Genomic DNA, 137,880 nt, shown 5'->3' with positions numbered 1-137,880 from the left:
TGAGGCAGGGCCTGGTGCAGAGGGGGGCTGTCCCAGACCTTCCCTGAGCTGGGTGGAGGAGCAGTCACATGGCCTGTGGCCTCCTGAGTTCCTCCTCACCAGTCGCCCCTGTATCACCCAAGCCCCTCCCCCCAATTCCCCTCCGCTGCCAGCAGGCGTTCACGTGTCTGAGTTGTCCTCCAAAGCTTTGACGAGAGACGAGGACTGGGGCCTGGCAGGAGGCAGGGGCCGCTGACGGAAGGTGGAAGAACAGGGCAATACGCATCCCTAAGGCGCACTAGTCGCATGCAAACACACCCGGGTACAGAGGGAGACCAGGACACCCTGGCTCCGGGGACGGTACGAAGCCATCCCCACGGGTCACAGGGACACGCTGACCTCCTCCGCACTAGGCCAGAGTAGCTGGAGGGAATCGCGACGGTTTGATCGAACCGACCTGTCCGAGCTGATGGGAAGCTCACGGGCCACGTGAGGGGCCACGCGGCGTGTTTGTAGTAGGGAAGAAAGTTCTGTTTTAGGAGGGGTCTTGTTCAGCTGAAGAGGGAATGGAAAGTCCTGTCAGTTACCGAGCTGCACCCATTGTCGGGGCACACCCCTGTAGTGTCCTTGCGCAGACTGCCAGGAGTTATCGCCACGCTTTGTCAACAGTACGCCCGGCCGGTGCCTCTGCCCCGGAGCGACGCTACTGGCGATTCTCTCGAGGTCTGTGGGGCGGACGGCCTGCAGAGAGCTGGGGCAGCACACAGGGAGAGCCATCACACAAAGCTAACGACAATTACATCCTCCCTACACTTGCTTCCACAACTCACAAATTGTAGCCACCCCAGCCACTCCGGCCTAAACTTCTCATGTCTTCTATGGGGGGCTATGGCTATTTATTGCGAGTCATTGAAGGGGACTTTATGACCACCAATCTCAATGAGGTCTTTGATGCAGTCAGACATTTATACCTGAAAACGTAATAAGAAAGAAAGAAAGAAAGAAAGAAAGAAAGAAAGAAAGAAAGAAAGAAAGAAAGAAAGAAAGAAAGAAAGAAAGAAAGAAAGAAAGAAAGAAAGAAAGAAAGAAAGAAAGAAAGAAAGAAAGGAGGGTAGGGGGGAAGAAGGGCAGGGGAAATGGGGGGAAGGAGAGAAGGGGGAAGGAAGGGGGGGAAGGGCTGGTTAACTCATCCCAATAAAAGTTGAAGCTGAGGTACAGGCATTTTCCACAACACAAACCCCCGGCCTGAAGGCATCACTCCATCACCAGCCCCCTGCCCAAAGCAGGACCAACCCCAACTAAACCACCAGGTGTCCAAGCTCCCAACCCTGAAATCGGGAGCCTTTAGTTCCTGGAATGGGCTCCCAGGTCTGTGGCTCTTGCAGGCCATAATTCGGGTTCGGGGGGGGGGGAGTGATGACAGTTGTGTTAGACACAACTCTGCTGCATGGAGCAGAGAGCAACCAACACGGAGAAGGGCTGGCACTGAGAAAGGATGCAGGACCATGGTACCTTCTATCAGCGCTATGAGGCATGAGCCAGTGGGGCTCCCTGTCAATAAATAACTAAAAAGACAGTGGAACAGGACCCCAGTCTGCCACCTCCCAGGGGCATGCTCTAACCACTAGGCAAGAGAGTCATTCTCTTGCTTGCTCTCTTTCCGGGACAAAGACTCTTCAACTCTTTACCCAAAGCGGAAAGGCTTCCGCGGGACAGAGGGAGGGAGCCCCATCAATAAAGACAATGGATTTCCGGAGGGCAGACTTTAGCAAACTCAAAGAGCTGGTAGGTAAGGGGAAAAACAAGTGAAGAGAGTTGGTAGGTTTTCAGAGGGACATTATTCAGGTTACAAGAGACCACCCTGGCTTACGCAGGAGATCTTGAATGATCTAAAAGTAAAAAAGAGTCCTACAAAAAGCAGAAACTAGGTCAAGTTGCGAAGGATGAACAGAAATAAATAACACAAATCTGCAGGGGCAAAATTAGAAAGGCCAAAACAAAAAAAGATCTCAAACTAGCTAGAGACATAAAGGGTAACAAGAAAATATTCTACAAATACATCAGAAGCAAGAAGATGACCAAGGACAGGGTGAGCCTGTTACTTAATGAAGAGGGAAAAATAATAACAGAAAATAAGGAAACGGCAGAGGTTCTTAATGAACTCTTTGGTTCGGTTTTCACAAGAAGGCATGTAGTGCTAGGATGCCTACAATAATGAATGCTGGTGAAAACAAGGTAGGTTTAGAAATTAAAATAGGAAAAGAACAAGTTAATCGTTCTTGTTGCTCTTCTCTTGCTCCTGTCCAATTTCTCCACATCTTTCTTGAAATGTGGTGCCCAGAACTGGACACAATACTCCAACTGAGGCTTAATCAGTGCCGAGTAGAGCGGAAGAATGACTTCTCACGTCTTGCTCACAACACTCCTGTTAATGCCGCCCAGAATCATGGTTGCTTTTTTTGCAACAGCGTCACACAGTTGATTCATATTTAGCTTGTGGTCCACTATGACCCCTAGATCCCTTTCTGCAGGACTCCTTCCCAAACAGTCTCTTACCCTTCCGCATGTGTGAAACAGATTGTTCCTCCCTGAGGGCATGTCCACACTAGGAAATTATTTCAAAATAACTAGATTCAAAATAATAACTCCCGAAATAACAAAATTAAAATAGCGTGGCTCCAATATCAGGAAGCCTTGAAATTAGTCTGAGGCAGGCTCTGATATTGTGGATGCACTAACTCGAATTAGCACCCCGGGGCGGAGTAATTACTTTGAATGACTCTGGGGAGTGGTTATTCCGAAATAGCGGCACTGGAGCATCCACACTCCTGCTATTTCCAAAATTAGTGTTATTCCCCAAGGAAAGCAAGAGGACAGAATTTGAAATAACCAGCCCATTATTTTGAAATAAGGAGCTTTGCTAGTGTGGACGCTCTGTTTATTATTTTGAAATAGCCATGGTCTTCACTAGGGAGTTAAGTGGAGCACTTTGCATTTGTCATTTTGAACTTCATCCTGTTTGCCTCAGACTATTTCTCTAGTTTGTCCAGATCAGTTTGAACAATGACCCCGTCCTCCAAAGCACTCGCAGCCCCTCCCAGCTTGGGATCATCTGCAAACGCTGTAAGGACGAGTAATGATCAGCTAGTTGATGAAAGACAGGACAAGTTCTCAACTTGCAACCTGCAGCCTATGGCCATACAAGGCCCACGAGAGCATTTCCTAAGGCCCATGGCCTGCGTCAATGCAATATACAAAAAGCCAAGACATTAGCATGTTGGCGCCGTGTTTACATGATTTCAGAGCACCCAGGGGTGTAAACAGACAATACCGCATGTACCAAGAACTGACATAAATACCCAGGAAACAAGCTGAACTTGAAATATGGGTCAGTCCAAGTGACTCTAAATCTGATGACAATAAGTAGAATCTGTATGGCCCACACAAGGCTGTGGTGGGGGTTACGTGGCCCCCCGTGTCAGAAGGGGGGACCACAGAATCAAAGGACAACTACTGGAAAAGGGCTGGAAGTGAATCCTTCCCGCTCCCCAGAGACTCATTAGCCCGTTACACAAAACTCAGTGTCATTTGGGAAAAAACAACTCAAATCGCATCGGGCCCTGGTCAGAACAGACCTTTGGAGACACAAAATTGCCCGTAAAGGTGATGGGCTGAGTTGAACTGCACCGAGACTTGATTGCACTCATCAAACGCTCTGAATCGGGCAAGGAATAACAATCCCCAACAGCGTTTTGCCTTGAGAAGGGAATAAACTAATCCCTCCCCCCCAGCTTTCTTCAGAAAACTTACTGATGGGCACGCTCATTTCTGGGAGCCAGACGTGAGCAAGACACCGGAGACGTAAACCCATGCCGGGATGGATGCATCCGTCCATCTGCACGCCTCAGATGCTCTGAATTTGGCTCTTTTTTACACGTTGTAGAACAGAATTTCTCGAGCTAGCCGGTACTTCCAAAGCACCGACAGCCTCAGCATCTGAAAACCACCAAGGTTTTAGCTGGGATTTCCAAAGAATGCAAAGGGAAGCAAGCACCAGAACTGAAGCTGGATTGTGCGTCTAACTCCCAGGGGCACTGAAAAACTGAGGAGGAAGAAGAAGACACCTCTCTGCTGCTGTCAGGCTCTTCTCCCTCGCCCCGGTTCCCTTGCAGTGCATCTCTGCTGACTTCAGCGCCGTTATTTCTGATGCCTGCTGGGGTAAGTGAGAAGGGGCAGGTGTCCTAGTTCCTTCTCAGAAAGGGTTAAATCTTTGCTCAGTTGCTGTAATGCCCCCTGGAGTGTGTACCTCTTTCTTGCTTTCTTTCTTGCTTTCTTGCTTTCTTTCACAGCTTAAAAAGCAGAAGAACAGAATAGTAAAGGCATAGGGTGGGGAAGGATGAGAAAAATAGGATGCGGCAGGAAGAGGAAAGGAGAGTAATATCTGATCTTCCATCTACTATGAATTAATTAAAAGCAATTAATTATTTAGAACTGACTTTTTTTCAAATGTGTCCCTATTTTTTGACACGTTACCTGCCCGTTAGCTGACAGGTGCTGCTCTGCTTATCTTTTCACTACTAGTTCACCGCCCATGCAACGAATAGGTGTAGTTTGTAGACTCATGTGTTTATAGACAACCTCCCAAATGACTGAGAGATGAACAGTGCATGGTGGGAGACCATGAACCCCAGCAATAATTAAACCGAGTGATCTCTAAACAGAAAGAGCCCTGGAATTTCTGGTAGTTTTTTCCATGACTTTCCAAACTGAGCAGACAAGAGAGGCGTCCGAGTGATGTGGGGGGTTCTTTGTGTGTGCTGGTGGTTGTGTTGCTTTGTGCGGGTAGGGTTGGGCTGGGAGATTTGTGCTGAGTTCTGTGAGCATGTGCAGTGATGAGGGGCTGTGTGCGTGTGTTGTGCCTGAGTATGCTGGTCATGTTGTGTGTGTGGTTGTGTTGATTTGTCAACCGTTGTTGGTTCTTATTTCCTGCCAACTGGGCAACCTTCCCTTTCCTGTGTAGATGCTCACATTGTTATTTACAAATAACTGTGCAGTGTAGTCGCACCCTATGTGAGTCATGCCCTTGCAATGAAAATGCCAGTGTTTCCTGATTACAGCATACAAACTGGAATAAGTGTGCATCTGTGTGTGCATGTGTGTATGTAAAGAATGCCATATTCTCCATGTGCATGATGAAATGTTGGGTTCTTCTTGCGTGGCTACATGTGTAGGCTGGGGCATGCAGGGAACTGGGCCATCAATTATGTGCCAGATCACCTCTGCAGCTGTGTGAATAAATCAACCTCTTTCCATGTTTCCATGCACATAAGGGTGCTGTCTCCAATTAGCGAATTGCAACTCCATCTGACCTTTTTTGGCAGCAATAACAGGATGGGAAAAAACCTTCAGGCTCACCCGATCAAGTTCCCCTCTCTGAACAAAACCAGTCTGTGTGGATTGGTTCCTACCACAGAGCCCCTATGTCTTGGAACTGGGTAATGGCCAGTCAGGGTCCCTAGATTTGCATGTCTGACACTCCTGTTTCACCAGGGATGGGCCATGGAGTGGCTGGTGGCTCCGGGTGGCTTTGCCACGGATTCCCAGACATTCCTTGGTGCTCTGTGTTGCCTGCTCTGGAAGAGGTGCCCTCACCTAGAATGATGTTTGTAACGTGCAATAGCATTCATGAAACCAACCAGAAATAACAACTGGACAGTGATGTATGGGCCAAACCATCATGGCCCCCGTAGCCAAGAAGGCATCTGCAGTCCTTCTTAATCCGTCTCCCCGGGCATCCTCTGTACTGTGTGCCAGATATTCAAAGGGGCCTCTGCAAATCCTGTCACACGAATGCTTTTCAAAATCTGGTCTGTAGGCACGTTTGCAAATGTGGCTGTTCCCCATCAATTTTAGGCACTGTACAGAAGTTAAAAGGAGATGTGTATTCTTGCAAAAATGTACATTGCTTGGGGACAGACTTAAGAGAGTGCTCCCCACAGTGTGGTGGGAAAACGAGTCGCTCAGGTTGAGGTGTGATGTTAAATACATGATTGAGGGCACTTCTGTGAGAAGGAGGCAGAAATAGAAAGGGCTGATGAATGGGAGGCACACCAAGTTTCTTTTCCTAGATCATATTGAAGTATGATAATGGTGAAGAATGACACTCGCCAGCACAGGTGTTAACGAACTTTGGAAAGTGCCCGCGTAGCTTTGCGTGCATTTTACAGAAGGGACAATGAGCATGAGGAGAAAGCTTTTGCTTCGTGCACCCCAAAGTGCATTAAGAAAGGTAAATACCCTACAGTTTCACAGACAAGGATACCGGGGGGCATGACGTGAAGCAGTGATAAACCCAACGTCAGGGAGTGGACGAGGTAGCATTAGAACCCAAGTTTCTGGCATCAAATTGTACTGCAGCCAGCTGGACTCTGAGTGAAATGTGGGTGAATGTCATCTGAGCCCAGCAGTGGGTTGGCATTTATGAACGACCACAAGAGAGTGGAATCCAGGCCCTTTCAGTGTGCGCTGATTATCCCAGACCGTGTGGCCAAGAAATCCATGAGGATTTAAAGGAGGCTGAAAGCGACATGCTTAGTGACACTGGACAACGGGAAGGGTTCCCATGTGATTTAGCTTAGGCACCTTTGAAAACTTTTCCCAGAATACTTTGGTCATCTAGAGTCTTGACCGATCTCTTGGGATGGGACCACCGGGGGAAGCTGGATTTCAAATGTTGACTATTTTGAAAAGTTAGACTACAAATTGCACAATTTGTTTTCTTTCCCCTAGATGAAACCCCCAGCACACCAACACCAGGGAAACCAGACGACCATCACCGAATTCATCCTCCTGGGATTCGGGGATCTCCTTCAACTGCAGACGCTTCTCTTTCTAATGTTCCTAGGCATCTACATTGTAACTGTGGTTGGGAACATCCTCATCGTGGTGCTAGTGGTGACCGATCGGCACCTCCACACCCCCATGTACTTCTTCCTGGGGAACCTGTCCTGCGTGGAGACCTGCTACACCTCTACTCTCCTGCCGCGCATGCTGGCCAGTCTCCTGACAGGGGACCGGACCATCTCATTTAGCGGTTGCCTCACTCAGTTCTATATCTTTGGTTCCCTGGCGGCGACAGAATGCCTCCTCCTGTCAGTGATGTCCTACGACCGGTATTTAGCCATCTGCCAGCCGCTGCACTACGCAACCCGCATGAACAGCAGGTTCTGCCTCCAGATGACCACAGGCTCTTGGGCAAGTGGCTTTCTGGCTTCGCTGCCAACCATATTCTTCATCTCGCAGTTCACGTTCTGCGGCCCCAACGAACTGGACCATTTCTTCTGCGATCTGAGCCCAATAATAAAACTGGCCTGCAGTGACACCCGCCAGCTGGAAGTTTCTACCTTCATACTCTGCTTTATCCTCACCCTGCCTCCATTTCTATTGACCGTGGCCTCCTATGTGTCCATCATCTCCACCATCCTGAAAATCCCTTCCTCTACTGGAAGGCAGAAAGCATTTTCCACCTGCTCCTCACACCTCATTGTGGTGACCATTTTCTATGGGACTCTAGTCACTGTCTACCTGTTACCTGACACTGAGTCACTGCGGGACCTGAACAAAATGTTCTCCATCTTCTACGGCGTCCTGACCCCTTTAATCAACCCACTCATCTACAGCCTGAGAAACCAGGAGGTAAAGCGAGCCTTGAGAACAGCTCTCCTTCCGTGTTTGACTTTTACTAGACTACAAAGGTGCCAAGCCCATAGACCCGTGCGCAAGGGGCCAAGCATAGGGATGTGACTGAGGTGAGAACGCCCATCTCATTGCTGTGTGTCACCTGAACCCATAAATAACAGGATCGGGACTTCCCTAATCCACGGGGAGGCTCTGGGTGTTGCCTACCCCTGACCGTGTGAGAGCACACGGGGGAAGAAATAGACTACCACCGGCCATTGAAATGTCTGAAGAATTCTGAGTCCCCTCCGTGAGCGTTTCACACTTATTCTTTGAGTGTGGATGGCTGTGCAAGTCGTCTGAGTTCATCAGAATAAACCAATTCAGCTTGTTAGAAAGGCGTCCTTTCATGCACTGAGATTTGTCAGCTCTCCTTGCTTTGACCCTAACAGTCTCCAGACTGGAATCAGCTCCCTCCCCTTACGCGTTCCACACTGTTCGAACACACCTGGCGCAGGTTGCCATCGCTAGGTTTGAGTGCTGCCAAAAGGGGAATTAAAGTCGTGTGCCACGATTCGATTAGCAATGAACAATGGCCGGGGCCAGGTCAGTGGCTCAGGCCAGTCCTCAGGGAGGTCATGGCAATGGGAGAAATAATTCACCTGCTCCTTGCTCTTCTTCTCCTGCTAATGCACCCGCTGCAATTCTTTGATCGGGAGGGCTCTACAAGGGGAGGCAAATGTTCATTGGGGCCAGGGTTTCTCATGGACGACTTGGTCCCCATTGGTGCTCTTGACATTTCCATGCCTACAGGTGACTTGGTCCAGCCCATCATCAGGGTAGTGGGAGAGCCACTCTAGTCCGTGGATCTTCCTTAGCAGCTCTGCTGCCTAGCCTACCTGTAACCCATCTGACACTTTCCTCCCCACGTGCAGTACTTCACACTTGGTTCTACTGACTTCTCCAGTTCTCTAACTTGTCCGGTCTCCCTGGCATTCTTATCTTGGCCTCCAAAGCGCTTGTCACTGCTTACTGCTTGGAGTTTGTTTGTTTGCTTGCTTGCTTGCTTGCTTCCTTCGCTCTAGTTTCTGGGTCAAGACACTAAACAGAGACAAGATCCTGAGTACACCAAACTTCTTGAGCTCTTGCTGATCCACCAAGGTGGAGCGAAAGGAGCCAGCATGTTTGTAGAAGGAGAGACATTTCCAGTTGAACTCCTCCATAGGACAAGCTGTGTGCATCAAACTTGTGACAATTGCACACTCCAGTTAGGTTGGAGGAACAATGGGTTAGAACATTGGACCAAAATTCAATTGAGTATGAATCTTTGGACCTGATTCTGACTAATACAAGTAGCCCCCTTCCCTGTAGTGGAAGTTTCCCTAGGTAATAATTCAGTTAGACTCTGAGTGCTTGGCATTGACTGTTATGAGGATTTGGGGTGCTTCTATTGTGGGGAATGTTCCTGGTTGCTATATGAACCTGGTAGAATCAGATGGTAAAAGTCTCTGGCTACGTCTACACTAGTGTGATCTTGCGCAAAAACTCTTTAGTGCAAGAGTTCTTGCGTTAAAGTAGTTGCACAAGAGAGCATCTACACTGGAATGTGCTTTTGTGCAAGATCATCTTTGCCAGTGTAGACGCTCTCTTGGGCAAGAAAGCTCTGATGGCCATTTTAACCATAGGGCTTTCTTGCGCAAGAAATTCATGTTGCCTGTCTACACTGGCCTCTTGTGCAAGAACAGTTGTGCAAAAGGGCTTATTCCTGAGCGGGAGAGTCAGAGTTCTGGCGCAAGAAGCCCTGATTTCATACATTAGAACATCAGTTTACTTGTGCAAGAACACGTGGCCAGTGTAGACAGGCAGCAAGTTTTTGCACAAGAGCTGCCGCTTTTGCGCAAGATCGCACCAGTGTAGACACAGCCTCTGAGTCTCTGCCCCAACTCCCTTTTCTGCCTAGCACTGAGAACGCTCCTTCTTTTCATAGAATGGACCCTTGGGACCTAGGACAGATAAGGGGGGCCCAGGATCACTCCTAAGTGGTAAGAGCTAGGTCCACCAGATTTGGGAAGCAGCTTCCTCTTAGCCTACCCCCGACCTAGCTTTTAGTTAGGATGTGTCGGGACACGGGGATGTGCCTGGAATCCAATTCTTTTCCCATAACTTGGAAAGGGAGGGTCTGATAGGAAGGAGTTATGCTCCTCAGTGACCACTAGAGGCAACGAGCATGCGGGACAGGTATACTTAACCACTGCTCTCATTGAGGGATTCTCAGGAGGCAAGTTAATGTGTTGCCACACTGGGACACCCTCTTCTTACTGGCCACTTCCCTGACATGGTGATCACCGACTTGAGTTTAAACCGCATACAATTCATTAAACAGCAATTGTTAAAAAATAAGGGGAAAACTGAGGGCATTAAAGGACTGAGGAACCTCGCCTGGGGCACGTGGATCATGCCATAAACTATAGGCTCTGGGGAATTACAGTCTAATCCTTACACATCCCCGTCTTCCAGCCCAGGCTCTAAAGGTGCGACGGTGATACTACGGGTAACCCACAGCCACTTTTACTGGTGCAATCAGTGAAGACAAGAAAGCTCCAGAAAGATAGCATTCGGCATTCCTGGCATATGCTCATAAGCTCCCATCCTTCCTCGGGTTGCTGCTGGTAGGACACAAAGGCCTGGCCCTGTGTCCATCATGCCAAACAAGTCCAATAGTCCAGACCCCAACCTGAAAGTCAGTGGCAGGTGATGACAATGATGGGTCTAATGACGAGCGTTTGCTCACTGCCGCATGGTGGCCTAGCTAAGTATGGGATTTAGTGGAGCCATGAATATTCATGCTAACACCCAGCCTCCCAAGTCCCTCTTTAACTCGCCCATGCTCACAATGTTGGGCTGCCTTTGTCCTATAGGCTAACACACCCAGGCCTTTTAGCTCCTTCCCAAGTTTGTCAGCTATTGATCAAGCAGGTTTATGGCCAATGATTGCATCCTTCAACACCCAAGCCTATGGCCAGTCCCGTATTGCTGTGGTGGCCAAGCATCGTAATGTACCAGCCCCCATCTACTGTCAGGGATTCCCTGCTCCCAAAAATCGAGAGTAACCTTAGAGCCCTTTTCTCTCTGCTGAGGTCACAGGCCCATCTCTCATGCTAATCTGCGCAAACCAGAATATAGGCCTGCGAATCCCAGAAACCTGGCTCTTCTCTGACCATGTCCCCTTCTGCTGCTCATGGGAAAGACCCAAGTGATAAAACCACGGTGTTTCCTGAAGTGGCCAATGGTCCCCTTGCACATACATGGTGTCACGGAGAGCACAGGTCGGAGCAGTTTCTTCCAGGCTGTTGCAGAATTGAGGCCAGGCAATGGCTGGTTAATAAGCAGTGCAACTCCTGTGGTTGAGTGTGACACATGGGAAAGGATAGCCAGGTGCGGAGGAATGAGAACTGCACCTACGGGCCCCATTCTTTTCTCCTGCCGTAGTGAACAGCACGGTTTCCGTGCAGGGTGGCGGGAGGCTCGCACGCCGAGAAAGGAAAGACGATACTCAGCATTCTGGGGGAGTAAGAGGGAAAGGAAACACCTCCCGTCTCTCTGCCTCTGGGAAGACTGCGGGGGGAGGGCGGGAGTTCAAGAAAAGAAGAAATACGTGAGGCATAATGACGGTCTCACTCCATCCAAGATATTGGAGACAGAGCAGGAAAGTATCTGCCCCCAGCCCTGGTCTACACTAGGGCTTCATTTTGAAATCCCCCCCCTTAGGTTTAATTAATCCACACGACTGTCTGGCTATTTTGAAACCTGTACTCCTGCTTTCCCTGGGGAATAACACTTATTTCAAAACAGTTATTTTCAAATAGCAACAGTGTGGATGCTCCGGTGCTGCTATTTTGAAATAACAACTCTCTAGTGTAATTCGAACGAACTGCTCCCCTTGTTCCCTGGGGCTCTAAGTCGAGGTAGCCCATCCACATGAATGGAGCCTGCCTCGGACTGATTTCGAGGCTCCCCTGTAGTGGGGACACGCTATTTCAAGTTTGCTATTTCAGGAGTTATTTGGTTATTTCAAAATCGTTTCCTAGTGTAGACATGCCACTAGTGTGAAAAGTGGGTGGTGGCGGATCACCTAGAATCACAGTTCATCCGTCGGCACGTCAACATCACATGACAGCGGCCTAGCCCCGTTCTACAACACAATGCAATGGCTCAGGATCCCCGACCACGCTGTGCTTACATCCATGCAACCGACCCTCTGCGATCCCAAGAACCGCTGACTGAAATCCTGCTGCCCTACTCCCGGCCCGGTGGCAGAGGCAGCCACAAATTTTGCATCACTCTGGAGGGCCTGACCTCATCTCCAGTTGTTACTAGGGGTGGATCTGGCTGCCTGGCAACATGACAGCGGAGTCTCCTTGGGAGAATTCCCATGTGGTCACCAATACATATAGAGGTGACTGCACGGGGAATCCTGCTGCACAAGTGACCCTTTATGTTGTGTGTGTGGGGGGGTGGTATTAGGTGGAAGTCTGGGCAAGGGCATTGAAAACCGAAGAGGAAGAAGACGACACCTCTCTTGTGCTGTCTGGCTCTTCTCCCTTACGCCAGTATCTCCACTGACTTCAGTGCCGTTATTTCCAATAAACTCTGGGGTAAGTGAGAAGGGACGCGTCTCCTCGTTCCCTCTTTGAAAGGGTTAAATCTTGATTTCCTATTAACTCACCTGCTGAGTGCACTCTGGAGAGTTCCCATGGCTTTCCATTTCATCGATGGTTCGCTGGAGAATGGCTAAGAAATGAGAAGCAGAGAAAAGTAAAATAATGGGAGGGAGAGATGGACGGGATATGGCCGGAAGGGAAAGGTGAAAGCCGTCTGGGTTTCCATTCAATATGGGTTAATCCAAGGTTGTTAAACACTTGGAATGAATCTCAAATTTATATGAGATCTCTCCTCTTCTAAGTATTGCCTGTTCTCTAGCTACCAGGCCAGCCAAATTGTTGGTGCAATCTTCTATCCTGGAGGCCACCTGCTTGCCTCTTCATTAGTAGCTGCTCAGGTGCAATTGGTGACATTATGGGTGGCAAAACCCCCAAATTGGCTAAGAACTTAAAACCAGAATGACAGACAAAGAATCCCAAGAAAACCTGAGCCCGCTCATAGTCTAATTAGAAAGAGCTCCTGGCCATTGTTGTTTCCATCACTTCACACAAACACAAGAAAAAATAGTGGTGTGTGTGTGTGTGTGTGTGTGTGTGTGTGTGTGTGTGTGTGCGCGTGTGTGTGTGTGCGCGCTGGTGGTTGTGCAGATTTAAAAGCTGACACTTACTGCACATGGATGTTTTTCTCGGAGTACAACTTAACTTCCAACCTAACTGCAATGTTTTGCCACTGAATGTTTCCCTCTATGGGGAGCTATTAGCTGAATAATCCCCATTAAAACAGTTTCAACCTTTTCTTAAAATCAAAACTCAACCCCTTCATTCCGGTATAAGTCAAAATTCCACACTGGGTTAATTTCCTTCTGGGTGGCACCTCTTACTTTGAAAGCGTGAAAACAGTGAATTTTATCAGCAAAAATGTAATGGGCATTACAACCAGTTTTGTTCTTAATTAGTGAATATACCTATGGGTTTCTGGGGCTGTTTCAAGTTTGAGTCAATTGGAGAACCCAAGTGCAATTCTAACAAAAGTGCCAAATTCCCATCCCTTCTTTTCTAAATGTTTTAGAAAGGTGTGACTGCCTGTCTATCCATTCATCAGTGAGACTGTCTGCTCAAGAACGCCTTCTAAACGGTAAGAGCTGGGACCACCACACTTGGCAGGCAGCTTCTCATATCTTAACTTAGAGCCAGGGCAGAGCTGAGCTGTGCCCGGACAATGGGGTGCCTGGAGTGGAACTGGTATCCATAACTCGGAAAGGGAGGGTCTGAGAGCTGGACAGTTTTGCTCTACAATGACCACAGAGGGGCAACGAGCGCAGGAACAGCTGTATTGCAGAGTGACCACTGGGGGGTGGCTACCCCCGTAACAGAGAGGCCAAGGCTGTCCATGTTGCAGGCCACCAGCCTGGGTAAGTGCCGCACCCCACAAAGCCTCAGCCCAACTCCTCCCACTGGCCGTCGACTCCAGTGCTGGCCCCCACTCCCGGGAAGCAGGAGTCAGGGCAGGGGGCTGGGAGTTGCGGGGGGGGGGGGGCTGTGGCAGTGAGGGTGGCGTTGCTCCAGTGGCAACTCCTCCCAGGGGCCAGGGCTGTCGTGTCCTCCCAGAAGGAGTCGTTGGCCGAGACTGGGCAGTGTACGACAGACCCCCCAGGAGGAGTCATCCTCTTTGCCACCAGAGGCAGCCCTGGTAAGCCCCCAACCTCCCAACCCTCTGCCCTAAGACTCCCCCTTCTGCATCCCCCCAAAAGAGTTAAGGACCCAAGCAATGCCAAGTACATCGGCTAGCACTGAATAGTGACCTCGGGTGATTGGATCCAGCCACTGAATACCTGGCACTAAGTCCCATACAGCTGAGATGTGACTGGTCACTGCTCCGAGATGTGGGTCTCTCAACATGCCCCCAGTTTCCCAAGCTGTGAGACACAAGTATGGATGGACCGTGATGGGGTTCTCAGAGGGGGAGTCGTGTTAGTCTGTAACTAAAAAACAGCAATGGTCCTATAGCACCCCTGGCTATGTCTACACTAGCTCATTAATTCGAGCTAGGTAGGCAAATGAGGCGACCGGAGTTGCAAATGAAGCCCGGGACTTAAATATCCCAGGCTTTACTTGCATGTTCCCGTCCGGTCACCATTTTGAAATGTCAGTAACTCACTGACGGGTGTAGCCGTGCGGCAGTGAAACGTTAATTCGAACTAAGTCCTTAGTTTGAATTAACTGTTACTCCTCATTCCACGAGTTCGGGCTAGTGACACATTTCAGAGTTTGTTTTATTTCCCTAGATGAAATCCCTGGCAAACAAACGCCAAGGAAACCAGACGACCATCACTGAATTCATCCTCCTGGGATTCGGGGACTTCCCTGAACTACAGACCTTTCTCTTCCTGATGTTTCTAGTCATCTATGTGACAACCGTGGCTGGGAACCTCCTCATCATAACGCTCGTGGTGATTAATAAGAACCTTTCCAGCCCTATGTACTTCTTTCTGGGGAACATGTCCTGCTTGGAGACCTGCTACACCTCCACGCTCCTGCCCCGGCTTCTGGCTGGGCTCCTGACGAGGGACAGATCCATTTCCGTCAGTGGCTGCATCACTCAGTTCTACATCTTTGGCTCTCTGCTAGCGACGGAATGCCTTCTCCTGTCCGTCATGTCCTACGACCGCTATCTAGCCATTTGCAAGCCGCTGCACTACGCCTCCCGCATGAACGGCAGGTCCTGCCTCCAGCTGGCTGCCTGCTCTTGGGTGAGTGGCTTTCTGGCTCCTTTGCCCTCCATGCTACTGATGTCGCAGTTCACTTTCTGTGGCCCCAACGAACTGGACCATTTCTTTTGTGATTTGAACCCAATAATAAAACTGTCCTGCAGCGACACCCGCCAGCTAGAGGTAACCGCATTTGTGCTTTGCTCCATCTTCACCCTGCCCCCGTTTCTCCTGACCCTGGCATCCTACGCCTGCATCATCGCCACCATCCTGCGCATCCCGTCCACCACCGGGTGGCAAAAGGCCTTTTCCACCTGCTCCTCCCACCTCATTGTGGTGAGTGTTTTCTACGGGACCCTGGTCCTTGTGTATCTCCTCTCGGACTCTGATGCCCTGAGAGACCTGAACAAAATATTCTCCGTTTTCTATGGAGTCCTCACCCCATTGATCAACCCTCTCATCTACAGCCTGAGGAACAAGGAGGTGAAGGAAGCCCTGTGGAAAACCCTCCTTCAATTTTTTTATCTTTTACAGATCAGATATTTCTAGCTCATACGGAGAAGATGGGCCAAGCACAACAATATGAACCTGAGAACTCAAATACTATGAGTAGACAAGACTTTTCTGTATGGGTATGTCTACACTACAAAGTTAATTCGAACTAACAGACATTAGTTCGAATTAACTTCAATAGGCACTACACATTCAAACTGCTAGTTCGAACTTAATTCAAACTAGTGAAGTGCTTAATTCGAACTAGGTAAACCTCATTCCACAAGGACTAATGCCTAGTTCAAATTAAGTAGTTCGAATTAAGGGCTGTGTAGCCACTTAATTCCAACTAGTGGGAGGCTAGCCCTCCCCAGCTTGCCCTGGTGGCCACTCTGAGCACCACCAGGGAAACTTGTCTGCCCCCCTCCCGGCCCTGGAGGCCTTAAAGGGGCACGGTCTGGCTACGGTGCCCGTGCCAGGTGCAAGCCTGCCAGCACCCAGCCAGCAGACCCTGCACCTAGCACGGCACGAGCCAGCCACCCGCTGCCACCCAGCCCTCCTCCTCTTCCTGGGACCAGGCTGGTGGCTCCCAGAAGCCTGCCCGGGGCTGCAAGAGGTGGGCACCCACCTGGTCTAGTGCAGAGATCCTGGACCTCATCCAGGTTTGGGGGGAGGCCTCCAATGTCCACGACCTCCGCACTAGGCACAGGAAAGTGGCCGTCTAGGGCAGGAGAGCTGCCAGCCTGGCCACCCAGGAGCAGGTTTGCATGAAAATCAAGGTGGTCCACTGAGACCCCCGACCCTGAGCCCTGAGCTTAGAACATAAAAACATAACAACGGCCGTACTGGGTCAGACGAAAGGTCCATCTAGCCCAGTAGCCTGTCTGCTGACAGTGGCCAGCACTAGGTACCCTGGAGGGGATGGACCAAAGACAATGACCAAGCCATTTGTCTCGTGCCATCCATCTCCAGCCTTCCACACAGGCCAGGGACACCATTTCTACCCCCTGGCTAATACCACTCCATGGACCCAACCTCCATGAATTTATCTAACTTCTCTTTAAACTCTGTTCTAGTTCTAGCCTTCACAGCCTCCTGCAGCAAGGAGTTCCACAGGTTGGCTATTTGCTTTGGGAAGAAGAACTTTCTGTTATTAGTTTGAAGCCTGCTACCCATTCATTTAATTTGGTGTCCTCTAGTCCTTCTATTATGGGAACTAATGAAGAACTTTTCTTTATGCACCCTCTCGACACCACTCATGCTTTTATAGATCTCTATCGTATCCCCCCTCAGTCTCCTCTTTTCCGAGCTGAAAAGTCCCAGTCTCTTTAGCCTCTCTTCATATGGGACCTGTTCCAAACCCCTGATCATTTTAGTTGCCCTCCCCTCTCCCACCCTCTCTCTTCCCCTCTCCCAGCTCCTTTTCCCAGTCTCCCCCAGTTTTGTTCAATAAAGAGAGTTGCTATTTTTGAACACACGTGTTCTTTATTTTGTACATCAGGAAGGGGGGCTAGGGCGGGGTAAATGGAAGGAGGTGAGGGAGGAATGGGGTACGAGCCCCCGATGGGGAGGACTGGGGTGGCTCTGTGGGCTCCTTGGGGTGGAAGCTCTCCTGAAGCCCCTTGATTGGCCCCCCCTCCGGATGGCAGCCTGCGGCAAGTGCAGCCGGTCTGATGACCGAGTGCTGTGATGTGCCCAGTGTGGGCACTCCGGGCACTCCAAGCCAGGACTGCTTTGCAAGTGGGGCACCCCTGAGAACTGTCTGTCTGGGGTGGGAGTGGGGTCCCTTTAAGCGGAGCCCTCGGCTAGCCTGAGACAGCAGCTCCACGCTCTAAGTCCTAATCTGATGCCCTGATGGCACTGCTTCCGGCCAGCCTTAACCTCGGTTCAGGGTCCACTCAGTGTGGACATGCTAGTTCGAACAAGCAAAATGCTAATTTGAATTAGTTTTTAGGTCTAGATGCACTAGCTCGAATTAGTGCTGTAGTGTAGACATACCCTTAGCTCCTCACGACACTCATCGCCTTGATCCCAGGGTGGAATCCGAGAGTGTCCAGCTACTGGCCATGCAACAGCAGATGGAGAAAAGTTAGTTCAGGAAGCCAAAGCCTGAGACGGGCACTTCACCCCCACTGCCGCTCCGTGGTCTGAATAACGGCACGTGGCCTTCCTGAGCACTGGCCACTTATTCCCTGGGTGTGGGCAACTTTTCAGTTAAGTGTCGTACTTAGCTCCTGTGAATAAAGCAACGAAGAACGTGCCCTTTAATGACTTGAGCCTAGGTCACCTCTCCTTGGGTCCCCCCCAAGCATTTCTGACTCAGGAACACACAGAGCCCTCTGGCTGGTTTCCCCAGCCCTTGCTCCCTGGCCTTTGTTATTTGCTGCTGTCCATGGTGCTGGAGCTGGAATTAAACATTCTGCCACTCCCTGAATCTTCCTGCCATAGCCTGCCCATCTTGGTCCCATCCAGGGCTGAAAGTAACTTGAATTTCTTACAGGTACTGGGGTATTGCAACCCCCCCACCCCACCCCAGGGTCCCCAGGGCAGGATACTGGGGGGTTGTGATACAACAGTACCCGTAAGAAATGTAAGTGTGGGGTGGTGTGGGGGGCCAAAGGCAGGGAGATGGGGAAAGTCAAGGTGTGGGGGGCTCAGGGCATGGGGTGTGTGGGCGCAGGAGTGAGTATTAGGGGTGTGAGGAGAGGCTCAGGGCCAGGAGTGTGTGTGGGGGGGGTGAAGGAGACTGAATTGGGGTGTGTGAGGAGGTGCTCATGGTGCGGGTGCCGGGGGGCACAGGAGTCAGGGATGAGGCAGAGGGGGGCTCAGACTTGGGGGATGTGGAAGGGTGTAGGAGTCAGGGCAGGAGATGTGGGGGTCTCAGGGCAGGAGATGGGGCTGTTGGGGTGCAGGAGTCAGGGCAGGGTTGAGGCTGGAGGGAGGGGGGAGAACAGGCAGGATAACCCCCCCCCAAGGTTTGTGCCAGGATGTTGCTTCCTCTTCCCCTTCCCATCAGCAGCCTGCAGGAAGCCCCGGGAGCCCGGCTGGCAGCACCCTGCTTCCTCCTGCAGCCAAGAGCCCAGCAGCGGCCGGGTCCTTCTTACCGGAGCAGCCCATTGGGGGGCTCCACCTTACGCCCACGTCTTCCCTGAAGTGTGGTCCTGAGACTGGACACAACACAGCAGCTGAGCCCTCCCTGGGGCTGGGAACAGGAGAGCAACCACCTCCCCTGTCCTCCATGCACCGTGCCCGTGAATTCCCCCGGAACGGCCCCAGCATTTTCAGCACCAGCTTCCCGCTTGGGGCTCATGGGAATTGTGCTGCATTTGGGCAGGGCTGGGCCTGCCCAGTGAGTCCCGTTTCCTGCTGGGGGGGGGGGCATTTGCTTTCTTTCCTTTCCCAGCAAAGGGCCTTGCACAAATCAAAGCAGAATTTCCTCCCCTGGGGAGAACGCCAGAGCGTCTCTTTGGTCCAGCATGTGTCAGTCCAGTTCTGCATGGCCCCTCCCAAGGCCTCGCCGGTCCCCTCCGCTTGGGGTCCTTTGCCAATCCACAACCACAGCCTCGTCAGACAGAGCTGGGGACGGGCATGGGAGGGACTGACAGGCTGCCGTAGTGACTGGTGCCCTTTACATTAAGGCTGTCTAGACTACACTGCTCTTTCAAAAGAGGAATGTAGTCTAGACGTAACCTTAGTTTCCACATTCACCACGCGACTGGGGTCCTATTGATCCGTCGAAGAGGAGAGATGGGTTAGGGCATTTCCTCTTGTGTCCAGCCGTGGGACACATCTGGAGTACTGAATCCAATTCTGCCCCCCCCCCCAACAGAAAGGATGTGAACACAGTGGAGTGGGCCCAGAGGAGGGCAACCAAAATGATGAGGGGGATGGAGCACTTGACCTATGAGGAAGGGCTGAAGGATTTGAGCTTCTTCAGTCTGCAGAGAAGAGTGAGGGGGGATCTGAGAGCAGCCTTCAACTCCCTGCAGGGGGTTCCAGAGAGGCTGTTCTCAGGGGTGCAGGGGGCAGAACAAGGAGCAATGGGCTCAAGTTGCAGTGGGGCAGGTCTAGGTTGGAGATTAGGAAAAACTATTTCCCTAGGAGGGTGGGGACGCCCTGGGCTGGGTTCCCTGGGAGAGGGTGGAATCTCCATCCCTAGAGGTGTTTAAGTCCCAGTTTGACAAAGCCCTGGCTGGGATGATTGAGTTGGGTTGGTCCTGCTTTGGGCAGGGGGCTGGACTCGATGCCTCCTGAGGTCTCTTCCAGCTCTGGGGTTCTATGGTTCTCTGCAAACATCTTGGTGATAATGAGGTGACAGGTAACAACCAGCAATACTCCAGAAGTGGCCTCACCAGAGCCGCATAAAGGGGAATAATCACTTCTCTGGATCTGCTGGCAACGCTCCTCCTAATGCACCCCAATGTGCCATTGGCCTGCTTGGCTCCAAGGGCGACCTGTTGACTCACGTCCAGCTTCTCATCCACTGGAACCCCCAGGTCCTTTTCTACAGAACTGCTACTTAGCCAGTCGGTCCCCAGCCTGTACCAATGTTTGGGATTCTTCCATCCCAAGTGCAGGACTCTGCACTTGTCTTTGTTGAACCTCATCAGATTTCTTTTGGCCCAATCCTATAATCTGTCCAGGTCACTCTGGACCCTTCCCTGCCCCCCAGCGTATCTACCTCTCCCCCTAGCTTAGTGTTATCTGCAAACTTGCTGAGGGTGCAATCCATCCCCTCTTCCTAGAACTGACCCCTGGGGCACTCTACTAGAAACCGACCACCAACCTGACATCGAGCCGTTGCTCACTACCCATTGGGCCCGACAGTCTAGCCAGATTTCTATCCATCTCACAGTCCATTTACCCAATCCATACTTTCTTAACTTGCTGGCAAGAATATTGTAGGAGACCGTATCAAAAGCCTTGCTGAAGTCAAGGTCTATCACATCCACTGACTTTCCCACGTCCACAGAGCCAGTTACCTCATCATAGAAGCTAATCAGATGGGTCAGGCACGACTTGCCCTTCGTGAATCCATGTTGACTATTCCTGATCACTTTCCTCTCTTCCAAGTGCCTCAGAATGGATTCCTTGAGGATCCCCTCTACGATTTTTCCAGGGACTGAGGTAAGACTGACTGGCCTACAGTTCCCTGGATTGTCCTTCTTGCCTTTTTTAAAGATGGGCCCTGCATTTGCCTTTTTCCAATCATCCGGGATTTCTCCCGATCTCCACGACTTTTCAAAGATAATGACCAAAGGTTCTGCAATGATGTTTGCGAACTCCCTCAGCACCTTCGGCTGCATTAAATCTGGACCCATGGATTTGTGTCTGTTTAGCTTTTCTAAATAGTTCTGGACATGTTCTCTCTCCACCGAGCATGAACTACAGAACGTGAACTGGACATGACCAATTGGAAGGAGAACGTGTACTGGAAATTGTGGTTTCACGGTTGCAAAGGGCCAGGCATCTTTCTGGATAATCCTCGCCAAGAAGCTGCACCAAGGACTTATTTACTCCCCGTTTCTAGCAGGGCAGCCAAAGAGAATGTAGAACTTGGCAGTTAAGGCCCGAGTCTCACAACTCTTGGAAGTAAAGGGGAGCATGGTACTCATGCTTAGGGTATTGCCCGTGCATGTTCGCAGAACTGAGAGAACGAACAGGCATCAGTTCCTGCCCTGTTTTTAGAATGACAGGGGAGATCCAGGGAACATGAGGGATATGGAGCCAAGTCTCTTGGGTTTTATCCTGGGCTCTTGGAGGGGACGAGGGTCTGGTGGGTTACAACACGGGCTACATTTCAGGACTCCTGGGTCCTTTTCTTTAATCACCCATTGCATGGACTTCTCCTGGGCATGACACCTTTCTGGGGCTTCCACTGTTTCTCCGTTGTAAAGTGCTGGGAGAGCTCAGATACCGTGGTGTTGGGGAGTGTGTGTGTGTGTGTGTGTGTGTGTGAGATAGACAGACAGACAGACAGACAGACAGACAGACTAGATAGATAGATAGATAGATAGATAGATAGATAGATAGATAGATAGATAGATAGAGGGGGTGGGTGGGGATAGATAGATAGATAGATAGATAGATAGATAGATAGATAGATAGATAGATAGATAGATGGGGTGGGTGGGGATAGATAGATAGATAGATAGATAGATAGATAGATAGATAGATAGATAGATAGAGGGGGTGGGTGGGGATAGATAGATAGATAGATAGATAGATAGATAGATAGATAGATAGATAGATAGATAGAGGGGGTGGGTGGGGATAGATAGATAGATAGATAGATAGATAGATAGATAGAGGGGGTGTATGGGGGTAGATAGATAGATAGATAGATAGATAGATAGATAGAGGGGGTGTATGGGGATAGATAGATAGATAGATAGATAGATAGATAGATAGATAGATAGATAGATAGATAGATAGATAGATAGATAGATAGAAAACAAAGGAGTAATTCTTAATGTTTTTGTCCTTTTCCCCTGAATTCTAAGTTACTCCAAGTTGCAACATTTCTTCAGCTGTATTTTCTCCTTGTGTGATCCTTGCTTGGCTGTATCTTTCCTGAATTTCTTTGTGAACATGAGTGTCCCAACTGGGAAATGCACCCTCCCTTTTGAGGTGTAGCGAGAAGAGTGACCTGCCTAGCAGTTTCATTTCTATGTCTAATGTTGCTGGGCGAGACAAACATTTCCTCTCTGCTAAGTCGCTCTCCTTTCTCCATCCATTTCCCACTCAGGTTCGAAGCTTGACTCTCGGTAGCACCATTGTCCGTACGGGCCTAAAACAAAGGTGCCGTTAACTTTCCCTTCTTGTTAATTTGCCGAGCCAATCAGCAGAGGGGCCCGGGGGACTCGTGTTTTCCCCTCAGTGGTGAGGAGCGGCACAGGGCAGATGCTGACTTTCTGGGAACAGGTAGAAGACAAAAAGCCCCCGGCATGGGGGTGAAGCCAGCGCTCTGTGTGGAAACGGCCAGTCCTTGTCCAGGCAGGCTGGGCACACATGGAGAAACAGAGAGAAGGACCCATCTCCGGTGCCTGAACTCCCCGTGAAGAGAGCACAGCTGAGACCCAGACGCGCCATGTCCTCGCCTGAGAGGTACCCTCGCATTCTGCATCCGGTTTACAGACTCCAGCTGCCTCGTGTCCCGGCCCCCTTGGCCACGGCAGGGCATTTCGCCCTCGGGTGGGCACCTAGGCATGACGTGCTGGCTACCTCCATTGATTCTGTGCGGCCGTTCCCAGGACATTCTGGGTTCCCTGGAGTCAGTACCGGCCACGTTGGAGGTGGCGGGAGTTCTTGCGGGGGCAGAGGATGCTCCAGCCCTTCCTATGGCTGGGCTGGAATTTGGGATAGCGCTACGCCTTCAGGAAATGCTCATGCTCCTGGGTTTCCTTAGCCAGCGTCAGGGGCCAGGAAGGGGTTTCCCATCTCCTTTGAAGCGCCAGGACAGCTGTGGCTGGAGATGGGAAAGCGGCTATGGTGGGGAGGTGCCTGGCTGCGTCTTGCTCACATGCGCCTGGTCTCACTGGTCACCAGATGCGGGGTCAGGAAGGAATTTTGCCTCTAAGGAGCTCGCCTTCCACTGCAGTGTCGGGATGCAAGTCCCGTTCCAGGGTCCGATAGGTGCCTCTCACCACATCACTTCCCTGCCATGGGGGGTCTCGGGTCCAGACTCCTGTGGGCCGCCTTAGTTTGGCCCCGTGTCCATCCTTGGGTTTAGGGGTGGGCCCTAGGCCTTGTGGCTGGCCTGTCCCACATGGGAGGTGAGACCAGGGGATCTGGTGACCCCCGCTGGCCTTACACACTGTGGCTCTCTGTGGTGTTAAGGGCCCAACGTTTCCTAGAGCGTTTCAGAGGCGGGTCAGGGCCATTGCACCCATTTCACACAGGGGAAACTGAGGCCAGGAGCGACTGGCTCATCACACAGCATCACCAATTCCCTTCAACTCTCCTGCCCCCACAGCGGGGCTCTGTCATCAGGAGGGAACACAGCTCTGCAGGCAGACAAGATCTGTACCGAGCTGTGTGAACATCCGGTTTTCCGCCGGCCGGCCAACCAGGAACAGGAATCCCAGCAAACGTTTTGTGGCACGCAAAATGTTTCTCTTGACCTGACATGATCCCTTGTGTGCTAGTGTCAAGGTTGTATTTTGGGGGGGAGGGGTCACCTTTTAACAATTGAATTGAAAACCAACCATCATTTGGACTCAAAAAATCTGAAACGTTTTCTCTCCAGAATGTCAGCCCAAAACATGCCCGTATGTGGGGGAGTTTCTGGGCTTTGCATGACACAACGTGGCGAATTGGCTCCGACTTTACAAAACACTGCAGTCGACCCTGATCCGCGTTAGCGATGGGGAGCTCCTGTGGGGCAGTTTGTGAGTGCAGTGATCGACGGACTCCTTCTAGGCCCTGCGAGGGAGAGGGTGGACGACCCCGGGCACCTCCCTGGGTTGTCCTGGAAAGTGTCTTGACTCCACATGGGCTGGCGGGTGTGCAGATCCGAATGGAATTTAAGCGCCGTTGCAGAAGGCAAGTGTATGGCTCTGATTTCGAATTTGTTCAGTTCCCTCTAGTTAAACCCATGGCGAACCCGGAGCCAGGAAACCAAACGTCCATCACGGAATTCACCCTCCTGGCATTCGGGAATCTCCCCGAACTGCAAACCCATCTCTTCCTGCTGTTCCTAGTGATCTACCTGGCGACCATGGCTGGGAACATCCTCATCGCTGTGTTAGTGGTGGCAGATCGGCACCTGCACACCCCCATGTACTTCTTCCTGGGGAACCTGTCCTGCCTGGAGACCTGCTACAGCTCCGCCATCTTGCCCCGGCTGCTGGCCGGGCTACTGACAGGGGACAGGACCATCTCTGTCCGGGGCTGTATTGCGCAGTTTTACTTCTTTGCTTCCCTGCTGGGCTCAGAGTGTTGCCTCTTAGCCGTGATGTCCTACGACCGGTACTTAGCCATCTGCAAACCGCTGCACTACGCCGCCCGCATGAGCGGCCGCGTCTGCCTCTGCCTCGTGGCAGGGTCTTGGCTCAACGGCTTCGCCGCCATCGTGCTCATCGTCTCCTTAATGTCGCACTTCGCATTCTGCAGCCCCGGCGAAATCGACCATTTCTTCTGCGACTTCAGCTCCGTGATGGAACGCTCCTGCGGGGACAGCCGCGCGGTGGAACTTGTGACCTTCACCCTGCTGTCCTTGTTCACCCTGCCCCCCTTTGCGTTAACCCTGGGGTCCTACGCGTGTATCATCGCCGCCGTCCTGAGGATCCCATCCGTCAGTGGGCGGCAGAAGGCCTTTTCCACCTGCTCCTCCCACCTGGCCGTGGCGACCCTGTTCTACGGGACCCTCGTCGCTGTGATCCTGCTCCCAAGGACCGGCACCCTGCGCACCCTGCGCAAAGTGTTCTCCGTCTCCTACACCGTCCTCACCCCCCTGGCCAACCCGCTCATCTACAGCCTGCGCAACAGGGAGGTGAAGAGGGCGCTGAGAAGAGCCGTCCGGAGACTGCTGGTTTGACACAGGGCAAAACGCTGCAGTCTCCTGGAGGAACGTCATGCAATTCAGCCTCCTTCCATTGTTTTCAAGTGCAGCAGCTTCCGGCGGGGTTGCATGTGGCTTCGCCAGGGGCTCTGGCTGACACGAAGCCTGGGAATGGTTCGGTGCGTCAGGCAATGTGCATTTCACAAAGCCACACTGGGTCAGACCCAAAGTCCTCCCAGCCCAGCATCCTGTCAGCCCACAGTGACCAGTGTCAGGTGCCCCAGAGGGAGGGAACAGAGCAGGGAATCATCCAGTGAGCCCTCACCTGTCATCCATTCCCAGGCCCTGTCAAACAGAGGCTAGGGACACCATTCCTATCCTTCATGGCTAACAGCCATTGATGGACCCAACCTCCACGGATTTATCTGGCTCTTTTTGAACCCTGTTAAAGTCCTGGTCTTCACACTATCCTCTGGCGAGGAGTTCCACAGGCTGACTGTGAACTGTGTGAAGAAAAACTTCCTTCTGTTTGTTTTAAACCTGCTGCCTATTAATTTCATTTGGTGACCCCCAGTTCTTATGTTATGAGAAAGAATAAATGATTCTTAGATTCCCCACCCTAGTCGTGATTTTATAGCCCTCTATTGTCTTCCCTATAGTTGTCTCTTTTCCAAGCTGAAAAAGTCCCAGTCTTTTCTCATAATGAAGCTGTCCCGTGACCAGTCTTTTTGCTGCACTGTTCTGAGCCGTTTGCCACTCTGAGGGTATGGCTAGACTGCAAGGGGGTTTGGGGATAACTCCACCGTATCCAGGGAACGTTTGCTCTCCCACTTCTCTTTCTGAAGCCCCTGTATTCCTTGTTCCACGAGGAAGAAGGGGGCTTTCAAAAGAGGGGCATTTTCTGAAATTTGGCTCAGTATAGAAAGGCCAAATTTCAGAAAAGCTTCTTCTGACAAAAGTATTGGGAGAAGATAAGCAAAATGAGCTCTGCATTGTGGGTATCTTTTTCCGATAGATCCTCTCAGTCTAGACGTGCCCTCAGATACCTTTTTCAAGAAGAGGCGACCACATGTGCATTCCGTATTCAAGGGGGTTAGGACGTGGGGTCACTCTTGCTGTGAGTGTTGATTGGGCATATGAACCCCACGTCCTCCTTTGTGCAGATCCGCTGCTGGATAACGAGGCTGCATGATACTGAGAACTAATTTTCTACATTTCTTTGTCTTGAACAGTTGTGTGCAGTGTGCAGAACACAACTTCCTTCTGTGTGGGCAGCTGTGACCAAAGTGTCTCCCGACTACAATTTCTCCCTCCTCACATTGCCCACAGCCACCGTTGGGTGGATTTTTTCAAATGAACCTTTTTGAGTTTTGCCCTGAAACTGGCGTGTTTGGGTTGACCCAAACCTTCAAGAATGCCTGTGGAAATCCGCAAATTGTTGTGGTGGGGAAAAAAATCCAAAAAAATGAAAAATGTTTGTTTTGACGTTTCCGAAATGGAACATTTGGATTTTTCAATGCATGGGCCTTTAATTAGGCCTTAGGTTTCGGATGAGACTGCAGAGACCCCCAGACTCAGTTCATTTTCATTAGCCAAAGACTAAACAAGGACAGACCAAGGTCAATACATTACCAGTCCCGAAGGAAGCTCCGTTTCCTTCCAGAAAATCATCCCCTCATACAGCACGTGTTTACGAAATAGAAATAAAATAAATTCCATTCCCATTATCTCCCCGAGACATTCATTTCAGGGCAGAGTCGCTACAGAGAACCCTCTGCTCTGCACAGGCAAGCCATGTCACAACGAGCATTCCTAGCTGGGGGTTCCATGCACCTGGACGCACCTTCCAAGGTTCAGCAGACCAAAGAACGACTCATGGAAAATCCCTCATTCAACAAGAACCCACCTGCCTACCAAGGGTTCTGGACACGGCGCATGACATGCACTTTGGTGTCTCCATGACGGGTCATGGGCGCGTGGTTCATTTCCCAGCAGATACCAAGACCTTTGCTCGAACTGTTACCAGGGCTACAGACCTCAGGGTAAGGCTAGCTCTAGCCTTCTCCAATTTTTTTTTCAGAAGAGGCTTTTCCGAAATTTGGCCCATCTACACTGGGCCAAATTTTGGAAACTCCCTGGCTACGTCTAGACTGGCATGATTTTCTGCAAATGCTTTTAACAGAAAAGTTTTCCGTTAAAAGCATTTGCGGAAAAGAGCGTCTAGATTGGCACGGACGCTTTTCCGCAAAAGCACTTTTCCAAAATGGAACATTTGGATTTTCCGCAAAAGCACTTTTTGCGGAAAAGCGTCCGTGCCAATCTAGACGCGCTTTTCTGCAAAAAAAGCACCAGTGGTCATTTTCGTGATCAGGGCTTTTTTGCGCAAAACAAATCGGAGCTGTCTACACTGGCCCCTTTGCGCAAAAGGGACTTTTGCCTGAACGGGAGCAGCATAGTATTTCTGCAAGAAGCACTGATTTCGGACAGTAGGAAGTCAGTGCTTTTGTGGAAATTCAAGTGGCCAGTGTAGACAGTTGGCAAGTTTTTCCGCAAAAGCAGCTGAAAAAACTTGCCAGTCTAGACGCAGCCCCCGTCTTTCAGAAGCTCCCGTCTTCCTCATGGAACGAGGAGGTCAGGGCTGCTGACAGAGCAGCTACATCTACACTGGCATGATTTTGTGCAAGAACGCTTCCAGAAGAGCGCGTCTACATTGGCATGTGCTTTTGCACAAGAGCACCCGTGCCAGTGTAGACGCTCTCTTGCGCAAGAAAGCTCCGATGGCCATTTTAACCATCGGGCTTTCTTGCGCAAGAAATTCATGTTGCCTGTCTACACTGGCCTCTTGTGCAAGAACAGTTGTGCAAAAGGGCTTATTCCTGAGCAGGAGCATCATAGCTCTTGTGCAAGAAGCCCTGATTTCACACATTAGAACGTCAGTGTTCTCGCACAAGAACTCCCCGCCAGTGTAGCCGGGCAGCAAGTTTTGGTGCAAAAGCAGCTGCTTTTGCACAAGATCGCACCAATGTAGACACAGCCAGCGTGTTTGCTCTTCCGCGAAAAAAGCGGGATATCCCGAAACCCCCCCCCCCAGCGCAGGCCTACCCTGATGTGTGGGCTAGGTACACAGGTGTTTGGGCACTAAAGGATTCAGGCTGGCATCGAGCGTCGTGTTACAGAAGTTCAGCCGGCTGGGCAGTGGGGAGAATGACTCTTCCTTTCTCCCACGCTCTCGCCTGTCCGGCCTGGGTGGTCCCTGGGGGAGGCACTGCCCGTTAGTATGGTCGACCTGAGCTCCGTGGGGACTCGGTGTCATCGGGCACCACTGATTGGCAGCATGGCACCAAAAGTGTGTTTGTGCGTGCACGTTTTGCCCCCTGCTGGGGGGGAAAGGACTGCGCTGAATGTGTGTGTGTGTGTGAGTCCGTCCCTGCTGTGCCCTGCTATAGTTGTGGGTGTTGCCCCCTGCTGGAGGGTACAAGGATAGCTCTGTGTGTGTGTGTGTGTCCCTGTTGTGCTGTAAGAGATTGCCTATCTCCTAGAACTGGAAGGGACCTTGAAAGATCATCGAGTCCAGATGTTTGTGTGTTTTTCTCCCCGTCTGACTGCTGACTGTGTGTGTGCTTGTGTGCGTGTATGATTGTATTGCTCCTTGCTGGAAAGAATGAGCATTGCTCAGTGTGTGTACTTGGTGCGTGTGTGTTGCCCTGCTAGAGGGAAAGAGGACTGTTCAATTGGTGTGTGTGTGCACACATGCGTGCATGTATGTGTGGCTCTGTGGGAGGAAAAGGTGAATGCTCACATTTGTAGGTGTCTGATTGCTCTGCATGTGTGTGTTGTGTTACCCCTTGCTGGAGGGAATGAGGCCTGCTCAGTGTGCGTGTGCGTGTGCGTGTGCGTGTGCGTGTGTGTGTGTGTGACAGTGAGAAGCAGATCCTGGGGGCAAGCAGCGAGATGCCGATAAGCACACACCCAGAGGCGACCCAGAGGGACTGGCACATGGGCCATCTCAGCAGGGATGAGGGGGATAGACACCAGACTTTGCCTAGTGGTCTCTGGGATAGGGCTAGTGGCCACACATACCTGGGGAGGCTCATGGGAGATGCGACCCCTTCCTCGGCTGCCCCCGGGTAGGGTGGGGCAGCTGAGGGGGGCAGTGTGAGAACCAGGACACAGACTAGAATTTACCTTCACTGGCTCCCTAATGAAGCCCAGGAGGCCTGAAGGATGCGTCCCACGAGGCTCCGCAGGCCAGTGAAATAGGCCGACTCCCCTGGCCCCGGCACACGCCGGCACCCGGCTGGCTGCCAAGGTGAGTCCGCGGCTGTTCCAGGCTCTGGTCGGTGCCAGGGATCAGCTCTGCTGCAGGTCCCCCTGCTCTGCATGGGCAGCATTTCGCCAGCCCGCTGGAACCGAGCGGAGACCAGCATGCCAGGCCCCGGCTCCGAGTCCAGTCTGAGTCGGGCGAAGGCCATGCCGTGGAAGGAAAATGTTTTACTCCAGGTTCACATGGGCACAGGCAGAGACGCAGTGTTCTGCCTGCATTTTCCTTTCAAAACTGAGAGACAGCTAGCCAGGGAGTGTGTGCACTGTCAGAAGAGAGATAGCAGGGGTGTGGGGATAGATAGATAGATAGATAGATAGATAGATAGATAGATAGATAGATAGATAGATAGATAGAGGGGGTGTATGGGGATAGATAGAGAGATAGATAGATAGATAGATAGATAGATAGATAGATAGATAGATAGATAGAGGGGGTAAGTGGGGATAGATAGATAGATAGATAGATAGATAGATAGATAGATAGATAGATAGATAGATAGGGTGTATGGGGATAGATAGAGAGATAGATAGATAGATAGATAGATAGATAGATAGATAGATAGATAGATAGAGGGGGTGTGTGGGGATAGATAGATAGATAGATAGATAGATAGATAGATAGATAGATAGATAGATAGATAGATAGATAGAGGGGGTGTATGGGGATAGATAGATAGATAGATAGATAGATAGATAGATAGATAGATAGATAGATAGATAGGGTGTATGGGGATAGATAGAGAGATAGATAGATAGATAGATAGATAGATAGATAGATAGATAGATAGATAGATAGAGGGGGTGTATGGGGATAGATAGAGAGATAGATAGAGAGATAGATAGATAGAGAGATAGATAGGGTGTATGGGGATAGATAGAGAGATAGAGAGATAGATAGAGGGGGTGTATGGGGATAGATAGATAGATAGATAGATAGATAGATAGATAGATAGATAGATAGAGGGGGTGTATGGGGATAGATAGATAGATAGATAGATAGATAGATAGATAGATAGATAGATAGATAGATAGATAGATAGAGTGTGTATGCAGATGGATAGATGGATGGATTGGTGGGTAAGTGGACAGATGGAGGGGTGGGTGGGTTGGGGGGATGGATGGATGGATGGGTTGGTGGGTAGATTGGATGGATGGGTTGGTGAGTAAGTGGGCAGATGGATGGATGGGTTGGTAGGTAGGTAGGTAGATAGGTGGATGGATGGATGGGTTGGGGGGGTGGATGGATGGATGGATGGCTAGGGGGATGGATGGATGGATGGATGGATGGATAGATAGATAGGTAGATAGATAGATAGATGGGGTGCATGGGGATGGATGGATGGATGGATGGGTTGGGGGGGTGGATGGATGGATGGATGGGTAGATAGATAGATAGATGGATAGATGGATGGATGGGGTGTGTGGGGATAGAATCATAGAATCATAGAATAATAGGACTGGAAGGGACCTCGGGAGGTCATCGAGTCCAGCCCCCCGCCTTCAAGGCAGGACCAAGCTCCATCTACACCATCCCTGACAGATGTCTATCTAACCTGTTCTTAAATATCTCCAGAGATGGGTTGGGGGGGTGGGTGGATGGATGGATGGATGGATGGGTTGGGGGGGTGGATGGATGGATGGATGGATCATTCTTGTCGCTCTTCTCTGTACCCTTTTTCTCCACATCTTTCTTGAAATGTGGTGCCCAGAACTGGACACAGGACTCCAGCTGAGGCCTAACTAGTGCAGGTGGATGGATGGATGGATGGATGGATGGATCTAGAATCATGATAGATAGATAGATAGATAGATAGATAGATAGATAGATAGATAGATGATAGATAGATAGATAGATGGAGGGATGGATGGATGGTTTGGTTGGTGGGTAGGTGGATGGATGGATGGATGCGTTAGGGGGCTGGGCGGATGGAAGGATGGGTTGGTTGGTGGGTAGGTGGATGGATGGATGGATGCGTTAGGGGGCTGGGCGGATGGAAGGATGGGTTGGTTGGTGGGTAGGTGGATGGATGGATGGATGCGTTAGGGGGCTGGGCGGATGGAAGGATGGGTTGGTTGGTGGGTAGGTGGATGGATGGATGGATGGGTTGGTGGATAAGTGGGCAGATGGATGGATGGGTTGGTTGGTGGGTTGGTGAGTGGGTGGATGGATGGGTTAGGGGGGTGGGTGGATGGATGGATGGATGGGTTGGGGGGGTGGGTGGATGGATGGATGGATGGGTTGGGGGGGTGGGTGGATGGATGGATGGATGGGTTGGGGGGGTGGATGGATGGATGGATGCGTTAGGGGGGTGGGCGGATGGAAGGATGGGTTGGTTGGTGGGTAGGTGGGCGGGTCGGTGGGTGGATGTTGCTGTAAATTGGCCAGCTCACGTAAGGTCACTGTGGCTGCCCCGGTTCATAGCAGCTGATGAATGCGAAAGGACTGACAGCGCTTGTTGCTTTCAGCCTAGCATAACGCAGGTGGAGCAGGGCGCCTTTCCCCTCTATGGCCGCACCCTGGAGGCGAACTCTTGGGACGGAGATGCGCCATTGGAGCTGAAGAACCAACACATTGGCGGGAACAGCCCCCCCTTAGAGGAGGGGGTAACAATTGTATGAACAGCTCCCTTGGGGGGGGGGACACAAAGAACCACACGAGCATGAGGCGGGGAGTCGGTTTCTGGCCTGGGCGATATGACGGGATGCCTGCGGTAGCAGGGATTGTACTGGGCTGAGGAAATGACCCAGCAGTTCCCTTCCCCTGTGGCCTGTGTCCCTGGGAACCGCCCCATCACACCCGCATGCCAGATATTGCTCCTTTTCCTTCCACAGATGCGCATTGCCAACGACACAGCCCTGGGAAATCCCAGCAGGGTGACCCAGTTCATTTTCCTTGGCTTCTCCCAGGATCCCGCCACACGAGTCCTCTTTGGCGTGGGTTTATCCTTCACCTACACCCTCTCGCTGGCAGGGAACAGCGTCCTCCTTTTGCTCACGGCGCTGGACCCGGCCCTCCACACCCCCATGTACTTCTTCCTCTGCAACCTCTCCTTCCTGGAGGCCTGCTATACCACCGTCACCATCCCCAAGATGCTGGCCAGCGTCCTCGCCGAGGGGGGGACCATCTCCTTCCTTGCCTGCGCCGCCCAGATGCAGCTCGTCCTCTCTTTGGGGACGGCGGAGTGCTACCTGCTGGCCGCCATGGCCTACGACCGCTACCGGGCCATCTGCTCCCCGCTGCACTACCCCCTCCTCATGAACCCCAGGGCCTGCGCCACGATGGCCACTGCCTGCTGGCTCTGCGGCATCCTGCTGCCCATGGGCAAAGTCATCTGGATCTTCTCCATGCCCTACTGCGGGCCCAACGAGATCCACCACTTCTTCTGCGACATCCACCCCGTGCTCAGGCTGGCCTGCGCCGACACCTCTCGCAGCGAGGTCTTCATCGTCCTCATCAGCTTCCTCATCACCGTCGTCCCCTTCCTGACGGTGCTGGTCTCCTACGCCTGCATCATCTGCACCGTCCTGAAGAGCGCGACGGCCGAGGGGAGGCACAAAGCCTTCTCCACCTGCTCCTCCCACCTCACCGTGGTCGTCCTGTTCTACGGCTCCGCCTGCGCCATGTACCTGCGGCCCAAGGCCGGCCACGTGGCGGAGGTGGACCGGGTGATGGCCCTGCTCTACACCGTCGTCACCCCCACCTTAAACCCCCTGATCTACAGCCTGAGGAACCAGGAGGTGAAGGCAGCTCTGAGGAGACTCGGGGGGAGGAAAAGGTTTCGAGGAGCCATTTAGAACCTGAGGGCTGCCCAGGTCAAATGAGGACTCATAAAAATAAAGGGAAATTGCCAAAAAATTCCATTTTATTGTGTTTTCCCATCCCAGATTCTCTTCTCTCATGCGCAGCCAAACGCCCGTCCGTCCGTCCGTCTGTCTTTTCTTTCTTTGACTTTCACAATAAACTTTCAGAATAAAGTTTCTGATGCCAAAGTTGACACTCCATGGATTTGTCCACATGGGGATGCTCAAGAAAACTAACTGGATTAGAAGTGGATTCGTTAACCCGCATTCAGCCCTTCAGTGGGCTTTCCCCCAGAATTACAGCGGCTCTCCTCGGGTTCAGTTTCATTCTCTGTGGCAGCGGAGACGCTACCTTGAGCTCAGACCATGTTCATGTTGAAGGCGAGAGCCCGTCCATGGGTTTCATGCATTTTACCTGAGACTCTTTATCCACATTTAGGGTCACTCTGCACTGAGAAGCTACATCACTCGGGGACAGGGGTGAGAAATTCACACCCCTCGGCACCATGGTGAAGCCCCGGTGCAGACACCGTAAGCAGAGGGACGGGATCTTTCCTCCATGAGCTGCCACCTCATGTGTGGGAGAAGCCCTGCTGTTCCCACAGGGAGTGCTTGCCCTGCACATAAGCACAGCCACACTGGGGCTGTACGGGGTCCCTCTGCCCCACTGTGCATTGCTCAGCTAGAGCCATGGCTGGACAGAGCTCAGAGCCTGGCACCTCCAGGCCTGGTGGCTCAGAGCCTGGCACCTCCAGGCCTGGCGGCTCAGAGCCTGGCACCTCCGGGCCTGGCGGCTCAGAGCCTGGCACCTCCGGGCCTGGCGGCTCAGAGCCTGGCACCTCCGGGCCTGGCGGCTCAGAACCTGGCACCTCCGGGCCTGGCGGCTCAGAGCCTGGCACCTCCGGGCCTGGCGGCTCAGAGCCTGGCACCTCCGGGCCTGGCGGCTCAGAGCCTGGCACCTCCGGGCCTGGCGGCTCAGAGCCTGGCACCTCCAGGCCTGGCGGCTCAGAGCCTGGCACCTCCGGGCCTGGCGGCTCAGAGCCTGGCACCTCCGGGCCTGGCGGCTCAGAGCCTGGCACCTCCGGGCCTGGCGGCTCAGAGCCTGGCACCTCCGGGCCTGGCGGCTCAGAGCCTGGCACCTCCGGGCCTGGCGGCTCAGAGCCTGGCACCTCCGGGCCTGGCGGCTCAGAGCCTGGCACCTCCAGGCCTGGCAGCTCAGAGCCTGGCACCTCCAGGCCTGGCGGCTCAGAGCCTGGCACCTCCAGGCCTGGCAGCTCAGAGCCTGGCACCTCCGGGCCTGGCGGCTCAGAGCCTGGCACCTCCAGGCCTGGCGGCTCAGAGCCTGGCACCTCCGGGCCTGGCGGCTCAGAGCCTGGCACCTCCAGGCCTGGCAGCTCAGAGCCTGGCACCTCCGAGCCTGGCGGCTCAGAGCCTGGCACCTCCGGGCCTGGCGGCTCAGAGCCTGGCACCTCCAGGCCTGGCAGCTCAGAGCCTGGCACCTCCGAGCCTGGCGGCTCACAGCCTGGCACTGCTGGACATGCAGTGTGAGTTCTGAAAGTAACTCGTTTCTGGCCGGGTACATAATCCGTGAGCTCCGGCCCCTCTCCCGTTGGTAATTAGCACGGCCGATGCCCTGTCTCCGGCTGTACTTGGGGCCAGGCTGTCCAGGGCAGCGCACCGGAAGGGGACCTGTCGCGTGATCATCCCCTGCGGCCTGTTCCCAGTTTCTACAGCCAGGGAGGGGACGCCCACAGCCTCAGGCTGCATCTCTGACACCCCGTTGATGGGCCCAATTGCCATGACTTGGGCTTGGCCCTGTTCCTCTGAGTGAACCCCGGCTCCTGTGCTCTGAGGGGCCGATAGCATGGCCTTAGTCGCTGCAGGCCTGCACGATAGCCCCCTCCTCTCTCTGCGGCTCTGCTGACAAAGGACACTCTTGTTAATGGGCCCCACTGGGCCTGATTAAAACGTCTTGGCCACGATCTTCACACACAGCGTCCCGCAGGCCTGGAGGGGAGAGTTCAAACTCGGGGCCATTTGGCGCCGCTTCGCCGCAGTCCCCCAGGAACAGTCAGGGCGAATCCGGCCCGTTGCCTGGAGACCGGGGGCTCCTGGACGTCTCGGGAGCGCTGGAGGCCCCGGCGAAACAGACGGTGAATTACGGCAGCGAAATGAGTCTCTGCGGGTTTGGCCCAACGGGAGGAACGAGCCTCGCTGGGCCAGGTTTCCACCGCGCGTAAGCTGGCATCGCGCCCTGCACGTTGGCGGAGCTGCGCCGGTTGGCGCCAGCCGATGCTCCGGTCCGCTTGTGCAGAGCAGAGCGGATGCACGACCCCGTTGTCAGTGCATAACACAACACACCCCACTGGGCAGCCCGGGGCGGAAACAGGCAACCAGGAGACACCAAACAGTCCTTCCCCGGGTTTCCGTCCTTCGCCCAGCGGCGCTGTGTTTACTGCCCGCAGGCCCAGGGGGGAGATTTCCAAGGGACACTGAGCGGCTGAGTCCCGCATCCCGCCGGAGCTAACACCCTGGGATCGGAGTCACGTGACACAGCAGGGAAATATCAAGCCCCTGCCTCCTCCACACGCAGCCGGGCGGCTGTCTGTGCAGAGAGGGGATGTGCCGCAGCTGTAAGGCCCTGCTTGCTTTGCTGGAACTCGGGAGGGGTGGAGGGCTGCCGCAACAGGGAAAGCCCAGCGATTTGAGCACCTCGCTTTCACCTAGGGCCTCACATCTCGCCGGTGACGGGGAAGGACGCCCGGCCAGGATCTGGCGTTGAAGGGCACGAGGGCGATGGAGCTGGGGTGGGGGCGTGACTGGCGTTTGGGTTCACCGGCCTCTCCACATTTCAGCCTGGGTCCAGCTGAATCCACAATTCACAACAACGAAACATCAGAGAATTGGGGGGGGATCCATTGGGGGTTTGAATCAAAGCTGGTTTGCTCAATGCACACAGAACGTTGGGGCGTTTGTCCGGGGCTAAGCGCAGAGATTTGGGGGGGCTGAGATCTCCCCAGAGCTGGTTACATGCTCAGCTGGCGTGAGAGAGGCCAGGGTCTGTTTCCTCCCGTGCCGGAAATGGAATTTGGATTTGATGTCGGGTCTCCCCGGTTGCAGCAGAGCGCCCGTCGCCGCTGAGCCAGGGGACGAGCCGGACACGTCTCTCGCGATCTCGCCCTCTGCAGTTACTCCGGGTGTATCCCGTGGGCTGGATCACGGGTCTGGCTGGGCCATTTTCATGCGTCCCTCTAGCCCAGCGTCTGCTCACTGCCATCGGGAGACTCGCCCGCTGTGCGCCATGGGGCAGGTTCCTGCACTCCCCTTAGGCGAGCGCCCTGTGTCCAGGTCATGCTCCCTGGCATGTCGGGGACTGTCTGTAATTGCAGGCGGGAGGGAAACCGCAGCAGCAAAGAGCGACGGGCGCTGATTAGCCAACGTTTCTCCAGAAAGTGCCCGACAAAGACAAACCGTTGGAGAAGGAATCCCAGAGCAGGGAGCCGTGTCTGTCTGTAACTTTACAGACCACGAGTGGTCCTGGGGCACCTTAGACTCACCCAACTATAGAGACAGGGCCAGGGGCGTCCGTGGGCACAGCCCACTTCTCAGACGTGTTGGAGGGGAACGAACAGAGGCCTGAGTTTAGACTCACCGGGGCCTGCTGAGCCAACAACCAGCACCTCCAGGGGCGGGGGAACCCCGCACCCTCTGGGGCAATGGGGAGGACTCGAGCTGCCCCTAAAACCACAAGCTGTTGGGTGCAGAGAGGGACGTGCATCATTTTCGGTGCATTTCCTCTGCACGAGTGCTGCCTCCAAGAGACAGCAACGCCCAGAGGCTGGCAGGCTGGGGCAGGCTGCGTGGCTGGTGAGATCGCAGCGGAGGCAGGGGAAGAACAGCCCAGCTCCTCAGGAGAGAGAGGTGGGTCTCTGCCCCATTGAAGGGATGGCTCTGGAGCAGGTGCACTCATGGGCCAGCAAACGCAGGTGCCCTGAAGGAGACCTCGACTGGTGCATCCTACAGCTTCAATTCGCCCCCGAGCGCCAGGTTTCAAAGCTCTGCGGCTGCCACGTTTCCAAGAAGCCCCTTTTGTTCCCGGAGGTGCCCGGAGAGAGAGGGCGGGTGGGGGTGTGAGTGACGACAGACAGAGAAACTGGCATTTTCCACACTGGACGGAAGGGCTGATTTTAGCACACACTGTGTGAAACTCCACTCCAGCTAGGACACATTGACTTTCCCATGGGTCACCTGGTTGTGGGGCACTCATGTCAGGTGTGGAGAAAGTGAAGAAGGAAAAGTTATTTACTTGTTCCTATAACATAAGAACTAGGGGTCACCAAAGGGAACGAGTAGGTAGCAGATTTAGAACAAAGAAAAGGAAGTTTTTCTACACACAGCACACAGGCAACCTGTGGAACTCCTTGCCAGAGGAGTTTCTAAAGACCAGGACTTCAAGAGGGTTTCAAAAAGAGCTAGATCGATTCATGGAGGGTAGGTCCATCAATTAGCCAGGGTGAGTAGGGATGGGGTTCCTGGCCTCTGTGTGTCAGGGACTGGGAATGGGCGACAGGGGAGGGGTCACTGGATGGTTCCCTGTTCTCTTCGCTCCCTCTCGGGCACCTGGCACTGGCCTCTGTGAGCAGACAGGACATGGAGCTGGATGGGCCTTTGGTCTGACCCAGCCTGGCCGTCCCTATGAACTCCCGGCTGCACATGAGGCATGTGCATCTGGCCAGAGAAGGTGCGTGAGCTTTTGAATTTGTACGGATGTGACATTAGAAGAGAGAGAGAGGAGGCCTGCGTATGAGAGAAGTCACGTGTGATCTGCAGATGAGATATCGCCTGTTTTCTGGGCAGGAGCCCAGTGTGTAGGGGCCGGGTACTGTCACTTGAAATAGCCATGCGCAATCTAGCAGAGCTCCCGACAGGTCGGTATGGAAAGACCTGGTCCCATCGGTAAATGTCGATTTCTCCAAAAACAAACCAAGATGATATTTCCATCAACTGCAATAAAATCTCACAGCTTGGTCCCCATGACAAACGAGCTGCTTTGAGAACTCAGCAGAGCGGGACTGGAAGCCCTGTGTCTGGGTAACACTTTGACATGATGCTGACACTGTGTGTGTTAATGGGAAGGAAGCTTTGGCCCCTGTTGGTCCATATTTAGTGTCTGACAAGCACCCCCCATGATCTCCCACAATGGCGAACATTTGAAGAGATAAACATGACCAAGGTTGAAAAGCAGCACTGACGTTCTCCATCAAAGTTAGGTATGAAACTCTGGCCAACCCGTCTCTTCCAAAGCAGGGGTTTTCAGCGGGAAGTCAGCAGGCCCCTGTGGGCGTGGGAGGGGGGGGGGAGGAGGATACACAGATTATGTCTAAGGGGTCCGTGAAAGGTTGTTGTTACCACCCAACAGTGGTTTCCATGGGGATCCGCTCCCATCCAATCCACCCCCAGCCTGGACAACCTGGACGGGGAACGGTGCTCTCCAATAGGCAGATTTGCAGTGGACAGGAGACAGGTGCGAGACAAAAGCTGATGGAGATCGATTGCTTTCTGCCTAACGAGGCACTTGGAAGTTGGAGTGAAACAGGCTCAGGCTGGAAATGAGCCACGGATGGGACAGCCCCGGTGGATTTTCCATTGCTGGCCGTCTTTGAAATCAAGAGGAGAGGGTTTTGTAACCGCTCTGCAGCTATTTGAACAGGAATAATTTCTGGTACTTGATTGGTACTCTTTTCTTCTGCCTATATATTTATACCTGCCTCTGGAATTTGTACCACCTGCATCTGATGAAGTGGGTCTTTGCCCACGAAAGCTTATACTCCAATAAATCTGTTAGGCTATAAGGTGCCACAGGACTCCTCAGCACTTTTGCAGGATTAATTTCAGGGCAGGTCTCTGGCCTGTGACAGGCAGGAAGTCAGAACAGGTGAGCAGAACGGACATTTCTCCCCTTAGAAGCTCTGAAGGAGCAAGGCAGGGCTTGGTGGCTCGTACTGAAGGACTGGAGGAATCGGGCTTGTTGAGTTTGGAAAGGAGAAGTCTGAGAGGGGACATGAAGTGGTTTTCAGGTACCTAAAAGGGTGTCACAAGGAGGAGGGAGAAAACTTGTTCTCCTTGGCCTCTGAGGACAGGACAAGAAGCAATGGGCTTAAACTGCAGCAAGGGAGGTTCAGGTTGGACATTAGGAAAAACCTGTCAGGGATGGTCTGGACGGTGCTTGGTTCTGCCGTGAGGGCAGGAGACTGGACCTGACGGCCTCTCGTGGTCCCTGCCAGGTCTACGGCTCTAGGATGCTATACACTGATTGCTCCTTTCTCTTGTCTAGATACCTCCAGCCCATCTGCCAGCGGAGATGCCGGGTGGGAACCGCACCGTGGTGACACACTTCATCCTCCTGGGGTTCTCCAACCTCTCCGAGCTGCAGCTGCTGCTCTTTGTCCTGGTGCTGGTCTCCTACATCATCACGCTGGTGGGGAACACCCTCATCATGGTGCTCACCACACTGGACCGGTCCCTCCACACCCCCATGTACTTCTTCCTCCGGAGCCTGTCCTTCCTGGAGATCTGCTACACCACCGTCACCCTGCCCAAGCTGCTGGCTGGCCTTCTGGACAACAGGAGCATCTCCTTCACCGGCTGTGCCACCCAGCTGTATTTCTACCTGTTCTTCGCCACGGCGGAGTGCTACCTGCTGGCTGCCATGGCCTATGACCGCTACATGGCCATCTCCCACCCGCTGCACTACAGCGCCGTGATGGGCGACAGGGTCTGCCTGCTGCTGGTGGCTGGGTCCTACCTGGCCGGCGTGCCCGTCTCCTTCGGGCAGACCACGCTGATCTTCAGCCTGCCCTTCTGTGGGCCCAACGAGATCCAGCACTTCTTCTGCGACATCCCCCCGCTGCTGACGCTGGCCTGCGCCGACACCTCCCTGACCGAGGCGGAGGTCTTTGTGGTGGCCGTGCTGGTGGTCCTGGCTCCCTTCCTGCTGATCCTCGTGTCTTACGCCCACATCCTGGCCACCATCCTCAAGATGTCGTCCTCCGAGGGCCGGCGCAAGGCCTTCTCCACCTGCTCCTCGCACCTGCTGGTGGTGACACTCTTCTATGGCTCCTGCTGCTTCATCTATTTCCGGCCCAAGTCGAGTTACGGCGGGGACGGCGACAGAGTCTCGGCTCTGCTCTATGTGGTCCTCACGCCCACCCTGAACCCCGTTATCTACAGTCTTCGGAACCAGGAGGTGAAGCGGGCTGCGAGAAGAGCCCTGGGGAGAAGCGTCTCTAACCTCCAGGGCTGCTCGCGGCTCTGATGTTGCCTCGGTATCTTGCGCGGCAAAGAGCCGAGACCTGCTTGTGACTCCCGCAGAGTGAGTAAACGTGGGCCTACAGTAATGAGGCCCCCAAATCCAATTCAAAGGGAATCGGATCCGCCTAAAGCCAGTGGGAACGGAGCACCCAAATCCAGTTCACAAAGATTTGGGCAACTAACTTTCTTAGGCCCCTTGGAAAATGTGTTTGTTCTTTCTTGTGCATCGTGAAACGAACACGGAGGGTTTCCAGGCATGGAAGGGGAAATACAAACTTTTAAAATACTTTGGCAAATAAATTCTAACCCCGTTTAATCTACTTCGTTTGCCCAACTTTTCACAGCGACACAAGCTCAATTATGGGGCCAGTAGAGGGGTGTTCTGCTCTTCTTCATCTCCTTGGAGCACCTAGAACCTCCATTCACGGAGCAGCGCTCACACCGTGCGAGACTGTCATGATCATGAGAAATGGCCAGCAGCCTGGGCACTAAGGGCATGTCTACACTAGCCCCCTAATTCGAACTAGGGAGGCTAATGTAGGCATTCGAAGTTGCAAATGAAGCCTGAGATTTAAATATCCCGGGCTTCATTTGCATCTTCCCGGGCGCCACCATTTTAAAATCCCCTTAGTCCGAACTCCGTGCCCGCGGCTACACACGGCACAGAGCAGGTAGTTCAAATTAGGATCTCTAATTCGAACTACCGTTACTCCTCGTGGAACTGAGGGGGACAGACAGAATGTCTCCCTCCAAGAATAGACTCTTCACTATCTGTAAGTAGGGTATTGTTTGGGTCAATCTCTTTTCTTTTTATTAACCTGGTGTTGGTTAATTTTTGTGTCCTGGTTTGTACTTTAGGGCTGAGATTTCACAAGGGATCTCTCCCCTGATTTTTGTATCAATACTCGGGTGGTGGCAGCAGAGTTTTTAAACCCCAAATCTAGGTTGTTAAGGTTTTGAGGGGACGTTTTTACCAAAGCCTGTAGAGACCAGGTTTTCATAGAATCATAGAATCATAGAGCTGGAAGAGACCTCAAAAGGTCATCAAGTCCAGCCCCCTGCGCTAGGCAGGACCAATCCCAACTAAATCAACCCGGCCAGGGCTGTGTCAAGCCGAGACTTAAACACCTCTAGGGATGGAGACTCCACTACTTCCCTAGGGAACCCAGCCCAGCGCTTCACCACCCTCCTAGTGAAATAGTTTTTCCTAATATCCAACCTGGACCTCTCCCACCACAACTTGAGACCTTTGCTCCTTGTTCTGCATCTGTCACTACTGAGAACAGCCTCTCTCCAGCCTCTTTGGAACCTCCCTTCAGGAAGTTGCAGGCTGCTCTCAAATCCCCCCTCGCTCTTCTCTTCTGCAGACTGAACAGACCCAACTCCCTCAGCCTCTCCTCATACGTCATGTGCTCCAGCCCCCTAATCATTTTGGTTGCCTCTGCTGGATCCTCTCCAATGCATCCACATCCTTTGTGTAGTGGGGGGCCCAGAACTGGACACAATACTCCAATCCTCCAATACTTTTGTGGGCCCCCACTTCTGCATTTATCATGCCAGAGTGGGGAAGGAGCCGTGACACGGTGGCAGAGCAACGGGATCTTTTTGAGACGCTAAGAGTTTTAAAAGGACACAGGTTTTTCTTTGGAGTTGCAAGCTCTGCGGGCGGGGGGGGAGGTTTTCCTCTTTGTTTTTTTCTATCGTTTCCTGTGCTGCCTCTGGGAGGGGCAGACAGATGCTGAAGCTTAAGCCAGACAAAGACCATCCTACCCAAGCAGTTAATTTTGTTCTAGCTTTTGGGGCAACCGGAGGCGAGGCTAGTTAAGGCAGGATGCCCAGCTCTAGGACAGATTCATACCCCAAGGAGAGGAGTCAGAAGCAGGTCCCTGTGAGTCCAGGGGGGAGTAACCTTGAGAGGGCAGAAACAAGGAACAGCAGCCCTCCTCCCCCACCTCTGTCTTCTATGTGGGATTATGCCGTGAAGGCAGGCAGGCCTCTGAGAAAGAGATGGAGTTTCTGCTACACGTGGAGCGTGCACAACCAGAGGCCGAGCGTGCACAACCAGGGGCCGAGCGTGCACAACCAGGGGCCGAGCGTGCACAACCAGGGGCCGAGCGTGCACAACCAGAGGCCGAGCGTGCACAACCAGAGGCCGAGCGTGCACAACCAGGGGCCGAGCGTGCACAACCAGGGGCCGAGCATGCACAACCAGAGGCCGAGCGTGCACAACCAGAGGCCGAGCATGCACAACCAGGGGCCGAGCGTGCACAACCAGGGGCTGAGCGTGCACAACCAGAGGCCGAGGACTAGCTCGCCGAACAAGAACATCTGGCCAAGCTAGCAGCAATAGAAGCAGACACAAGGCGAATGGAAGCAGAAGCACAGGCCAAGGTAGCGGAAATGAAGGCAGAGACCTGGCAAACAGAAGTGGGAACACAGGAGAGGATGCTAAAGCCAAGGCCTCACCAACTGACCATCCTGCTCCCATGAATGTTCCAGTCCCTGTTCAATACCCCAGGAGACTGCAGACCCAGGGTCTGTCTACACTACCCTCCTAGTGCGAACTAGCGGGGTAATGGAGGCATCCGCACTTGCAAATGAAGCCCGGGATTTGAATTTCCCGGGCTTCATTTGCATAAATCGGGCGCCGCCATTTTTAAATCCCGGCTCGTTCGAACCCCGTGCAGCGCGGCTACACGCGGCACGGAGTAGCTAGTTCGGACTCGGCTTCCTACCGAACTAGCTGTACTCCTCGTGGAATGATCCGCTGGTTCTGTGTATCGTACTCTGCTGGACGTACCCTTTGTGTGTGGAGAACTAGACACATGGGCTGCGTCTAGACTGGCACAGATGCTTTTGCGCAAAAGACGTCGTTTGGAGAATTCGCCAAGCGCTTTTGTTTCTTTTGCTTTGTAACCTACTTTGCTCTGCCGACTTTCCCTTCTTACTACCTCAGTGCTACAGCTTCAGCTTCATAAAACCATGTTTATCTTCTATCAAACCCAGAGTACGAGATTGTTACCGGGGGGGGGGGCAACCAGTGTGCACATCCCCCTTTCATTGTTAAAGGGGGCTTCCCGAATTCTTTGGGGGTTGATCCCATCAGGAGGCTGGACCCGAACCAGTGCTCTCCATGGACCTGAGGTGGCTCAGTGTCTGTACTGCTTCTTGGTGGGGGCAGGGACCTCAGCTCGGGGCTGTAGCTGGGGGAGACCAGGGAGCTGGCCCAGCAGGACAGGGCGGTGAGGAGCTTCTCAGGGGTCCTGCTTGCTTGTCCACCTCGATGAGGGACAGCAAAGCAGTCCTGGCTTGGAGTGCCCTGAGTGCCCACACTCGAGACCCCACAGCACTCGGCCACATGGAGCCAGAGCTGCCCCTGGGCACGCCGTGCATCTCGTGGGGTCGTTGCCATCAGCCCGGCTGCACTTGCTGCAGGCTGCCATCTGGCGATCCATCGGGGGGCTGTCAGGATCCAGGAGGCCCTGGGGGAGAGCGTCCACCCCGAGGAGCCTTCAGAGCCTCCCTGGTCCTCTCCACTGGGGTCTCGTGCTCCATTCCTCCCTCACGTCCTCCCACTGACCCCTCCCTAGCCCCCCTTCCTGATGTCAAATAAAAGACACGTGTTCAAAAATAGAAATTGACTTTATTGAACAAAACTGGGGGGGATGGACCTCTGGGGAGACTGGGGAAAGGAGGTGGGACAGGGGAAGAGAGAGGGTTGGAGAGGGGAGGGGGAAACCTGGGAGGAGGGAGCTGGAAGGGGGAAGAAAGGGGAAGAAGGGGGAGGGGAAGCTCAGGGCCCAGGGTTGGGGGGTCTCACTGGACCAACCTGACTTTCATGCAAACCTGCTCCTGGGTTCGCATGTGGCCTTTGGTGGCCAGGCTGGCAGCTATCCTGCCATAGACGGGCGTGTTCCTCCGTCTAGTGTGGAGATCATGGACGTTGGGGGCATCCCCCCCAAACCTGAATAAGGCCCATGATCTCCACCCTGGACCAGAAAGGCGCCCGCCTTCTCCAGCCCCTGTCAGGCTCCTGGGAGCTGGCAGACTGCTCCTGGGGAGAGGTGGAGGGCTGGCTGCCAGTGGCTTGCTGGCTCATGTTTTGGGGTCCCTGGGTCAGGGGCCCTGGTGGCCACTGCTGGCTCTGGGCTGGCAGGCTTGGAGCTGGCACAGGCCCTGTGGCCAGGGTCTACCCCTTGAATGTCTCCGGGGCTGGGGGAGAGGAGAGGAAGTTTTCCTGGCTGTGCCCAGAGTGAGCACCAGGGCTCCCTGAGAAGGGCTGGAGGCCGCCTACACAGCGCTGCATTCCAAATAGCTATTTCCAATTTGGCGTTACCCCTCGTACAATGAGGTTTACCTACTTCGATAAGGGCTCCGCTAGTTTGAATTTATTCCAGAGAGCGGTTTGGCTGTGCAGACGCGATTCCAGTGAATTCGAACTAACGGCTGTTTCAAATTAACTTTGTAGTGTAGACAGACCTAGGGGTGTAAATCTTCTGTGCTGCCTGTAGCTAACAGGGAAAGGGGTGAGTGCACTTCTGGGAACTTGTCTGTGGCTCATCTGTCCTACGGGGAGCAAGGTAAAAGTTTCTCTAAGTTTTGCCGGAGGGAGATAGCTGTGTCTGGGCAGGGAGAGCCCAGCAATCAGGGACAGTCTGGTGTGGCTGGCCAGAGTGAAGGTTTAGCGGAGGGAAAAGATCAAATTCTGGAGGGTGAGGAGTTGGCTGGTGAGGTTTGTAAAACCGAATCTGCACACGCTGAAGGTGCTTTATTGGGGGGAGCTCAGTGTGAGCAGCCTCTGCGTGTGGAGCCCGGGGGTACGTCGAGACTCCACCCCTCTGTCGACAGAGAGATGTAGATTAGGCACGTCGAAATTACTAATGAAGCGGGGATTTAAATATCCCGTGCTTCATTAGCATAAACATGGCCACCGCTTTTTTCAAAACGGAGCTTTTTCGAAAAAACCCAACAGTCTAGACACGGCTCTGACAAAAATAAACCCTTTGTCGACAGATGCCTCAAAAAAGGTTACAGGGTCTGTCCGCCTGGGATGGCCGAGGACAGGGCCGTGGGCCCAGACTTAGTTCTGGAGACAGCTGAAGCCCCAAAAGGGGAGGCCCCTCGGGTTGTGTCTGCTGGGGACAGTGGCGCTGTGACTGGGGTGGTCCTGTCAGGAACTCGGGGATCACACCCGTCTGGTGCTGGGAGGGAGGAGAGTGACTCCGCGTGATCAGGGTACCACCCTGGCCCGGACACCCGGGAGCAGCAGGGAGCGGTCAGCGTGCACCTACAGACAGTATGGACGCGGGTAGCAGGCTAGAGAGCTGCCGGGGAGGGAGATGTCTCTGACCTCCCCCCGGATGAATCTGTTTTCCTGGAGCGGGGTCGTGTGGGGAGACCTGCCTGTTCAGAAGGCTGAGAGGACTCGGGAGGAGTTGGGGGTGGCTCAGAAGGGCGATGCTGCAGTAGGGCCGGGGGAAGGTGAGTTTTGCTCACAGAAGGTCCTAGGGAAGAGGATCCTCATGGGGATGTTGGCCAGCAGGCTGCTGTGCCTGAAGGGGGTGAAGGAGACTTGGGCTGGGAAAGATGCAGTGTGGACAAGGGTGAGGAAGCTGCAGAGGGACTGGAGGTTGTTTCAGGCAGAGTGGAAGCGGCCAGGGAGATGAAACAGCCCGCTGGGGACGAAATGACCAGCTTGCTGGGGAGTGTGGCTGAAACATGGAGGGTACCAGGTTGGTTCTGTGAAAGGACCAGGAATCTGAAAGTCGACCAGGCCAGTTCACCTAGGCCCTGTCTCTGTGAGGCAGTGGCCCACTTGGACAACTAGATTACAAGCAGCAAGGTGCCAGGTTAGTGTCCGAAACAAAAGCCAGGACGATGCAGCACTTGAAAGACTCATAAGATGGTTTATTGGGTGATGAGCTTTCGTGGGCCAGACCCACTTCCTCAGATCAAATAGTGGAAGGAAATTGGCACGGCCATATGTACCAAAGGGATACAATCCATATACACCAAAGTGAACGCATATAAAATAGACAAATCAGATTTTAGAACTGGTTTGCGCCAGCCGATGCTCCGGTCCGGTTGTGCAGAGCAGAGCGGATGCACGACCCCGTTGTCACTGCGTAACACAACACACCCCACTGGGCAGCCCGGAAACGGGCAACCAGGAGACACCAAACAGCCCTTCCCCGGGTTTCCGTCCTTCGCCCAGCGGCGCTGTGTTTACTGCCCGCAGGCCCAGGGGGGAGATTTCCAAGGGACACTGAGCGGCTGAGTCCCGCATCCCGCCGGAGCTAACACCCTGGGGTTGGAGTCACGTGACACAGCAGGGAAATATCAAGTCCCTGCCTCCTCCACACGCAGCCGGGCGGCTGTCTGTGCAGAGAGGGGATGTGCCGCAGCTGTAAGGCCCTGCTTGCTTTGCTGGAACTCGGGAGGGGCGGAGGGCTGCCGCAACAGGGAAAGCCCAGCGATTTGAGCACCTCGCTTTCACCTAGGGCCTCACATCTCGCCGGTGACGGGGAAGGATGCCCGGCCAGGATCTGGCGTTGAAGGGCACGAGGGCGATGGAGCTGGGGTGGGGGCGTGACTGGCGTTTGGGTTCACCGGCCTCTCCACATTTCAGCCTGGGTCCAGCTGAATCCACAATTCACAATAACGAAACATCAGAGAATTGGGGGGGGGATCCATTGGGGGTTTGAATCAAAGCTGGTTTGCTCAATGCACACAGAACGTTGGGGCATTTGTCCGGGGCTAAGCGCAGGGATTTGGGGGGGCTGAGATCTCCCCAGAGCTGGTTACATGCTCAGCTGGCGTGAGAGAGGCCAGGGTCTGTTTCCTCCCGTGCCGGAAATGGAATTTGGATTCGATGTCGGGTCTCCCCGGTTGCAGCAGAGCGCCCGTCGCCGCTGAGCCAGGGGACGAGCCGGACACGTCTCTCGCGATCTCGCCCTCTGCAGTTACTCCGGGTGTATCCCGTGGGCTGGATCACGGGTCTGGCTGGGCCATTTTCATGCGTCCCTCTAGCCCAGCGTCTGCTCGCTGCCATCGGGATACTCGCCCGCTGTGCGCCATGGGGCAGGTTCCTGCACTCCCCTTAGGTGACCGCCCTGTGTCCAGGTCATGCTCCCTGGCATGTCGGGGACTGTCTGTAATTGCAGGCGGGAGGGAAACCGCAGCAGCAAAGAGCGACGGGCGCTGATTAGCCAACGTTTCTCCAGAAAGTGCCCGACAAAGACAAACCGTTGGAGAAGGAATCCCAGAGCGGGGAGCCGTGTTTGTCTGTAACTTTACAGACCACGAGTGGTCCTGGGGCACCTTAGAGACTCACCCAACTATAGAGACAGGGCCAGGGGCGTCCGTGGGCACAGCCCACTTCTCAGACGTGTTGGAGGGGAACGAACAGAGGCCTGAGTTTAGACTCACCGGGGCCTGCTGAGCCAACAACCAGCACCTCCTTGGGCGGGGGAACCCCGCACCCTCTGGGGGAATGGGGAGGACTCGAGCTGCCCCTAAAACCACAAGCTGTTGGGTGCAGAGAGGGACGTGCATCATTTTCGGTGCATTTCCTCTGCACGAGTGCTGCCTCCAAGAGACAGCAACGCCCAGAGCTGGCAGGCTGGGGCAGGCTGCGTGGCTGGTGAGATCGCAGCGGAGGCAGGGGAAGAACAGCCCAGCTCCTCAGGAGAGAGAGGTGGGTCTCTGCCCCATTGAAGGGATGGCTCTGGAGCAGGTGCACTCATGGGCCAGCAAACGCAGGTGCCCTGAAGGAGACCTCGACTGGTGCATCCTACAGCTTCAATTCGGCCCCGAGCGCCAGGTTTCAAAGCTCTGCGGCTGCCACGTTTCCAAGAAGCCCCTTTTGTTCCCGGAGGTGCCCGGAGAGAGAGGGTGGGTGGGGGTGTGAGTGACGACAGACAGAGAAACTGGCATTTTCCACACTGGACGGAAGGGCTGATTTTAGCACACACTGTGTGAAACTCCACTCCAGCTAGGACACATTGACTTTCCCATGGGTCACCTGGTTGTGGGGCACTCATGTCAGGTGTGGAGAAAGTGAAGAAGGAAAAGTTATTTACTTGTTCCTATGACATAAGAACTAGGGGTCACCAAAGGGAACGAATAGGTAGCAGGTTTAGAACAAAGAAAAGGAAGTTTTTCTACACACAGCACACAGGCAACCTGTGGAACTCCTTGCCAGAGGAGTTTGTAAAGACCAGGATTTCAAGAGGGTTCCAAAAAGAGCTAGATCGATTCATGGAGGGTAGGTCCATCAATTAGCCAGGGTGAGTAGGGATGGGGTCCCTGGCCTCTGTGTGTCAGGGACTGGGAATGGGCAACAGGGGAGGGGTCACTGGATGGTTCCCTGTTCCCTTCACTCCCTCTGGGGCACCTGGCACTGGCCGCTGTGAGCAGACAGGACGCTGGGCTACATGGTCCTTTGGTCTGACCCAGCCTGGCCGTCCCTATGAAGTCCCAGCTGCACATGAGGCTTATGCATCTGGCAGGAGAAGGTGCGTGAGCTTTTGAATTTGTACGGATGCGACATTAGAAGGCAGAGAGAGGAGGCCTGCGTATGAGAGAAGTTCCACTCACTCGCCCCAGGAAGGTTTAACCCATCACTGGATACATCCAGGCAGGCAGACGATTGACAGGTATTTACGGGGAACAGTGCTCTCCAACAGGCAGATTTGCAGTGGACAGGAAACAGGTGCAAGACAAAAGCTGATGGAGATCGATTGCTTTCTACCTAGCGAGGCACTTGGAAGTTGGAGCAGGCTGGAAACGAGGCACGAATGGGACAGCCCCGGTGGATTTTCCATTGCTGGCCGTCTTTGAAATCAAGAGGGGAGGGTTTTGTAACCGCTCTGTAGCTATTCGAAGATGAACAGGAAGCATTTCGGGGCAGGTCTCTGGCCTGTGACAGGCAGGGAATCAGAACAGGTGAGCAGAACGGACATTTCTCCCCTTAGAAGCTCTGAAGGAGCAAGGCAGGGCTTGGTGGCTCGTACTGAAGGACTGAAGGAATCGGGCTTCTTTAGTTAGGAAAGGAGAAGTCTGAGGGGGGACAAGAGGTGGCTTTCAGGTATCTAAAAGGGTGTCACAAGGAGGAGGGAGAAATTTGTTCTCCTTGGCCTCTGAGGACAGGACAAGAAGCAATGGGCTTAAACTGCAGCAAGGGGGGTTTAGGTTGGACATTAGGAAAAAGTTCCTACCTGTCAGGGTGGGGAAACACTGGAATAAATTGCCCAGGGAGGTTGTGGAATCTCCATCACCAGAGACACTGAAGAGCAGGTTGGACAGACACTTGTCAGGGATGGTCTGGACGGTGCTTGGTTCTGCCGTGAGGGCAGGAGACTGGACCTGACGGCCTCTCATGGTCCCTGCCAGGTCTACAGGCTCTAGGATGCTATACACTGATGGCTCCTCTCTCTTGTCTAGATACCTCCAGCCCATCTGCCAGCGGAGATGCCGGGCGGGAACCGCACCGTGGTGACACACTTCATCCTCCTGGGGTTCTCCAGCCTCTCCGAGCTGCAGCTGCTGCTCTTTGTCCTGGTGCTGGTCTCCTTCACCATCACGCTGGTGGGGAACACCCTCATCATGGTGCTCACCACACTGGACCGGTCCCTCCACACCCCCATGTACTTCTTCCTCCGGAACCTGTCCTTCCTGGAGGTCTGCTACACCACCGTCACCCTGCCCAAGCTGCTGGCTGGCCTGCTGGACAACAGGAGCATCTCCTTCACCGGCTGTGCCACCCAGCTGTATTTCTACCTGTTCTTCGCCACGGCGGAGTGCTACCTGCTGGCTGCCATGGCCTATGACCGCTACATGGCCATCTCCCACCCGCTGCACTACAGCGCCGTGATGGGCGACAGGGTCTGCCTGCTGCTGGTGGCCGGGTCCTACCTGGCCGGCGTGCCCGTCTCCTTCGGGCAGACCACGCTGATCTTCAGCCTGCCCTTCTGTGGGCCCAACGAGATCCAGCACTTCTTCTGCGACATCCCCCCGCTGCTGACGCTGGCCTGCGCCGACACCTCCCTGACCGAGGCGGAGGTCTTTGTGCTGGCCGTGCTGGTGGTCCTGGCTCCCTTCCTGCTGATCCTCGTGTCTTACGCCCACATCCTGGCCACCATCCTCAAGATGTCGTCCTCCGAGGGCCGGCGCAAGGCCTTCTCCACCTGCTCCTCGCACCTGCTGGTGGTGACAGTCTTCTTCGGCTCCGGCAGCTTCATCTATTTCCGGCCCAAGTCGAGTTACGGCGGGGACGGCGACAGAGTCTCGGCTCTGCTCTATGTGGTCCTCACGCCCACCCTGAACCCCGTTATCTACAGTCTTCGGAACCAGGAGGTGAAGCGGGCTGCGAGAAGAGCCCTGGGGAGAAGCATCTCTAACCTCCAGGGCTGCTCGCGGCTCTGATGTTGCCTCGGTACCTTGCGTGGCAAAGAGCCGAGACCTGCTTGTGACTCCCGCAGAGTGAGTAAATGAGGCCCCCAAATCCAATTCAAAGGGATCAGGGCACCCGAATCCAGTTCCTGTTGCATCGTGAAACAGGCCCCAGGGGTTTCCAGGCATGGAAGGGGAAATCCAAACTTTTAAAATACTTTGGCAAATAAATTCTAACCCCGTTTAATCTACTTCGTTTGCCCAACTTTGCACAGCGACACAAGCTCAATTATGGGGCCAGTAGAGGGGTGTTCTGCTCTTCTTCATCTCCTTGGAGCACCTAGAACAGGGGTTCCCAGCCTTTTTCGGTCCCTGTTCTCCCTTGGCTTTTAGTAAGCCTTCCCGTACCCCCTATTCAATATGAAAGGAACTAGAGTGTAGACTAGAATCCACAGCTTTGACTGACATTACTGCTTTTGGAATATTTCAATGAGGATAATCTAGTTTTTTACCAAATATTCCCCGTGCCCCCTGGGGGTCTGCGTAGCCCAGGTTGGGAACCCCTGGCCTAGAACCTCCATTCACAGGGCAGCGCCCGCACCGTGCGAGACGCGCTCCAAAAAGACTCTCCAAGGAGGTGCTGTTCCGGGCTTTGGTGCTCGTGCTCCCATGTTCCAGCCCTCCCAAGTAACTTTGATTTAGGAGCTGGGTTTTTTAAAGGAGCCTGCTAAGAAAGAACACAAGTCAAGTCTCGAGGAGGCGCTTGTGAGCGGGTTCGCCCAGTAACGCGGTACAGCTCCTGACCCTACAATGGTAGCTTGACTCTACAGCCAAAGAGAGTGAGATTCCCAAATGTATCCGCAGTCAGCAGGGGACAAGTGGCACTGTCTGATGTCGCATGGGTGTCTGGGACTGCAGAGCCTGGGGGTCAAACAGGTCAACTCTCCCAACCTTTGCTTGGCTCTGGAGCCCTCCTGTGTTCCCACTTGGGATGTTTCTTAGTGCCAGGGAGACCGGTCTGTCCTACCCCTCCCCGGTCGTCGCCTCCTTCCCTGTTTGACAACCTGGCCACAAGCCCTCCCCTCCTGGTGTCCATGTCACACACCCGGATTCCAGGTCTGGGTCCCCGTCACTCCACACACGTTCCTCTGGGGCATGTGGGGAGGAGCCAGAGCCCTGCAGCTGGCCAGAACAGCGGGTGGAGAGAAGGAGAAGAGAAACTGGAGCCGGGGGAGAAGGGAGTGGCCTGGCCCACTCAGAAGGGGGGCGCCTCCCCTTGCGATCGGTGCGGGCTCCTAAACTCCTCGAAGTGACACACAACTTCCCGTGAAAGCTGAGCTAGCCAAAGCCCTCTGAGGACAGGCCAAGGAGCAAGGGGCTGAAACTGCAGCCAGGGAGGTTGAGGTGGGACATCAGGAAAAACGTCCTGTCGTCCGGGTGGTGACACACGGGAATAAATTGCCTGGGGGGTTGTGGAATCCCCATCCCTGTAGATATTGAAGAGCAGGTTGGACAGACACCTGGCAGGGACGGGCTAGGCGGTGCCTGGTCCTGCCGGGAGGGCAGGGACTGGACTCAATGACCTCTCAAGGTCCCTGCCAGACTTAGGGTTCTAGGATTTCTATTGTCCGTGCCCCTTCCCACGAACTGGAACTGGGTTTGTAGCCCGGAGACTCTGCCGAAGACGGCCCTTGCCACGTGGGAATACGGCTCGTGCCCGGCCGGGGGGTCTCTGCAGAAGGGAAAGAGACGGACGTGCGCTCCCTGCCGACAGAACTCTCACTGCTTCATCGGGGGCAAACGCAAACAGCTCCGTGGCCAGAGCCCGTTCATCCCTTCCCCAGGCGCTCAGATGCTACCGTAGGAACCGGAGCAGAGATTCCACCATATGATGACACGTTGACGGGTGAGCTCCCTGTGGGCTGAACCCTACAGTCCAGGGGTAGCACCCAATCAGGTAGCCAAGCGAATCTCGTTTGGGAGACCGTGCTGCCTTCATTGTGCAGTACAAGTCGGCAGGGCGCCCGCGTACCCAAGCAGGCTCACGGCGTATTAGGGTGCATTACGAGGAGCATTGCCAGCAGATCCAGAGAAGGGATCATTCCCCTTTATTCGGCTCTGGTGAGGCCACATCTGGAGTATTGTGACCAGTTCTGGGGCCCCCACTACAGAAAGGACGTGAACACATTGGAGAAGGTCCAGCGGAGGCCAACACAAATAATTTGGGGGCTGGAGCACATGATCTATGAGGAGAGGCTGAGGGATTTGGGTTTGTTCAGTCTGCAGAAGAGCAGAGTGAGGGGGGATTTGATAGCAGCCTGCAACTCCCTGCAGGGGGGTCCAGAGAGGCTGGCGAGAGGCTGTTCTCAGTGGGGGCAGGTGGCAGAACAAGGAGCAATGGGCTCAAGTTGCAGTGGGGGAGGTCGAGGTTGGAGATTAGAACAAACTCTTTCCCTAGGCGGGTGGGGAAGCGCTGGGCTGGGTTCCCTAGCGAGGGGTGGAGTCTCCATCCCTGGAGGTGTTTACATCCCAGCTCGACCAAGCCCTGGCTGGGATGGTTGAGTTGGGTTGGTCCTGCTTTAGGCAGGGGCCAGACTCGATGGCTCCTGAGGTCGCTGCCAGCCCTGGGATTCTGGGATTTTTCCGTAGTTCACTCAGTAACAATCGTCACTTTCACGCCTCAAGCCCCAGAGAGGCAAAGGCGTCGCCGTGGAATTCGTGTGCTGCAGAACACACCGGCTGTGTCTACACTGCACCCCTTTTCCAGAAAAGGGATGCAGATTAGACAAGTTGGAATTGCAAATGCAGCGGGGATTTAAATTTTCCCCGCTCCATTTGCATGAACACGGCTGCCGCTTTTTTCCGGCTCGGGGCTTTGCTGGAAAAAAGTGCCAGTCTAGACAGTGATCTTTCGGAAAATAAAGCCTTTTCCGAAAGGTCCCTTATTCCTGATTTTAAGGGGAATAATCACTTCTCAGGATCTGCTGGCAACGCTCCTCCTAATGCACCCTAATACGCCATTAGCCTTCTTGGCTACAAGGGCGCCCTGGTGACTCATCTCCAGCTTCTCATCCACTGGAATCCCCAGGTCCTTTTCTGCAGAACTACTACTTAGCCAGTTGGTCCCCAGCCTGTACCAATGCTTGGGATTCTTCCCTCCCAAGGGCAGGACTCTGCACTTGTCTTTGTTGAACCTCATCCGATTTCTTTTGGCCCAATCCTCTAATCTGTCCTGGTCACTCTGGACCCTTCCCTGCCCTCCAGCCTATCTACCTCTCGCCCCAGCTTAGTGTCATCTGCAAACTTGCTGAGGGTGCAATCCATCCCCTCAACCAGGTCATCAAGAAAGATGTTGAACAAAACCGGCCCTAGAACCGATCCTTGGGGCACTCCGGTAGAAACCGAGCGCCATCCTGACATCGAGCCAATGATCATGATCCGTTGGGTCCTGATAGTCTAGCCAACATTCTCTCCATCTTACCATCCAATTATCCAACCCATACGCCCTTAACTTGCTGGCAAGGATACTGTGGGAGACTGTATTAAAAGTTTTGCTAAAGTCAAGGTCTATCACATCCACTGACTTCCCCATGTCCACAGAGCCAGTTACCTCATCATAGAAGCTAATCAGGATGGTCAGGCAGGACTTGCCCTTGGTGAATTCATGTTGGCTATTCCTGAATGCAGGGGTTCAAGCGGAGCTGCCAGCTGCACGAAGCAGGCCAAAGGCCGGGAGCGATGAGCGTTCCCCAACCAGATGCAAGAGGCCCAAGAGAGCTACGTCTCAGGCTGCAGCATCTGGCCAGCCCCATGGGCCTCCGACAGCTCAGCCCCTCCCAGTGCCCTCTGCTCAGGGTGTGGGGCAGCCGACGGGCAGGGGAGACAGCTGCCACCTCACAACGGGCAGGGCTCCTGGGCCGCCAAACCCGGCAGTGCCGGCTCACAGGGCATAGGGCCCTGAGCCCTGCCCTAGGCCCCATCCTCTGTCCTGAGCCTCTCCTCACCCCCCTGTAATATAGGAAGCCATATGCAGGGCCTGCAGTTCAGCTGCAGGGGTGGGAGTTTCCATCCTTGCTGTACACAGCTTAGTCCAGCCTTGAACCCTGCAAACACAAACACCCGCTGGCCCTTGTCAGCTGTAACCCATGCACTTGAGCTGGGAACTACTAAACGGTAAACAAGTTAGACCTTGGTCTCAGCTCATAAGAGTGTAAGATTGGCGTTGGGCCAGTGCACACACGCCTGGTAAACAACAGGAATATAACTAGTGTAGGGAGTCCCATGCCTGGTGAGTCTCACCAGGGACCAAGACCTCAGAGGGTGCCCTGGATGCCCCCAGCAGGAGCCACATCGGCCGCGGCCCTTGACGCGAGATCAGGGACGGGACTCCCCGCGGCAGAAGGGACGTAAGCATTCCAAGTGTCTTTTACTCCTGTGTGCATGGCTCTGTAGTGCTTGCCACCGTGCCCTCTGTAATCGCTGCATAACAGCCGTTCAGCACCAGTAACTCTGCAGCAGCAGTGACCTCATGAGACTCAAACTGTCCCTCATCGACTCTGGGTTGAGGCCAATCCATGATCCTGTTTGTCCGTGGCCCTGTGAGCTGACACCCCCCGCCCTGACTCCGGCCCCTATCCACACACACGTCAGGGCTTGGCCAGAGGCAGCGGGTGGGACCTGCAGGGCTCCTATGGCAGAAGGGTTGGATTTCCCTCAGGGCCTAGTGGGGTTAGGTGCCCAAATCCTTTGGGAACGGGAGTCAGGTTCTGAAATCCCGTAGGCCCCTCTGAGCATTTCATCCTGGAGAGCCGATGGGTTTCTGGAATGGGAGAGCCCATCTCTGCATTTCCATGGGGAACAGACCCCACAGTGTGAGAAGGGCTCCGATGGCTGCTGTATCTCCAGTGGTAGCCACCAGCGCTTCAGCTGGGCTGCCGGGTGCCTGCCTTTTATAACAGCCCACGACTACTCGAGAGAGACCTTGGAGTCACGGTGAAGAGTTCTCTGAAAACACCCACCCAGTGGGCAGCGGCCATCAGAAAGCAAACAGAATGTTAGGAATCATTAAAAAAAGGATAGAGAATGAGACACAAAATATCTTAGTGCTTCTGTACAAATCCATGGTACACCCACATGTTGGCTACTGCGTACAGATGTGGTCGTCTCATCTCAAAAAAGGTTCAGAAAAGGGCAACAAAAATGATGAGGGGTTTTGAATGGGTCCCATATGAAGATGAAAAAGACTTGAACTTTTCAGCTTAAGAAAGAGGAGACTGAGGGGGGACAGGATAGAGGCTATAAAATCATGAGTGGGGTGGAAAAGGTGAATAAGGAAAAGTTATTGACTTATTCCCACAATATAAGAACTAGGGGTCACCAAATGAAGTTAATAGGCAGCAGGTTTAAAACAAACAAAAGGAAGTTTTTATTCACCCAGCGCACAGTCAACCTGTGGAACTCCCTGCCAGAGGATGTGGTGAAGACCAAGACTTCAACAGGGTTCAAAAAAGAGCTAGATAGAGGTTAGGTCCATCAATGGCTGTTAGCCAGGGTGGGTAGGAATGGTGTCCCTAGCCTCTGCCTCGAAATGGGTGACAGGGGAGGGGTCACTGGATGGTTCCCTGTTCTGTTCCCTCCCTCTGGGGCACCTGGCACTGGCCACTGTGGGCAGCCAGGACCTTTGCTCCGACCCAGCCTGGCGGTTCTGATGCTCTTAGGAAGGGGACAGGAGCGGGTGCCGCTAATGGACAGCTGCTGGCCTGAATGCGGACGGCAGCAGGAATGACGTGGCCAGCGGAGGGCAGCGGACCGGGAGGCGAAGCCGCAGAACTGGGTGTTAGTGCGGGCAGGGCCCTGCCGCGGAAAGGAACTTGCAGTGACCTAGCGGCCTGCGTGTAGCGGCTGCGCTGAGAGCAGGGGCAGAGGAGCAGGAAGAGCTGGGGAGAGGCAGGAGGAGGAAGGAGAAAGAGAAGCAGCAGCAGCAGCAGCGGTCGTTAATTCTGAATAGTGACCAATGGATTTCAGGAGCCAATAAAACACAGACTGGACCTCCCGTGGCCGGCACCTGCAGAGGTCCCGAACAAGCGCGTTTGCTGGACCAGGGATTCTCCTGGGACTCATGGCCAGGGTGGTGCCCACAGCCACCTGGGGGGCTCTGATCTAGGTCCCCAGCCCCGCTCTGGCCAGTGGGGCTCCCTGCCCACCAGCCCTGCAGGCTGCCTGCTGCCAGACTGACTGAGCTCCCAGACACTGGCAGACTCCGTGGCTGGGGCTCTCTGGTCCCGCAACATCCGTGGTCCTGCCGGAGCTGAGGGCCCAGCTGCAGGGGGAGGGGCAGTGACGCTGTCCCAGGTTCGCCAGTGGCAGCACATTGCGCCACTGCCACGTGGGCGGGTCCTCTGTGAAGCATCCGGGACAGGTCTCCTCCCAGAAAGCAGGCTGCTGAGCACTTGGCATGTACAATATCCCCCCTTCCGATCTTAAAGTGCAGCTACGCTAGGAACAGTGTGCGCCCGCCCCGTTACACCTGCCCCCTCGGGCATCGTTAGCTCCCATCTCCAAGGACACAACATGAGTCGGGTGGGAGCACGGCCGAGGTGGAGCCACCATAAAAGGGGCAGACGGCAGGGGTGGCTGCAGGTCTCTGTACAGCTCTTGCAGAAGGATGAAACACCAGACCCTCCCTGGACCCTGCCCCCTGCCCCCTGCCCAGAAATAGGAGCCCACCGAGTCACGCTGGAGCCGGGCCGAGAGAGAGGTGAGCGCGCTCCTGAACGGCGGCTCCTCGGCGTGGACGGATCAAACCGAGGCAGCAAAATGCGCTAGAGCCGGAGTCATAGAGCCCCAGGCTCACGGGGCGAGCAGAGACCTCAGGAATCACCGAGTCCAGCCCCGCCCAAAGCAGAACCCGCCCCGACTCCATCAGCCCAGCCTGGGCTGGTCCCACTTCTCCGCTGCAGCCTAAACAAGCCCCAACCCCTCGGCCTCTCCCCGTGGGGCAGCCCCAACCCCTTGGCCTCTCTCCGTGGGGCAGCCCCAACCCCTCGGCCTCTCCCCGTGGGGCAGCCCCAACCCCTCGGCCTCTCCCCGTGGGGCACCCCCAACCCCTCGGCCTCTCTCCGTGGGGCACCCGCAACCCCCTCAGCATTTTCATTGCCCTCGGCTGGACCCCCTCCAATGCGCCCACGTCGGTTCTGCAGTGGGGGGCCCAGGACTGGACTCAACACTCCAGCGGTGGCCCCCCCAGCGCCGAATAAAGGGGAATAATCCCTTTCCGGGATGTGCTGGCAACGCTCCTCCTAGTGCAGCCCAACGAGCCGTCGGCCTGGTGACTCGGGTGATGTAGGCGAAGCTCTGGCAACTAAAGCAGCATCGTCTGAGATTGCTAGAAGGGGCTCGGTGCAAATCTTCCAGGAGCGCTGCGGCCGCTTGCCAGAGGGACATGCCAGCGCCCCGGGGTCCGGAGCCCGCCGGCCATGCTCGGAGAAACGCCGCAACCCGGGAAGCTCTGGGCAGGAGACAGGCGTGCACGCGATGGGCTTGCGGTGCTTTCTCCACTCTTGCACCGGGGCGCAGGGTTTTCTGAGGGGCGGGCTGTAGCTCACCCCGGAATTCATTCAGGGGCAGCGCCCGGCGTGCGTCACACAGCGGTTCAGCCCGGCCCAGCCTAGGAAACTGGGAGTACAAGGGGGCGATTCCAACAAGGACACCAGGCCGGCCGAGAGCTCCGGGCTGTGGGGAAACCCCGTCTCGCTGCATTGGGGGTGCCTGGGCTAAGTGCAGCCTGAGTGAAGTGGGACTGAAAGTTGCTGGCAAAGACACTTTCCCTCTACTAGCCTGGGACCCACCCGGCTCCAAGCACACCAGGAGACAGGTAAGACCCCCTGCCCACGGGATACCGCGGCTTTAACCCGGCCCTCGGCTGGGCCCGTTCCTGAGCAGGCAACCACGCTTGGGTTTCAAAAGGCTTTGCCAGTGGCTGGGAAATCAAGGGGACTAGCGTGCTATCCGTGTCGGGCGAGAGCCGTAATGGTGCTCGCCACCGGCTCATCAAGAGGGCATGGGCGGCAAACGCTTTATTAGAGCATCAGGCTAGAAAGTCGATTTGGTCTCGTGACTGGCAGTGACTCCCTGGCCCTGCTCAGTAACCTCCCCAGCGCCCAGAGCCCGCCTGGCGGAAGGGCTTCTTAGCACCGGTTTGGGTTTGCTGGCCTCCGGCAACCGGGCAATTGTGCAAAAGACCCGCAGGGGGCCTGCCAGGTCACCGACTGGACGACCACAAAGGACCAGGAGATGCACGTGCGGATGGATTGCTGCGGCCGATACAAAGGGCCAGGCTTTCCTCAGCCCGCGTGGCTCACACTGGGACAACTCGCCCATGAGAAGAGGTGAGATTACCAGACCAGACGTTGGTATTCTGTTCTCTTCTCTGATTGCTCTTCCTAGATGCCCCCATGGCAAAGCCAGAGCGGGGAAACCGAACGTCCACCGCAGAATTCATCCTCCTGGGATTCGGGGATCCCCCTGAGGTGGAAATCCCCCTCTTCCTGCTCTTCCTGGTGATCTACCTGGCCACCATGGCGGGGAACATCCTCATCGTGGTGCTAGTGGTGGCGGATCGGCACCTCCACACCCCCATGTACTTCTTCCTGGGGAACCTGTCCTGCCTGGAGACCTGCTACAGCTCCGCCATCCTGCCCCGGCTGCTGGCCGGGCTCCTGGCGGGGGACAGGACCGTCTCCGCCAGTGGCTGCCTGGCGCAATATTACTTCGTTGGGTTCTTCGCGGGTGTGGAGTGCTACCTGCTGGCGGCGATGTCTTACGATCGGTTTGTGGCCATCTGCAAACCCCTGCATTATGCAGTTCTCATGAACGGCAGGGTCTGCCTGCAGCTGGTGGCCGGGGCGTGGCTCAGTGGGGGTGTGGCCATGACCATCGTAATATTCCTCATGGTGCAATCCGTTTTCTGCGGCCCCCGTGAAATCGACCATTTCTACTGTGAGTCCACAGAACTGCTTCGACTTCACTGCGGTGACACCAGCCGGATAGATCGAGTCATTAACTGCCTGGCTGCTATGTTCACCCTGCCCCCGTTCGCCCTAACGGTGGCGTCCTACGGGCGTATCCTCCACGCCGTCCTGAGAATCCCGTCCCCCACGGGGCGGCAAAAGGCCTTTGCCACCTGCTCCTCCCACCTCACTGTGGTGACTATTTTCTACGGGCCCCTCATGACCCTCTACATGCTGCCGAAAACTGACACCCTGCGTGCCCTGAACAAAGTGCTCTCCGTCCTCTACACCGTGCTCACCCCCCTGGCCAACCCGCTCATCTACAGCCTGCGCAACAGGGAGGTGAAGGGGGCGCTAGGGAACGCGGGCAGGAGGTGCCGAGGCTTTGGAAGAAATCCCAAGGGGTTTTCTTCCTGCTGTATTAAGTAGACAACGGAGCGAGGCCCAGCCAGGACCTCGCTTGCGAGACACAGCGCCGCCCCTGCTGGGGGCCAGGCCGTCCTGCCCTCCCTCGGCCACGCTGGACTAGCAGCTGCGCCCAGCACGTAGCAGAAGCGCCTGGTTTCCCAAAGTGTGAAAATGTGAACCGAAAAAAGAATAAAAATGTTTTTAAAATAGTTGTTGATATTACCAAGGAAAATTATTTAAAAAAAAGAAAACGGAGTTCTGCCAACCCGGGATTTCAGAGAAATAAAAGATATACCACAGGCAGGGCTGGACTAAGGGGTGAGCGAGCTGGGCAGCTGGCCCGGGCGCCAACCGATGGGGGGCGCCTGATTGCAGCTGTAAGGGGCACACGGCATCCCTTATAGCTGCCATCAGGCGCCGCGCGGCCGGCTCCCGCAGCACCGGCCCCCCCCATTCCCGCGGCGCCAGCCAGCAGCCCTTACCCCCATGGCCGCAGGGCCCTGCATGGCCAGGCACTGCACAGCAAAAGGGCTCGGGCCGGCCCTGACCACAGGGGGAGGGGGACAGAGGCTGGGGGAAGGTAGAGAATTGCCTTGCAGATGCTCGGAGGAGGTAGAAGTGCCCACGCCGCACACCTCACGCCCGACGCTGGGATTCACCGCTCAGCAGGCTGCGAATTCAGCCGGGCGCTGCGTGGAGCCAAGCAAGAACAGGAATGAGACGGAGAGAGAGTCACTCAGCAAAGGGTCTCTGCCGGTGATGGTGGCAGCAGTGGGGAAAGGGAGCAGTGTTAACTCAGCCTGACTAGGACTCAGGACGGGGAGGGCGGGGGGACGACGGACGGATTGACGCTGTCGGAAATGAGACGGGATCTCGTTCCCCACACGGCGCCGTGTGTCCGTCTTCCCAGCAGGAAGAAACTATCTCGCGGCAGCCCCGGGGGGCAGCATTTCAAAGGGCGAGCGGACTGTAAAAGGGAGGGTCTACAGCACACCAGGGATTCTCCCCAGAGAAGACAAAGGCAGCTGCATTCGGACTGAGCTGGGAATGTGGCCGGCCCTGCTGTCGGGACCACTGGGTTCGACTGTCACCCTGAGTCAAGTCTAGTTAAGTTACTAGAAAATGGTGCATCTTTGTTTCTCTCTTGCAAACATCCCTGCCTTGCGCCCTCCTCAGACCAACCCTTGGACTGAATTAACCCCCCAGGTTGGGTTTCATCTGAGCCGAAGGGGGCAAATTGCTGTAGCTGGCCCCTCACTGGCCCCTCTGGCCTGGCCTGCACGGCGCAGCACACATGTTCTGGGGCGACGGGTAGCTGGGAGGGTGCTGAGGTCGCCCTGCGAGTGGGGACCCTGGCGGAGGCCAGCAGGCGGCAGAATTTCCAGACACGCTGCTGGACCTGTGCTCTGTCTCACCACAGACCCTCAGGCTGCGACCGGCCGGCTGGGGGGAGCCGCCCATGTGGGGAACCAGGCCCCTCGGCTCTGAGGCACCCGGACGGGAGGGCAGGGGTGGCACCCGCTCTCACAAGCCCGCATTGCATCCCCGAGTGGGACACGTTCCCTCCCACCCACGGGCATCCCAACGGCTGCTGCTGGTGACAAGCCAGAGGTCACTGCGGGGACTGGCTGTGTGTGTCCAGCTGGCGGGAGGGCAGTGGTAGGGGCTGGTTTACAGGGGAACGTGGTGGGGATGGCAGGTTTCCCAGGGTTACATCCCCTGCCTACTGCACCGGCACTTTGTATCGGTTTGATACACACCTGAGCAGTGCGTCTGGACCTGCAAACCAGCCAGTATCTGCTAGCTGCTGGCTTGGGACACAGGGACAGGTCCCTGGGCCACGTCACCTGCTCCAGGGTGGAAGAGACCAGGGAGGGATATAAAATGCCACGAGGCAGACGCCATCTGGCCAGTTCTGCTCCTGATCCCGGATGCAGCCTCGCGAGGGACAGGGAGCCGGGAGGAATCGCTGGCTCATCCTGCCATAGGATGTGACCAGAGACTTCTCAGTTTGTAACATCTCTGCTAAGAGCCTATCGAGCTGCTGCGTCCACGATGGGTCTGGCTCTGGGCCGAACCTAGTGATTCCAACTTTGTCAGTTTCTCGGTGATTTCAGCTCTTGGCCACCACGGACGCTGGCCGACAGATTCCAGCTCCCACTGGAATAAGACTTCAAAATAACAGAGATTCCTTATGGTTTAGGGATGTCTGTTTCCTTACGTCTGTTTTAGATCTATCAGGTCTCCAGCACTGGCTGAACAGGATTGACACGCCCCACCTAGGATCTCTTTCCCATCCCAGCAGGAGCTGCTTTTAATAACAACAGTTGATTATCCTGCGTGCGTCTGTGTGTTCTCTCTGGGAGTGGTCCCAGCTCCACGCAAACCCCCGGCTAACAGGCCTCCAGCAAGACCTTGTTTTTAAGCCAGGTTATTACCTTCCATGCTCCTGGCGTGTGCTTGCAAAAGTGCAGCTCTGTGCCAAGTACTCCTTGGGAAGGAACTTTTCTGCACTATCAGCCTCGCGAGTGCCAACTTCTGCTCCAGCTTAGCTTTGCTTTAAAGCTGCAAAGTGTGGCTATGTCTGGCCCAGTGTCCTACAGGTCTCTGAAGCCTGGGCTTATGCGTCCGGCCCTCTCCTACTGCATTTCCCCACCTTTTGTCTCTTTCCAGGGATGGTGGTTTCCGATTGCCCTAGAAAGCAGAATGCACAGATTGAAGACAGGCCCAGCGGACTAATCCCTGCTATGGGGCCACCTCACTTTACCACCCACACATTCACGCCCCGTCTGTTCCTTGTCTGCACACTCCCTCGCACAGCCAATGGCAGATTTCATTTTTGAATTGCTGTCAGTCCCTTATGGGGACTGTCCAGTCTGGGACCGTCCCTGGGGAATGTCGTTTTCTGACTCGTGGCGCCCCCAGCAATTCCTAAATAAGCAATGTGGCGATGGTGTATAGATTTGTGATGAATATGGGCATTTGTCTAGAGCGCGTTTGTGAACATATCACCAACCAGATCGTCAGGAAAGTTAGGAGTACATCCAGCTGCTGCGTTCCTGAGGGGTTAAAATAGTCACGTCACTGGATTTGTGTCGGGTAACGTTTTCACCTTGGTTTTTTGCAGTTTGTTGTTTAATTGTTTGATCTTTTGGCAATTTCTGTAAAAAAAATGCCATTGAGTTACAGACCCCGACACTGGTTGGGGTGAAACTGGGCCAGTAGTGAGGCAGGTCGGACTCTCTCTGACTGAGAAGAGGCAGACTGATCAGTCCTGCCCCGCCCCAGGGGTGGGGTGGAAGAGTGAAAACTGGGCGTGAGAAGCCAGACGCCTTCCCCGAGCTCCTGAGGGGGAGACTGGGACACGCGGCACAGCCAGGAAGCAGAGGACTGGCCAGGATCAGCAGGACCACTGACAATCCCCGCCGCAGAGCCCCCGCAGGACTCGCTGGAGGCTTCGTTCACTAAAGACCCGGAGGAGCAGCTCCCAGGCCAGGTACGCCCGCGTGGGAAAATGGGAAGTAGCCTGGGGAGGCAGGCTGGCCTTCTCTGACCTTGGACAGCGTTGGAACGCCGACCCGATCCAGTACAGGCCCTTCGACTCACAGTCCAATAGTTGGAAGTTGAATCTAGACAAATTCAGGTGGGACGTAAGGTGCATATTTTGAATGCACTTAACCATCAGGACAACTTCACAAGGGTCGTGCTTAATTCTCCATTTCATGGGCAATTTTTGATTCAAGATTGGATTTTTTTTCTTCCTAAAAGATTTACTGTGGCTCAAATCATATCAGGGATTCTATCAAGTAAGTTCTCTGGCCGATGTTATGCAGGAGATCAGACTAGAAGATCTAATAGTCCCTTTTGACTTTGTTATCTATGACGCTGTAAATTTGCACTTAGTTTGTATACTAACAATAAAAAAGAGCACTAGTCACAGTGTGGACAGAAAACTAGTTTAGGAGTGTAGACACTCATCGTTATTTCTAAGTAGCAGATTTATCTGGTGTTGCTCGAGTCCTTAACTCAATTAAGATTTTTTTTAAATAAGAGGAAAACATACATGCTTTATTTGTATTGTTCAAAAAACACAGAGAGAGCAACAGGAAGTCCTGTGGCACCTCAGAGTCTAACAGATTTATAAGGGCATCAGCGTTTGTGGGTAAAACCCACTTCCTCAGATGAATTGCAGTAAAAGTTACAGCAGCAGGGAAGAAGTTGCTTGCGTGACTGAAGTAATCAAGGTAGGGCAGGAGCGGCTCATTCACAGCCTTTGATGTGGAGATCTCCTCCTCCTTGGTTTTGCAGATACAGACTACCCCCCAGGGAAAAAACCCAGTGTCATTTTTGTGAAGTTCACTTTGATTTCAGGTATCTTTAAAAAAGGGAGTAAGCAAGAATCATCACCAGACTTGGTCCTCTGGGTGGATCCTTTGCTCAGATTGGGGGGCCATGGCATGAATGCCAACCCGACAAGCAGACAGTTTCATACTGACATCCCTCTGTCAGTGTGGTATTGGCCAAAAGTCATTGGCCACATCGAAAACAGAGAGCCGGATTGCATCTGGTTCAGGACGGTCAATTATTTGCAATGAACTCAAATCAAATTAACTTGATTAAAAAATCAATCATGACAACTCACAGTTTTAATCACAATGTTAAACAACAATAGAATACCAACTGAAAATCACTGTACGTGCTTTGGATAATTTGTCTATATTTTGAAATCCATTAAATTCAATTACCCCAGAAGAAAACACAAAGTGCTCAGTGTTCACTCAATATTATTATTTTTATCACAACGATTGGCCCTGTAAAGGAAATGGCCTTTTGCCACCTCTTTCAGTTCACCTCATTCAAATCCTGGAACGTGATCTCTACGTGGTGACGGGGCAACCTACACACGCACACTTAGATTCTTCACGTGACTGCAGTGGGCCCCACGCTCTGACCAGTCTCCCTAGCAGGAGTGCTGGGTGGGCGGGGAGTGTGGGGCAAGCCCCACAACCCCCCATTCCCTAGCAGTGGCCTCAGGCAGGCGGAGCAGGGTTCTCTCTCTCTCTCTCACACACACACACACTCCAGTGTGTGAGACCCTCCTGGAGAGAATGAGTGAGTGTGTGTGTGTGAGTGTGTGTGTGAGAGAGAGAGAGAGAGAGAGACCCCTGCTGGAGGGCCCTACCCCCTGTGCCCTCCACCCCCGCGCCCTCTCCCCTGCAGGAGTGCCTCATGGCGGGGGGGGGGGGCTGCAGGCAGAAGGGCCCCCACTAGCTCTGTCCCACATGTGCCTCTCAGCGCGATGCCCCTTCTGGCCCTAATGTCCATGAAAAAGGCAGGTCCCCCCCCCACCTAAGGGGGGATTCGGAGGCACCGGAGCAGCTGTTGCAGTGACACCCCTAAAATGAAGGGAACCCCCATCCAGCGCTGGCTGGCACCTGTCCGGTCCCGAGACCCACCCGGGAGCAGGGAGCCTGGCCTGGGAGGGCTGCGGCCGACATGATCCGCTACACACTTGGAAGAGTTTGTCTGCTTGTTTGTGGATTTGTTTCTGCTTCCCGGTTCCCTACAGACGCCAAATTTCACATAAACAATCCTGCCACTTAAGTCAGCTGGATGCGCTCTGAGTGTGCGGGGGGACAGGCTCTCTCCACGGGCCACGGCTCCACTTGGAGAAGGCTGCTAGCGGCTGCTCCGGGGTGTTTACTTGCCGACTCTGCAGCCACCGAGCCTCTTGGCCCCCATTGGCTCCGGTTCACCGTTTGCAGCCAATGGGAGCCGGTAAGTAAACACACTGGAGCAGTCTAGTAGCAGCTCTCAGACAGGGGCCATGGACCACTCTCAGAAAGACAGGTTTAGAGCATCCTTTGTGGCTTTCCTCTGACTTTGCGTGGTCAGTGACGGGCCGCACCTGCTAGTTACTCAGGTATCTGTGGGTTTTCCTGTGCTCTCATTCCTGCCCTTCTGGGCTCCCTCTTTCTCGTTACAGAGCCAGCCAGATGGAAATCAGGAAAGTGCACGTTCTGGGAGTGGTACTGGCAGCCGGGCTTATCGGCTTCTTGGGGTAAGTGTTTCAGGAACTACGCAGGCCTGGGCCTCGAGTGGCAGCCATCAGTCAACTTGACGTTCATCTCTCTCGTTGCTGGGCTGGGCGCAGCGTGAGAATCGACTTTCAATTCTTTTTTTCAGCCCACATTTTTTTCCAACTAAACCGTTCATTCGGAATTGGAACACGTCCACAGAAATTGCTGATGACAATCAACACGGGGGAGCTCTTTCAGAGCAGGCATTTCATTATTCTGTCACTTCATCCTTCCTGCCTCACTTGTCCAGACACAAAGGGCACATCTGCACAGCAGCGTTATTCCGGAATAACTGACGTGACTTTGAAATAACAAAGGGTATGTCTACACTACAGAGTTAGTTCAAACTAACGGACGTTAGTTCGAACTAACTTTAATAGGCGCTACACTAGAGCTCCGTTCGAATTTAATTCAAACTAGCGGAGCGCTTAGTTCGAACTAGGTAAACCTCATTTTATGAGAATTAAGCCTAGTTTGAACTAGCTAGTTCGAATTAAGGGCTGTGTAGACCCTTAATTCGAACTAGTGGGAGGCTAAGGCTTCCCAGGTTTCCCTGGTGGCCACTCTGGCCAACACCAGGGAAACTCTATGCCCCCCTCCCGGCCCCGGACCCCTTAAAGGGGCATGGGCTGGCTATGGTGCCCGTGCCAGGTGCAAGCCTGCCAGCACCCAGCCAGCAGACCCTGCACTTGGCACGGCTCGAGCCAGCCACCCGATGCCCCCCAGCCCTCCCCCTCTTCCCAGGACCAGGCTGGCGGCTCCCGGGAGCTTGCCCGGGACCGCAAGAGGCGGGCACCCGCCTGGGCTAGTGTGGACATCGTGGACCTTGTCCACGATCTCTGCACTAGGCACAGGAAAGTGGCCGGCTAGGGCAGGAGAGCTGCCAGCCTGGTCACCCAGGAGCAGGAGTGCATGAAAATCAAGGGGGTCCACTGAGACCCCCGACCCTGAGCTTACAATGGCTGTCCTGGGTCAGACCAAAGGTCCATCTAGCCCAGTAGCTTGTCTGCCGACAGCGGCCAACACTAGGGACCCTGGAGGGGATGGACCGGAGACAGTGACCAAGCCATTTGTCTCGTGCCATCCCTCTCCAGCCTTCCACAAACTTTGGGCAGGGACACCACTCCTACCCCCTGGCTAGCACTCCATGGACCCAACCTCCCTCACTTAATCTCACTTCCCTTTAAACTCTGTTCTAGTTCTAGCCTTCACAGCCTCCTGCAGCAAGGAGTTCCACAGGTTGACTCTTTGCTTTGTGAAGAACAACTTTCTGTTACTAGTCTGAAGCCTGCTACCCATTCCTTTCCTTTGGTGTCCTCTAGTCCTTCTTTATGGGAACTAATGAAGAACTTTTCTGTATGCACCCTCTGCACCCAACTCCTGCTTTTATAGACCTCTATCCTGTCCCCCCTCCGTCTCCTCTTTTCTAAGCTGAGAAGTCCCAGTCTCTTTAGCCTCTCTTCATATGGGACCTGTTCCCAACCCCTGATAATTGTAGTTGCCCTCCCCTCTCCCAGCCTCTCTCTTCCCCTCTCCCACCTCCTTTTCCCAGTCTCCCCCAGTTTTGTTCAATAAAGACAGATTCCATTTTTGAACACAATTGTCCTTTATTTTGTACATCAAGAAAAGGGGCTAGGGAAGGGTAAGTGGAAGGAGGTGAGGGAGGAATGGGGCACGAGCCCCCAATGGGGAGGACTGGGCTGGCTCTGCGGGCTTCTGGGGGTGGAAGCTCTCCTGCAGCCCCCCGATTGCCCCCTCTCCCCAGATGGCAGCCTGCGGCAAGTGCAGCCGGGCTGATGGCCGAGTGGTGTGATGTGCCCAGTGTGGGCACTCCGGGTACTCCAAGCCAGGACTGCTTTGCAAGCGGGACACCCCTGAGAACTGTCTGTCCGGGGTGGGGGTCGGGTCCCTTTAAGCGCAGCCCTCGGCTAGCCTGAGACAGCATCTCCACGCTCTAAGTCCTCCTCTGATGCCCTGCCAGCACTGCTTCCGGCCAGCCTTAACCCCGGTTCAGGGTCCACTTAATGTGGACATGCTAGTTCGAATTAGCAAAACGCTAATTTGAACTAGCTTTTAGTTCTAGACGCGTTAGTTCGAATTAGCGCTGTAGTGTAGACGTACCCAAAGAGAGGGTCTACACAGCAAGCCATTATTTCAATAGTTATGAGCCAGGATGGTGTCCCTAGTCTGTGTGTCTGGAGGTGGGTGACAGGGGAGGGATCACGTCAGGATCACCTGTTGTGTTCCCTCCCTCTGAGGCATCTGGCATTGGCCACTGTGGGCAGACTGGACACCGGGCTGAATGGATCTTTGGTCTGACCCCGTCTGGCTGTTCTTACGGAAGGCTTCTTACTCCAACGCCTGTAACCATCATTTAACGAGAAGTAAGGGATTTGGGGGGAAGAGTGCTCTTCCTCGGACTTCCTGTGGTGTAGACAGCACCAAAAGACGAATTTAGCTATTTCAGCTTCAGCTATGCAATTGAAGTAGCTGAGGTGGGGTAGCTTTATTCAACTTTTGCTCTGCTGTGTAGACGTATTCAAAATGGCCGGGGGGAGAAAGAGGTAAATGAAAGGAAGACAAATGAAAAATAAACAAAACTGGAACTTTTTGACATTTAAAAGATTCAGAGAAACAAAATATTTTTGATCAAAGCTTCCAATAACCAACAGAAAATGATTTCTTTTAAAAAATCTGCAACTTTAAAATTACTCCAAAACTTCATTTTTCCTCCCACCCAATTTGATTTTCTTCATGTGGTGATCAGTTTGACCGGGAAACTGGTCCACATACAGATTATGCTCAGTTAAATCTGAATGCACACTGACTAAGTCCGGCAAAGACATCAGTCAGGAGAAGGAGTTAAAATTGGGGATAAGGTTCAAAGGTGAAGAATACAGAATTAAAGGCACCTTTCATGCTAGAGTTTTAATTCCCTCTCCTCTCCCCCCCCCCCCCAAAAAAAAGAATCTGAGCTCAATCTCTCGTTGCTGTTGTGCACTGGGTAGCATATATATAAATATATATTATGTATCACTCTCGCCATGTCTCAGTTGGTATGCATTCAGCAGAAGCACGACAGTGGTTTTATGGCTGAAATTGGCCTGTACCTTTGTGATAATCCTTTATGCTAAATATGCTGTACTGCTCACATGCTGAAGAAAGGTTTAGTCTGGAAAGCCAGGGAAAGCATTCGGCTTAAGAGGAGTGAGAGTATGTCTAATTAATTCGAAATAGCACTGTAGTGTAGACATACCCTGAGTGTTTTGCTTGGTAGTTATGCTGAAGACTAGTACCTGGAATGTCCCAGAAGGACTCTGGGGCAAATCTAGGAAGTGCCTTCATACCCATGGATCCCAGGAAAGCATCTGTCCAGGACACAGAAGTCCACCATGGGACCAGAAAAACAAGGGAGAAGTATGAATGTCTTCAATTTGCCAGGGCCTTATGAAACACATCCTAGCATACTCAAGGAGCTGACTGAGGAGATATCTGAACTATTCGTGATTATACACAAAAGCTTCAGAGGGGAGCCGAGTGAGCCTGTAACAGGCAAAACTTAAAAAACAACAAATGGTCTGGTAGGACCTTAATGACGAACCAAGCATGTAGATGGGATCTTCAGATGACCAGAGTATAATGAGTCCAGATCCAAGGATAAATAAGGGAAGGAGGGAGGAGATGGAGAGAAAAAGGGTAGGGGAGGAAGAAAAAGAGAGGCAATGAGTAAATCAAACTTTAAAAACAACAATCAGTCTAGCAGCACTCTAAGGACCAACAAAACAGGTAGCTGGTGGGTAGATAGTTCAAGTCGTTACAGGAGTCTGCAAAGAACCATTAGCACCTTCCTTGTTTGGTTGGTTGGTTAAGTTATTAAAAGGTGGAAGATAGCGTGGGAGCCAGCCGATAGCTTTGTTTAGATCGTTAGCACAAGAGCTAAACTTGTGAACGAGTTGTTTCAGACCAGTTCCACAAGCCAAATACACAGCCAAGGACTGGAACTACAAAACGGTGACTTGGAGATCCATTAATGAGTGTCCAGGGAGGTTAAAGTGTTCCCCAGCAGGTTCCTGTGGGTTGCCTTTTTGCAGATCTGATTTGTGTCCAGTCATTCTTTCCTGTAGAGACTGTCCCGTTTGGCCAATATCTATGGCAGCGGGGCACTGCCGGCACTTGATGGTGTAGTGAGTTGGAGTGGCAACCCTCTGACTCTGAGGGGAAAGGCCCCGGTGGGCAGCACCTGACCCAAAGGATGCACCTGGGAGGAAGCTGGGGGCAGGGCCAGGGATATAAAAGGGCTGCCTGAAAGGCCAGTGAGGGCCCAGACAGCGAGGGAGCCAGAGGCCTGCATGGAGCCTCCTGCAAGGAAGTTTAGAGGATCTGTGGAAAAAGGCTTTCTTTCTCGACAGCTCCCCCTCTAGACTGCTGCTTTTTGCTGACAAAGTGCTGAGTCAGCAAAAACGGTGGCCATTTTTATGCAAATTAGGCACGGGATATTGAAATCCCTGCCTCATTTGCAACGTCGACCTGCCTAATCTGCATCCCTCTGCCGACAGAGAGACGCAGTCTAGACATGCCCCCAGAGGACCGGAAAACGGCAAATCTAGTGCCTGTGTATAAAAAGGGAAAGGAGGACAGCCCAAAGAATTATAGACCAGTCAGCTTGACCTCTGAACCCAGGAAAATATAGGAGCAAATGAAGCGATCTGCAAACATCCAGAAGATATTAAGGTGCTAAACGCTGGAATCTGTTGAAATCTGCTCACCTGTGCCAGTTCTCAGCATCTGACGATGTGTCCCTAGAATATCGAGGCTGCTCCTTGTGCTGCTCCCAAAACTTCGCTGCTTGTTGTTATTTTTTTGTTAATTTGTTCCCTCCTTACACAATCCCTGGAGTCAGCTCTGATGTTTTTCATCCAGTGATTAAATATTCATCACCCACCCAGAAGACACGTCTCGATCAGTAAATACCCTGTGTTCTTGCTGTTGATTAGTTGGGTGTGTCAATTCCAGTTCCCACTGATGGGAGTTCTCCCGTTACCCAAGCAGTGTGTGTGTCCCAGGATCTGAGTGAGACAAGCTCTTCTGCTCTGGGAAAGGCACAGCTGAATACAAGATCAAACTGATAGTTTAGCACCAGTTGCTGGCACCTCTTCTGAGGCACCCTTCCAGGTGAAGTGATCCTCCCAGGGTGCAGGGTGTCAAAGTGGAGGGAGTCACCCTAGCAGTACGGCCTAGTGGCCAGAGCTGGGAAACGGGGAGGACCCTCAATGGCAGGGTAGCAAGACCCAGGCCCTCCCTAATCCAAGAGGTCCCAGCCCAGTGGCCCGTCAGTGACCTGGGTCACTATGTTGTGTCCCATCTCTCTGGGGCCTGTGAGCCTAAGATCTCCATGGCCTTCGGGTTCCTTGTCTCGGATGACTCCCGGCAGCCCTGGATTCTGCTGGGCACAGGTTTTGTGGTGCGGGGAGTTGGCTAGATTTGTGCAGATCGGGAGTGACGGGGAGGGGGGGGAGGTTGTGTTCCCCTGAGGGGCTAGAGAGTCAATCTGGATTCTCACTGCTGTCAAATTTCACTGGGACCCTACCTGTGTGGCCCCGAAAGGATCGTTCTGTTGCTATTAACCTGTGGTGCTTTTCTGTTTCCCTAGCATACCACGGTTCAGACAGCCCATGGGCCAGCCCGCCGGGTAAGGACCCTTTCCCCTAAATTCTGCTCTGTACTGATCTTCACGTCTGTTGGCTTTGGCTTCCCTCGCGGCCTCTTTCAATTACCTCTGGACATGTTAAACAGGAACTAGAGTTGAGCAAAATTCAGAACTCCTGTCCATGGGAATTTCCACCCTCCCCATATTTATTTTCTTGCCCAAACAGGACAAAACATTTGACCTTCTGCAGCACATTTGAAAAGAATCAATTGCAAATGTCACAACATTTCATCGTGGTTTTCCCTGTCGAAACAAAACGTTTCGACTTTCCTCAAACAGAAACACTTCTCTGTGCCTTGCCGAGGCCCAGTTCAGCATTAAACTGTCTTCCCTTTAGGAAGACCAATCTCGTTGCCCCGATGAGGGGTGTCTTCACTCCAGGCAGGGCAGTGCTAGTGTAGCACCGTAGCACGGGTGTTTCTTAACTCAATGAAGGGCTTTTTTCTGTTGATGTCACTAACCCGCCTCTCAGAGAGAGGACTGCTGGGTTCTTCTGCCCACCGAGACGTGCCTACAGCAATTGGTAGGGCACTATATCCTACAGCTCCCTCTCAGTTTTCCCACCCCGGAGCAGAATGAATTTTGGTGTGTGCTCCAGAGTGGAGGTGACGTGCGGCACGGAGGAGATGTGCAACATGTAACCTTCATAACGGTGCACGGAACAAAATTAACATGGCTGGCGTTGGGCCAAGGGGTTCTGAGTGTAGGAGGGGCCCAGGGGGCTGGATTCTGACTCTTGTGGTCTCTTCCCTCTCTAGGGGTACGTCTAAACTACATGCCTCTGTTGGCAGAGGCATGTAGATTTGTTTGTTTGGAAAAGGTAAATGAAGCCGTGATTTAAATGATCGTGGCTTCATTTACATTTACATGGCTGCCGCGCTGAGCCGACAAACAGCTGATCAGCTGTTTGTCGGCTCGCGCGCTAGTCTGGACGTTCCCCCTGTCGACATCAAAACCCTTTGTCGGCAGCCCCGGTAAACCTCATTCCATGAGGAATAACGCCTTTTGTTGACAGAGTTCTGTTGACAGAAGGCATTATTGCATCTACACTGTCCTTTGTGTCCACACTGTTATGTCGACAAAGCGGCTTGCTTTGTCGACAGAACTGGATGTAGTCTAGACGCTCTTTGTCGACAGAAGCTTTGTTGACAGTATCTGTTGACAAAACATCTGTCGACAAAACCCTGTAGTCTAGACATACCCTAGCAGTCTAGGGTCTCTGATTTCTCTCTCTCATTCCTAGACAAGCTGACCTGGATGAGACCTTCTCGGTGCTGCCGCGGTAAGGCTGGGTGCCCTGCGTTGGTTCCTATGTGTGGCCAAGGCACAGAAAGCGGAGCAGAGCCATGCAGGAGCAGCCTGGTGTCGCTATGCAGAACAGGAGGGGAGGGTTTAAAAGGGGGGGCCATTTACACTGCTTGTCCCAGAGACACAAATTGAGGAGAGACCATTGGGGATTGGAGTTCCCAGGCCTCTCAGCCTTTATCAGACCATTCGCAGTGGTCCATTGGACAGTTTGGGGTGATTGCCCAGGGCGCTGCGCTGTGGGAGGGCTCACCCTTCCTGGGGCCCAGAGGCTGGCTACCGTACAGTTAGCCCCACCCTGCTGGCTCCCTGCATCGCTCGGGGCAGGAGGGGCTAGGGGCTTTAGGGAAGGGACGGAATGGAGGTGGAGCAAGGGGGAAAGGTGCAGCTTTGGGGTATGTGTTTGTGTGGGGGCTTGTTCTGGGCCTCGCATTCCCTAGGGATGACCCTGTACAGGCCTGAAGGTTCTCTATGTTACCGCTCAATGAAATACCTGCTAAAGGTAGCGCTGAGGGCTGCACAGGTGATACACCTCTGGAAAAGCTGGGTCTCGGTAAGGCAGAATACAACTCCACCGTTCCAGAGACCGTTCTACGGTACTGACGCCCATTTCTCACTCATGCTCACTGGCCATTACGGAAGGTTAAAGACACTAAATACATGTGGTTATATCCCAGTAATTCATCTCTGCTTTCAACAGACTGTCGTATCCTCAGCCATTCGTGGACAAGCCTCAGTAAGTCTTCTCTTCCACGTTTTGCTCTAACATTTGATGAATATCAAAAACAATTCAAAAGGGGGGAAACCAGAGCAGATTACTGTTCAGCGCTTTGAAGGGTGAATACCACTTTACCCTGGGTGTGTCTAAACTGCACTGTAACTCGAAATAAGAGAAGCAGTTTGCATAGTTCAAAGTGTGTCTCTTATTTTAATCTTACTTCAAAATAGCTTATTTCATCGTTTGGTGCTGTCTGCACAAGACCAAATTTCAAAACGAAGTGCAGTTCCGAAACGTCCCTTACTCCTTGTGGAATGAAGTTTACAGGGACGGTGGAATAGTGACCCTGAAATTACAGGCTTGATGTGAAGATGCAGGAGAGCTATTGTGGGATACTCTGGTATCCCAAAATTGCATCACAGTGCAGGCGTAGCCCCAGAGAGTTAGCTCTGCCAACGTATTAAATTAGGTAAAAAAGTCTCAAAATTATTTCAGTTCTATTTTGTGAAATCTGCTTTTTCAATACAAGTGACTACTAAGTGTAAGGGGACTGTTAGCCCCTCACTAAAACTCTGTGGGAGTTTTTGGTTCCCCAGCTCCCAGTGTCAAAAGGGGAAGGGTCCGTGAGAAATCAGGGCCCTGAGACTGACAGACCCCAGAGACAATGGAAAGCAGCCAACACTCAGCTCGGCCTGATTGACAGGTTGGACAGGCCAGTGAGAAAAGTGAGAGGCCAGGCCCTGTCCTCCCTGCGAGCTGGGATTTTTCTGGGTCTCTCTGAGCAAGGAGAGAACTGAGAGACAGCTAAGAGCAGTGCAAGCTGTGTGGAGAGGCAGTCCTGCAGCAACAGAGCCAGACACACACGGCCCAAGGAGTGCAAGCTGTGCTGAGGGGCAGTCCTGCAGCGACAGAGCCAGACACACACAGCCCAAGGAGTGCAAGCTGTGTGGAGAGGCAGTCCTACAGCAACAGAGCCAGGCACAGACAGCCCAAGGAGTGCAAGCTGTGCCGACGGGCAGTCCTGCAGGGACAGAGCCAGACACACACGACCCAAGGAGTGCAAGCTGTGCTGAGGGGCAGTCCTGCAGGGACAGAGCCAGACACACACAGCCCAAGGAGTGCAAGCTGTGCTGAGGGGCAGTCCTGCAGCGACAGAGCCAGACACACACGGCCCAAGGAGTGCAAGCTGTGCCGAGGGGCAGTCCTGCAGCGACAGAGCCAGACACACACAGCCCCAGGAGTGCAAGCTGTGCTGAGGGGCAGTCCTGCAGCAACAGAGCCAGACACACACAGCCCAAGGGGTGCAAGCTGTGCCGAGGGGCAGTCCTGCAGCGACAGAGCCAGACACACACAGCCCCAGGAGTGCAAGCTGTGCTGAGGGGCAGTCCTGCAGCAACAGAGCCAGACACACACGGCCCAAGGAGTGCAAGCTGTGCCGAGGGGCAGTCCTGCAGCGACAGAGCCAGACACACACGGCCCAAGGAGTGCAAGCTGTGCTGAGGGGCAGTCCTGCAGCGACAGAGCCAGACACACACAGCCCAAGGAGTGCAAGCTGTGCTGAGGGGCAGTCCTGCAGCGACAGAGCCAGACACACACGGCCCAAGGAGTGCAAGCTGTGCTGAGGGGCAGTCCTGCAGCGACAGAGCCAGACACACACAGCCCAAGGAGTGCAAGCTGTGCTGAGGGGCAGTCCTGCAGTGACAGAGCCAGGCACACACAGCCCAAGGAGTGCAAGCTGTGCCGAGGAGCTGTCCTGCAGCAACAGAGCCAGGCACACACAGCCCAAGGAGTGCAAGCTGTGCCGAGGGGCAGTCCTGCAGCGACAGAGCCAGACACACACAGCCCCAGGAGTGCAAGCTGTGCTGAGGGGCAGTCCTGCAGCAACAGGGCCAGGCACACACAGCCCAAGGAGTGCAAGCTGTGCCGAGGGGCAGTCCTGCAGCGACAGAGCCAGGCACACACAGCCCAAGGAGTGCAAGCTGTGCCGAGGGGCAGTCCTGCAGCGACAGAGCCAGGTACACACAGCCCAAGGAGTGCAAGCTGTGCTGAGGGGCAGTCCTGCAGCGACAGAGCCAGGCACACACAGCCCAAGGAGTGCAAGCTGTGCTGAGGGGCAGTCCTGCAGCAACAGAGCCAGGCACACACAGCCCAAGGAGTGCAAGCTGTGCCGAGGGGCAGTCCTGCAGGGACAGAGCCAGGCACACACAGCCCCAGGAGCGCAAGCTGTGCTGAGGGGCAGTCCTGCAGCGACAGAGCCAGGCACACACAGCCCAAGGAGCGCAAGCTGTGCTGAGGGGCAGTCCTGCAGCAACAGAGCCAGGCACACACAGCCCAAGGAGTGCAAGCTGTGCTGAGGGGCAGTCCTGCAGCGACAGAGCCAGGCACACACAGCCCAAGGAGTGCAAGCTGTGCTGAGGGGCAGTCCTGCAGCAACAGAGCCAGGCACACACAGCCCAAGGAGTGCAAGCTGTGCCGAGGGGCAGTCCTGCAGGGACAGAGCCAGGCACACACAGCCCCAGGAGTGCAAGCTGTGCTGAGGGGCAGTCCTGCAGCGACAGAGCCAGGCACACACAGCCCAAGGAGTGCAAGCTGTGCTGAGGGGCAGTTTTGCAGCAACAGAGCCAGGCACACACAGCCCAAGGAGTGCAAGCTGTGCCGAGGGGCAGTCCTGCAGCGACAGAGCCAGGCACACACAGCCCAAGGAGTGCAAGCTGTGCTGAGGGGCAGTCCTGCAGCGACAGAGCCAGGCACACACAGTACAAGGAGTGCAAGCTGTGCTGAGGGGCAGTTTTGCAGCAACAGAGCCAGGCACACACAGTACAAGGAGCGCAGACCCTGTGTTGAGCAGCAGACTGGCAGTGCTCAGAGAGCCAAAAGGGACAGAGAAGCAACGCAAGGAGCTGGAGACTGGCAAAGCAGCACAGCCTGCAGCTGGGTGTGGTGAGCAGCGGGGACCAGCAAAGTGGGGGGAGAGGCTCTGGGCAGGGAGATATCACCAGCCAAGAGGCCCAGCAGGCCAGACTGGGAGAGGGGTCTGGCCACGTAGAGCTTGAGGCTGTGTGGTCACTGCCAGAGCAAGCGTGTCCAGCCTGCAGCCCCCCCGCAGCACACCCAGGGCCTCTACGGGGCCTCTGAGGAAGAGACTGTGAACTGTCCTTACACTCTGCAGGCTGCTGTGTTGATGTCCCTGTGCTACAGAGCAGGGCTGTGTGTTCTCATTTAACCATTCTCATTGTTTCTTATTCTTTTCTCTTTAATCAGTTGATGTTTAATAAAATTGTGTTTGCTTTGAACCTTATGAAGTGATCACTGGGCCAAGAAGGCCTGCAGTGTGAGGAGAGCACCTCGGAGTGGGGACACCCTGACTCCTGCCCCTAGTGACCACAAGGTCGGGGATTAAGCCCCAGGAAACCTGGGCCCAGCCTTGTTGGGGTTTCGAGGGCTCTGCTACTCAGGAGAGTGGAGGGGGAGCCCTCAGGATCAGGGAGCCGTGGGGTAAAGGAAGTGGGAGCGGGGACTCAGATCCTTTCACTGGTCCATTTCACCGGGGTGGTATAGAAGCCAGGAAAGTTCCCCACAATAGCGGGACCATTCCCCCGCTTACATAGGTGCAAAAGATCTGTTTTCACTTAAAAGGGGTTTTTTAAAGAGGAAAAATACAACTTTTTATCAATTTACATTTTAGAATGTGCTCTGGTTTCCTATGTCCATCACTTACTATTTCCACTTTTCACCATGGATGGTTGCCATCTCATTTGGCTTTTCAAGAGTCGCTATGTCACCAACACCCCGTGTTTTAATAATGATTCAAAGGTGTGTGTGACACATCATGACGTTTGCCGTTATCTGCTCCCTGGAACCTCATGAGCCCAGATCTCTAGGGGTACATCTAGACTACAGGCTTTTGTTGACAGAAGCTTCTGTCAACAAAGAGCGTCTGGACTACATCCAGTTCTGCCGACAAAGCAAGCCGATTTGTCGACATGAGAGTGTAGACGCAAAGGACAGTGTAGATGCAATAACACCTTGTGTCCACACAACTCTGTCAACAAAAGGCGTTATTCCTCGTAGAATGAGGTTTACCACTGTCAACAAAACTGCTGAGTTCTGTTGACAGAACGCAGCGGTAGTGTGGACGCAGGTATAGTTTTGTCGACAAAAGGCTACTTTTGTCGACAAAACCTTGGGGTGTGTCTAGACTACAGAATTTTGTCGACAAAAGTGGACTTTTGTTGACAAAACTATACCTGTGTCCACACTACCGCTGAGTTCTGTCGACATAACGTCAACAGAACTCAGCAGTTTTGTCGACGTATGTAAACCTCATTTTATGAGGAATAACACCTTCTGTCGACAGAGTTTCTGTCGACAGAAGGTGTTATTGAATGGAAACTGTCCTTTGCGTCCAGACTACCATGTCGACAAAAGCAGCTTGCTTTGTCGACAGAACTCAATGTAGTCTGGACGCGCTTTGTCGACAGAAGTTTTGTCGACAGTATCTGTCGACAAAACTTCTGTCAACAGAAGCCTGTAGTCTAGACACACCTTAGGAGAAAATGTAGAAGGGTGGGTTGGTAGGTGGGTACAGTTGTCACTTATGGATGACTTGCTCCATGAGTGACAACTGTGCCATCCTACCAACCAATCCTTCTACATTTTCTCCTGCACCTTCTCCTGAGCCATCTCATGCTGGGCAAAGACAGAGAGGGGGTATTGAGCCCGATGAAACCAACTCTAGCTGTGACTTAGTTTTCTCTCTTCTTCCCTGCAGGAGAACCGACGTGTTGGTGATGTCCCCCTGGCTGGCTCCCATCATGTGGGAAGGCACCTTCAACAGAGACATCCTGAACGCCCAGTACAGGCAGAAAAGCCTCGTCGTCGGGGTAGCCACCTTTGCCATTAAAAAGTACGACTTCCCCTTCCCAATTCACTGTGCTGAGCTGTGATGTATGGCACCCAGCCTTGACAGGTTCCCTGGAAATCTGCCAGCCCTGCGTGGCTGCACACTGAGGCCTTGTCTACATGAGGTGGCTAAATCGGCATCTGTGTTTGCTGTATCGGGGTCGATTTAGTGGCTCTAGTGAGGATACATTAAGTCCGTGGGAGGTGCTCTCCTGTCAATGTCTGTAATCCATCTCCGTGAGGGGTAGAAGGTAGGTCAATAGGATCGCATCTCCCGTCAACATAGGTCGATCTCAGGCACGTCAACGGAAGCAGCACCACTCACGTAACGTAACCAGCGCCATGTAGATCGACTCGCGGGGTTCGTACTGACCAGAGTTCTGTGTGGAGTCTGCAGAGAGCCCTTCAAGTACAGAGACCCTACGGTCCAGGAGCTGAGCTCCATCCCCCGTCACATAGCCCCAGTCTCACTAGCACGCCCCAGTAGGCCATAGGGCCCTGAAATATCTGGACTCTCTAATGTCCCAAAATAAGATCGTAAAGGGGGGACCCGCTTATGCAGATTTCAGTGACTCCGCTGAATTTCCCACTGTGAAAAGAACTAGAGGCATATACATGTATTGAAAACAGTGAGCGTTGTATAAGACGGGGGATTTCAACAAGGCCTTCAGGGCCAGAGTTTTTAAAGGTATTTGCCCAATTCATTTCACTGGGAGTTAGGGGCCTAACTAGCATTGATGATCTGGTCCTAAGGGAATGAAGAGGAGACCAAATCAAACTGCAACTAAATTCTTATTAACGTAGTAGTCTAGATTGCCCCACTCAAAGACCGGGAACCAAACGACATCAGCACACTCCCTCTGGGCTGTGGGAGACACACCTCCCCTCTGCTTTGGGAGGAGAGGGGGTTTGAACAAGCATCTTCCTCCTCTTCATGCCCACTAGATCTGCTAGGCTGTGGGGCTTTGTGACATGGAGGCCTTCAGTCTATCTTGTGGAAGCTGTTCCGTTGCAGATGAACGAACTAGAACCAGTGAGAGCAATAGGAGGACAAGGAACTCCTCGCAAGAGGATGGCATGAAGGCCAAGACTAACAGGGCTTCAAAAAGAGCGAGATAGACTCCTGGAGGCTAGGTCCATCCACGGCTATTAGCCTGGCTGAGCAGAGGTTGAACGCCGTGTGCTGAGTGCCCTAGCCCCTGATTGCCAGGCGTGGGTCACGCAGCGATTGATCTTCTTCTGTTCTTTCCACACTGATAACTTGTTTCATTCACCATCACACTCCTTTGCCTTTCAGATACATCCGGTTCATACAAGGGTTTATCGGCTCTGCCAACAAATACTTCCTCTCCGGGCACAGGGTCAACTTCTATCTCTTCACTGACCACCCAGAGAAGGTCCCAGCCATGGAGCTGGCCTCTGAGAAGCATCTCTTCATTATCCCTGTCCAGAACTACTCGCGGTGGCAGGACATCTCCATGAACCGCATGGACATCATCAGCAACTACATCCGCAGCCGCTGGCGCTACGAGGTAGACTACCTTTACTCCATGGACATCGACTTGCAGATGTTTGAGCACATTGGAGTGGAGATCGTGGACACGCTGGTGGGGACCATCAGCTCCTGGCAATACACCAAGCCACGGGACAGCAACTCTTACGAGAGGAGGCCCGAGTCCCAAGCAGCCATCCCCAGTGGGGAAGGGGATTTCTACTATGCAGCCAGCTTCTACGGAGGATCCGTGTCCGAGGTCTACAAGTTGACCACCGCTTGCTTCAAAGGGGTCACAGAGGACAGAGCCAACGGTATCGAAGCCAAGTGGCACGAGGAAAGCCACCTGAATAAATATCTCCTGTACCACAAGCCCACACGCCTTCTGTCCCCGGAGTATTACTGGGATGAGGAGCTGGGCCAGCCTCCCATTGTCAAGGTGAAGCGATTGTCCTCGGTGCGCAAGAATCTGCAAGAAGTCAGATACTGAAGGAAGAGAAGGATGGATGAATATTGGGTCACACATGGCAATCTCCAGCCGTAGCCTTGAGAAAAGTCTCGTTGAAACATTTAAACCTCTTTGGAGTCCTCATATTGAATGAGACGGTCACATGTTGCCTGCCAGAGTTTATGATGTAAGCGTGTTGAGTAACATGCTCCATTGGAATTAATTAATCAGAGCTTATCAAGCCCAGCTTAGTGCAGAAATCTCGAAATAAGCCCTCTGCTATTTCAAATTAATTTCGAAATAATGGAAAGGCTGTGTAGACGCTAGCAAAGTTATTTCGAAATTACTGCTGTTATTTCAAAATAACTTTGCTGTGTAGACATACTCTCTGTGAAAGGCCATCAGAGCGTTCTTGCACGAGAGTGTCCATGCAGTGTGGATGCTCTCTTGCACAAAAGCACATCGCTAAGGTGTGGACATACTCTTGTGCAAGAAGCTTTTGTGCAAAAACACTTGCGCAAAAAGCTTCTTGCATAAGAAGCATGTAGGGTAGATGTAAAAAGAAAAGAAAGAAAGGGTGTGGGGATAGATAGATAGATAGATAGATAGATAGATAGATAGATAGATAGATAGATAGATAGATAGATAGATAGATAGATAGATAGATAGATAGATAGATAGAGGGGGTGTGGGGATAAGTAGATAGATAGATAGATAGAGGGGGTGTGTGGAGATAGATAGATAGATAGATAGATAGATAGATAGATAGATAGATAGATAGATAGATAGATAGATAGATAGATAGAGGGGGTGTGTGGGGATAGATAGATAGATAGATAGATAGATAGATAGATAGATAGATAGATAGATAGATAGATAGAGGGGGTGTGTGGGGATAGATAGATAGATAGATAGATAGATAGATAGATAGATAGATAGATAGATAGATAGATAGAGGGGGGTGTGGGGATAGATAGATAGATAGATAGATAGATAGATAGATAGATAGATAGATAGATAGATAGATAGATAGAGGGGGTGTGGGGATAAGTAGATAGATAGATAGATAGATAGAGGGGGTGTGTGGAGATAGATAGATAGATAGATAGATAGATAGATAGATAGATAGATAGATAGATAGAGGGGGTGTGTGGAGATAGATAGATAGATAGATAGATAGATAGATAGATAGATAGATAGATAGATAGATAGATAGATAGATAGATAGATAGAGGGGGGTGTGGGGATAGATAGATAGATAGATAGATAGATAGATAGATAGATAGATAGATAGATAGATAGAGGGGGTGTGTGGGGATAGATAGATAGATAGATAGAGGGGGGTGTGGGGATAGATAGATAGATAGATAGATAGATAGATAGATAGATAGATAGATAGATAGATAGATAGATAGAGGGGGTGTATGGGGATAGATAGATAGATAGAGGGGGTGTGTGGGGATAGATAGATAGATAGATAGAGGGGGTGTATGGGGATAGATAGATAGATAGAGGGGGTGTGTGGGGATAGATAGATAGATAGATAGATAGATAGATAGATAGATAGATAGATAGATAGATAGATAGATAGATAGATAGATAGATGTGATCAGGTTATGTTCTCTTTTTTTCTGGGTATGTTGGATTCTCTGTGCTGAGCCATGTCATTACCCCCTTATGCTGTGACTTTCTGAATCCCAAGGCAGTAATTCTCTGTGCTTCAATCCTTTTCTCCAGTCGCTGTGCAGCACCCAGCAAGCAAGGAACGTCTCCCCCAGTGGGTTTTCTCTTTTCAAATAAAATCACCCTTTTAAGAACCTGATCTGATTCCTCTGTCCCAGAAAGGGCAAGGGAGGTTCTGTGTACACGTTCCTGAGCCAAACTACAAAGAGAAATGAAAGTTCTGTTTTCAGCAGACCTCAGCATCGGGGTTTCAATCTCTCCCGCACAAAAGGGAATTCCCGGAGTCTCAGGGGGCCTTGCATTTGGGGATGGGAGCAATACCACCCCAAGGCTGGGGGATCTGTGACCTGGGGAGTTTTAACACAATCCTTTCATGGCAGGGGGGTTTAAAGTCTCTTCTGCCCTCCCCCGACACCTCTGCACTCAGAGGGCCAGAGTGGGGAGCACCTTGATGTGATCTCACTCCAGTTTTGCACTGAGTAAGCCATATTGTGTCTCCAAAAGTCACAGCGCTGAGTATCTGTGCGGCAATCTGAGACCCAGGGGATACGTCTAGACTACAGCCAGTTCTGCCGACAAAGCAAGCCGCTTTGTTGACATGAGAGTGTAGACGCAAAGGACAGTGTAGATGCAATAACACCTTGTGTCCACACAACTCTGTCAACAAAAGGCGTTATTCCTCGTAGAATGAGGTTTACATACGTCGACAGAACTGCCGAGTTCTGTCAACGTTATGTCAACAGAACTCAGCGGTAGTGTAGACTCAGGCAGAGTTTTGTCAACAAAACCCTGTAGTCTAGACACACCCTAAATGTACAGATGATTTCTTCACAGATCCCTGAAACTTTTCAGGGACCTTCAGCACCAGGCCAACTACACAAATGAGACTCTTGGTGAAAGGGAATGAATTGTCTCCCGCTCTGGTTATGGCCGTGGTATCTGCCCTCGCGGTCTCTCTTGCCATTGCTAATCCCGCGAGACAAAGTGGGTGCGGCAGTGTCTTTAATCGCATGGCTCTGCTACTCTGTATTAACCTCTGAGTGAGAACCTGAGCTGGCACAGACTTAATTTTACACCAGAATGCCCAGGCAGGGTCAGCCCAAGAGTCCATCCAGCCCAGTGTCCGGTCGGCCCGCAGCAGCCAGTGCCAGGTGCGCGGCTACACGGGGTTCGAACCAGCGGGGTTTTAAAAATGGCGGCTCCCCGCTTATGCAAATGAAGCCCGGGAAATTCAAATCCCGGGCTTCATTTGCAAGTGCGGTATGCCTACATTACCCTTCTAGTTCGAACTAGCGGGGTAGTGTAGACATACCCTCAGGGACGAGCATTAGAGAAGCCTCCCGCCCTCCCGCCGCACCTTGCGCCTGTGGGGACGGGGGCTAACAGCCCCATGGCTGTGCTGGGAGCCCTCTGCTCCACGCTGTCTGGGGCGGGAGCCAGTGGGGCCGTGACAGCAGAGCCGCCGGGGGCTCCCTGCACGCCCGTGGGGCCGGGGAGATGCATCGTGGAAGGCACGCGGTCCGGTGGGATACAGCCAAGACCCCAGGCTGGGCTGCGAGAAGGACGTGAGTCCGTGGCTGTGAGAGGGGCTCCCCACTGCGGAGCGTCTTCTGCCCAGAGCCAGAGTCCTGTGAAGTCCATTGGCGACTGGTCGCTTGGGTTCCAGGGCGAGACTGGGAAGAGGCATCGGCAGGAGAGTTTCTCCCACGGGCACGGGTGGGGCGTGCCCTGCTGCGAGCAGGTCGAGGCACGTCGAGCAGAGTGACGCACACTGCGAAGAACTAAACACCTTCCCCGTAGCCAGGTTGGCTCTCCTGTCGGCTCCAGCGCCGCTTCTCCACTCGGTGGTGCCCCGGCGCCATCAGGAGCCACCTCCGAGATGGATCCACGGTGTCCACGGCATGTGTGATAAATCCAGGGCAGGGGGATCAATCGCCGCAGCTCTCCAGGGTGAATTTCACAGAAGGGCCTAGGGGATTTCAGAACCTGTTCCCAAGGGATTTGGGTGCCTGTAGGGAAATCCAACCCTTCTGCCGAGTTGGAGCCCTGCAGTTCCCACCTGCTGCCTCTGGCGTGTATGTGGAGGGGGGCGGGAGCCAGGGTGGGGAGGGGCTCAGGACAGCGGATGGGGCCTAGGGCAGGGCTCAGGGCCCTGTGCTCTCTGAGCCGGCATTGCCGGGTTTGGCGGCCCAGGCGCCCTGCCCGTTGCGAGGTGGCAGCTGTCTCCCCTGCCCGTCGGCTGCCCCACGCCCTGAGCACAGGGCCCTGGGAGGGGCTGAGCTGTCGGAGGCCCATGGGGCTGGCCGGACGCTGCGCACTGACATGTAGCCCTCTCTGGCCTCTTGCATCGGGTTGGGGAGCGCTCATCGGTCCCGGCCTTTGGCCTGCTCTCTGCGGCCAGCAGCATCGCTTGAACCCCAGGGCAGGTGGGCCCCACATCTCAGGGCCTCCCCCAGCCTCGGGGCAGCTACTGACCCTGGGGGAGGGGCAGTAGGAAGCAGGGGACAGCCAATCGGAGACCAGGGCAGGAAGGAGGCAGCAGGGCAGTAGCAGAGAACAAGAGGGGACGCCGAGCAGAGAGCTCGGGGTGCCCCTGCGTTGGAGCGGCTCCGTGCCTCAGGCAGCAGCGAGCCAGCCAGCGTCTGCCCCACGGGGCCACGTGCCGAGGCCTGAGGCCCAGAGCCAGGAATGGCCCTAGTGCTACTTGGGCATGTCCCCCAGCATCGGGGTGACCCCCTGCTGGGCCGGGCCTGTCCCCATTGGCATGGGCTCAGAGTCAGGTTCCCTGGGGCTGCAACACCCCCACGTTCCTGCGTGTTCCATGGGCACCGCACGGGACCAAAACCCCACTCCCCCATTGCTCCCCGCAGACCCTCCGCTGCCTTCCCCACCAGCCCCGCCCTCGGCAAGGGGCGTTTGCAGCCGTGTGTCAGTGGGGCTGCTCGTCTCGCCCACCCAGGCAGCGTTCGAACCTCAGCCGCCTACGGCTCTGGGCGTTTCTGCGTGTCTCCATGCAGGTCCCGTAGGCTTTGCTCAGGGCCTGCCTGACCTCTCTGTTCCTCAGGCTGTAGATGAGGGGGTTCAGCAGGGGGTCAGGACGGTGTAGCACAGCGAGAGCACTTTCTTCAGCGCGCTCAGGGCATTGCGTTTCGGGTGCATGTGCACGATGAGGATGGTGCCGTAGAAGACGCTCACCACGATGAGGTGGGAGGAGCAGATGGAGAAGGCCCTTTGCCGGCCGGCGGTGGAGGGGATGCGCAGGATGGCGGCGAGGATGCAGGCGTAGGACGCCAGGGTCAGCAGGAAGGGCAGCAGGGTGAAGACGCAGGACAGGGCGATATCCAGCACCACCATCAGGCGCGTGTCCCCGCAGGCCAGTTTGACCACGGGGCTGACGTCACAATAGAAATTGTCGATGTCGTGGGGGCCACAGAACATCAACCCCGACAGGAGGACAATGAAGAGGGTGGCCACAAACCAGCCACTGAGCCAGGAGCCAGCCGCCAGGCAGAGGCAAGACCTGGAGCTCATTAGCGTGGGATAGCGCAGGGGCCTGCAGATGGCCAGGTGCCGATCGTAGGACATGGCCGCCAGCAGGCAGCACTCCGTGGCGGCCAGCACCCCAAAGAAGCACATTTGTGTGATGCAGCCAGTAACAGAGACGGTCCTGTCCCCCGTCAGGAGCCCGGGTAGCATCCGGGGCACCATGGCGGAGCTGTAGCAGGGCTCCAGGCAGGCCAGGTTCCCCAGGAAGAAGTACATGGGGGTGTGGAGGTGCCGATTGGCCACCACCAGCAGCAGGACCAGGCTATTCACACCCACGGTGGCCAGGTAGACCCCCAGGAAGAGAAGAACTCGCAGGTCAGGGAGATCCCCGAAGCCCAGCAGGACGAATTCCGCGATGGCCGTTTGGTTTCCCAAGTCGGGGTTGGCCATGGCTGAGCCTGGGAACGAGAGCACAAGCGGGGCCATGGAACCGGGAGGACATGGAGTGGAACGTTCACCCCGCACGGAGAGTCCATCCCAGGCGTGTTCCAGAACTCCGCTGCCCCTCCCGGGTACCAGCTGAGAGCGCCACGGCTCCCTGCAGCCTCCGAGCCCAGGGACAGGCGTCTCAGACCGAGAACACACGCTTGGGTTCCCCTGCGAAGCCCCTCGGTGGCAGAGCACTCCGCAGAATAACCACGGCCCATCTCTCCGGTGGCCCCATTGGTGCCGTTACAGGCCAGGGCTCTTTTGGAACCGCTGTCATAGCCCGTCTACGGACACACCAGGGCTCACCGGTGACACTTCACACCACTGCGTGGGTAAACGCGGAGTAGCACAGCATCCCCCCAGCTCTGCCTGTCAAACGTTGGGGTCTGAGTGAGCCATTACCACCCACGAGAGACCTGGGAGCCCTTGCGGTGCGCTCTCCGAAAACAGCCCCTCCCTGTGCAAAAGCAACCCCAGTGTTGGGAATTGCAAGGAAAGGGACAGACAATAAAACAGCAAATATCAGAGTGCCTCTACTGCCACCGCGACTCCGGGGGTCCCTCCTGAGTGGCAGCAGCCCATCCCTTCATATGTACAGACGGGGTTCTGCTTCCCAACGCGCATTCCTTTGCTTTTAGCAGCATCCATCACCACCCACCCTTTGGTTGCCCAGTCACCCCCGTTTGCAAGACCCTCCTGGAGTTCTGCACGCTTTGTTTTGGTCTGAGCAGTTTGGGATCTGCAAATGTGGCCACCTCCCTGTTCTCCCCTTTCTCCAGATCATGTATAAATACGTTGAATGGGACGGGTCCCAGGACGGACCCTTGGGGGACCCCACTCGGAAAACTGACCATTGATTCCTACCCTTTGGCTGTGTCTACACTGGCCACTTATTCTGGAAAATCAGCCGCTTTTCCGGAATAACTTGCCAGCTGTCTACACTGGCCCCTTGAATTTCCGGAAAAGCACTGACGATCTACTGTAAGAAATCAGCCACTTTTCCAGAATAACTTGCCAGCTGTCTACACTGGCCCCTTGAATTTCCGGAAAAGCACTGACGATCTACTGTAAGAAATCAGCCGCTTTTCTGGAAATACTATGCTGCTCCTGTTCGGGCAAAAGTCCTTTTTCCAGAAAACTGTTCCGTTTTAAGCATTTCCGGAAAAGGGTGCCAGTGTAGACGTAGCCTTTGTGTCCTGTCTTTTAACCAGTTCTCAGTCCATGAACAGACCTTCCCTCTTCTCCCATGGTAACTCACTTTCCTTAAGGGGCTTTGGGGAGGGACCTTGTCCAAGGCTTTCTGGAAATCTAAGTGCACTACAGCCACTGGGTCCCCCTTGCCCATGTTTGACGACCCCCTTAAAGAGCTCTAGCAGACTGGGGAGGGAGGGTCTCCCCTTGCAGAAGCCATGTTGCAGAAACTACGTTCCTCTCTGTGCCTGACCACTCTGCTCTTTGCTAGAGTTTCAATTACTTTGCCCGGGACGGAAGGCCGGTTCACCAGCCTGTACCCACCAGGGTCTCCTCTCGAGCCTTTTTGGAACATTGGTGTCACATCAGCTATTCTGCAGCCCTCTGGAGCAGGAGCTGATTGACCGGACAGGTTGCAAACCACGGTCGGGACTTCTGCCATTTCACACGGCCACTCTTCCAGAGCTCCTGGCCGACACCGCCCTGATGGCTCATTACTGGTTGGTTTGTGCCAAGTCCCCCTCCGCTGACACCTCGGTCCGGGACAGCGTCTGGGACTTGTCACTTGCACAGAACGGCTCAGCCTTGGGAAACGCCCTCACGTCCCAGCCGCGAAGACCAACCCAGAGAACTCATGTAATTCCTCCCCCACACCTGCTCCCCTAGCACCCCTTAGCCCCACTTGTTCAGCAGCATCCTGCCACCGACGGACCTAAGTCACGCTGTGACTCTGAGTCCTTGGGCCTTCCTAATGAGATTTTACACTGTGTCCGACCACGCCCGTGCTCCTTTCTGTTTTCCTCACTGGGACCTAACATCCAGTCTTCAGAGGGGCCCTTGCTCTCGCCCTTAGCCACGGCGGCACCTCCTGGGGTCTCTGTGTCTGGGTCTGAACTTGGGGGAGACGTTGCAGTTGAGCCCGTTACAGCATCTTTAAGGAGGTTCATCTGCTGATGTCGTCTAGACCAAACACCAGCCTCCCTCGCCGGTGACGTTCCCCGCGGGACCCGCGCCGGGGGAGGCAGCCCTGCCCGCACCAGGCTATACAGCGCACCGGAGCAGACTTTCCCCGACTGGCGCAGGGTCAGGCTTGGGTATGTCACCAGACAGAGCGAAGGAGCCTCGGTCGCTGCTCTGGGCTCTGACGTTCCATTGACGGGCCCGGGACACAGGGGAACGCGCCGGGCAGAGAAGATGGACGGAGGAACCCGGATCTGGCCCTGAGGTGACAGCCGGATCCCCTTGCTGCCCGACCCGCCTTGGAGGTGAATCGGCCGTTTCCTCCCCACTCCCTGGAGCTGCAGGGTTGTGGGTTTGGTGGGACACGAGTGCTGGGGGCGGGGGAGGTGGTCACCGGGCACTGGGCCGGATGGATCTTTGGTCTGACCCAGTCTGGCCGTTCTCCTGTTCTTATGCGGTTACATCCATGCAGATTCAGATCCTAATTCAGCAGTGAATAGGGAGCAGAGGGTTCATGGAAGAAAAGTTATTACCTTTCCCACTTGGTGTCCATGAGGACTAATAATGGCAAGAGAGACCAGAAGGGCAGATAGGACGGCCACAAACTGGCAGATGGACAGAGAAGCCATATGTTTTTAACCGGAGATAAAGAAGAATCAAATAAAATGCAAAGCTAATACAAATTTCTCATGGAATATTTTTTCCATCAGAAAAATCAGTTCGTCTGGATCAAAACATTCCATGGGGACATGGATGTTTCTGCACTATTGTCGTTCATGAATAAAAGGTTTTGTGCATTGTTTCATAAACGGCATTAATTAAATATCGAGTAATGTAAAATTTGAATAATCGTAAAACCCTATACAAGTATAATCCTGTTTTGGTTTTCTATTTGTATTGTAATAGACAATGACAACATCTAGATAAGAATGTTGATAATAAATACAGCTTTAAAGATCAAAACCAGCCCGAAAGCCAACATTTGCTAGCAAGGAACTGCCCATGCAAAGGAATTGGGGTTGCCCAGTGCTTGGATAGGAAAATACCGTACAATGTTTCTTACACATTTCAGACAGAAATGATTCGTGCAAAAGGGGAATTTTTAGCTAAGTTGCTGGTTTCTAGCCCATTTGGTTTTTGTTTTTTCGTTTTGCTCTGTTTTTTTTATTTCCTTGCTTGCTTATTGTTTGTATTTTGAATACTATATATATAGTACATTGCATTTTATAATTCAAAGATGCTTTAAGGAAAATACCTTATGCAGCATATCAATTTTAAGGGTATAATCTGCTAGATCTGTGTATCCTATTTTGGCGCATGTATGAAATAGGAAGTATGAGACAGTTTATAGTTTTAAATGTGCTAGCGAGAGCCATCCCTGGTGCTCCGGAAGACTTAACAACTGGCTGATCAACTTAATGACTTGTAAACAGCCTTGTTTGTCTTTTAAGTCCAAAGAGGACTGACCAAGGAAGACACCTGGTTTTGAGATGCCATTTTGAGCCAGGTAATTTTCTATGGCAGGGGAAATGCAGAACAAAAGATTCCCGCCTTGGGGGGAAGACAATTTAAGCAAGAGGAACGGATCAGGTTTTTTACTTTGGCTGGTCTGGGGAACGGCCTGGCACGCTAGGATAAAGAGCACTTTAAAGAGGGCTGGAGACCCAAGTGACAGTAAAAGACTTTGTCTCTGACTTGCAGACTGGACACAAGAACAGCTTTTTAGAATTTACTTGTACTAAGTTTTTCAGTGGATTTAGACTAGCTGTGTGTTTCCTTTTCATTTCAATGTAGTAACTTACTTTGTTCTGTCTGTTTTCACTTGCATCCACTTAAATCCTGTTGTTTGTACTTTATAAAAACCTTTCTGTTTACTATCAGACCCAGCGTACGTAACTGTTACCCGAAGGGGGAACAATCAGTGTGCATATCTCTCTTGCAGCGATAGAGGGCGCTTACCTCAATGAGCTTTCCTTGGGTCAAATTTAACTGAGAGATCAACGGCTTTATCTGGGGCTTTGATCCCTTTTGGGTTTCAGCGGCACTCTGCTCAGATATAAAATCTGACTCTGGGATCAAGAGACGCCATTTCCCTTCCTCACCCTTCATTGTCCACTCTGCTATTTTCCAGGGCCCAGCAGAAGGAGGCAATGAAAACAAGGCTGACATATTTTAGTGAACGTTCGTTATTTCTCATGCTTACTCTCTGTCCCACAGACACAGCCCATGGCAAGCCCAGACCAAGGAAATCAAACATCCCTCACAGAATTCATCCTCCTGGGATTCAGGGATCTTCCTGGCCTGCAGGCTCCGTTCTTCCTGCTCTTCCTCGTGATCTACCTGGCCACCATGATCGGGAACATCCTCATCATGGGGATAGTGGTGGTGGATCGACACCTCCACACCCCCATGTACTTCTTCCTGGGGAACCTGTCCTGCCTGGAGACCTGCTACAGCTCTACCATCCTGCCCCAGCTGCTGGCCGGGCTACTGACAGGGGACAGGACCATCTCCTTTGCTGGGTGTCTCACACAATATTATTTCTTCGGTGCTCTGGTGGCCACAGAATGCCTCCTCCTGTCAGTGATGTCCTACGACCGGTACGTCGCCATATGCAGCCCCCTGCACTACACCACCCGGATGAGTGACAGGTCTTGCCTCCAGCTGGCTGGGGGCTCGTGGGCAGGTGGGTTTCTAGTTAATATCATCACAGTCGTGTCAATATCCCAGTTGACATTCTGCGGTTCCAATAGAATTGACCATTTCTTCTGCGACTTCATCCCCCTGGTCAAACTCTCCTGCAATGACCCTCGGCTGATGGAGACGCTAGCCTTCTCTATCTGCTTCCTTTTCTCCTTCGTCCCCTTCCTGCTCACCTTCATGTCCTATGTCTGCATCCTCAGCGCCATCCTCAGAATCCCCTCCACCGCCAGGCGGCACAAGGCCTTTTCCACCTGCTCCTCCCACCTCCTCGTGGTGAGCATTTTTTACGGGACTCTGATGGTTGCTTATATGTTCCCCACCACTGATCTCCTGAGCCACTTCAAGAAACTTCTCTCTGTCGCCTACACCATCCTCACGCCCCTGGCCAACCCCCTCATCTACAGCCTGAGAAACAGGAAGGTCCAGGAGGCCCTGAGCCAGGCTCGCAGGGAATTTAGGTTTCGAAGAGGCTAGCCCATCGGTTTTCTGAGGTGAAATTGAAATAGCTACAACATGGGTTGGGTTAAGTCCAGAATCAAAGCCTGCAAAGAGTAAGGCTGCATTTCCCCTCACTTCTGTGAGCTTCTCATCCTGCGCTTACAGCCTCACAGCCCTGGGAGCAGTGGAGGTGCAGGGCCCTTTTCAAAACCCATTCCCCCATTACTATCAGGACCAGCAGCCGATGCCCCGGGGGTGGTAGAAGTTGGCTGCCGAGAGAGATGCGCTGGTGACTGCTGGAAATAAAGAGAACGGTTGTGTTCAGAGAGAAGGTGCAGGTGTCGTTTGTGGGTCTGCCGAGTGCGGTGTGTTCTCTGGGTGCATTGGGACAGCTCCGCTCAGACAGCCGACAGCTCTACAGGGCCACTAAGCCACGAAAGCGCCTGGCAGTGGCCCAGCTCAGTCAGTGCCGGGACTTTCCACTGCCCCCCAGGCCATAGGACAGGGCGGGGTGCAGTGTCCCCACATGTACAGCTTGAGCCTACGGTCTGGGAGAAACCACGGTCATGCCACCTTCCGTGCTTCCTGCCATGTTCGTTCTCTCCTCTTCCACCTCCCTCCGGAGGCTTCCCTGTCCTATCGGCCCTTTCGCTGTGCCCTGGGCCAGGCTGCTCTGGGGCTGTCCAGCCGGGCTGTGTCAGCAATACCACTGGCACCGGAGCTCAGCCCAGACACGGGACACCGAACACCAGACACAGGACATGCAGGCAAGCCGCTGCTTTCGACAGGGCCTGCCTGTGGCTCCCCACAGCATTTGGCTGACTGGTCAGACACTTTGCCCATTCTACTCACAGCCCTCGCCGGGCAGGCTCAGGGGGGTTTCTCACTAGCAGACTTACCTCGCATTGCCTGCATCCTGAGAAGGGTTTGGAGTATTTGGGGTGGAGGGTGCAAGAGGCTGGGGGCCAGGAGTTTGTTCTCTCCTCTGCCAGTCTAACCCCCAACCCACCTAGAGCCTGTTTTACCTCCTGCCCTCCACCACGACCACCCTCAGGGACTGTTCTTTCTCTCCCCTCTCCCCTTTCCCCCCAGCCATCCTTGCAGCATGCCCAGGACCTGTTCTCTCCCAACCAGGGGCCGGAGGTGGGGGGAAGGGTTTAAGGCAGGGGGGCATACATTCCCAGTGTGTTGGTAGGCAAGATGGCAAAGCCACGTCCCTGTGGACACATCGCAGGATAGATCTCCCCTGCCGGATCGCTGCCCCCAGTGGCCACTCTCAGTATAGCCTCCCTCCGAACAGCAGCCCCTCCCTTGCATGTTATGGAAACCAGTCCTATTCCCGGGCCTTCTGCTTGTCCTGGCACAACCACACCCTGACCTTGCCTAAAGTTAGGGTAAGAGGAAGCTACATGCTGAATTTGTTGGCTCTAGCTCTTACTGTTTGGGGGAGTTCTTGAGCAAATGGACTCACAGACAGACGCCCAGGCAGACAGACACACTCTAGAATAAAGAGAGAGAAAGTAGAGGCGATTGTTGTTTTTCGTATGCTCCCCAAGTCTCTGATCCCCACATTGATGCCAGCCGACATGCTGGGGGGAGCTGGGATACTGGAAATATGGGAGCAGCCATGAAGACCAGATCGTCCACTAACATGGGAGTTTAAGCAAGCTGTTACCAAAGTCGTTCACCCCCTGCTCAGCAGCAAGGTGTGTGCTAAAAAGAGAGAGGGGGGGTCTCTGTTGCAATCAAGAGTTACCAGCTGAGGTGCTAGGACATTAAGAACAAGCTTAGGCAGGGTTTTTCTGGGTTCGCAGCCTCAATGCACATTATTGGCTCCCGGGATCACCAGAACTTGGGCCTCACTCACCAGGCCGTGAATCTCATTTGCATAAAGAACGATCTCTTGTAGAGCTTGTGTTAGGGGCGCACACGTCCACACTTCCACACGCTCCGGGGCAGACAGGAGCCTCCGACGGGATCCCATAGAACTGCCCCCAAACAGTTCAGATTGGAAGGAGGGCAGGTAGCAGGCCACACTCATTAGCACGAGGAAATCATTCGCTAAGAGGCTGGGAGTTTACAAAAAACTTCAAAGAGCAATATAGACAAATGAGCTTGTTACCCTCAAGTTCCATCTCGCTGGTGATACAGGTTGAACCTCTGGCCCCCGTGGACCTTGAGCGGGGCTGAACCAGAGAATTTGCCAGACCACAGGAGATCAAAAACACGTAGCAGCATTACCAGCACTGCCACGGCTTCCCGGCTCATAGGGTACGTCTATACAGCAGCGTTATTCAGGAATAACGGATGTTACTGCACAATAACATAGTCCATGGCTACACTGCAAGCAGTTGACATAATGTCAAAATAATGTCGAGTGGGAGGACTTCTTACTCCGACTCCTGTAACCCTCAGGGTGTGTCTACACTAGCCCCCTCGTTCGAACTAGGCTGGCTAATGTAGGCATTCAAACTTGCAAATGAAGCCCGGGATTTAAATATCCTGGGCTTTCTCTGCATGTTCCCGGGCGCCGCCATTTTTAAATGCCCCGTTCAAACTCCCTGCCCGTGGCTACATGAGGCACGGGCTAGGTAGTTCGAATTAAAGCTCCTAATTCGAACTACCGTTACTCCTCATTGCAAATAAGCTATTTCGACTTAAGCTACGCAATTCAGGTAGCTCAAGTTGTGTCGCTTATTTTGGCTTTAGCCCTGCTGTGTAGATGTGCCTCAGGACATTTAGGAGTAATTCGAACTAAATCACAACCCAGACCACTGAGAGCCAGGACCCAGGGCTCCCAGTGTGTCAAACTTTCACAGACCCCGGGAAACCTGGCCACTCCCATGCTCAGCGGACACCGGGCTGACTCCCATCATGCCAGACCATGGGAAACCTGGCCACTCCCATGCTCAGTGGACACCGGGCTGACTCCCATCATGCCAGACCGCGGGAAACCTGGCCACTCCCATGCTCAGTGGACACTCGGCTGACTCCCATCATGCCAGACCGCGGGAAACCTGGCCACTCCCGTGCTCAGCGGACACCCGGCTGACTCCCATCATGCCAGACCGCGGGAAACCTGGCCACTCCCGTGCTCAGCGGACACCCGGCTGACTCCCATCATGCCAGACCGCGGGAAACCTGGCCACACCCATGCTCAGCGGACACCCGGCTGACTCCCATCATGCCAGACCGCGGGAAACCTGGCCACACCCATGCTCAATGGACACCCGGCTGACTCCCATCATGCCAGACCGCGGGAAACCTGGCCACACCCATGCTCAGCGGACACCCGGCTGACTCCCATCATGCCAGACCGCGGGAAACCTGGCCACTCCCATGCTCAATGGACACCCGGCTGACTCCCATCATGCCAGACCGCGGGAAACCTGGCCACTCCCATGCTCAGTGGACACCCGGCTGACTCCCATCATGCCAGACCGCGGGAAACCTGACCACTCCCATGCTCAGTGGACACCCGGCTGACTCCCATCATGCCAGACCGCGGGAAACCTGACCACTCCCATGCTCAGTGGACACCCGGCTGACTCCCATCATGCCAGACTGCGGGAAACCTGGCCACTCCCGTGCTCAGCGGACACCCGGCTGACTCCCATCATGCCAGACCATGGGTGTTGCCGGACCAGAGAGCTCTGGCTGGAAAGGTTCAGCCTGTGTTCCTTTTGCGCCTTTGGCTCAGTTCAGCGTAGAGACAGACAGAAGCCGGGTGCTTCCCTTGGTAACTGCCACAATACAGGTCACCCCAAAGCACAATGGTGGCCGACTCCATCCAGATCTCTGGCAGCGTACGGACAAACAGCCGGGCTCTCGTCCGTCGGACCCGGCTTTGCTCGTTGCGAGGGCTGGCTCCAGGGGCCACTTACGACGTCTGTCGTTCAGGGCGGAGTGTGGGACCGGGAGCAGGGAGGCGGGTTGGTCCTTTCCCAGCGTCCCAGCGATGGTCGGGGAACGTTTCTAAACCCACTTCTGCAAACTGCCAGAGTGACGTGGGAACCAGCGTCCCGCTGCCCCTCCACGAGGCCCTGGATGTGAGCCTGGGGAACAAAGCCATGCTGGGAAATGGGAGGAAGGATCCCAAATCACTGAGCTCATAGGGCAAGGACTGGACACTTGTGTGGCGTGGTTCTGCAGGTGACAGGAGGTTTGTCTTCAGGGGGCAAGCTCAAACAGCCACGCTGAGCGTGTCAAAGCTGCCTACGGGGACTGGATGAGAACACGGTGCCTAAACCACTTGGGCAGCTCTGAGACACTGCACTGTAAAACCTGTTCCTAGAATCAGTGGGTTATGGTTGACTGGCAGCCCAGCCTTCCCCCACCATCTTCGCACCACAAAACTCTCCCCTCTCCGGGACTTTGCCTTTGGGACTAGAAGTTGGCATCTGCTGATGTCGTCTAGAAATAGACCAAACACCAGCCTCCCTCGCCGGTGACGTTCCCCACGGGACCCGCGCCGGGGGAGGCAGCCCTGCCCGCAGCCGGCTATACAGCGCACCGGAGCAGACTTTCCCCGACTGGCGCAGGGCTGTGGCATGGGGCACGTCACCAGACAGAGCGAAGGAGCCTCAGTCGCTGCTCTGGGCTCTGACGTTCCATTGACGGGCCCAGGACACAGGGGAACATGCCGGGCAGAGAAGATGGACGGAGGAACCCGGATCTGGCCCTGAGACGCTGCCTGCGGAGGTGACAGCCGGATCCCGTTGCTGCCTGACCCGCTTTGGAGGTGAATCAGCTGTTTCCTCCCCGCTCCCTGGTGCTGCAGGGTTGTGGGTTTGGTAGGACACGAGTGCCGGGGGGGGATCACAGGGCACTGGGTGCTGGTCTCTCACTCTCCACCCAGAAGGACAGGAGGTCAGGTCAGCAAAGAGCTTTCAGCTCACATCTGCCCAGGCATCCATCACCCTGGTGTCTGGGCACCGTGCGCTCTGGAACATGTCTCTCCTTCCCTGCCCCGCACAGCACTATGGGGGGGACCTATCTCTGGGGTGTTCGGGCAGCTCCAGGGCAGGGCCCATCCACAGCCAGGTGGCTCCAGCCCCCCGATTATTTTGGTGGTGTCCGCCGGCCTCTCCCAAAGCACCCAACCCCTTTCCCTCAGGGGGCTTAGACCTGGTCAACATCTTTATGAATGACCCGTAGGAGGGGATGGATTGCACCCTCAGCAAGCTAGCAGATGACACTAAGCTAGGGGGAGAGGTAGATACGTTGGAGGGCAGGGAAGGGTCCAGAGTGACCTGGACAGATTAGAGGACTGGGCCAAAAGAAATCTGATGAGGTTCAACAAGGACAAGTGCAGAGTCCTGCCCTTGGGACGGAAGAATCCCAAACATTGGTACAGGCTGGGGACCGACTGGCTAAGCAGCAGTTCTGCAGAAAAGGACCTGGGGTTACAGTGGATGAGAAGCTGGAGATGAGTCACCAGGGCGCCCTTGTAGCCAAGCAGGCTAATGGCATATTAGGGGGCATTAGGAGGAGCGTTGCCAGCAGATCCAGAGATGTCATTATTCCCCTTTAGTCGGCTCTGGGGAGGCCACATCTGGAGTATTGTGTCCAGTTCTGGGTCCCCCACTACAGAAAGGATGTGGACGCATTGGAGAGGGTCCAGCGGAGGCGACCAGCGGGGGCTGGAGCACATGCCCTACGAGGAGAGGCTGAGGGATTGGGGCTTGTTCAGTCTGCAGCAGTGAAGAGTGAGGGGGGATCTGAGAGCAGCCTGCAACTCCCTGCAGGGGGGTCCAGGGAGGCTGGCGAGAGGCTGTTCTCAGTGGGGGCAGAACAAGGAGCCATGGGCTCAAGTTGCAGTGGGGGGAGGTCTAGGATGGAGATTCGGACAAACTCTTTCCCTAGGCGGGTGGGAAGCGCTGGGCTGGGTTCCCTGGGGGGGGCAGGGAATCTCCATCCCTAGAGGTGTTTAAGTCTCCCTGGCTGGGATGCCTGAGTTGGGTTGGTCCTGCTTTGGGCGGGGGCCGGACTCGGTGACCTTGTGAGGTCTCTGCCCGCTCTAGGATTCGACGTTCTATGACCAGGCTGCAAACGTCACGGGCAGGAGCACAAGGAGCTGCCATTTCCCGCCTAGTTCATGGAGGGGATTTGACGCCCCCTCGCCCCGTTAGCGCCTGAGCCCATTTGTGAGCCTGAGCCATTCCTGGGGGTTTAATTGAGACACTCTCCCCCCCCCCGCTTTTCCCCCCAGACATGTGTGGGACGAGGGCAAAGCCACGTGCTGCCACGTTTCCTGCCCCAAGGCGAGCCCTGCAGGCCCACGAGGCAGACCCGGGACGGGGCTCACAGAGCGACAGGGGCTGGTGGGGTGGGACGCACGAGTGCTGCCCGACGGCCCCACGCCAGTGTCTCGGAGCCAGGCCCAGCAGCCACGTGGGAGGGGAGGGCAAACACTCCGTGACCAGAGAAGTGCCGGGTCCCCCTTGCCCCTCCCATGGGACCAAAGGGGCGGGCCGCAGACCCTGACTGTCCCCCTCCCAGAACTAGCGGGTGCAATCAGGGTGTGCCCTGCGCGGGTCTCTGGGCCTGCGAAGGAGAAGGGGGCTGGAAAGGGGGGAATGGGGCACTGGGAGTAGGGGACTGAGGAACAGGGACCCGGGCGGGGCTCCGCAGTGTCGGAGCGGGGAACAGCGCCGAGGGTCGGGGCGCCCATCGGTGTGCGCGGCTGGGGGTACAAGAAGGCGTCTATCGGGCGTAGCACTGTAGCTGGGCGAGAGGGGCACCCTCGGCCCACAGAGACGCTCCCGATGGGTGGGCAGGGCCTGGGAATCCCCCTGCTTGGACACTGGCCCCGATGCCCGTCAGGCTGCGCCCAGCTGCTTTCTGCCTAGCGGGGCAGGAGTGGGGGCCAGGCCGAGGGGAAGCCCCTCTCAGGACCCAGACCCCTTTTCTTGGTTGGCTGCCCTGCCAGGGCTCCCTGCCCATCTCCTGGCCCATCTCCCCAGTGGGACGGCCCCTCCCACTTTCAGCCCCCAGGACTGTGAACACCTGTCGGGGGCTCTGTGCCCCCACCGAGCCCAGCGCGGCAGGGTCCGAGTGCCCGGCCCCGGCTCCCCAGGGTGCAGAGACACGGCCTGTTTCACCTGCGCTCTGCTCTGACACCGATCCTGTCCCCGGGGCTAAGAGCCGGCGAACCCCTTCCCCACCTGCACTGCCCGCTCTGCTCCGTCCCGGGGCCCGGCAGAGGGACACAGAGACGACAAGGCTGCCCTGGTGCAATGAACGTTCGTTATTGCTCACGGTGACTCTGTCCCACAGACACAGCCCATGGCAAGCCCAGACCAAGGAAACCGAACGTCCCTCCCAGAATTCATCCTCCTGGGATTCAGGGATCTTCCTGGCCTGCAGGCTCCGCTCTCCCTGCTCTTCCTCGTGATCTACCTGGCCACCATGGCGGGGAACATCCTCATCGTGGGGCTAGTGGTGGCGGATCGGCACCTCCACACCCCCATGTACTTCTTCCTGGGGAACCTGTCCTGCCTGGAGACCTGCTACAGCTCCACCCTCCTGCCCCGGCTGCTGGCCGGGCTCCTGACGGGGGACAGGACTGTCTCCTTCGCCGGGTGTCTCACACAATATTATTTCTTTGGTGCTCTGGTTGGCACTGAATGTCTCCTCCTGACTGTGATGTCCTACGACCGGTACGTCGCCATATGCAACCCACTGCACTACGCCGCCCGGATGAGTGACAGGGCTTGCCTCCAGCTGGCCGGGGGGTCGTGGGCAGGCGGGTTCCTTGGTTGTCTCATAACAGCCTTGCCAATATCCCAGTTAACCTTCTGCGGCCCCAACGGTATCGACCATTTCTTCTGTGATCTCGTCCCCCTGGTCAAACTCTCCTGCGACGACCCTCGGCAGATGGAGACACTGGCCTTCGCACTCAGCCTGATCTTCTCCTTCGTCCCCTTCCTGCTCACCGTGGCGTCCTACGCCTGCATCCTCAGCACCATCCTCAGGATCCCCTCCACCGCCGGGCGGCACAAGGCCTTTTCCACCTGCTCCTCCCACCTCCTCGTGGTGAGCGTGTACTACGGGACTCTGCTGGCCGTCTACATGTTCCCCACCACCGACCTCCTGCGCCACTTCAAGAAAGTTCTCTCTGTCGCCTACACCGTCCTCACGCCCCTGGCCAACCCCCTCATCTACAGCCTGAGAAACAGGGAGGTCCAGGAGGCCCTGAGCCAGGCTCGCAGGACATGGAAGTTCAGGCGATCCTAGCGGATGGTTCCCGTAGGCTAAAATGGAACAGCAGCAGCCTGGGCTGGGGCAAGGATCAAACCCTACACAAATCCAGGGTCCCGTTTCCAATCTCTTCCATGGGCTTCTTCTTGCGCTCAGCCCTGGGAGCAGTGGAGGCGCGCAGACCTTCTGAAAGCCCGTTGCCCTATCGATTCATGACCAACCTGTGTTCCCTCTAAGCGGTGGGCTCGTGCGGCGTAATGAGTCTAGGGCAGCAACGTGGCCTCCCTCTGACCCAAGACCCCTTTGACACCGGAAGCAGGAAGGCGGGACCAGGCGTATAAGAGCTCAGAAGTCAGTGGGAGCTCGGTGGCCAAATGAGCCAAACGCTCGGACCCAAATTCCGCAGCAAAGGGCCCAGCGGTGCTCTATGGGAGGACTGGGTTTGTCCACCACGACCCCTGCTAGCCCTGATGACTGGCCCGGGCCACTGAGACCGCTGCTGTGGCCTGAACCTGCCAGAACCGGAACCCATGGACACCCTGCCAGCACCTCCCCCACAGCTGACCCCAAGGAACAGAGGCCGAGCCCGATAGGTCCCCAGGGGGAACTGGGAAGTGGTCCAGGGACAGCCGACCCTGGGGCGGCTGAGGAGATGGAGGTCGGATGGGCAACATGTTGTGGCTTGGACCCCCGCTGACCCACAGACCTGGTCAGCGTGTAGCTGCCAGTTTCCCCGCTGACCCCATGGCCGCCACTGTTGGACACAGTGGAGCATATGGGCCCGGACATGCCCCCTTCACCCACCATCCCTGCCCTTGGGTGGCAGGCTCCCCCTGTGAGGGCAAAAGCTGAACACTTCTCAGCTCCTCCAGCGAGGAGACACGACCCCGCCCGGCTGGGAACCAGGCAGAACTTTAAGCTGTTATTGACTCGCTTGTGGTAAACTTTCGTCTGTCTGCCCCACCCTGCCCCAGGGCTGGGCCTTGTCGACGGCTTGCCCCAGCTGCGCCCCAGGCTGTCTCGAATTGCAGCTCTGCCCGGACTGAAGGCCGGGCCTTATAAACTGCCTCCCTGCCTACCGGGGGGCTCGCGTCTCTGTGTGTTTCAACGGCTCATTGGTGCCCACCCTGACCCAGGACTTGGCCGTTGGACATTGTTGCTCGGCCTGTGGCTCAGCCCCAGACGAGCCGGGCAAACCGCATACAGACTGCGGCACGGCACTGGCCCTTTAACTGGGCAGTACAGGGCGGCAGCGTGGCCTCCTGCCGACGTGGACCCTCTGCCTGCGGCCGCTGCAGAACACCTGGAACTCTCGTGGGAAGCGGCCGGGTGCCGGACTCCCCCGTGGCCGCTGCGGCGCTGGCTGGCATGGGGGTGTTTGTGAGGTTTATAACGTGTCTGTGTAAGGTGCTTATGTTTTCAAAATGACCACAGACTCCGTGGGAAGGTCTAGGACTCTGTTTTCCTGCCTAATGTCCTTTGCACTCGGCACCAAGTGGTGCACGTGGCACGCAGAAGCCGTGCACACGGCATGGAAATTGTGCACCCCGCCCTGCGCAGGTTTTCCCGCCCAGGACAATACAAAAGGACGGCACCCTAGGGAGGGGCGTGCTCAGTCTGAGTGGACCACGCCCGTCAGGCATCGGCGCCTCGGAGTCGTCGAGGGCCCCACTGCCCTGTGCAGAAGGGTCGGGAGCCGGCGTCGTTCGCCTACCAGCAGTGGCTGTTCCAGCCTGCCATGGCTGAAGCGGGAGGCGTAGGACCCTCGCACGCCTCAGGCGGGTTCTCACACGAGGACTGAGACCTGCGCCACCACCCAGCGTCTCCCTCGCCTCCTGTGGATTCCACTCAGGGCAATCAATCCCATCGGCAAGGGACCACTGGCTGCGGTCGTAGGTCGCAAACACCATCCCCACCATAGAAACCCTGTAAAGTATGTGTGCCGTGCCTGGATTGGGGAGCTGGCTGTATGGCTTTCCCTCTGTTTGGGGGGGGCGGTTGCATTCTGTTGGCTGGTTGTTCTTGTTATTGTTCCATGCACTTGTCAAGTCAAATGTGATAATAGATTAGCAAATGTACTCTGCACTCTGAGCGTTTGGACTGCCCACCGGGGATTAGAAACGGCGCCAGGGGCCTCCCTTCTGACAGCCAGAGCCAGAACGTCCCTCACCAGATCCCCGTTCCCAATTCTACATTTCCATGTTAAATGTACTTGTTACTGCGACTCTGGGGTAACACTGGGAGCGGGGCGAGGCCACTGTGGGACAGCCAGGCCTTCCCCGGGCCCCGTTATCCCCCGGCACGACGGCAGAGGGCACCCCACAGCCAGGCCTTCCCCGGGCCCCGTTATCCCCCGGCACGACGGCAGAGGGCACCCCACAGCCAGGCCTTCCCCGGGCCCCGTTATCCCCCGGCACGACGGCAGAGGGCACCCCACAGCCAGGCCTCCCCCGGGCCCCGTTATCCCCCGGCACGACGGCAGAGGGCACCCCACAGCCAGGCCTCCCCCGGGCCCCGTTATCCCCCGGCACGACGGCAGAGGGCACCCCACAGCCAGGCCTCCCCCGGGCCCCGTTATCCCCCGGCACGACGGCCGAGGGCACCCCACAGCCAGGCCTCCCCCGGGCCCCGTTATCCCCCGGCACGACGGCCGAGGGCACCCCACAGCCAGGCCTCCCCCGGGCCCCGTTATCCCCCGGCACGACGGCCGAGGGCACCCCACAGCCAGGCCTCCCCCGGGCCCCGTTATCCCCCGGCACGACGGCCGAGGGCACCCCACAGCCAGGCCTCCCCCGGGCCCCGTTATCCCCCGGCACGACGGCCGAGGGCACCCCACAGCCAGGCCTCCCCCGGGCCCCGTTATCCCCCGGCACGACGGCAGAGGGCACCCCACAGCCGGGCCTTCCCCGGGCCCCGTTATCCCCCGGCACGACGGCAGAGGGCACCCCACAGCCGGGCCTTCCCCGGACCCCGTTATCCCCCGGCACGACGGCAGAGGGCACCCCACAGCCGGGCCTTCCCCGGGCCCCGTTATCCCCCGGCACGACGGCAGAGGGCACCCCACAGCCGGGCCTTCCCCGGGCCCCGTTATCCCCCGGCACGACGGCAGAGGGCACCCCACAGCCAGGCCTTCCCTGGGCCCCGTTATCCCCCAGCACGACGGCAGAGGGCACCCCACAGCCAGGCCTTCCACGGGCCCCGTTATCCCCCGGCACAACAGCATACAGCACCCCACAGCCAGGCCTTACCCGGGCCCCGTTATCCCCCGGCACGACGGCAGAGGGCACCCCACAGCCAGGCCTTCCCCGGGCCCCGTTATCCCCCGGCACGACGGCAGACGGCACCCCACAGCCAGGCCTTCCCCGGGCCCCGTTATCCCCCGGCACGACGGCAGAGGGCACCCCACAGCCAGGCCTTCCCCGAGCCCCGTTATCCCCCGGCACGACAGCAGACGGCACCCCAAAGCCACGCCTTCCCCGGGCCCCGTTATCCCCCAGCACGACGGCAGACGGCACCCCACAGCCAGGCCTTCCCCCAGCCCCGTTATCCCCCGGCGCGACGGCAGAGGGCACCCCGCAGCCAGGCCTCCCCCGGGCCCCGTTATCCCCCGGCACGACGGCAGAGGGCACCCCACAGCCAGGCCTTCCCCGAGCCCCGTTATCCCCCGGCACGACGGCAGAGGGCACCCCACAGCCAGGCCTTCCCCGAGCCCCGTTATCCCCCGGCACGACGGCAGAGGGCACCCCACAGCCAGGCCTTCCCCGGGCCCCGTTATCCCCCGGCACGACGGCAGAGGGCACCCCACAGCCAGGCCTTCCCCGGGCCCCGTTATCCCCCGGCACGACGGCAGAGGGCACCCCACAGCCAGGCCTTCCCCGAGCCCCGTTATCCCCCGGCACGACAGCAGACGGCACCCCAAAGCCACGCCTTCCCCGGGCCCCGTTATCCCCCGGCACGACAGCAGACGGCACCCCACAGCCAGGCCTTCCCCCAGCCCCGTTATCCCCCGGCGCGACGGCAGAGGGCACCCCACAGCCAGGCCTTCCCCGGGCCCCGTTATCCCCCGGCACGACGGCAGAGGGCACCCCACAGCCTCGCCTTCCCCGGGCCCCGTTATCCCCCGGCACGACAGCAGATGGCACCCCACAGCCAGGCCTTCCCTGGGCCCCGTTATCCCCCGGCACGACAGCAGATGGCACCCCACAGCCAGACAGGCCCACCTCAGGGTGCTGCCTCAGCCCTGCAAGCCCAAATGGCAGCAGCCAGCCACCCTTCCGGCTCCCGGACTCACCCCCCCTTTGGAGGGTAAATGGAACGTCGCACCGTCTCGCACTGCGTGGAAAACTGCTGAGTGAGCTCGTGGGATCCGCCCCTCCCTTGAAGGGGAAATGCCAAAGCCTCTGTCCTCCCACCCCCACCCCGAGCTGGGCTGTCCAACCCCAAACTTAACCCACTCAGGATCGACGGCAGACAGCTGTGAAGTGATCGTGTGATAACAAGGAGATCCAATCCGGTTATCGATAAATCTATCTACATTAGGGTATGCCTACATTATCCCGCTAATTCGAACTAGCGGGGTAGTGTAGACATACCCTCAGAGAGTTTGTGCATCTGTCTGTCTGTCCGTCTGGTTGATCAAGTACAGTAGGAGCCAGGGCCACCCAATGTAGCAGGCAGTTTCCTCTTGTCCCGACTTCCAGCCAGGTCGGGTTTGGCTGTGCCAGGGCAGCGGGCTGTGCCTGCAATGGGATGGTTTTCCATAGCACGGAGAGGAGGGGGCTGAGAGCAGGGACAGTGATGCTCCTGAAGCATTTGGCCGTAAACAGGCCTAACTGGGCTAGATGGACCATTGGTCTCACCCAGTCTGATGGCCCATGTTAAGAGTGGCCATAATTCAGCCCGGCCCCGCACTGCAGCTGCAGGCTGGCTTACGAAGATGTGCAATTCCAGCCACGTAAAAAGTGTAGAAATTGAGAGCAAATATTGTTCGGAAGGTGGCCCTCCCGCTCAGACAGCTCGCGCAGGACTTTGACGTGTGCACAGGGCCTGGAAAGCAAGCAGAGGGAACACGCGAGCGTCTAAAGAGCAATGTGATGTCAGTGCTTCCAGAACAACCCCAGGAGACCGACAGCTGGGTAATGAGCCCATTGGAGAGCAGGAACTTCCTCTTCAAAGGCCGCGATTTCACCCTGCAATGCTCACGTGGTGTCGAAACAGCCCAGCTACCCAGCAGAGCGCTAGATCTCTCCCTCCCTCCGTCCGTCTCCCTCGCGCTAAGTTCAGCGACAGGCGCCTGCCACGGAGCTGGGCCTTGGACCTGGCACTTCAATCAGACCCGTTTGTTCACTGGCGATAGACCTCCCGGAGAGTCTGCTCCTGCAGTCAGACCAGAACTCGTTCTTTTTCTCTCTGCTTGTGGATAAGATGAGGCACGGTGAGGCCAGGACCTGACATCTGCCTGGGACCAGCTGGGTAAGTGCGAGCTGGGTGTGAGATACCTCCCTGGGGGAGGCAAGAAGGGAATGACTGCAGAGCCAGCACGCCGAGAATTCGGCCTTTCCCCACAGTCCCACAGGGTATCTCTAGGCTACAGGGGTTTTTTAAAGTGGCCTTTTTTTGAAAAAACTATCTGCATCCAGACTGCTGCCATGTTCTTTCAAAAGTAAATCATTTTTTCGACAGCAGAAAACCTCATTTTACGAGGAAGAATGCCTCCTTTTGGAAAGCGCTCTCTCGAAAAAAAGGCGCCTTGTAACGCAAACAGGGCTTTTTCCAAAGAGAGCTTCCAGACTGCCCGGGTGCTCTTTGGAAAACGCGGCTCACTTTTCAAAAGTGCTGGTTGTCGTCTAGATGCTCTTTTTCTACAGAGTCTTGCAGTCTAGACGGAGCCTCGGTGACCTGTAATGTGGGTTTTGTGTGTGTGTCCAGAACCTGGGGGCGCATCCTCATGGACCTCTTAGCGGGATCTGGCCAGAAATTGTCTAACTGAGGGATCAAAGCAAAATATGAATCCATACATGATTTCCTGAATTATCCCCATCCACCATCTATCTTATCTATCCCCATATACCCTATCTATCTATCTATCTATCTATCCCCACACACCCCCTCTATCTATCTATCTATCTCCACACACCCCCTCTATCTATCTATCTATCTATCTATCCCCACACACCCCCTCTATCTATCTATCTATCTATCCCCACACACCCCCTCTATCTATCTATCTATCTATCTATCTATCCCCACACACCCCCTCTATCTATCTATCTATCTATCTATCCCCACACACCCCCTCTATCTATCTATCTCCACACACCCCCTCTATCTATCTATCTCCACACACCCCCTCTATCTATCTATCCCCACACACCCCCTCTATCTATCTATCTATCCATCCATCCATCCCCACACACCCCATCTATCTATCTATCTATCTATCTATCCCCACACACCTCCTCTATCTATCTATCTATCCCCACACACCCCCTCTATCTATCTATCTATCTATCCCCACACACCCCCTCTATCTATCTATCTATCTATCTATCCATCCATCCATCCATCCATCCATCCCCACACATCCTATCTATCTCTGTTTGTCTGCCTGGCTGCCTATCGTACCACACCCTTCAATATCTGTGCCACCGCATTCATGTGATTTGGAAGCCGGCTTGGCTCCCTTCCTCTGAAACCAGGGGATTTTCTCGGGACGCCAGGGGCGTTTAGGAATGGGTGTTGTGGGGAGAAGTCCAGAGACCACAGATCGGTTCGTTGCCGGGAATGAGACCGTCCCTGTCCCGTCCGCATCCAGCCCAGCGTCTGTGGGACGGGCAGGACTCGGTCACCCTTGGGCTAGAACCGACTCCTTTCATCCTGGGAGACCCTCCAGACGGTTTGTCCGGTGCTTTCCCTTTGATCTCTACTGCCCGGGCGTCAGGCCCTGACTCTCCACTGCCCGGCCCTGGTCTGGCCGCTCACCCCGGACCAGCGGCGCGCCCACAGTAATTGTGCATGGCTGCTCCTTCCAGGGCCCCTCTGCATGTGCAGAGATTGACGTTCCCTTGACAACCCCGCCTTCGGGTGCTCCTCGAACCTGCCACCCTCTCTCCAGGCAGCCGAGGACAAGGCAACGCCGACCGCCGTCTTCTCGGCCCCCTCTCCACCGTGTCCCCTGGCCAGACGCCAGACCGTCCCCTCGCCAGAGCCGGCCCCATTCCACGGGTGAGGTGAGTCCTGACGCGCTGGGTCTGGAGGGAATGCTTTAGGAAGGGGGTCCAAAGGACACGAGGTGAGCGCCCCAGTGACTCGGGTGCCTAAATCCCTGCTGCTCCTGTGAGACACCCCCCCCCCCCCGCCCCCATGCCTCCGTGCTAGGGCAGGAGCGGGCCTGCAGCCATGGAGATTGAACGCTTGGCTCATCTCAGTGACGGGCACTTGCAGATCGTGAGGCCAGGCAGGACCACGGGGAGGGTCTAGTCCGACCTGCTCCTCCGCACGGCTTTGGCCCCCGGTGTCCAGGAGAGGGCGAGGGTGACACCAATCCAAGGCCTGAAAACAAAGGCTGAAAAATCCGCGTTGAGCCTGGGCACAGACCCGAGGGGGGGAATGGCTGGCTCTATTGACAACACACTGGAGCTGTGCTGCAAAAGTACGAGGACTTGGGGTCCCAGCACAGAGCTCTGTGCTCCCCCCTCAGCCATAGAGTCTGGAATGGATTCTGGCTGTAGCGTCATAGAGCCCTAGAACCAGTAGGGACCTTGAGGGCTCATCGAGTCCAGTCCCCTGCCCTTGCGGCAGGACCCAGCACGGTCTAGCCCATCCCTGGCAGGTGTGTGTCCAACCTGCTCTTCAACATCCCCAGTGATGGGGATTCCACAACCCCCCTGGGCGATTTATTCCAGTGTTTCCCCACCCGGACAGGCAGGAAGCTTTTCCTCACATCCAATCTGAGTTTAAGCCCATTTGCTCCTGGAGGTAAAGAAGAAAAGAGATTTTCTTCCTCCGCCTCGTACCAATCTGTACATACTGGAAAACCTTGGTCATGTGCCATCTTTGTCTTCACCCTCTTCCCAGAGCTTTCCTAGATGTGTGGGACTGGACCGGAGCTCGCGAGGTCTGGCCCAGCCCCCCGCGTACACGGCAGGGCTAAGACACTGGGGGGAAGAGGCACCAGATTAAAGGCTTCCAAAAAACGTTCTCTCGTATCAGCTCCCCATCCAGTTCTTCATCCCGATGCCTCGAAAGGGAACCCTTGAGGAATCCCTGTCGGGAGTGAGCACAGCCGCCATATGAGGAGAGACTTAAAAGCTTGGGACTGTTCAGCTGGGAATCGAGGACTAAGGGGGAGGGGGTAGAGTTCTGTACAATGGCTAGTGACTACGGAAACGTTATTTACTCCTTCCCATACACAAGCAGGGGGCACCAAGCGGCTGAAACTCTAGTAAAGAATAGAATTGTCAGACTCAGAGATGAACGTAACTTGTTGGGGGAAAAGTCAAAATGGTTTCTGTAAAGGGAAAGCCTGCCCCACTAATCCACTAGAGTTCTTTGAGGGAGTCCACAAACAGGTGGACAAGAGGGATCCAGGGGACAGAGCCGAAACTAACGTTTTCTGCGCCTGGAGCAAGCTACTGAACTGTGCCCCCCCCACCCCCAAAAATGATAAAATTCTTAATTTTTGATATTAATGTTATTCATTGCACATGTTGTTAATTGCACGTATATTAAGATTGCGAGTGGATGATGGTAAAGATATAAATGACATAATATTATAACTTTTTCATTTTTAATTTTGCGCCCCTAAACCATAGAATCATAGAACCACAGAGCTAGAAGAGACCTCAGGAGTCATCAAGTCCAGCCCCCTGCTCTAGGCAGGACCAATCCCAACTAAATCAACCTGGCCAGGGCTGTGTCAAGCCGAGACTTAAACACCTCTAGGGATGGAGACTCCACCCCCTCCCTAGGGAACCCATCCCAGTGCTTCCCACCCGCCTAGGGAAATAGTTTTTCCTAATATCCAACCTGGACCTCTCCCACCACAACTTGAGCCCATTGCTCCTTGTTCTGCCATCTGTCACCACTGAGAACAGCCTCTCGCCAGCCTCTTTGGAACCTCCCTTCAGGAAGTTGAAGGCTGCTATCAAATCCCCCCTCACTCTGCTCTTCTGCAGACTAAACAGACCCAAGTTCCTCAGCCTCTCCTCGTAGGTCATGTGCTCCAGCCCCCTAATCATTTTGGTCGCCTCCGCTGGACCCTCTTCAATGCGTCCACGTCCTTCCTGTAGGGGGGGGCCCAGAACTGGACACAACACTCCAGATGTGGCCTCCCCAGAGCCAAATAAAGGGGAATAATCACTTCTCTGGATCTGCTGGTGATGTACTGCACTTGGGGGGAGTGCCCCACTTGCCCCACCCTAGTTACGGCTCTGCCAGTGGATGTGATGCACTTAGATTTCCAGAAAGCCTTCGACAAGGTCCCTCCCCAAAGGCTCTTACGTAAAGTAAGTTGTCATGGGCTAAGAGCGAAGGTCCGTTCATGGACTGAGAACTGGTTAAAAGACAGGAAACAAAGGGCAGGAATAAATGGTCAGTTTTCCGAGTGGAGAGAGGTAACTAGTGATGTCTCCCAAGGGTCAGTCCTGGGACCAATCCTTTTCAACTTATTCATAAATGATCTGGAGAAAGGGGTAAGCAGGGAGGTGGCAAAATTTGCAGATGATACCAAACTGCTCAAGAGAGTTAAGACCAAAGCAGACTACGAAGAGCTTCAAAAAGAGCTCCCCAAACTGAGTGACCGGGCAACAAAATGGCAAATGAAATATAATGTGAATAAATGGAAAGTAATGCCCATTGGAAAAAATAATCCCAACTACAGGCAGTCCCCGGGTTACGTACAAGATAGGGACTGTAGGTTTGTTCTTAAGTTGAATTTGTATGTAAGTCGGAACTGGTACATATTGTAGGGGAAACTCGAGCCAAACATTTCTCCAGAGCTCAGTTTTATTCTTCCACACCTCACTTCCCTCAGTCCTTTATTCTCAAGCTGAGGTATCTGCTGAGAAAAGCCGCTCCGCGTCTCCCTGGTCTGCTGGGGGGGGGGGGGTGCTAGCTTTGCGTCTCCCTGGTCTGCTGGGGGGGAGGGTGCTAACTTCGTGTCTCCCTGGTCTGCTGGGGGGAAGCAGCTAGTGCGGGATTGCCTCACCCTGTTTGTAAGTAGGGATCCGATGTAAGTCGGATCCATGTAACCCGGGGACTGCCTGTATACATACAATAAGATGGGGACTCATTTGGCTACAACTACTCGAGAGAGATCTTGGAGTCATTGTGGCCAGTTCTCTGAAGACATCCACGCAGTGCGCAGCGGCCGTCAGAAAAGCAAATAGAATGTTAGGAATCATTAAAAAAGGGGGATAGAGAATGAGACGGAGAATATCTTATTGTCTCTGTATAAATCCACGGTACGCCCACCTCTTGAATACTGCGGGCAGAAGTGGTCACCTCATCTCAAAAACGATCTACAGGAATTGGAAAAGGGCAACGAAAATGACTTGGGGTTTGGAACGGGTCCCATATGGAGAGAGATTTAAAAGACTTAGAAAAGAGGAGACAAAGGGGGGATACGATAAAGGTCTATAAAATCATGAGTGGTGTAGGAAAAATGGGAAGTTATTTATTTATTCCCATAACATGAGAACTTGGGGTCACCCAATGTCATTAATAGGTTTAAAACAAACCAAAGGAAGTTTTTCTTCATGCAGCGCACAGTCAACCTGTGGAACTCCTCGCCAGAGGATGCTGTGAACGTCAGGACTTTAACAGGGTTCCAAATAGAGCTAGATAAATTCATGGAGTACAGGTCCATCAGTGGCTGTTAGCCAGGCTGAGCAGAGGTGGTGTCCCTGCCTCTGTCTGTCAGAGACTGGGTATGGGGGACAGGGGAGGGCTCACTGGATGGTTCCCTGTTCTGTTGCCTCCCTCTGTGGCACCTGGCACTGGGCTGGGTGGACCTTTGGTCTGACCCCACCTGGCTGATCTGATGCTCTGATGTTTGAGAGGGCAGGCCATGATGCGGGGAGCAGAGACATGGGGAGCCCTCCTCCCCCACCCCACCCCGACAGCCCTGGCCACTCAGCAGGCACCAGAAGAGGAGGCAGCCCAGGGCACCCCGTCTGTGGGGCAGCCTCTGGGGGACAGGGGACCCCTGCTGTGGCTCGAGCCCCACACTCCTCTCCACTCCTGGGTTGGGGGCCACCCACCGGTCCAGCTGCATCTCTCCCCTGCTGGAACCACCAGCTTGTGCCCAGGCTCCAGCCCCGACCAGTCCACCTGGCACAACGCTCTCCCTCCCCACCTGTGGGGTCGGGGGCCCCGGTCCTGCTTTGGCTGCTAAGGGGGGGACTGTGGCCTGCCCAGGATCACCCAAGGCTATGTCCTGCCCGAGTGTCACCCATGGGTGAAGCTAAAAGGGGACAATTCCAGGCCCCCAAAGTGACTCGGACGCCCCCTTCCCATCCCAGTTCATGGGCATCCGAACCCCCTTTGGGACATTTCCTCTGCTGGGTACGCGGGAGCCCCCGAGCGGCTGTTCTGCCCGGTTCATTCTCCCTGGTCTTTGCCTCCTGTGGGTGCGGGCCAGGGGGTCCCCAGCCGCGGGGATGGGAGGCGCTTGCTGAGCTTCGTAGGCTGGGTCTGGTCCCCGAATCGCTCGGTCTGTGCTTTCCCCAGACACCGCGCCCATGGCAGACGCGGAGAGGGGGAACCAAAGCCACGTGACGGAATTCATCCTCCGGGGCTTCCGGATCCCCTACCCGTTCCGCATGGGCCCCTTTGTGCTGGTTCTGCTCACGTACCTCACCACCGTGGTGGGGAACACCCTGATCATCGTGGCGGTGCTGGTGGACCGAGGCCTGCACACCCCCATGTATTTCTTCCTGGGGAACTTGTCCTGCCTGGAGATCTGGTACACATCCAACCTCGTCCCCAGGATGCTGCAGGGTCTCCTGGCCGAGAAGGGCGTGGTGATCTCCTTCGGCGGCTGCGTCGCCCAGCTGTATATCTTCGGCTCCCAGGCAGCCACCGAGATCCTACTGCTCACGGTGATGGCCTACGACCGCTACCTGGCCATCTGCCACCCGCTGCGCTACACGGCCCTCATGAACGGGAGGGTGTGCGTCGAGCTGGCCTCCTGCTCCTGGCTCGGCGGCTTCCTCTTCAACCCCATCATCATGGCCTGGATTTACAGGCTGCGCTTCTGCGGCCCCAACGAAATCGACCATTTCTTCTGCGACTTCCTGCCCCTGGTCACGCTCTCCTGCAGCGACACCCGGCTCATCACCTTGGCCGCCTTCCTGCTCTCCAGCACCGCCACCCTCATCCCCTTCCTGCTCACCCTGACGTCCTACGCGCTCATCTTGGCGGCCATCGTAAAAAACCCGTCCCGCGCCGGGCGGCGGAAGGCCTTCTCCACCTGCACCTCCCACCTGATCGTGGTCAGCACCTTCTACGGAGCCCTGGCCATTGTCTACATGGTGCCCACAGCCAGCACAGCCGTGAACCTCAACAAAGTCTTCTCCCTGCTCTACAGCCTGGTCACCCCGCTGCTCAACCCCCTGATCTACGCCCTGCGCAACAAGGACGTGAACGAGGCCCTGCGGACAATGGCTGCGCGGCTGGCGGGTTCCCGAAGGAGGGGGAGGGGGAAGTGTACGGGGGGTTCTCAGACGACGCGCACGGGGCCCAGCTCAGAGGCTGCTGGCCAGGTCGCTGCATCCCTCTCGGTGCCGATGTGCAAGCGTGTACCAGCTCGAGATCTGGCCCAGGCCACGCCAGACGCAGCAGACCAGGAAATCCCTCGCGTGCTCCCAGCTGAATCCCCTGGGACAGGGTGACCGGCCGAGGCTCAGCCTGCCGCTGTCTCGCCACGTGCTGCGTCTGCCCTCGGAAGCTCATCCCACCTGGTGCCTTCCGCGGAGCACCATCCTCTGCGTGTTGCCAGCCCCTAGGGCAGCGGCGGGGAACCTAAGGCCAGGGGCTGGAAGCAGCCCCTGTAGGGTTGCCAGATGGTTTAACCAAAAATACCGAACATCCCCCCGCCCCAAAGAAAACACCGAGGAACAATTCTGTTGAGAAAAAAAAAGGGGGAGAGCAATGTTGTTGAGAGAGAAAAAAAGCACCCGCAAGTTATTAAGCAAATAAATCAAATCAAATCAAACCAGCGTGGCCCCTTTAAGAAATGCCTTGAGAGGTGTCCGGTGGTTTTGGAATATTTGTACTGGACGGGAGGCACAAACACCGGACTTCCCGGGTCAGTACCGGACACCTGGCAGCCCTAGGCCCCGGCTGGCCTGAATCCGTCCCCTGAGGCTTGGGCCCCCCGGCATTGGAGAGCCCACGCCGTGGGGCTGGAGCACACAAACTCTCCCAGCGCTCTGGTGCGAGGGGAATGTGGGGGGGTCCCTCTGCTTCCCCGTCGGGGGCCGCGTCACCAGGGCTGGGGTTTCTTTTCTACTTCCCACTTGTGTGTGGCCCCAGCTGATTTTCCTGTGGGTCAGCGGCCCCCGACCCAGCCAAGGCCCCCCTGCCCTCGGACTTGCTCATGGATGAGTACGAGACAGACTGTGCCTGAGCGTGGGGACCTGGCGGGGGCTCTCTCGACGGGCTCAGCCAGCGTCCGTCCCTCGGGGCCTGGCCCATCGCTGACCCAAGGGGGCCTGGAGCGCGACGCCCCGTCTCCATGGAAATCCAAGCGCCCGGCCATTTCCCTTGCGCACTGAGCTGGCTCTGGGATGAGGCAGCGTCGCTGAGTCCTTTCACAGCCCAGCAACAGCACGAGAAGCCCTTTCCCGGATTCCTTCCCTCAGAACGCGGGCCGGGTTCACCACCCCCTGCCCGAATCGAGATTGGTTTGGAATTCACTGGGCGAGCGGGTGTGTGTGTGTGTGTCAGCTAACCAAGAGCTGGGGCCTTCTTGCACCTAGTGTTATACACAGTCCTGGGCCCAAATAGGACAGAGTCGAAAAAGACCAGCATTCTCCCTCTCTCAGCTGGGTGGAAGGGTGGCACAGTGGTTAGAGCACCAGCGGTGCGAGACCTGGTTCAATTTGTGTGTGAGCAAGGGCAAATCATTCTGTCTCTTTGCCTAGACTCGTACAAGATTCTATCTGGGCAGTATTTGCCGTGGGATGGAGCAGGAACGCTGCATCCCAAACCCCAGACCATATGTACCACAGTCTGTTACAGCAAAGACAACAAGGAGTCCTGAGGCATCTTATAGTCTGACCAGTTTAATGGGGCATCAGCTTTCCAGGCCTGGAGCCGACTTCATCAGACGCATGAAATGGAAACTTCGCTTTGGCCGGGAGATGTACATCCATGCGGGGGCGGGAGATTTACCTGACTAGAACAGATTAATAAGACGGGGACTCTTCTGCTTGGAAAAGAGGAGACTGAGGGTGGATATGGTAGAGGTCTATAAAATCATGACTGGTGTGGGAGAAGTGAATAAAGAACAGTTATTTACTTCCCTAACACAAGAATTAGGGATCACTAGATAAAATTAATAGGTAGCAGGTTTAAAACAAACAAAAGGGAGTTTTTCCTTCACACAATACACAATCAACTTGTGGAACTCCTTGCCGGAGGATGCTGTGGTATCCAAGACTGTAACTGGGTTCAAAAAAGAGCTAGATGAATCCATGGAGGTTGGGCTGTTAGCCAGGATGGGTAGGGAGGGTCCCTGGCCTGTGTTTATCAGAAGCTGGAAATGTGCGAGAAGGGATGGAGCATTTGATGGTTACCTGTTCTGTTCATTCCCTCTGGGGCCACTGTCGAAAGACAGGAAACTGTGCTACATGGACCTTTGAGCTGATCCTTGATGGCTGTTCTCAGGTTCCTTTCTCACCCTGGGTAGCTGACACCCTGAGCAAAGGGGAAAAGGGTGAATGGAAAGCAAGCTGAAAAAACCACAGAAGGGACCTCAGGCATCACCGAGTCCAGCCCCCTGCCCAAAGCAGGACCAGCCCGACTCAACCATCCCAGCCAGGGCTTGGTCCAGCCGGGACGTAAACACCTCTAGGGATGGAGATTCCACCCCCTCCCTAGGGAACCCAGCCCAGCGCTTCCCCACCCGCCTAGGGAAAGAGTTTTTCCTTGGAGCCAACCTAAACCCCCCCCCACTGCAACATGAGCCCATTGCTCCTTGTTCTGCCATCTGCACCACTGAGAGCAGCCTCTCGCCAGCCTCTCTGGACCCCCCTGCAGGGAGGTGCAGGCTGCTCTCAAATCCCCCCTCACTCTGCTCTGCTGCAGACTGAACAAGCCCAAATCCCTCAGCCGCTCCTCGTAGGTCATGTGCTCCAGCCCCGAATCATTTTGGTCGCCTCCGCTGGACCCTCTCCAATGTGTCCACGTCCTTTCTGTAGGGGGGGCCCCAGAACTGGACACAACACTCCAGGGGTGGCCTCACCAGAGCTGAATAAAGGGGAATAATCACTTCTCTGGATCTGCTGGCAATGCTCCTCCTAATGCACCCCAATGTGCCGTTAGCCTTCTTGGGTACAAGGGCGCCCTGGTGACTCATCTCCAGCTTCTCACCCGCTGGAACCCCCAGGCCCTTTTCTACAGAACTGCTGCTTAGCCAGTCGGTCCCCAGCCTGGAACAATACTTGGGGTTCCTCCGTCCCCAGGGCAGGACTCTGCACTTCTCCTTGTTGAACCTCATCCGATTTCCTTTGGCCCAATCCCCCCCCCCCCATTTGCACTGGGTGTTCAAAGGGGTTTAGCTGCCTCCCCTGGTTAAACGCTTTTTAAAATCCCAGCAGGGCCGGAGTCACGAAGGGATTTAGGAGCCTCAAACCGAAATCTGCAGCCAGGGGATTCCCCTGATGCGCCACAGTGACTGGCCAGGGAACGTGGCCCACGGAGGAGAACGGGTCATCGTGTCCTGCACAGCCCGGGTCGAAAGGCGCTCAGCGCACCCTGCGCACCGCGGGGGTTGGTGCGCGATCTCCTCTCTCCGGTGCCAGCCTCTCCTGCAGTCCATTCTCCTCGCTTCCTCCTTTCCCCTGCGGTGGGGGCTGGCTTGGCCGCTGGCTGGAAACCAGCATTTCCGTCTCGGGGGAGACTCCCATGGTCTGACACTAATTTTCATCTGGAATAGGACTGAGGAGCAGCCGTGTCCAGCATTTTCACGGCACGAGCCAGTCTCAGGGAAACGATTCGAAGAATCACAAATGTTGATTTTTTTTCACCAAAATGACATGCTTTGACAGTCCAGTGAGGGTCCGTTCAACACAGCGTGAAACACCTCCCGAGGAAGTGCCCGCCTGACCGACAAAGGACATTGAAATGAGGGTTTTGCATCAAAATGTCCATTCAAACATTATTGCTTTTTTAACATTTGGAAATAGCGTCCTGAAATGGAAAAACATTCCTTGGGAATGACATTTTGAAATTAAAACATTCATTTTAAGCCGATATTGAACTGGGCTTGTTTAGTTTGGAAAAAAGAAGATTAAGGGGGGACATGATAGCGGTTTTCAAATATCTAAAAGGGTGTCACAAGGAGGAAGGCGAAAATTTGTTCCTCTTGGTTTCTGAGGACAGGACAAGGAGTAATGGGCTTAAAGTGCAGCAGGGGAGGTTTAGATTGGACATTAGGAAAAAATTCCTAACTGTCAGGGTGGTCAAATATTGGAATAAATTGCCAAGGGAGGTGGTGGAATCTCCCTCTCTGGAGATATTTAAGAACAGGTTAGATAGATATCTGTCAGGGATGGTGTAGACGGAGCTTGATCCTGCCTTGAGGGCGGGGGGCTGGACTCGATGACCTCTCGAGGTCCCTTCCAGTCCTATTATTCTATGATTCTATGATTCTATGATTTGCAAACAGAAAAAAGTGGAAAAGTGGAAATATTGTGATGAGCTGTTCCTGGGCTTTTCAAAGAGGATTCGATTCCTGCATTGAGAAAAACAACAACCCTGCCCGGGCATTTGAGCACCTGAAATGAACAGGTTTACCTGTGCCTATGTCTTGTTTGAAAATTTGACTTTGGCTCCTGTGGCACTTAGAAGCTTTACAAAATGTTACCACATTTCCTTTCCATTTTTAAAAACTCTCGGCAAAGCATCCAGGTGTGCTCCTGTCGTGTGGCTCGGTTTTTAGATACGAGAGGAGCCAGTAAAAACCTCAGATGAACCCTTGTTAACTTTATTGTGCACAGAATAGCAAAGGAAAGCGATGCAAAGTTACATAAACATAAGAACGGCCGTACTGGGTCAGACCAAAGGTCCATCTAGCCCAATAGCCTGTCTGCCGACAGTGGCCAGCACCAGGTGCCCCAGAGAGGGTGGACCGAAGACAATGATCAAGTGATTTGTCTCCTGCCATCCCTCTCCAGCCTCTGACAAACAGAGGCCAAGGACACCACTTTATCCCCTGGCTAATAGCCTTTTATGGACCTAACCTCCAGGAAATTATCTAGCTTCCCTTTAAACTCTATGGCTGTGTCTAGACTGGCCAGTTTTTCCAGAAAATCAGTCGCTTTTCCAGAAAAACTTGCCAGCTGTCTACACTGGCTGCTTGAATTTCCTCAAAAGCACTGACCATCTCGTGTTAGATTATCAGTGTTTTTGCGGAAATACTATGCTGCTCCCGTTCGGACAAAAGTCCTTTTGCGCAAAAGGACCAGTGTAGACAGCTCAGATTTGTTTTCCGCAAAAAAGCCCCAATTGTGAAAATGGCGATCGGGGCTTTTTTGCAGAAAAGCGCGTCTAGATTGGCTACAGACGCTTTTCCGCAAAAAGCACTTCTGTGGAAAAGCATCCGTGCCAATCTAGACGCTGTTTTCCGTTTAAAGCATTTCCGGACAATCATGCCAGTCTAGACGTAGCCTCAGGGAATGTCTACACTACAGCACTAACTTAATTGGAATTAGTTAATTCGAACGAAGCTAATTCGAATTAGCGCATCTAGACTTAAAAACTAGTTTGAATTAGCGTTTTGCTAATTCGAACTAGCGCGTCCACATTGAGTGGACCCTGAACCGAGGTTAAGGCTGGCCGGAAGCAGTGCCGGCAGGGCATCAGAGGAGGACTTAGAGCGTGGATCTGCTGTCTCAGGCTACCCAAGGGCTGTGCTTAAAGGGACCCGACCCCCACCCCAGACAGACAGGTCTCAGGGTTCCCCGCTTGCTTGTCTGCCTCGATGAGGGACAGCAAAACAGTCCTGGCTTGGAGTGCCCTGAGTGCCCACACTCGGCACATCACAGCGCTCAGCCATCAGCCCGGCTGCCATCCGGGGGGGGTCAATCAGGGGGCTGTCAGGATCCAGAAGACCCTGCAGGAGAGCCCACAGAGCCACCCCGAGGAGCTCACAGAGCCACCCCAGTCCTCCCCATCGGGGGCTTGTGCCCCATTCCTCCCTCACCTCCTTCCACTTTCCCCTCCCTAGCCCCCCTTCCTGATGTACAAAATAAAGGACACGTGTTCAAAAATAGAAACTCTCTTTATTGAACAAAACTGGGGGGGATGAACCTCTGGAGAGACTGGGAAAAGGAGGTGGGAGAGGGGAAGAGAGGCTGGGAGAGGGGAGGGGGAAACCTGGGAGGAGGGAGCTGGAAGGGGGAAGCCAGGGGAAGAAGGAGGAGGGGAAGTTTCAAACTATGGTACGCCATATCTTCAGTACTGTGTACAGATGTGGTCTCCTCACCCCAGAAAAGATATTTTGGCCTTGGAAAGGGTTCTGAAAAGGGCAACTACAATGATTAGGGGTTTGGAACGGGTCCCATGTGAAGAGAGGCTAAAGAGACTGGGACTTTTCAGTTTAGAAAAGAGGAGACTGAGGGGGGATATGATAGAGGTCTATAAAATCATCACTGGTGTGGAGAGGGTGCATAAAGAAAAGTTCTTCATTAGTTCCCATAATAGAGGGACTAGAGGACACCAAAGGAAAGGAATGGGTAGCAGGCTTCAAACTAATAACAGAAAGTTCTTCTTCACAAAGCAAATAGTCAACCTGTGGAACGCCTTGCTGCAGGAGGCTGTGAAGGCTAGGACCATAACAGAGTTTACAGAGAACTTAGATAAAGTCATGGAGGTTGGGTCCATGGAGTGGTATTAGCCAGGGGGTAGAAATGGTGTCCCTGGTTTCTGTTTGTGGAAGGCTGGAGAGGGATGGCACGAGACAAATGGCTTGGTCACTGTCTTCGGTCCATCCCCTCCAGGATACCTAGGGTTGGCCGCTGTCGGCAGACAGGCTACTGGGCTAGATGGACCTTTGGTCTGACCCAGGACGGCCATTGTAAGCTCAGGGCTCAGGGTTGGGGTCTCACTGGACCCCCTTGATTCTCTTGCACACCTGCTCCTGGGTGGCCAGGCTGGCAGCTCTCCTGCCCTAGACGGCCACTTTCCTGTGCCTAGTGCAGAGTTCATGGACAGTGGAGGCCTCCCCCCAAACCTCGATGAGGTCCACGATCTCCGCACTAGACCAGGCGGGCGCCCACCTCTTGCGGTCCCGGGCAGGCTCCTGGGAGCCGCCAGCCTGGTCCCAGGAAGAGGGGGTGGGCTGGGGGGCAGCGGGTGGCTGGCTCGAGCTGTGCCAGGTGCAGGGTCTGCTGGCTGGGTGCTGGCAGGCTTGCACCTGGCACGGGCACCGTAGCCAGCCCGTGCCCCTTTAAGGGCTCCAGGGCCGGGAGGGGGGCAGAAGAGTTTCCCTGGTGGTGCCCAGAGTGGCCACCAGGGCAACCTGGGAAGGGCTAGCCTCCCACTAGTTCGAATTAAGTGGCTACACAGCCCTTAATTCCAACTACTTAATTCGAACTAGGCGTTAGTCCTCGTAGAATGAGGTTTACCTAGTTCCAATTAAGTTCGAACTAGCGGTTTGCCTGTGTAGCGCCTAGCAAAGTTAATTCGAACTAATGTCTGTTAGTTGGAATTAACTATGTAGTATAGACAGACCCTGGGATAGTCCTAGCCTTCACAGACCGATTTCAATGCATGGGATAGTTAGCACAGACCGGGTAACAACACCTTTCCCTAGCACAAGCTACTCAGTTATCCAACTATGACTATTCATACACTTATTCCTAGGAATCAGACGCTCACACTCACATGCACAATTCCAATGTTGTTACCCTCCGATTGTCAGACAGGAGGTCGCGGCCTCTTTCTTTCCCCACGCGCAGAGGCGTCCACAAAGGCTATAGGAACTGGTTCACCCTCTCGTGGCAGTGAACAAGGTTGGGGGGAGCCCTTACCCAGTCCCGCCCACTGATTAGATCTTCTCCCCTATGTTTATACAAAGCGAGACTTGCGCGTGCTAGTCTACCCACCGATCAATAACATTTTGTGCCGATAGCTAGGATCCATTTTGCTCTGGCAAAACACTGCAAATGCTTCAGTCATACTTTTTCAGACTGCCTCTGGAATTTTTCTCTTATCAAACGACGGGGTGCGGCGGGGGACGACTTTGCTCCAGGCGGACGCTAAGAGAGTGAAAGCCTCAGAGGGGAGGGGAGTGAGCCTGTAACAGGAAAACCGGAAAAACCAAGGAATAGTCTGGCAGTGCCTCCGAGCCGAGCAAACCCCGTAGCTGGGATCGTGAGCGCTCATGGGCACCGCCCACGTCTGCAGACTTACGGGTTTCGCGGGAGGAAGCTGTTCTTCATGGGGAAGAGTCTGCCACCCAGCATCGTCCACAGACAGGCTTTCACCTCCGAGTTCCTGAGGCTGTAGATGATCGGATTCATGAGCGGGGGCACCAGGCAGTACAGCACCGCGGCCAGGCGGTCCAGGGCGGGGGAAGACGTCGACGTGGGCTGCATGTAGGTAAACGATGCTGTGCCGATGAACAAACCGAACACGAGCAGGTGGGGGAGGCAGGTGGAGAAGACTTTGTACCGGCCCTGCTCCGAGGGGATCCTCATCACGGTGGAAAAGATGCAGCCGTAGGACGCGATGATCAGGGCGAAGCAGAACCCGTCCAGCAGCGAGCCGAGGGCGATCATGACGAGCTCGTTGGCGCGTGTCTCGGAGCAGGAGAGCCTCAGCAGCTGCGGGATCGCGCAGAAAAACTGAGCCACGACGTTGGACCCGCAGAAGGGCAGCCGGAAGGTGTTGGCCGTGTGCAATGCGGAGCAGACGGCGCTGCCGATCCAGGAACCCGCCGCCAGCTGGACACAGGCGCCTCTGCTCATGGTCACCGTGTAGTGCAGCGGGTGGCAGATGGCCACGTAGCGGTCGAAGGCCATCACCGTGAGCAGGGCCAGCTCCGCCACGGCGCACGTTACCACCAGGAAGACCTGGGCGGCGCAGGCGGAGAACGAGATGCGTCTGCTGCTGGTGAGGGCGCCCGCCATGGCCTTGGGGACGGTGACGGAGACGTAGCAGAGGTCGAGGAGGGACAGGTTCCCCAGGAAGAAGTACATGGGGGTGTGGAGCCGGCGGTTGAAGGCTACGGCCGCGAGGATGAGCAGGTTCCCCACCAGGGCAGCCAGGTAAAGCCCCAGGAACAGCACGAAGAGCAGAATCTGCTGGTCCCACCCGTCGGAGAAGCCCTGGAGCAGGAACTCGGTCACGACGGTGCCGTTGGGCATGTCTCCCGGAGGGGGCCCTGCGGAGGGAAGGCCAAAGCCCGGGGGCCGGAGGGAGAGAGAGAAAATGCAGGGAGACGGATTTTAGGCATTACGCTGCAGGGCACACGCCGCAGCTCAGGGCTTGACTCACAAAGGGCTCTAGGCGCCTGAATGCCGTTTTAAGCACCTCAGCCCAGCGTTTCTACCCCAGGGCCCATCCCTCGCAGGGGCCACCGGCCCCAAGGGCCAGGTGGTCAGAGGTAGTTAGGCACTCGGTGTCGACAGTGGGACGCTGTTGCAAAAAAAGCCAACGTGAGTCTGAGCGGCATGAGCAGGCGTGTAGTGAGCAAGACACGAGGAGTCGTTCTCCCGCTCTGCTCTGCTCTGCGCTGGTCGGGCCTCAGCTGGAGGACTGTGTCCAGTTCTGGGCACCGCATTTCAAGAAGGATGTGGAGAAATCGGAGAGGGGCCAGAGAAGAGCAACGAGAATGATGAAAGGTCTGGAGAACAGGAGCTGTGAGAGGAGACTGAAAGAATTGGGTTTGTTTAGTTTGGAAAGGAGAAGATTGAGGGGGGACATGAAGCCGTTTTCAGGTATCTAACAGGGTGTCACAAGGAGGAGGGAGACAAATTGTTCTCCTTGACTTCTGAGGACAGGACAAGAAGCAATGGGCTTAAACTGCAGCAAGGGAGGTTTAGGTTGGACATTAGGAAAAAGTTCCTAACTGTCAGGGTGGTGAAGCATGGGAATAAATTGCCCAGGGAGGTTGTGGAATCCCCATCCCTGGAGATATTGACAAGCAGGCTGGACAGACACCTGGCAGGGATGCTCTAGAGACAGTGCTGGGTCCTGCCGGGGGGGCAGGGGACGGGACTCTATGACTCTCGAGGTCCCTTGAGGTTCTATGTTTTTAGTAGAGCTCCCTGTAACGAGGCCCATTCAGACACAGAGTGTGCCGGACGTGAGCAGAGAACGGGGGAGTCTCCCCTGGGACGTGGTGAGTCCCATAAACCACGGCTGGAGACCTGCAGGGTGGCTCATGTGGGGCATGTGTTCTAGGTCTTGGCAGGCGCAGGCCAGTGAGTCTAACGTCAGCCCCGCTCACCCTGCGTGACAACAGTCGTCCACAGCCCAACGCGATCTGCTGGGGGACGTCTCAACGGGCCTTTTGTAACGGGAGCGCCAGCCTCACCGATCTCCTCGAGTTCTTTGACAGGGTGGCTAGGGGGAGCCCGTGGGCGGAGCGGGCTGAGAGTCCCAGGACAAGGTCCCTCCCCAAAGCTCGTAAGCAAAGTGGGGGGTCCAGGGATCAGAAGGAAGCCCCCTCGTTAAGCAGTAGGTGGTTAAAGGACAGGAGACCGGGGTGGGAGTAAACGCTCGGTTTTCAGAGCGGAGAGAGGTAGCTCGGGGGCCCCCCAGGGCTCCGTACCGGGTCCAGTCTACTCACCCTATTCATGAGTGATCTGGAGAAAGGGGGCCAGCTTGCAGCTGACACAAACTGACCCGGAAAGCGAGGTCCAGGCAGACTGGAAAGTTACCGGGGCTCTCACGCAGCCGGACAGGCAGGCGACAGTCAGGGGGGAAAACACCAAGGCCACAGTGCGGGGTGTGAATTAGCAGTGAGCCCTGGAGAGCGGCTCTCGGGTCCTTGCGGAGAGGTCTGAGAAAACAGCCCCCCCCCCCCCCCCCCCCCCCGTGGGCAGCGGCCGTCAGAAAAGCAAACAGCACGCTGGGCACAGAGAGAGACGGGAGCAGCACCCCTCCTGGTGCCTTTCTGCATCTAAAGCACCAAACATCACCTTAACTCTGCCCCACCGGGGCTGGTCTATGGGCTGCAGTGGGAGCAGAGGTGGGTTGGTGGGTCGCCTTAGCTCTCGGAGGACTGTTGCTTGGTCGGGGGAGCGAACTCTGCTCCTAAACTCCGGTGCGCTTGGCCGGGGGCGTTGGCTGAGCCTCCGTTTCACCCACCGACTTTCATTGCAGAGGGACGTGCCCAGAGCACGGAGCGAGGATTGCAGAAGCACACGGACACCACCGACTCCCGCAACGTGTCTGGAAATGGGACCGGCTGTCTCCACCCCGGCCCGGGAAGAACAGGTCTCGCCTCCTCCGCTCCCGCCGCTGGAGGGGAACCTCTAAAATGTCTCCATAGCCATGGGAGAGCCAGAAGCCCTTCCCCGACGGGCACGGCCGTGCGATGGAGTCACCTCGGCTCCTGCTGGCTCTCTCTAAGCGAGAGCTGGAGGGTTCTCCATAGTCATGGGAGAGCCAGTGGCCAGAAGCCCTTCCCCGACGGGCACGGCCGTGCGATGGAGTCACCTTGGCTCCTGCTGGCTCTCTCTAAGCGAGAGCTGGAGGGTTCTCCATAGTCATGGGAGAGCCAGTGGCCAGAAGCCCTTCCCCGACGGGCACGGCCGTGCGATGGAGTCACCTCGGCTCCTGCTGGCTCTCTCTAAGCGAGAGCTGGAGGGTTCTCCATAGTCATGGGAGAGCCAGCGGCCAGAAGCCCTTCCCCGACAGGCACGGCCGTGCGATGGAGTCACCTCGGCTCCTGCTGGCTCTCTCTAAGCGAGAGCTGGAGGGTTCTCCATAGTCATGGGAGAGCCAGCGGCCAGAAGCCCTTCCCCGACAGGCACGGCCGTGCGATGGAGTCACCTCGGCTCCTGCTGGCTCTCTCTAAGCGAGAGCTGGAGGGTAATCACCGCACTGGAGCCTGGGGACCTCTCCCCGCCACGCAGGCGCAGAACTGGCAGGATCTCCAAGGAGCGGCCCCAGCTGGAGAAGGAGACAGGTCTCCGGGCCGGCCGGGGGGAGTCAGGCTTGGTGGCTCCCTCTGGAGCCGAATGGCTGAGAGGTCCCCGCCCCGGCCGGTGTTCTCGTGCCTGGCAGCGTGTCCGTCCGGACAGGCCTTGAGAAGAGCCCAGCGTGGGGGGGGGAGTCACCCTTTCCCCCCATACTCCGGGGTCACATGGGGTGTCTGAGCCCAGGGCCCGTCCCCGTGCTGCCCGAGAGACGGGCCGTTCGCTCCCGAACCTCTCCCCTCGGCCCTGCGCTGGAAACGGCCAGGGGAGGGAGGCTCGTCACTTGGGCATCTCCCTGCAATGCAGCAGGCGCACCGCGGGGAACAGAGGAAACGGGGGAGGGACGGCGCTTCCCGGCCTCTGCCCACACTCATGATCAGGGTGCTCCCCTGCCACGAGGGCTCCAGCTGTCCCCTCCAGAGGCTGGTGTGGCATGGTAGCCCCAGGCAATGCACTTTGGGGGGGCACCTCCCTTGGACGGGAGCTGCTGGGCCCAGGGCAATGGGGGGGGGGGTTATCTAGGCAGTCTGGCCTAGGGTGGCATCAGGGACTGGGTCCCAGAAGGTTTTAAACAAGCCAAAGGAAGCAGCGCAGCGCACAGTCAACCTGTGGAACTCCTCGCCAGAGGATGAGGTGAAGACCAAGTCTAGAACAGGGTTCAAAGAAGAGCAGGATAAATTCAAGGAGGTTGGATCCATCAATGGCTGTTAGCCAGGGTGGGCAGGGATGGGGTCCCTGGTCTCTGTGTCAGGGGCTGGGAATGGGCGACAGGGGAGGGGTCACTGGATGGTTCACCTTGGGTCTGACCCGACCTGGCCGCTCTCATGCTCTTTCTCCCTGCAGGGGCAGGAGCAGGCGTGACCCAGGAGTCTGCTCCACCCCCGCTACGTCCTGGCCCTTTGCCCCGGGTTCCCCACGCCGGCAGGCAGCAGAGAGCACTGACCGGCCCCAGGGCGCCCCTCCCCCGCCGTGGGGCCGGGCTGAGTGCTGGGAGCCCGGCACGAGCGTCTCACTGCCAAGAAACCCGTCGCCAGTGCCCGTGGGGGTGGAGCTCGGCAGGGACTCGTGGCTCTGGGCAGGGGCCAGGCTGGGAGCGGGGAGGTCGGCTCCTGGTTACAAAGGCGCCCAGCTGACCGCTCTGTGCAGCTGGCTCAGGCTGGAGCGGCCCCTGCCTGTGGCGTGTCGTAGCCTGGAGCTGCTGCACCCGGGCCCAGCCGCCAGGTCACCGCTTCCCCGCCAAGCTCGCGGCTGAGGCTGACGCTCCCTGGCCCCGCTCGATGTGCCCCCGTGCGCTCCGTTGCCTGACGGGGGGGTTACGCCCTTCGGATTGTGTTAACAGGCTGCAGGCCGTACAGGGGGATATGGCCCAGGGGCGTCAGCAGAGTGCCCCTTTCTCACTCGTTAGCCAGGATTTCGCTCTCCACATTGCCAGGGATGTCTTACGTCCAACGTCCCCTTTCTAGAGGAGCCTCTGCCTCTTACAGGAGGGTCCTTGGTGCTGCGGGCTAGCCCTGGAGACTACAACTCCCATGAGCCCTTGGGGAAAGGAAGGGAAACTTGCTCTCTCCCAGGCAGTGCAGGGAGAGCACGGGGGCTCCATTGTGGAGAGAGGGGCAGATGGCCAGGGCAGGGCCTTTCCCATGCCAGGGGCTGCTGCGGGGGCTGGGCCCTGGAGGGGGAGGCCCCAGCCGTTCCTGTGGCTCAGCAGAGCCTGCAGGAGAGTAACAGGGGCTTTTTGGGGAAGTGCTGCCCAGGGCTGCTTGGCTGGACTGACTCAGCCCCTGCCCAGGCGCATGTGGCAGCGCGCAGTGCAGCCAGCGGCGGGGGCTTTGCAGGCTGCGCGCTCTGGGGTGGGAGGGGGCAGGGTGACGATTCCTGGGGACTCCGGTAATCGACTGTAATCCCCCGTCGCCTGTTACACCCTGTGCCGCTCCGTGGTGCGGTGAAGGGCGGTGGGTTCTCATGGAGCCGCTGAGCGGGGAGCTATTTACAGGGGCGGCTTTGGAGTCAGAGCCCGGCTGTCACTGGAAAACGCTGATTCCTGGAGGCTCCCAAGGCACCAGCCAGGGTGTGCAGGGCCAGGCAGGTGGAAGCCCCACCACTGTGTATTCCTTTGGGAGCGAGGGACTGCAGCTAGGGCGTGCAGGGGGCTCCCCAGCTTTCCAGCCTCCCCGCGGTGCTCAGGGTCTCCTTTCCTGTTGGAAGCATCCGGCACACGGGGGTCCGTGGCCTGCGCCCCAGGGTGACACTTGCCATCCAAGGGTCTGAAAAGGCCACATATCCAAGTCGTTACCATCGGCTTCCGTGTCCCTTGGCTCATCCAGACACACTGACCCTGGAACGGTGCCGGTCCCGCGCTCTCGGCCAGCATGGGCTCTGCAGAGGTTTCAGTAGAGCCCGCCCGAGGCCCCCGACTCAGAACCAAGGCGAGCGTGTCTGTGAACACCCGGGCCAGGAAACCAGGCAGCTCTCACGCCGGCTGCGCCACGAATTCTCTCGGCCTGTTTTTAATTGGGAGAAATTCTCTCCGGCTCCATTTCCCGCACATTCTAATTTTCCCATTTTTTTTCTCATTAACCCCCGCCCCCCCGCCACCCCCACTCCCACACTTTATCTCCATTTTCAGTGCTCTGCTCTGGCTGTTTGAAAGGCGGGTGGGGGGAGACGTGTAGGAAGGGTTGTTTTCCCCACGCTGACACTTCCTTTTCCTTTTTCACATTTTAAAAACACTGTCTTCCCTTCTGAGACAGGAGAAGAGCAAGAACAAAAGTTAGTTTAATATAAAAAAATGTGTTTCACAATTTACCAGTCGGGGAGGAAATTAAAAAACAGGAGAAAAGGGCAGCGATGCCCCCGTTGTCACTCTGGCTACATGTACGCTGCATGAGTCGTGATCTCATTTGCATATTTTCTGCCGATCCGTTTTTGCGCTACGGGTTTTGCGCAAAAACAAGCAGTCCGGCTGTTTTCTTTTTGCTCAAAAACCCCTATTTCTGCAAGATCCTTATGCCACAAAAAAGGAAGTCTACCCATCTTGCGGAAAAAGGGGGTTTTTGTGCAACAAGAAAACACCCACGCTGCTTGTTTTTGCACAAAAACCTCTAGCATAAAAATGGATTGGCAGAGAATATGCAAATGAGATCACGACCATGCAAATTAATCCCTCATTAGCATATTTCCCAAAAAAACTTGCATCGAAGACATAGCCTCTACGTTTAAACCATTTACAGGTGCGGAAGCTGGTGCCTCACACAGAAAAGCCAGGATGAAATAGCTAAGACGTGAGTCTACATGGCTGCCTCCCTTCCCCCCGAGAGCTGTTCCCCCTTTTCCCGCGTGTGCCCAGGCCCGCGGCTCCCAGACCTAACGCCCTGTCAACGTGACAAGAGAGCGGAGGGCGTGTCCCAGGGCTCCCTGCACCTGCCTGTTGCGCAGGCTGTAGATGAGCGGGTTGGCCAGGGGGGTGAGGACGGCGTAGAAGACAGAGAACACTTTGTTCAGGACCCTCAGCGTGTCGGTGTTGGGGAGCATGTAGACGACCACCAGGGTGCCGTAGAAGAGGGTCACCACCATGAGGTGGGAGGAGCAGGTGGAAAAGGCCTTTTGCCTCCCCGTTCTAGAGGGCACCCTCAGGACGGAGGCGAGGATGCAGGCGTAGGAGGCCACAGTCAGTAGAAACGGGAGCAGGGTGAATACTGAAGCCATAACGAGAGTCACGAGGTCCATCGGCCGGGTGTCGCTACAGGAGAGTTTTTTTAGTGGGGCGAGATCACAGAAGAAATGGTCCAGTTCCCTGGGGCCACAGAAGGACCACTGGGCCACCACGGACGTCATGATGCTGCCCGCCAGCAGCCCGTTGGCCCAACACCCAGCGGCCAGCTGGAGGCAGGACCGGGTGTTCATGCAGGCGGCGTAGTGCAGTGGCTTGCAGATGGCCAGGTACCGGTCGTAGGACATCGCTGCCAGGAGGAAACACTCGGCCCCTGCCAGGACCACAAAGAAATAATATTGCGTGAGGCAGCCACGGACGGAGACGGTCCTGTCCCCCGTCAGGAGCCCGGCCAGCAGCCGGGGCAGGATGGCAGAGCTGTAGCAGGTCTCCAGGCAGGACAGGTTCCCCAGGAAGAAGTACATGGGGGTGTGGAGGTGTCGACCCACCACCACTAGCACCACAATGAGGAGGTTCCCGGCCATGGTGGCCAGGTAGATCACCAGGAAGAGCAGGAAGAGGAGGGGCTGCCGGTCGGGAAGATCCCCGAACCCCAGGAGGATGAATTCAGAGATGGACGTTTGGTTTCCCGGTTGTGTAGTTGCCATCAGACGTGTCTGGGGGAGGGGAGAGACGTCGGCGGGTGGCCACCACGGGAAGGGTCTACGATGGAGCAGAAGGGAAGGTGGAGGAGCTTGCACTGAACCAGTAAAGGAACGGCCCAGAACCAAAGGCCTGGTATTAACTGGGGGATTTCGCTAGCCAGAAGCGGGGAAATAACACGGCGAAACGCCCCTTTCCCAGCAGGTCCCTGGACTGCGCTAGGGGCAGCTTTGTGGTCTGGAAAGTCCGTGCGGGAAGCGGGGGCGCGGCCATTTCCGAGTCGATTGTGATGGGCCGGGAGTCGGACGGCCGACGGGCACGCTCAGCGCTGGCGTGGGGGGCAGAACGTCTTGGGACAGAGGGTTTCAGGGGAACGGGCGCGTTCCGCAAGGAGACGAGATTGAAGGTGCATGGAGGACGAGCGAGGGGCCAGTCTGGCTGCACAGCGAGCTCTCCGGTGAGCTGAGACTCAGGAGGCCTACGGAGGGTGGAACCCGGCCCAACGGCAATGGAGGGAGGGACCCCGGCCAACGACACACGTAGCGACAGGGGGAGGTTTTCCCAAAGCACCAGGGGTGAGGCCAAGCGGAGCCTGGTGGGAGACGGTTCCCTGGCTCTCCTCCTCCAGTCTCCACTGGCACAGGGACCGGTGAGCCGATAACCAGGCCGACTCGTAGCGACCAAGGGGGGGGGGGGAGCAGGCCAGTGAACAGAGGAGAGAAAAGGTCCCAGGATGAGGGCGACTGTCCGACGGGCACGGGGCTTACACACCCCAAACCTTAGGAGAGTCCTCGGGAACCAGCCCCCCGCGGGTCTCAGGACGTGTCAACTCTCTGCCGTGCGCTTTCCGCTGTTAAACGGCCCCACTTGAGCCTGTGTCGGAGACGAGCCGCCTTAGTCTGCTTCTGCAAACCCAAGGAGGGGCCTTTGGCTCCTCACTGACTCTCAGATCACGTATCTGGAAGCAGCTGCCCAAATCCATGGGCTGGGCTGTGAGGCGCCTCGGGGCCCCTCGCTGGTTTGACTCAGGAAGGGGACACTCAGCGCACGCGCAGAACTCACTGGCGCGGGAAAGCAGGGCTGGGGAGGGGGCTCAGCTCAGTGGGAAGAACAACGGACAAAGATGTTCTAGCTCGGACAGAAATGCACAATGGGAATAAACCCGTATGGCTCAGGCCAGGGGACAGGCGGGGCTCAGGCCAGGGGGTGGGGGTGCAGGAGTCAGGGCTGGGGCCAGGCGGGGCGCAGGCCAGGGGGTGGGGGTGCAGGAGTCAGGGCTGGGGCCAGGCGGGGCGCAGGCCAGGGGGTGGGGGTGCAGGAGTCAGGGCTGGGGTGAGGCGGGGCGCAGGCCAGGGGACGGGGGGTGCAGGAGTCAGAGCAGGGGCTTGAGGGGGGTATAGGGCTCAGGGAAGGATACTGGGTATATGGGAGCGTGGGGGGGGTGTAGAGGGAGCCTGGGGGTGGGAGGCTCAGGACTGGGGCTGTCCCAGATAGGAGCTGCACCCCCACCCAGCCCCTTTCCACTGCCGGGTTATTCTGTCTATTTTCTGCAGGGTTTTATGAGCACCAGTCCCATTCCAGGCCCAGCCCCTTGTCCTGGCCCAGCCCAACCCTGGCCTGGCGTTAAGTTCGGAGCAGAGGAGGCTGCCTCCCGAAAGTGGTGGTCCCGCTCTTACCGTTGAGGGGGAGTTCGTGCCCAGACAGACACTCTCTAAACTACGTGCACTCGACTGCACGGAAGCCGGGTCGCTGGGGCTGGCCCAGAGCTCTGGTGTCTCACGCTGGGAGCGATGGTCTCTGGTTTCTCCGCCCTCCCGGGCGCCTCTCCCTTTTATTCACTCTCCAAAGAGGGAAGCCGGGGCTGGAGATGCCGCCTGCCCTGCACGGCCTCCCTGCTTTGGCCGAAACGTGGCCACCTCCCCGCGTGTGCTCCATGCCTCAGGGGAGTGGGGTCCTCCCCCGACACCGCAGAAGGACATTGGAAGCACCGAGCCGGGGGAGTCCGCAGCTGGTGGCACAAATAATAACCCCAACGCAATCAGCCCTCCCCTCGCCACGGGCGTCTCCCCACCGACACCTAATCAAGGGATAATTGCTCTGCGTGCTGGGGCAGAGTCTGGCTCATTGCACCACGACCCGAGGGGGCAGGCGTCCGAGCAGCGGGAAAGGCAGAAGGGGAGAGGAGCTGTCGAGTGGGCGAGTGCAGGAGCCAAAGGGGACTCGGCGCCCCGGGGCCGGTCTACATCACGAAGGGAGGTCGGCCGAACGCCACAGCCGGCGGGATGGAAACGAGCCAACCTGCGCCCGGCTCTCGCCCCCACGGGTTGACGGGAAAGCTCCTTCCATCGCCGTCAGAATGTGCTGCTGCAGCATTTCTACTGTGGGGACTCCCTGAGCCGCCCCGCCCGAGGCCCGGGGGAATTCGGCCCACCCTTCTCTTTCCCCCTTCCTCAGATGGCCCCGTGGGGAGCGCCTGTACGGAGCTGGGGGGATGAGAACTTGAGTGGGAGGAGCCAGAGACAGCTGAGGAAATCACATCACCACCAGGGGGCGCTGTAGAGAGGTTTAACCAAGGAGAGATCGGGCACAACAGGAAGTCCCGCCCAAAAGGCCTAGAGTGACAGCACCCTGAGGCCTCTCATTGGCCCAGGCTCACTCTATAACCTGCAGGGTGGCCCAGGAAGATGTCTGGGTGAACATATGGACAGATGGCCTGCTGCCTTTCCTGCCCTCACCCGGCTTCCCGATCTTTGGTCTCTGTGGAGACTAATCCCTGCCCCTCACCCAGAGCTACCCCTACTGTCTATTATACACCACAGCCCCCCATCCCCCTCCCGCCCCCTGGCCCTCTGTGGCCATTTTACTGCATAGTCCTGGTTTTGTGGTTCATCTAGCGGCCATGTACCCATGCACATACTTCTAGCTTGATTCGTTTGGCCAACGCTCAAAGCCAATCTATTTCCCATCTGCACTTAGTTCTTAGGAAACAAGATGGGTAAAAGAAAAACATCTCATCTGATTTCCTGCAGGCCAACTCCCATTGCTCTGTTCTGTCATGCTTGCTGAGGAATGGGAATGTGAACAGGGCCAGCTAGCAGCTGCTGAATGAAAAATTATTGGCCAAAAGTACACGAGAAACTTCTTATGACACGTTCCAAATACCTCAGCGTGTTCCAAATACCTTGACGCGTTCCAAATACCTCACTGTGTTCTTCATTGTTCTGGGTAATTGACAGGGAAACGTCTCCACCCTTCAAACATCCTTAGGGAGTTCAGCGTCCAGTTGTGGGAAATCGGAGCTTTCTTTGCACACGCTCTCTGAGAAATCCAGCTGTGCAGATCAGTGAGCGGAGCTCTTGGATCCAGGAATGTTCTTGAGGAATCTCTACAGGGCCTCGTGTTCTCTCCGCAGCATCTAGTGACCCACTGCAGTTAGGGAAACCCACCGCTGCAGAGCCACCTGCCACCTGCCAGCCACGTTCCCCAGAGGCACTGTCCTTTGTAGGAGGGCGGGATGAATGGCCCTGCACATCTGCATTCATGGTGAATGTCTCTGCCCCCCCACTGGCGTTCCCCACGTCCAAAGGCACACGCCAGGCGCGTCTCTGCCAAGAGGGCAGCTCGTGGGGGTGTCTGTGCCACACAGCAGGAGCGAGCCTGAAGAGAGTCCCAGGAAGGCGGCTTTGGGCATCCGAAAGTTCTGCGGCTGCAGCTCAAGGTGGCAGGGTCTGGCCAGAGGGGCACAAGACAGAGACCAAGTAAATCTCTGTTCCCAGCAGATGTCCCTCTAGCGTCTTCCATCCTTGGGTGGGTTGAATTGTCTTCTGTGCAATATTGAGGGAGTGTGTGGATGTGCACCACCAGTACAAACACACACATGCACACACATTTAAATAGTCCATAGGTGTGGAAAAAAATATATTAAAGCAAGGGAATAGTAACAAGGGGCAATGCTTATGATATTTAATATAAAATCCAAGAAAAAAGAAAATTAACAGACCCTTGGAGTTCATGTATCATCGTCCTTTCTAACAGCTCAAGCTAGTAAACACACCAAAATGCAGACAGCAAGTTCCCGACTTACGAACACACCAACTTACGACCATCCGTACCTACAACCAACCTCCATTAACCCCGTTATAACATTTTTGAGTTGAGAACCGTGTACATTAAGTTTTTCAAACTGCGCAGGCAGCGTGTTTAAGGGAATTTCCAACTTACGACCAAATCGAGTTATGATCAGGTGTTTGGAACATAGCCCGTTCGTAAGCCGGGGAGTTGCTCTATTATCCACACATAGTTCAGGTTTCAGATTCTAAAGAAATCTATGGGGCAACCAGAAATAACCAGGCTGTCCTTGCAAATAGTAACACAATATTTACTTGGTAAACAGAGGAGTTCTTTTCCCGAGAATTCAGCCACACAGATAATACTAATCAGGTTTATTTGCAATGCATTGGGGAGGGCTGGACAGCAGCTTCCAAAGAACTATCAACAGTACAAGTCTTATCTGAAGAAGGGGGCTGGGCCCACGAGAGCTCATGGTACCATCTCCATGTGCTGTTAGTCTATAAAGTGTTAGTCCATAAAGCATTTGTTGTTTTTAAGTCTCACACATCGTTATACCAGCTACAATTAGTTTATTGGTTCTTTGCTCAAGAAGGGACGGGCCTTGCACAAGGATATGGAGCCGTGGGAGGGGGAGGCGGAGGGTCCAGGGTGAGATAAGGAAAGAGCGAGCAGAGACAACAAGGTTTAACAAAACAGCTTCTTGTAAACCTGTGAGAATCCAGAGGGGGTTACAATTTTAACAAACTCAGCGAAAGTTTCAACAATGCTCGAAGTCTTGTATTGCCGCTGGGCTGCCTCCTTCGTCCGGCCCCGGGGCCGGGGCTCTGCATAGGAAAGCAAGGCTTTCTCCTAACGTACGTCAGGGGGCAGCTGAGTTAGTCAGTACAGAAAAAACCAACCAATGGCTGGTAGCACTTTGTAGACTAACGACACGCGTGGATCGTCTGAAGACGTGGGCTGTGCCCACGACAGCTCATGACACCAGCTACATGTGTTGTTAGTCTGTAAAGTGCTACCAGACCGTTGGTTGTTTTCTCTAACACTGACAGTGGAAAGGAGAGTAAAAGGCATTCACTCCGGCGCACACAGTTTCTCAGGCGACTGTTTAGGGTCCCTGCTTCACAAGAGCAAGTGACACAGACCTGTCAAAACAGATACAAGTTCTCCTGGTTTGAAACTTTCACCTTGTGAGTGTCACCAACTCAAAGAGCAGAAGCCCCAGAACAAATTCACACCAGGCTTCAGGGGCTGTAGACAGAGGCATGTTCCAAAGAACTTGCAGATGCGGGTTCATCCTACAACACGAGCATCACACCCAGGACTTGCTACCTGGGACTCAGAAGAGCCAGAACTCTACCGTGTAGCACAGATCCAGCCTCAATGCAATCAGCTGGGTATTAATGTGTCACACAGGAGTTTAAAAAAATTGGAGTTTTAGATCTCGGCAACGCTCCAAAAATTTCTGTGAAAAGAATCTTCCCCTGTGCCCGGTAAGCCATTAACCGCTCTGTAAACTCTGTGTGACGTGATCATGCAAATAGTCCTCCTGGCACAGACACCCCTCCCTCCCTCCCATGCAGCCTGCTTCCTCCCCACCCCCTAACCCAGCCAGACCGGACGACAGCAAGTGAGTCAGGGACACCCCAAACAGACTTCTGCCCCTCATCTACACCCCACTGCACAGAATCCAGCACCTCCCTTCCCTCGTTACCCCTCTGTAATCTGGGACCTGGCCAGAAGCAATCAGGGCAATCAAGCTAATTGCTGGGTTTGCAGAGCCCAGTGAGCACAGGCTGCTTGGGACACCTGGGGGCCAGGTGACAGACCAGCGCAGACCAACTCTGGGGAGGCCCCTCTGCAGGTCGTTGGGCGCAGGGAGCAGCGGAGGGTCCGGGAGGAGCAAGCCCAGCGGGTACCAGGAGGAAGAGCCGAAGGGGAGGATGGTGCAGGAAGCAGCCCAACACCCGCCTGCCCATTCCCACTTGGGGAGCAGTCTGGCCGGGGAAAGAAAGGGGGGTCCCAGGCTGGTGCTGTGTGTGACCCCCGGGCCTGTGGAGTTTGGTCCCCCCCATTCCTCATGCTGACTGGTGAGTGAGGAGCGCCACGAACAGCCTCGTCCCACAGCCGCGTAACAAGGTGACTCCCCTTCCCCCCTGCCACGCTCGATGCATGTGCTCAGCCCAGGAGCCGGGGCCCTCTGCGGACGCCCAGGGGAGCCCAGAACTGTCTCTCTCCCCGGCTGGCCACAGAGCGGGCCCCAGTTGGGACGTACAGCCCAGAGATCTGGCGGGCCCCACCCATTGGCGTTCATGGCACAAGAGCGCAGCGCCGGCACCAGGCAGAGCTGGGGGGGCAGTTTCCATGAGCTGCAGAAAAATGATGGGACGGGCAGCTGGTTCAGCCTCACACCGGTGTGTGTGTCCGGCAGAGCCCCGCCTGGGCCTGACACACGTTTAGCCCCACTGTCCTTGGGGATGGGTCCCGTGGGCTCAGCTGGGCCAGGGGCTGGCCTGGCCCCTCGGTGTCCAACGAAGAAAGTGCGGGTGGCCCCGGGCGTCCGTCTGGGGCATGCAGAGGCCCTGCTTACCGCTAATGCTAAATACCCTGTGGACCGTGTGGGAATGAAAGTGTTTAGCATCCCCGCCGGCAGCCGGGTCAGTAACCAGGAGAACTTGTTCTTGGGACAGTTACCCAAAAGACTTGTCCTAGGGTTTGTGGATAATGACGCCTTTAGCGGAAGTTACGCTAAAAACCCCTTTCCTTTTAAACATGATATTAATTTTGTGGCCCTGTATGTGGACGGTGAACAGATACCGACCAAACCTCTGCAACCAGACTTTGAGGCCGGGCGCTGAGAGAGAGAATACATGAATCTGGTACAGACAGCAGGCAAACACATGAAAGATCGTTCTCTGTTAATTGACCGTGAGGAGTTTGCACGGGGTTACACCTTGTTTGCCTTCCATCTCTCTCCTGACCAGGAATGCGCCGACCACTATTCGCTGATTAAAATAGGGAACCTCAGAGCAGAAATACGCTTTGGGAAGGCTTCGACGGTCACCATCAATAGGATCGCGTATGGGGTTTGACAACGTCATAGAGATAAGTCAGAGGAGAAACGTTCTGTTTGATTCCATGTGAAGATGGACACGTGCAGCTCACGTGTCCTATCAACAGACCCTTATACAAAAGAGAATTTCTTGGATGTGTTCCCTTGTGATTGGCTCCCTGGTGGCAGGTTCTCAGAGACCCCTCGGTTTGGTGGTCAACACGCACCCTCACAACCAACCAGGTGAACACTGGCTTGCCTTGTATCTGGCGGAGCATACCCGCGGAGTCATAGGGTTTTGTGCTTTTTCACAATAACAGGTGACACAGCCCTGGAAAAAACACCCGTTAAACTCAAAGGCCGTGCGTACCCCGTCAACATTGGCATAACCGTCTAAAAGTAGGGGCCTACCTGTAGTTCCCCACCCTGTAAAGCATGCCGTATTTGTATATTTTCTTTGTAAGAGGTATACAGCAGCCACTGAATAGATGGGGTCAAATCTCTTTTTTTCTGCTGGTGGTAATTGTCTGGAGGGAGAAGAGCTACTGTGTTAGGCTCCAAAAACATAAACCTGTACATCGCCATGCAGACGGAGGCCAGCATGATGTACTGGAAAGGATCGATATACAGGTTTATCTCAGTGAATTTACCAGGGCCTCTCTCTGCTACACCCCCCCATCTCTGTCATTTTCATAATCTCTTTTCTATATAGAATACAAGCCTGTCTCAACATTTTAACATCCTGTTGACAGTAAGACGTGAGCTCTTTCTGCAAGTCAAACGTCAGAGCTGTGGTCCCGAAACCAGTCGAGAAACTCTGCTTTTTCCCTGGGCATCATGCTGTCTACACCATAGTGTCCCACACCGGGCATAGGCCCCACGTAATTTTGGTTTTCTAAAATGTTAAAAAACTGTGGAAAATACCCTTTGCACCCTTCAAACCCCATCGCCTGCAGTAGCTTGCTAAGCTTCATGGGCAAGAAGTTTCAAGAGTCTATAAAACGAATGCCCAGGGCCTTAACTTTCACAAACAGTTTACTACCCTGAGTGATCAGTTCTAGGCACATCTTTTCCTTCAGTAGCTGTCTAACGACGAAGTACGTATGGTAACCTTTGGAATTGTGCTAGGAATGTGTAGTCATGGAACTCTTTGCCAATAAAGGTCTTAACGAACATAGAAAGACACTCGCTACCCTTACATTCCCAGATTTTTCTGGCTTTAGGGCCATAGCAAAAATGTAATTGGAGTGTGCAACCCCGTCTCCTGTGTGCATTCAAATTCATAAAAATAATATACTTTTCTGAGGATTCGGGCTTTCTAAGGCTGTCCATAAAACAGAGATGACTGTCTACGTTGCCAACAAGCAAACCCTTACACTGCTTACAGCGCCACCTTTACAGCGCTGCCGCTTGTCCATGTAAGACTGACACGTCACACAAAGCTTTCGACAGTGATAGAAATGTAGCCGTGTTAGTCTGGGGTAGCTGAAGCAAAATGCAGGACAATGTAGCACTTTAAAGACTAACAAGATGGTTTATTAGATGATATTAGCTTTAGACAGGCATTCGACTTGTTTTTTCGATGCGCAGTCTGTGTGTCTGACTAAGAACTCTTTGGATCGACAAAATAGTCTACAGCTAGGACACCGCAGTGGCACGCCCACGCTGTCTGGGCACGTTCCGCTCAAGCAGAGGCGGCAACGATACCTGCAAGAGTGGTCGTGCCTGTACACGGTGCGGCAAAACTCACAATCATTCTTCACTCCAAACAACTTTTTCAATCCAGAACCCCATAGTAATGCTCATCGTGCAACGGGATAAGTCTTGGGGTACACTGGGCCCCCCGTTTTAAAAAAGCCCCAGCCACCTTTCGCCGGATACAGCCCCACCTGGATGTTAACTCCTAAACGCTGTTCAAACTTCGCTACGTCGCTGACTGTAACCTTTCTTTGATCTGACCACCCCAGTTTCTCGTGAAGCTTTCTCGCCCCCTCTAACAATTCGG

The 137,880-nt window shown here is 55.1% G+C and overlaps 13 protein-coding genes and 2 pseudogenes across 13 annotated transcripts; 11 read left to right on the top strand and 4 right to left on the bottom strand.

Moving 5' to 3' along the window:
- Positions 1–6,768: 6,768 nt before the first annotated feature.
- Positions 6,769–7,724, top strand: LOC102452544 (olfactory receptor 6B1-like; annotated as a pseudogene).
- A 6,878-nt stretch (positions 7,725–14,602) lies between these two features.
- LOC102452299 (olfactory receptor 11A1-like) lies at positions 14,603–15,574 on the top strand. Its single transcript, XM_006116872.3, has one exon. The coding sequence runs from the start codon at positions 14,603–14,605 to the stop codon at positions 15,572–15,574; it is 972 nt and encodes a 323-aa protein (XP_006116934.3).
- Positions 15,575–24,113: 8,539 nt separating this feature from the next.
- LOC102452054 (olfactory receptor 11A1-like) lies at positions 24,114–25,055 on the top strand. The gene has a single exon (XM_006116871.3). It carries the CDS (start codon positions 24,114–24,116, stop codon positions 25,053–25,055), a length of 942 nt encoding a protein of 313 aa, XP_006116933.3.
- A 7,119-nt stretch (positions 25,056–32,174) lies between these two features.
- On the top strand, positions 32,175–33,137 carry LOC102451811 (olfactory receptor 10A5-like). The gene has a single exon (XM_006116870.2). The coding sequence runs from the start codon at positions 32,175–32,177 to the stop codon at positions 33,135–33,137; it is 963 nt and encodes a 320-aa protein (XP_006116932.2).
- Positions 33,138–39,504: 6,367 nt separating this feature from the next.
- On the top strand, positions 39,505–40,458 carry LOC102445927 (olfactory receptor 10A7-like). The gene has a single exon (XM_075918152.2). It carries the CDS (start codon positions 39,505–39,507, stop codon positions 40,456–40,458), a length of 954 nt encoding a protein of 317 aa, XP_075774267.2.
- Positions 40,459–49,919: 9,461 nt separating this feature from the next.
- On the top strand, positions 49,920–50,879 carry LOC102451334 (olfactory receptor 10A7-like). Its single transcript, XM_075918151.2, has one exon. It carries the CDS (start codon positions 49,926–49,928, stop codon positions 50,877–50,879), a length of 954 nt encoding a protein of 317 aa, XP_075774266.2. The 5' UTR covers positions 49,920–49,925.
- Positions 50,880–59,299: 8,420 nt separating this feature from the next.
- LOC149521292 (olfactory receptor 1M1-like) lies at positions 59,300–60,283 on the top strand. The gene has a single exon (XM_089774437.1). The coding sequence runs from the start codon at positions 59,300–59,302 to the stop codon at positions 60,281–60,283; it is 984 nt and encodes a 327-aa protein (XP_089630563.1).
- Positions 60,284–63,479: 3,196 nt separating this feature from the next.
- On the top strand, positions 63,480–81,580 carry LOC102453943 (histo-blood group ABO system transferase 1-like). Its single transcript, XM_075918159.2, has 7 exons — positions 63,480–63,758; positions 66,249–66,323; positions 71,993–72,031; positions 73,293–73,331; positions 74,055–74,090; positions 78,844–78,978; positions 80,272–81,580. Exons 2-7 carry the CDS (start codon positions 66,259–66,261, stop codon positions 80,954–80,956), a joined length of 999 nt encoding a protein of 332 aa, XP_075774274.2. The 5' UTR covers positions 63,480–63,758; positions 66,249–66,258; the 3' UTR covers positions 80,957–81,580.
- A 4,098-nt stretch (positions 81,581–85,678) lies between these two features.
- Positions 85,679–86,533, bottom strand: LOC142825935 (olfactory receptor 11A1-like). Its single transcript, XM_075918160.2, has one exon. It carries the CDS (start codon positions 86,531–86,533, stop codon positions 85,679–85,681), a length of 855 nt encoding a protein of 284 aa, XP_075774275.2.
- A 4,416-nt stretch (positions 86,534–90,949) lies between these two features.
- On the top strand, positions 90,950–94,054 carry LOC102446636 (olfactory receptor 2AP1-like). Its single transcript, XM_006133729.5, has 2 exons — positions 90,950–91,699; positions 94,016–94,054. The coding sequence occupies exons 1-2, from the start codon at positions 90,950–90,952 to the stop codon at positions 94,052–94,054; spliced, it is 789 nt and encodes a 262-aa protein (XP_006133791.5).
- A 5,097-nt stretch (positions 94,055–99,151) lies between these two features.
- LOC142825931 (olfactory receptor 5V1-like) lies at positions 99,152–100,102 on the top strand. The gene has a single exon (XM_075918149.2). It carries the CDS (start codon positions 99,152–99,154, stop codon positions 100,100–100,102), a length of 951 nt encoding a protein of 316 aa, XP_075774264.2.
- Positions 100,103–110,313: 10,211 nt separating this feature from the next.
- Positions 110,314–115,863, top strand: LOC142825937 (olfactory receptor 11A1-like). Its single transcript, XM_075918161.2, has one exon. The coding sequence runs from the start codon at positions 111,808–111,810 to the stop codon at positions 112,957–112,959; it is 1,152 nt and encodes a 383-aa protein (XP_075774276.2). The 5' UTR covers positions 110,314–111,807; the 3' UTR covers positions 112,960–115,863.
- Positions 115,864–119,299: 3,436 nt separating this feature from the next.
- Positions 119,300–121,912, bottom strand: LOC106732869 (olfactory receptor 14A16-like). The gene has a single exon (XM_014579895.4). The coding sequence runs from the start codon at positions 121,660–121,662 to the stop codon at positions 120,703–120,705; it is 960 nt and encodes a 319-aa protein (XP_014435381.3). The 5' UTR covers positions 121,663–121,912; the 3' UTR covers positions 119,300–120,702.
- Positions 121,913–127,699: 5,787 nt separating this feature from the next.
- On the bottom strand, positions 127,700–129,932 carry LOC106732868 (olfactory receptor 1E5-like). Its single transcript, XM_014579888.4, has one exon. The coding sequence runs from the start codon at positions 128,758–128,760 to the stop codon at positions 127,807–127,809; it is 954 nt and encodes a 317-aa protein (XP_014435374.3). The 5' UTR covers positions 128,761–129,932; the 3' UTR covers positions 127,700–127,806.
- A 4,535-nt stretch (positions 129,933–134,467) lies between these two features.
- Positions 134,468–137,880, bottom strand: part of LOC149521291 (uncharacterized) — a 6,027-nt pseudogene continuing 2,614 nt past the window's right edge.

This window comes from Pelodiscus sinensis, chromosome 30 (genome assembly GCF_052426305.1).
Source record: "Pelodiscus sinensis isolate ZL-2025 chromosome 30, ASM5242630v1, whole genome shotgun sequence".
NCBI lineage: Eukaryota > Metazoa > Chordata > Testudines > Trionychidae > Pelodiscus > Pelodiscus sinensis.
The sequence above is the reverse complement of the archived record's forward strand: the minus strand, read 5'-3'. Positions and strand labels throughout refer to the sequence as shown.

What these genes read in the sequence shown, in the direction of transcription:
- LOC106732868 (XM_014579888.4), bottom strand. Translation starts at nt 128,760, where the DNA reads ATGGCAACTACACAACCGGGAAACCAAACGTCCATCTCTGAATTCATC.
- LOC102446636 (XM_006133729.5), top strand. Translation starts at nt 90,950, where the DNA reads ATGGCAAGCCCAGACCAAGGAAATCAAACATCCCTCACAGAATTCATC. An exon ending in GCTCCTCCCACCTCCTCGTG is followed by an intron (nt 91,700 to 94,015) that starts GTGAGCATTTTT and finishes CTGGTGATACAG; the next exon opens with GTTGAACCTCTGGCCCCCGT.
- LOC102451334 (XM_075918151.2), top strand. Translation starts at nt 49,926, where the DNA reads ATGCCGGGCGGGAACCGCACCGTGGTGACACACTTCATCCTCCTGGGG.
- LOC149521292 (XM_089774437.1), top strand. Translation starts at nt 59,300, where the DNA reads ATGGCAAAGCCAGAGCGGGGAAACCGAACGTCCACCGCAGAATTCATC.
- LOC106732869 (XM_014579895.4), bottom strand. Translation starts at nt 121,662, where the DNA reads ATGCCCAACGGCACCGTCGTGACCGAGTTCCTGCTCCAGGGCTTCTCC.
- LOC102452299 (XM_006116872.3), top strand. Translation starts at nt 14,603, where the DNA reads ATGAAATCCCTGGCAAACAAACGCCAAGGAAACCAGACGACCATCACT.
- LOC102451811 (XM_006116870.2), top strand. Translation starts at nt 32,175, where the DNA reads ATGCGCATTGCCAACGACACAGCCCTGGGAAATCCCAGCAGGGTGACC.
- LOC142825935 (XM_075918160.2), bottom strand. Translation starts at nt 86,533, where the DNA reads ATGGCCAACCCCGACTTGGGAAACCAAACGGCCATCGCGGAATTCGTC.
- LOC142825931 (XM_075918149.2), top strand. Translation starts at nt 99,152, where the DNA reads ATGGCAAGCCCAGACCAAGGAAACCGAACGTCCCTCCCAGAATTCATC.
- LOC142825937 (XM_075918161.2), top strand. Translation starts at nt 111,808, where the DNA reads ATGGCAGACGCGGAGAGGGGGAACCAAAGCCACGTGACGGAATTCATC.
- LOC102452054 (XM_006116871.3), top strand. Translation starts at nt 24,114, where the DNA reads ATGGCGAACCCGGAGCCAGGAAACCAAACGTCCATCACGGAATTCACC.
- LOC102445927 (XM_075918152.2), top strand. Translation starts at nt 39,505, where the DNA reads ATGCCGGGTGGGAACCGCACCGTGGTGACACACTTCATCCTCCTGGGG.
- LOC102453943 (XM_075918159.2), top strand. Translation starts at nt 66,259, where the DNA reads ATGGAAATCAGGAAAGTGCACGTTCTGGGAGTGGTACTGGCAGCCGGG. An exon ending in GGGCTTATCGGCTTCTTGGG is followed by an intron (nt 66,324 to 71,992) that starts GTAAGTGTTTCA and finishes CTGTTTCCCTAG; the next exon opens with CATACCACGGTTCAGACAGC. An exon ending in CCCATGGGCCAGCCCGCCGG is followed by an intron (nt 72,032 to 73,292) that starts GTAAGGACCCTT and finishes TCTCATTCCTAG; the next exon opens with ACAAGCTGACCTGGATGAGA.